The sequence below is a fragment of the Nuphar pumila genome, chromosome 14 (assembly GCF_984573655.1).
Source record: "Nuphar pumila chromosome 14, dmNupPumi1.hap1.1, whole genome shotgun sequence".
Lineage (NCBI taxonomy): Eukaryota > Viridiplantae > Streptophyta > Magnoliopsida > Nymphaeales > Nymphaeaceae > Nuphar > Nuphar pumila.
Window position 1 is genome coordinate 14,018,806 of NC_143262.1, and position 125,537 is coordinate 14,144,342.

The 125,537-nt window shown below is 36.6% G+C and overlaps 2 protein-coding genes across 3 annotated transcripts; both read left to right on the forward strand.

Annotated features, from left to right (window-relative positions):
• The first annotated feature begins 29,714 nt into the window (after nucleotides 1–29,714).
• Nucleotides 29,715–30,512, forward strand: LOC149816448 (uncharacterized). The gene has a single exon (XM_089987662.1). The coding sequence runs from the start codon at nucleotides 29,739–29,741 to the stop codon at nucleotides 30,126–30,128; it is 390 nt and encodes a 129-aa protein (XP_089843788.1). The 5' UTR covers nucleotides 29,715–29,738; the 3' UTR covers nucleotides 30,129–30,512.
• An 11,104-nt stretch (nucleotides 30,513–41,616) lies between these two features.
• LOC149816449 (uncharacterized) lies at nucleotides 41,617–103,450 on the forward strand. 2 transcript variants are annotated; one of them, XM_089987165.1, is made up of 12 exons: nucleotides 41,617–42,004; nucleotides 42,100–42,201; nucleotides 59,675–59,755; nucleotides 61,458–61,567; nucleotides 61,657–61,792; nucleotides 61,876–61,974; nucleotides 86,291–86,396; nucleotides 86,492–86,934; nucleotides 87,011–87,193; nucleotides 87,286–87,483; nucleotides 87,832–88,155; nucleotides 103,199–103,450. In XM_089987165.1, the coding sequence occupies exons 1-12, from the start codon at nucleotides 41,708–41,710 to the stop codon at nucleotides 103,289–103,291; spliced, it is 2,172 nt and encodes a 723-aa protein (XP_089843291.1). In that variant the 5' UTR covers nucleotides 41,617–41,707; the 3' UTR covers nucleotides 103,292–103,450. The 2 variants fall into 2 exon arrangements, with proteins under 2 accessions (XP_089843291.1, XP_089843292.1); XM_089987166.1 differs by lacking the exons at nucleotides 41,617–42,004; nucleotides 42,100–42,201 and adding an exon at nucleotides 58,429–58,473.
• Nucleotides 103,451–125,537: the final 22,087 nt, after the last annotated feature.

Here is a 125,537-nt window from a genome sequence, read left to right on the forward strand (position 1 = left end):
TTACAAGCTTTGTGGTCCCTGATGACGGTCTTTAAATGTACTGCCTTGCAATATAGTACTTTGTTGGTTTTTTCTCCTCGTCCCTAGTTCTAGGAAACTCAAGACGAGCAGCTTAACAGTTCCTCGGTTTTCTATCTTGTGTTTTGTTCCCTTGTCCGTAGGGTTGAAAAACAAGACAAGCTGCTTGTGCTCGGCTCGTAAAGCTCTCATTTGAACTCGTAAAATAAACTCTGTGAAGATCAACACTAAGAATAAGTGTTTGGCTTGGCTGCGCTCATCTTACATGAGCTTTTTTGTTAATTTAGAACTCGGAGAAACTGCACCCGGCTCGAAGACCTGATCGCGCTGGCTCAGCCTACTATACATATGGTCGCCGTGCCAATAACGTAAAACTCCAAGGCTAGGACCCCTGCTCTCAGGACATAAGCGACACCCATGAAAATCGAACCTTGATTACCCGTCTAACAGCTAAGACCCCACCTCACTAAGCCAACCCCTTTGGGGCTGTCTTACATGAGTTTGTTAATAGTAAATAAATATCTCTTACAAAGCATGTTATATAAGTGGCAGAAGCATTTGGCTTGTCAGGAAACTGGTTTAGAGTTTAAATCATATTGCTTCTGCATATAGGCCTAATGTGTTTGCAATTTTTCAGACATGCAAATGAATCTAATGTGAAAATGAAGTGTGATGCAAACATGTTAAATTGTTTTTTTTGTTTTATTATTAAATTCTGGGTGTACAGATGTAATCTACCTACTTGATTTTATATGGACCAACTCTTGGAGCATTCAATTGTAACATGAGTTTTTATAAGGTTTGAAAAATCAACAGTCCAAAATCATTGTGAATTTTATCATTTATACGCTATTCCATTTTTATCATGTTCGCTAAACAATGTGAAAACGGGCTTGTGAGATTTATAGGCTGCTCTTTTTTCACACGTTTGGTAAACCGTGTGAAAATTGTGAGGATCATTCTCTCACAAATGTGAAAGAATGGTTGTTGAAATCTTATTACTTTAATCTTTGAAACGGTATCTTTGTTTTACAAGCCAGCTCATTCGGTTCGTTTAGCAGCCTACGCTTCTTTTTTGGTTAATATTGTTTGGGAGAATCTGAAGGTGTTAGAGGTTCAGGGAGTTTCTAATATCCATAGCCATTTTTTTTTATATTTATACGGAGAAACCGTCACCAGAATCAAAGACCTAGCCGCGCTAGCTCTGCCTACCGTACTTAAGATCACTGTCCTCGCAGCGTAAAACTCCATGGGCTTACCCCTTGCCTCCAGAGAGTCGCCATCCATAACCGTTTGAGAGCTTGGATATGGCAAATCCTAAGATATGGAGCAAGAATTGGCAGCCCCAAATCCCTCCTATCTTCAACATCCTCTAATTAGTAGGGCTGTGTTTGGGAGCCAATGTCAGAAGTGGGGATGAGGATTTCCTAGATCACTGCCTCCACTCCACTGATTGTTTTGTAGTAGTTGAGAGGGGTGAGGATTTCGGAGGGAAGATCGGAGCGGAGTTGGGACGAGCGAAGCATTGTTTTTGGATCCTTCCGAGGATGTTGTTGTGAACTCCACGCCCATCATCGCCGACCCATCTCCGCTCCGATCTCCATTATCGTCTCCCTCTCAACTCGAGCTCCCAATCAGAGCCTAGTTGTAGTTGGCAACTCCATCATTTGACACCTTTGTCATCTCCCCTTTTAAACTCCCTTTGATGAGCTGGTAGTTGGCAAGGAGGTACCAACTCTAAGATGCTTGGTAAATACCAACTTTTCAAGCATATGTAAAATTTGGCAAATCCCATGGATTCCAATTCTTGGATTTAGGAAATCTAGGATTTGGCATAAGGCTCCCAAAGAGAGTTCCTATGTCGAGATGTGGTTGTGTGATGGGGCCGAACATTTCCCTATCACAGTGAACATAAGAGTTTGTGCTCTTTGACTAAAGATAGAAGTAGCCTTTCCACATTGTTGGCTTGCTTAGGTGAGAACTTGAAAAATTGCTTCTTAATTATGATAGAAGTAAGCAAGACAATTCAAGAACGTGCACAAGGGAACTTCTTAATAATAACTAATGTCGACAGATGGAAAATGAAACCTCTTGAATGTAAAATATAAATGGAAAAAATTATATAACATGTCTTTAACAATGAATGAAGACCAATGTTGCAAATATAGGATAAGACCAATGTCCACAAAGAATTTGTCAATTCTGCTGCGGCCATTCCTATCTCATCACTATCATCATACCCTATCTAAGATCTCATTGATGCAAGTTGTTTTGATCAAATCTGACCACCACTCAACATGGTCAATTTGACAGGAATTGAAACTTAAATTGCCTTTGAAATTAAAAAATGTGTTTTTTAGTAAAAATGCTGTTATTAATGTTGGCATTTTAACAGCCTTTAATTTTTGAATTGTCAAAACATCCTACAAAGGTTGGATTATGGCTATTAATGCCGAGTAGATCGCATCTATGGTGTCAGATTTGATCAAAACAACTTAAATGAATGAGATGGACGATCTGGATGACATAGAGGATGAGTAAAAACGAATTAAGTTATTCCTTTGTTTACCCATTCCATGTTAGTTGACCAACATTTGCAATACACTTTCTAAAATAATGAATTGCAGTATTGGTTTTAAACATAGATAAGCTGGTTGGGATATATATCAAAGAACAACAAATCTTAGATCATATTTTTACAGAACACTTAAGAATGAAGTTGGCCAAACACTTCAGAAATGCTACTCGTAATATGTATTATAACCAGTGCTTCTATTCAAATGGTTGCAATGGTTACAGGTTCGAATCCAGCTTAACTTGGCTTAACCAAGACCAGGTCGGGGTCGGGTCGGGGTCCAGAACTAGACATTGGGTAATCAGGTAAAATTAAAGCGTTCAAGGCCTCCTCCCTTGCTGAGACACCGAGGATCTTAATCCCAGGGAATTGATACAAAGAACTTCTGGAACCATTTAGATGGACTGTTATTGGAGGCTTTTCAGGAGGCATTGATAATCGAGGCATCCTGTACAAAATTATGTTTGAAGCTATCGCCAGTTTATGGCCTCACATGCTAGGATTAACTTTCTCTACCTTAAAGGATGGGTTGTTCCTCATCTCTGCCAGGAATGAGGAATAATTTAGGATAGTCACCTGTAGAAGAGCCTGGAGGTTTGCAGGTAGAGCTTTGCTGACCAATCGCTGGAAACCCAGCTTCCAGGATCATAATGGTGATTGACACAACCTTGTAAGGTTAAGCTTGCGCACAAAGCCAGAAAAAGCAAAACAGCATGGGCAGAGCATACCTGAAGCTGCCATTGGAAGCGCCGGATGGTAGCTGGAGGTGGCTGGAGAAGGGGGGCTTCACTCCTCAGCCGGACTGCTGCCCTCTGCGAGCGCAAGCTTCTGGATGCAGTCGGTGAGTAGGATCACCATTCTCTCACCAGATGGAAAAACACCGAATGAAAGGTAAGGCTCTCAACCTGTTTTTCCTCTGTATTTTTTTACTGTGTTTCTCTCTATATCGGGGTCTCCAATGATACCCCTTTTATAAGCACAAAAAGGGAACGGTTTGCGTAACCTTTCTCCCTTGATTTTGTGCATGTAAATCGGAAGGAACACTTTATATGGGAGGTTAACTGCCACTTACGGTGGCTTATCCCAACATTCTTCCACTTGTTTCGATGATAAACCCTTAACCAGAAAATTTTATGAGAATGACTTGAGTAGATTGGCTTTTATGATCTATTTTATAGATCTTTAGTTGAATCTCTAATTCTTATGAGATTAACAATAAATAAGTAATAACGAGAATCAATGAACTGAATGTGATCACTTTATTCATATGCATATGTCAAAAAGAGTTTAACAAGCTCATTCTCAATACATGTTCGAAATATAATCACGATGTTAGCTTTTTAGTAAGAGAATCAACAATCATCTCTTTGGTATCAATATTAACAATATTCACTAGATGATTCTCTGTCATTTCTTTAACACCAAAGTACTTTAATTTCATATGCTTACATGACGTAGTACTTTTATTGTTATTTGAAAAAGACACTGTTGTTTTATTATCGCAGTAGACCTTCAGTAGCTTCTCAATGGAATCGATCACCTTTAACTGTGATATGAAGTTCTTCAACTATATGGCATGCAAGGTAGTCTCTGAACGTGAACAAGTCGGCACGTATTGCAAGCTACTAACAATCGATGCATGTGGATAAGCATTCATCTATACTTTGTCAATATCGTCTTGTGGACAATCCTTTAGGCTCAGCTTATCACCTTTTGATATGGGTGTTGAACTAGGAGAACAATTCTCTATCCCATATCGTTTTAACACCTTATTTATATATAGGATCTTTGGGAGAAGTTTAAAAAATATTTTGTTTTGTCTCGATAGATCTCAATGCCAAGTACATAAACAGCCTCACTCATATCTTTCATATCAAAATGTGATGCCAGAAATTGTTTTATCTCTAAAAGTAACTTTATATTATTGGTTGCAAGCAAAATGTCATCCACATACAACATCAATATAATGAACTTACTCTTACTTTATTTAAGGTATATACATTGATCAATAATGTTTTCTGTAAACTCAAAAGTCACAATGACTTGGAAAAATTTAATATATCACTATCGTGAGTCTTGTTTAAGTCCATAAATTGATTTGTGAAGCTTGCAAGCCAAATTATCATTTTCAGAGAAACCAAGAAGTTGATCCATGTATACCCCTTCATTTAGATCTCAGTTGAGGAACACTATTTTCACATCCATCTTATGTAGGTCCAAGTCATAGTGAGCTACGAGGGCCAAAATTATTCTCATTGACTCTTTAGTTGAAACAGGAGAAAATGTCTCATTCTAGTCAATGCCCTCCATCTGGGTGAATCCTTTAGCAACTAATCTTGCCTTATGTCTCTCTATGTTACCTTTGGAGTCCTTCTTGGTCTTAAAGAGCCATTTACACTCTACGGGTTTTACTCCCTTAGGTAACTCGACAAGATTTCACACTAAATTCTTAGCCATAGAGTCTAACTCTTCTTTCATGGCTTCTACCCAGTGTGTAGATTGTTTGTTTTTCACAGCTTTCATAAAAATCAATGGATCATCATCTATATTTATGAAATCACTAGGATCCTGAAGGTACACCACATAATCAGGATATATGGCAGATCTCCTAATTCTTGTGGATCTTCAAACAGATCGTTCTTCAGGCTCAAATTGAACTTGATCATCATGTTTGTGCTCTTCCGCATTGTCCACAATATGTTCACTTTGGATTTGTGTATCAACAATCGTGTGATCAACCACATCATTATTAGAAATAATAATGTGGTATCTTTCGGTGTTTTCTTTAACAGGTGGTGAAACTGGATCCTATACTTCCTCAAAACCAAGGTTTTGAAGTGCACTTAATCCCATTGAACCATTTTCTAAGAATTTTGCCTTATCTGTTTCAACAATTTGTGGTAAATGAGATGGACAGTAAAACCTGTATCCTTTTGATCTTTTTGGATAATCAATGAAATATCTATTGGTTGTTCTAGAATCAAAGGCTTTAATGTGGGGGTTATATAACTTAGTCTCTATAGGACATCCCCATATATGCATATAAGACGATGATGGTTTCCTACCTGTCTATAACTCGTAGGGAGTTTTAGGCACAGATTTCGTAAGAACCTTATTTAAAATATGCACAACAATCCTTAAGGCTTCACCTCACAACTTCATGAGAAATATTGAATAATTCAACATGGCCCTAACCATTTCTTTGAGTGTACGATTTCTTCTTTCAAGTACACCATTCTGATAGGCACTATCATGCATGGTATATTGAGGTACAATGTCTTCTTCTTTTAGAAACTGCGCTAATGATCTTTCCCTTTGCCTCATCTTAGTAAACCTACCATAATATTCATCACCTCTATCAGACCTGACTATCTTAATAACTTTATCGGTTTGTTTCTCTACTTTTTTCTTAAATTTTTTGAACATCTGAAAAATATCAGATTTTTTAAAGATTAAGTAGAGATACATATACCGAGAATAGTCATCAATAAGTGTGATAAAATATGTTTCGCCTGTGTAACAGGGGGAAAAGGGTTCACATACATTTGTGTGGACTATCTGTAATATCTCACTACTATGTTTGGCACCCTCTTTATATATGTTTGTATACTTAGCCTTTATGCAATCAACACACGGGTCATTGTTGGTAAAATCTAAAGATTTCAAGTTTCCTTCATTTACAACTCTCTTTATTCTTTTTTTAGAGATATGACCCAACCTTTGATGCCAAAACATATAGGATTTATCATTAATCATGTTACGTTTATTCTCAACCAATGCATATTCAAAAGTTAGGGACTCCTGAGTTTGGATCTTTATGTTCAATTTATACAAACCATCATAAATTAATACAACACCAATTTTAGTTAAATTTCTATAAATGAATAATTTGGAATTTTCAAACTTAAAACAATATCCAAATTTATCTAATTTTGAAATTGAAACTAAGTTTCTACTATATGATAGAATATAAAAGACATCATGAAGATCCAAATCTACGTCTGTATCTAAAGTAATCATGCAGGTCTCAACACCCTTCACATGTGAATGTGTCTTGTTTCCCGAATAAATGTTCTTCTTATGCATTGTTGGTTCCCTTCATCTCAGAAACAACTATAGACAGTTGAAAATATGAACAGTAGCACCAAAATCAATCTACCAGCTATTTTAAGGAATTTATAATAAATTATATTTATGAGGAACAAATGACAAATTGCCTTTCTTTTCCAACCACTTCTTGTACTTTATGCAATATGTCTTCTTGTGTCTCTTCTTCTTGCAAAAGAAGCACTTTATGGGAGTAGAGTCGGATTGCTTGTCTTGGGATGTCTTATCCCCTGCTGGCTTTTTCTTAGCATTTCTCTTTAATGCATTCTTCTTCGGTCATATCTTGGGTGTACGAGAAGCCATATGTGCACTTTGCACCTTCTCTTTTTTCAATCTCTCTTCATCTTCAATACACTTGGACATAAGTTCATTAAATGTTCATTCATCATTATGTGTGTTGTAAGAGATTTTGAAAGGATGCTAGAACTAAATGCACTAGCAAAGAATCAGAAATGGTCAGCTTCATGTCATTCAGCTGAGACGCTATGTTTTTCCTTTTTAAAATGTGTTGGCAAATGTTTCTCCCTCTAGTATATTTCATAGATATGAGATTTGATATTTGGATATTGGCTCTGACTTTGTTTGAACTCACAAATTGTGCTTCAATAGCACTCAGGAATTCTCTCACTATCCTATATTGCGGGATGACACTTTGAATATTCTTAGCCACCTTAGATTGCAGAAGCAACAGGCTAAGCCTATTCGAACACTCCCACTTCTTAAAAGCACTTTTTTGATCAACAGTGCTTTGATCAGTCAGGGCCACGGGTTCATCTATCCTTTGGGTCAGATCTAAATCCATATACCTTAATGTAAATAGAACAGTCTTTTGCCAATCACTAAAGTTCGATCCATCTAGAAAGGGAATACAACGAGAGCCATCTAAAATCATAGGACTAGAAACTGCACGATAAAAGACATGTATCAAAAGGCATTCATACAAGACAAAACTTAATGAAAAAAGCAAATGAATAAAGTCCTTTAATATGCTTATTTTCTGGCGAGTGCAGGGGGTCATTGAAACCTTACTTTGGTAAGAGTTTCAACATGTGAAACCACTTTGCCTACCGACCACATTTGATAAAACTAAGGTTCTCGTGAAGTTAGACCATCAACACAAGGTACCTTTGGATACACATGTGTGATGTATCTTGACAAATTTACCTTATTTTACCTTACTTAAATTCCAAATATGATAAAACTTTTTTTTGGTCGTTTATTATTTCATGAATCTAAGTACAATGTTTATATTGGTTAAAACTGTATGATAGTACTAGAAATTTTTTTGACAATATATGTGTATTCAGTCACTTTGGTGACATGAATACACTAAATCATCTAACTATCCTTAATGCCAATATTGAATATTCATAAAATAATGAACTAAGACTTTAAATATATTATAACTTAATGCTTATGCCCATAAAGTGAAGAAAAAATCAATACTCATATCAAAAAATTGATAAACTGATGAAATGAAAGCATGAACCGGTCACCAATTTATTGAATCAGTTCTCAATCCTTATGAATCGACTATAAAACCTCTGAAATGGTGACATAATCCCTTGAACCGGTCTCAAAATGCAAAGAACTGATCAAAAAGACCCTCAAATCGGTCCCAAAACTGAATGAATCGGTCAAATGACCCCCAAACTGGTTCAAAAAATTATATGAACCGATCAAAATAAGCTTTAAATCGGTTCAGAATACACTGAATCGGGTCTGTAACACTCTGAATTGGTCTCTGCTATAGTGAACCGGTCTCAGTTGTCTGAGAATCAATTCTAGAGAGACCCATATCAATTCAAAAATAGGTTGAACCGGCTGAGCCGATTCAGGTTATGTTACAGACTATTCAAATCTGGTTTTGTCAGACTGACGGATCCAGAACCGTATAATCCGATTTTAACCAGATTCTGGATTTGCCACTGAAAGAATCGGGTCTGGCTTACCCGAATCCGATCTAGAGATTGATTTTCGGATTCAGAATCTGAGACCCAAAGATCTGTATCTGGGTCCAACCCGGATCAATATCATGGGTCAGTACAGGTCAATAGATATGGGTCTGAACTGTAACCTAATCTAAAAGAACTTAGTGGATTGGGTATGGTTCCAGAAATCCAAAACAGATTTCACATATTTGACGTGAATCCAAAATCATAACGGGTCATGGTCATACAGATTTTAGATCCATTACCTGAGAACCGGATCTGATCCAAATGTCTTTTATGGATCAGTACAATAATATGGATCAGATCTAGTTATAGACCTGATCCAAACCCAAAACATAGCGGGTCAGAGTTTCTTACAAAACTGCATCCCTCACCCGAATCCTGGATTCGATCTAGTTAGCTTTATGGATCGGTTTAGGTGGGGCGGGTCTGGATCCAAAATTGGACCCGACCCAAATAAGTTTTTAAAAGAATCGATTTGCGAAATAGGGTTTTCAGAAACCCTATTTCATTGTTCTTCGTTTTCTCCCTTCTGTAGATCATTGTCGTCGGCTCCGGCGGTCTGGCAATCAGATGATCGCCGACCACCCCGGTGGCATGGAGGTGGTAGTTTCCACTGTTAGTGGCCCAATGGCCACCTACTTCAACGGGGGCGATGGCAACCGTGACTGGCCCGCTGCAGAGGTCCGACGACTCGACAGTCACCAGGGACCGCTTTGGCATCTCTGCAGCATCCTGCAAGGAGAAGGGCAAGAAGAAACAACTGCTTGTCCTTCCCAACTGACACTCAAAAAATGGAGGTAAGAACATTTTTTTTTGCAGTTTCGGGAAGAAGCCGACGACACAACTGGTATCACCGAAAAGAAATGAGACAGATCGCCGGCCTGGACCCATTCGGAGGCATTTGCCCCTTTCTGCCCTTAAAAATCCGACCCTGCCAAAGTCGAGTAAAGGGGAAGAAATGAGTAGCCTTCAGACGACGATTCCATTGTGAAAAGTCTCGGTCTGATGGGCATAAGTGCAGCGGCATGCGTAGGCCCATAACCCATTGTAGGGTTAAGCATGCGCACAAAGACAGAAAAAGCAAAGCAGCATGGGCAGAGCATACCTGAAGCTGCCATTGGAAGCGTCAGATGGTGGCTGGCGGTGGCTGGAGCAGGGGGGCTTCACTCCTTAGTCGGACTGCTGCCCTCCACGAGCGCAGGCTTCTGGATGCAGTCAGTGAGCAAAATCAATGTTCCCTCACGGGATGGAAAAACATCAAATGAAAGGTAAGGCTCTCGACATGTTTTCCCTTTTTGTTTTTCCTCTATATTTTTTACTATGTTTCTCTCTACATCGGGGTCACCCATGATACCCTTTTTATAGGCACAAGAAAAAAATGGTTTGCGTAACTGTTCCCCCCTGATTATGCGCATGTAAATCAGAAGGAACACTTTATGCGGGAGGTTATCCGCAACGTGGGTAACTGCCACTTACGGTGGCTTATCCCAACAAACCCTATGGATATGGATTTAATTATTGAGTTGTCACCGGAATTATGGTCTGAGGAGGTCTTCGCCACATTGCGGAAGCTATCGGTGGCAAATATGTTGGGGTAGATGAGTACACCAAAATAAAGGAACACAGACAATTTGTGAGTCTGAATCAAGGTTCCTTTAGTCTTTCAACCCCATCTGATTATAGAAATTGAAATCGAACATGGTTTGGTATGTAAATAGGAAGTTATTTACGAGAGTAGCATTGGCTTCTGATCTATATGCAGCTCAATTTCTTATTCAACGGATTGATGTGAGGTTCCTCCACCAGCATCACGAAATGTAGAACCAGAGCAACTGCAGAAATGGACTCAAGTAAAGATCTTCAGGTGTGATCGTAGGCTAGCCAAAATATCACCGATAAACCCACAAAGGAACCCCTTTGATATCCTTCAACCAAAGGAAGAGGAGAAAGAGAGAGGCCGCATCAGAATTCTGGTAAGGGATCCCCACCTCACTCAAACTTTGACAACAAGAGTTCCTCATTGAAATCCCTCCAGGATCCTCATTGCAGCAGGGGCTAGCCCAACCTATCCAAGCCAAAGGAACACAAAGACATCATAATGGCTAATCCCCCTGTCGGGATCTTTGAACGTCGGCAAGCTGCCATGGACAGAGAAGTGGCGGAAGATAACCAAAACACAATCAATAGTGACATGAAGAAATGCAACAAAGTGTGCATCCAGACACATAGAGAAGGTTGCAAGAATCGAGGGCAAATCTTGAGGCAATAGCTACATGGGAGATAGTTGGGTACCCAATAGATTCAGCAGGGTCCTTAGGACTCAAAGATCTCAAAAAGGTACACCCTCTTAATGATTTTCATTCCCTCCCAACTGATAATTTTAAAATTTGGGAATAGGAAGTTATGATCGAACCAGAATCACCTCTTACTTTCAATCTGGACTGCCTTAACCCAAGACCTGCTAACATGCTGCCTCTAAAAGAAAATAACAATCTTCTCATTGCTGAAAATGAAGAGGTCCCACTTCCCGTCAGAGTCTTAAGGTCCAAAAAGAAGATCACATCCAATTGGTCAGAGAACAAGACAACTCTCAAAACACTGAAAAACCTGGAGAGGTTAAGATGATTGAGGATAGTGAAGTAGGGCAGGTATCCACAACTACAGGGCTAGAGGAGCTCCAACTGAACTAGTTGATCGAACCTCACTTCAACTTTGATGTTTTTAACGAAAGGGATCAAAGGGCGATAGTTTTAAACCCAGAGAGTCTAGAAGGACTTAGTGATTAAGGTGTTGGAAATGGTGGGTTTGGGTCCAACCCACAAGGTAACCCGGTTTGTCATCATTAGTGGGCCACATAATGGGGTTAGTGGATGGGAGTTACGTGAATGTGTAGAGATTCATGTAACTGCCTATTTCTCTCATTATATAAGGGGTAGGCTACCATGAAAATGATGAGAGATTCATAGCAATTAGCCTACCCCAAATACCACATAAGGCTTATGTGGTAAAGGGTTCTTCTCACCGTCGACCTAAGGCATGGGCTCATCGTGAGCATCGACCGGATGAGGAGAATGTTGAATACTCTGTATGTGCACTCTATGGCGACTATAATTATGTTTTTTGTGTTTGTATTGGATATTGCAGGAAACACCAACATTGGGTTATGGGTCCACAACCCACGCATTCTGCTGCACGGGGGTGCTTGTAGGGCTTTCCAGAGTTTTTGTTGCAACTGTCTTAGTGGGGTGAGGTAAGTCATAGGTTGACAGTGTTTGTCGTTGTGGGGCAACTGTAAAAGATTGAGCCTGTCTCCATGGGGAGACGTAGCTCATCTGTATTCAGCAAAGGGTCGCCTGAATTCTGAAGACTGTCGCCATGGGGGGACAACATTTCCCAGCAGCCTCGATCGATCGCTGGTGGAGTGACTAACCATGATAAAAATAGCAGATTGTTCTATTTTTTCTCCTACGCTGTCGGGTTACAGGGTGGTTAACCTGCGCTCGAGTCACCGTGGAAAGTCATTATGAGAAGATGTTTTCTCCGCCGACATTCAACAACATGCATCAACTAGGGTTTTGAAAACCCCCAAACCCTTGCGTTGTCAGGGTTATTTTGCTCGACCAGGCATTGGTACCGGTGATTGTCGATCGTCGTGGGGCAATGTGAATCACCGGCAGACGACGACAATTACTGATAGGCGGCAATGGTCATCGTGAGGGCGACAATCATCCTCAGTGGTAGACACAAAAAAAATCAGTAAAACCCTTTACCTGCCGGTGAGAGGGCCGAGGATGGCCGATGATTTTGTTGGCACCGCTGGCTGCACTGTGCCATCACCGGAAGGTGGGAGGAGTGATGCCATCCGGCGTCGTTGTTTGCCCGATCACTATTCCTTTTTTTTCCAAGATCGGTCATCGGATCGTCGAAACCCCACATTAATTTTTCTATAAGAGGGGTTTTTGGCCATAGGTCGACGATCAAAAAGAGGGGATCGTTGTCGGAGTTCACCGATTCAACGATGGTGTCCCCATCATGAAGGCGATGCAAAATTTTTGTTTGAAGTTTCTGAGAGTTCCTGCGGTGGTGCGGTGTGAACTCGCCAGTGTGCATCTCCTTGGTGTCACCGGAGGGGGTACATTGTCGGGGGGAGGTGATCATCGTCAGTTGGGCATCGGTGTCGATCGTCGCACTGCGACGTGGGTCGTTGTGGGGCAACGAAGAAGAGAAACCCTTTTAGTTTCTTAGAAAAAATGTAAACATAAACATCTGCTTCTTTTTATGGTGGAACTGAATCAGGTCCGACATTCTTACCTAGTGACAGGCCCGATCCAAACTCATTTTTGGTGGATTGGGTTTGTCGGTTTCAATTGGATTGGACCGAGACCCATAATGATTTTGGGTCTGATCTGAATTGACTGGGTCCAATTCAAACCAGGTCTAGTAAGGACCGGGTCAGACCCAGGTCATGTTTGGACTGGGTCAGACCCATGCTTCAGCACAGTTCAGATCTTATTTGGATCGGGTTATGATATGGACCCATCAAGTATTCAGGTCTCGATCTAATCTAGATGACTTGGATCCAGATTTGGATCGGGTCAGATTGAGATCCTATGTGGATCGGGTCAGACCCGATTCCTCTTTGGATCTAGTTAGATACGGATCCTATTTGGATCTATAATAGGATCCAGACATAGTTTACAACTAAACCGGATCAGGGACCGATACGATAATTTTTTGGACCAGTTCGAAGTCATTTTTTATCGGTTCCAAGATGCTGAGACCTTTTTTTCATAAATATATGAAGATACATGGATTCTGGCATACAGTTATAGGGTTTTATGAACTTTTATTCATACTTGGCACCGGTTCATCAGGTCAGAACCGGTTCAAGATTGTTTCAGACCAGTTTGAGGTATTTTCAGACTGATTCCTGCTTGAGGACCCTAGGTTTTACCCATATGAGCTTGCTTTTATCATTTTTTATGCTTTATAAAGTGTTTATTGTATAGAAAGTATGACGTATACATGTTAATTCATGTGTTTTAGTGTTGGTTAAGTTATGCATGATGGTTTTAAGCATGAATTATAACTAAATTCATGACAATTAGTTTATGCATATTAGTTAAAGCATGAACTTATATTATATCATGAATATATATGCATTAAAATATGTGCATGGACGTGATCCATACTACTAATATGTTTTCGGTAAAAAATCATGATTAACCGATTCATGTATCAACAAAGTGATCTGAGTCATGTTGATTAAGGATTCTTTAGGCCGTATTAAGATTCGTTATTATGATTGTGTGTGAGTTTATGAAACATCAATTCTACCCAAAGGTAGATCGTTGTGTTCCAAATTCATATAGGGTGTTATAGTAGATATATTTTTTAGCCCATTAAGCATGTTTGTACCTAAAAGTACAGTGCTTAATTATCTCTGGTTACATGATCTGCTAGTTTCACCAACTGAAGTCAATTTCTTAAGAATTAAAGAGACAGAGCAACTATGAGTATTGTTGTTTCCACCAAAGTTGAACAATAATGACTCAACTATGCTTATCTCAGAAAAGGTAAAAATAAAGGGTCTCACTTTTACCTTTTCATCATGAGTCTCGTCTGAGCAATAATAGTAATGCCTTTTCATTTTCATTCCTTATTGTATCAGGTTTCTTCCTTATCGACGGTTCTAGTAATATCCCTCTTCTAGACGGATCAAATTTTTTTGATTGAAAAGAAATCATGTTATTTACTTTGGGCTATATGGATTTAGATTTGGCCCTTAGAATTGATAAACCTTCCGTTGTTACTAAGTAGAGTATAGTCGATCAAAAGGTATCCTTCGATAAGTGAGAGCACTCAAACAGACTTAGTCTGTTTCTTTTGCAATCTCTGGTGGCTAAGAATATTCAAGGTGTCATTCCTCACTGTAGGATAGTGAAAGAATTTTTGGAAGCCATTGAGGCTCAATTCATCACTTCTAATAAGGCAAGGGCCAGTACGCTCATGTCCAAATTAGTGTCCATGAAATATTCTGGCGATAGTCACATCCAACAACACATTTTAGAAATGAGGAATATTGTGACTCAATTGAATGACATGAAGTTCATCATCTTTGACTCCTTCTTGGTCCATCTGAACTTAACCTCGTTACCTACTGAGTATGAACCCTTCAAAATCTCATACGATACACATAATGATGAGTGGTCTTTTAATAACCTCTTGGCCAAGTGTGTTGAAGAAGATGAGAGATTAAAGGGTGAGAGGGTGCCAAGTGCACATATGGCCTCTCATAAGAATAAACAGATGTTGAGGCCAAAGAAAAGCTCTTTTAATAAGAAGAAAGACACTGGAGAGAGTTCAAACTCTCAGACGAAAGCCAAATCTCAGTGAGGAGGCTCTTCTATAAAGTGTTTCTTCAGCAATAAGAAGGTGGATTGTTTGAAGTATAAGAAATGACTCAAAAATAAAGTTAATAAGTCATTCATTTCTCATGAATGCAATTTAATTCATGTTCAATTGCATAATTGGTGGATTGATTCTGGTACCAAGGTACACATTGTCAACTCTTTGCAGGCATTTCTGAACAAGAGGGAACCAACAAAGCATGAAAGAAGCATTTTTTCAAGAAATAGGATGTGTTCGCATGTCAAGAACGTTGGAACCTGTAGAATCGTATTGGAGTCAGGATTCATATTGGATTTGGTCAATATATTCTATGTTTCATCCTATAGTCGGAACCTGATTTCAATTTCAAAACTTGATAAGTTTGGCTTTGTATTTAAATTTGAAAATTCTAAGCTTATTATTATGAAAAATTCAATCAATATAGGTTTTACATATATGTGTGATGGTTTGTATCAATTAAGAACCAACTTCCAAATTCAAAAATCTTACTCTATTGAGAACACAATGATTGACAATAAATGGGGCCTAAAGGATGATCAATCATATCTGCTTTGGCATTGGAGGTTAGGACACATCTCGAAAGAGAGAGTCCAAAGACTTGTGAAAGAGGAAATCCTTGGATCCCTTGATTTTACGAATATAGAACCATGTGTTGACTGCATAAAGGTTAAGCAGTCTAACACATATAAGAAAGATGTCAAATACAATAATGAAACATTGGAAATAGTGCCTACGGATGTGTGCAATCATTTTTCACCGTGTTATATGGGTGAAAAGTATTTTGTCACATTTATAAACAATTACTCATGGTATATGTATCTCTACTTATTATTTAAAAAATCCGAAGTCTTTCAGGTTTTTAATGACTTCAAGAAAGAAGTAGAGAAACAAATCGATGAAGTTATTAAGGTTGTCAGATCTAATAGAGTTAACGAATATTATGGTTATTTCACTGAGATGGGACAAAATGAAGGGTCATTAGCATGGTTTCTAAAAGAAGAAGGCATTGTATCTCAATATACCATGCCTCATAGTGCTTACCAGGATGGTGTAGCTGAAAGGAAAAACTGTACGTTTAAGCAAATGGTTCGAGCAATATTGAATCACTTAAACTTTCTTTTGACCTTATCAAGTGAGTCTCTTAGGACAACAATGTATATTTTGAATAAGATTCCTATGAAGGCTATTCAAAAGACTTATTATGAGTTATTATCAGGTAGAAAACCTTCTTTGTCATATATGTGCATATGGGGATGTTCGGCAGAAGCTAAATTGTATAACCCACATATAAAAGCCTTTGATCCTAGGACAACTAGTGGTTTCTTCATTGGTTATCCAGAAAGGTCAAAGGGATTTAGGTTTTATTGTCTATCTCATATACCATAGATAGTGAAAACATATAATGCAAGATTTCTTGAAAATGGTTCTGTTGGGATAGATACACCTCAAAATATTGATTTTAAGAAAATGCAAGATTTAGGTTTCACACCTGATAAAGATAAAAACCTGATTTTTCCTATCATTGTCCTTTTAGATAATGTAAGAGAAAGTCTAGTCAATGAACATCAATCCCAACTAGATCCAGTTATTAATGAGGATATACAACGACAATAGGATATAGAGGCTCATTTCGAACCACCTGTAGCACCTGTATGGAGGTCCACCAGAATCAGAAAATCAGCTATTCATATGAACTATTTGGTGTATTTGCAAGAGTCAAATGATTTCATAGACATTGATGAAGATCAATACATTGGATCAATGCCATGAAAGAAGAGCTTAACTTTATGGCAAAGAACCAAGTGAGGTATCTTGTACCTCGACCTGATGGAGTCAGACCTGTTGGTTGTAAATGGGTCTATAAAACCAAAACTAACTCTAAAGGTCATATGGATAGGTACAAGGCTAGGTTTGTTGTAAAAGGTTTCACAGAGATAGAGGGCATTAATTATAATAAGACTTTTTTTTCTGTCTCAATTAAGGAATCGTTAAAGATAATCATGAACCTCGTAGCTCATTTTAATTTAGAGCTACATCAGACTGATGTGAAAACTGTCTTCCTGAATGAGAATCTGGATGAGGAGGTATACATGCAACAACCTCCTGGTTTCAGTATAGATGACTCGAATAACTTAGTTTGCAAATTGAATATGTCAATTTATAGACTTAAGCATGCCTCCCGCCAGTGGTATAAAAAGTTCAATCAAGTAATTATGAACTTTGAATTCACTGAAAACATTATTGATCAGTGCATTTACATAAAGACTAGTACGAGTAAGTTTATAATTTTGGTTTTATATGTTGATGATATTCTTCTTGCAACTAATGATTAGAGTATATTACATGAAACAAAAGAATTTTTTTCCTCTCATTTCGATATGAAAGACATGAGTGAGAACACATATATCCTTGAAATCGAGATCCATTGTGATAGAACTAAAGGTGTCCTTGGCCTCTCTCAGAAATCATATATCCTTAAGGTTCTTAAAAGATATGGGATATAGAATTGTTCTCCTAGTTCGGTACCTATAGTGAAAGGGGATAAATTGAGCTTAAAAGATTATCTTTTGGATGATATTACAAAGGATCAGATGGATGTTGTCCCATATGCTTCAACAGTTGGGAGCTTGCAGTACGTGCAGTCCTGCACTCGACCTGATATATCGTTTGCTATGAGAATGCTTGATAGATATCAGTCAAATCCTGACATTGTGCACTTGAAGGCAGTGAAGAAGATCATGCGTTATTTACAAGGAACGAAAGACTATATGTTGTCCTAAAAGAAAGCTAACCACCTGAAGGTCATTGAATACTCTGATGAGGACTTAGAAGGGTGTATTGGTAGTAGAAAATTCACTACTGGATATATTTTCCTACTAGCGGGTGGTGTTGATTCATGGAGAAGTGGAAAGCAGTCTACCACTGTTGCTCATAACATGAAGACAAAATTTATTAATCTATATGAGACTTCGTTAGATGCCATTTGGATAAGAAACTTCATTATAGGTCTTGGTATTGTGAACTCTATTGAGAGACCAATAAAGATCTTTTGTGATAATGAAGCAGTTGTGTTCTTTTCAAATAACAACAAGAGCTCAACATCGTGTCGACACATGGAGTTAAAATATTTTATTGGTAAAGAAAGGACTGAGAATCATCTGATATGTATTGATACAATTGAAACAAAGAAAATGACTGTGGATCCCCTTACTAAAGGGCTAGCACTAGAATTGTATTCCCAACATGTAAAGGGAATGGGTCTTTTTTATTCCTTCTGATATATGACAATACATTATTTGATCATATTTGTGTATATGAATTTGATTTTTATGGTTTTGTGTATTGTTGATTTTATATAAAGGATCTCTTATATGGGTTAGAGAGAATAGCAAAATAATAATATTAAATGACCAATAGAATAGGCAAGAGATAAACATATTCATAAAGGTAATTTCAACATGCTTAAGCACTGAAAGTGAATTATAGTGTAGTACATAGAATATGACATTTCATAAAAGAGTATTCATCTCCATGACTCATATGATTCATCCTTGTGATAAAGGGTAGCATATGAACCCAAATGAAGAATTAAATCGAGATAACAATATAAACCTCAATTTAGTACACTTTTGGTGTCAATGAGTCAATCGAATATGAGCCAGACCCAGACACAGGCCTGACTTGGGCTCTCGATCATACGAGAGCCTGCGTCTTAAAAAGACTCAGGCCGAAAGAGGCGAGGGGTAAAATCCTTGCCACTTTCCCTCTCTCCTCTGCTCCGCTCCTCTGTTCCCCATCTGTCACCGACGACCACATTTGCTGGCACTCCTTCCTAGTGCTCTGTAGCCATCGGCGACTACGCTGCCGGCATCCCTTCGGTGAACCCACGGTGCCCCCTTTCGAGCTTCTCCCTCTCTGTTGTAAGCTTCGGCGATAGGAGCCCTCGGTGTCGAACCTTCCTCTTCCTTTGTCATCTTCCTTTCACCGAAGACCATCGCCACCGCCGACCGTCGCAGGTAACCTCCCCACCCCCCTCTCTCTTGCTTTTCTAGTCGATCGACAGGGGCTGAAGCCTCTGCTTGTCGCTCCATTTTTCGACAAGGCGCGGCCTGCCGACAGGTGTAGTCGGCAGGGGTTTTGGGGGGCTCTGCCTATTGATGTTGTTCGGCAAGGGGCTTTGCTCCCCCCTTGCCTTGTGTTGTTTCCTGACAAGGGGCTCCACCCCCTGTCCCCTTGTTTGCCGGTGGGGAGAGAGCCCCCCCCCCCTTCACTCTTATGTTTTCTGCCCTCTGCCTCCTTGATGTTTTTTTAGCAGGGGGGTGAAGCCTCCTCTGCCCTCTTCCTGGTTCCCGGTAGAGGGTGACCCCCTCCCCCGCCTATTTTGTTGTTTCTCGGCAGGGGCGCCCTCTGCCTCTGCTAGTGTTTTTAACAGGGGGCTTCACCCCCCTTGCCTCTGCGGGCCCTTCCTGACAGGGGGCTTTGCCCCTCTGTCCCTCGATTGTCGGCACAGGCTTTGCTTCCCCTGCCTCCTCTAATTGCCAGTCGGGGGCTTCGCCCCCCTGCCTTGTTCTTGTTCTTGTTCTTGTTGCCGACAAATGTGGAGCCCCTGCCTTTCTCCTTTCCAGCGAGAGGAGGGGGGGGGCTGTGTCACCCTGTTCTGTTGTGGCAAGCTCGGCAGGGAGTCTATCCTCCCTCCCATGCCTTCCTTGTTCTGGCAAGCAGTGAGCCCTTGCTCCCTGCCTCTGCTGCTCTTTGCTAGGTAGGGGTGAGGCCCCTGACACCCTTGCAGGCAGGGTGCGATGTCTCTGCCCGTGCCTCTGCAGCTTGCAGGCAGAGAGACTCTGCTGCCTGCAAGCGGAGAACCGAGCCCCTTCGTATGATCATACGATGATGAGTTAAGGCTCGACTTATGCTAGTGCGTTTATTCTTTTAGCAGCATATTACTGATGTTTTAAGCATAGCAGCATATTACTAGCCTCATAGCAGATTGTCATTTTTATTTTGCTCAATCCTTTTTTACAATGAGATTTGGCTCATAGAACATTGTCTTATTTTTTTTTGTTGCATAGGAATGAATAACTTTATAATGAAAAGGTCAATCTTTGATAAATCTTCTGTAACTTGAGAAGGAGAACCAAGTCAGAAAATAAGCAAAACAGAAATTGATGAATCAGAGTGACCTGCAGATCCTGCACTTCGTCATTCTATTTCTAGTTATCATCCTAATATCCAAGATAATGTTTGTAGAGCATATATGATCTGAGGTCCTTGTCAACCTCGAGATTGTATGTTTCAACTAAACCACAAAAAATGAAGGTTCATTCCAGCTTGGTATGATGAGTATAAGGGTTGGTTGAAGTATAGTACAAGTAAGCATAAAGCATATTGTTTGCAGTCTTATCTTTTCAAGCCAAAAAGCACAAAGAAGATTAGTGAAGAGGCATTCATATATGAAGGATTTGATAACTGAAAAGACAAGAAGAGGTTTGATAAACATGTTGGAAGCTCTAGCAGTTTTCACAATTCAGCATGAATGAAGTGTCAAAATTTGATGCAACAAAAATAACATATTGATGCTATACTTTATAAACAAAGTGTTCGATAAAAAGATGAATATAGACTTCGTCTTTGGGCAACTGTTAATGTAATCCGATACTTGTTAAGTCAATGATTGACATTTCGAGGGCATGATGAAGCTGAAGAATCTCTTAATAGAGAAAATTTTATTGAGTTGTTGAATATATTTGCAAATATCAATGATGACATAAATAAAGTTGTATTGAAAAGTGCTCCAAAAAATAACAAATTGATATCTCCTGATATACAAAAGGATATTGTCAAGGCTGCTTCTATACAAGCCATAAATGCTATTATCATGGAACTTAGAGATATTTTTTTTTTCTATTTTACTTGATGATTCTCGTGATGTATCAACTAAAGAATAAATGACTATTGTTTTACGGTTTGTTAATGAAAAAGGTCGAGTGGTTGAACGATTTCTTACTCTTATGCATGTTCTTAAAACAAGTTCTATGTCACTCAAACAAGCAGTTGAAGAAGCATTTTGTAAGAATAAATTAAGCATATCAAGTTTGCACGGACAAGGTTATGATGAAGCAAGTACTATGAGAGGGGAGTATAATGGATTGAAAAATCTTATATTACATGAAAATGCATCTGCATATTATATTCATTGTTTTGCACATCAACTTCAATTGACATTAGTTGGTGTTGCTAAAAAAATTTCATTGCTTGATGTGTTTTTCAATATATTAGGCAGGTTGTCAACTTTTTTCTCCACTTCATGCAAGAGATCTGAGCTTATTTGAGAAGCAGAATTTATGCGAATTGTTGAAGCACTTGCATTGGGTGAACTTGAAAAAGGACGATGATTAAATCAAGAAATAAGTTTCAAACAACCTGGTGATACTCGGTGGGGTTCTCATTACGATGCTTTGGTTAATTTACTCCATATGTATTCTTTTGTTATTCAAGTGTTATATTTCATTACAGAAGATACATATTCAGGAAAAAGTTCAGATGCAATTATTTTATATCATCAGTTGCAAGATTTTGAATTTATTTTTTGCTTATATTTGATATGTAAAGTTTTGAGAATAATTGATGACCTTTCACAAGCACTTCAGCGAAAAGATCAAGATATTGTGAATGCTATGGGTTTAGCCACTACATCAAAACAATGCCTTCAAGGTTTGAGAGACAATGGATGAGACTCTCGCATAAACAAAGTATCCATATTTTGTAAGAGATTTGATATTCTGATTCCTGATCTAGGAGACTCATATACACCTCAAGGACGACCAAGACGTATGGTTGAAAAGATCACCACATTGCATCATTATTGTATTGATGTGTTTTATGCTATTATTGATTTGCAACTTCAAGAGTTGAATGATCGTTTCACTAAAGCAAATACAGAGCTCCTCCTTTCAATGGCATGCTTGAGTCTAAAGAATTCTTTTTCTGCTTTTGATAAAGATAAGTTGATTCGTCTTGCTGAGTTTTACCCTAAGGACTTTTCTAGAGTAAACATAATTGGGCTTGAAAATGAATTGGATATATATATATATATATATATATATATATATATATATATATATATTGCAGAAATGCGAAATAGTGAGCAGTTTTAAGTTTAAAATGTTTAGCAGAGCTAGCAGAGATGATGGTAGTAACTCAAAAGCACATTGTATTTTCTCATGTGTATCTATTGATTAAGTTGTCATTAACTTTGTTAGTTGCAACAACAAGTGTTGAAAGAGCATTTTCAGGTATGAACAATATCAAAAGTCATCCACGTAATAGAATGTGAGATGATTGGATCAATGATGCTTTGGTTACTTACATAGAGAATGAGACATTTGATACCATCAATGATGAAACAATTATGAATTGTTTTCAAAATATGAAAAATAGAAGATGCCAATTGTAAAAATTTCATGAATTTAGTTATTTGTATTTCTTAAGTGAATAATCTTTATTTTAGTTTAAAAGTACAATTTAAGGTTTTATCTTATTATGTTCATAAATTTAGTTGTTTGTGTTTGTAACAATTGTTATTTTAATTCAAAGGCTTATTTAAGTTTTATCTCTCCACAAATGATTGTTCCTCTAGCAAAAAAAATCTGGCTCTTCCAGTGGTTCGAATAAATGGATCATCCTTCAAGACCATAGCATTGTCCCAGAGACCTGAAGTCTTCCCACCCAACGAAAAACTTCTGGCTCCGCCACTGCCGATGTGAACCTTTTTAGAATTTAAAAGTTTGAGCTTGGTAGGTTCGCTCCATATATTTGCGGCATTCCTGACATTTGCATAAACATCATGCAAATCTCCTTTAACTCGAAACCCATTTAAAGTTAGGGCGTATTTCCATAAATGTATGATTGACCTTTACAAATGTTTGTTGTGAATGTCCTTACTTTCACTTGTTTTTTGATTCATGCTCGACAGGTTCATATCACATTTGCAGTTGTTACAAACTTTATGCATATACCATGTAAACCCCCCTTTAACTAAAAACTCACATAAAGTCTGAATGTACATCCGTAAATGTGTGTCTAACATTCTTAAATATGTGATAAGAATATATTAATCTCCATATGTTTTCTTATTACAGGTTTATGTCATATATTCGCAGATGTCACGACTATTGTGCAAATACCATAAGAACCTCCTTTAAGTAAAAACTAGTATAAAGTCAAGATGTCCACAAATGTATGGAGTGAATTTCGTAGATATGTGTTGAAAATCTCGTATTAAAGCAATGGCCAATTTTTTTTGAATATTTTATGTGAACATTTTGTTAGTACAATGTCAATCTATTTTAACGTGTGAATGTTTTTATCTTTGCATGCTTTATGATTCATATATAAATTTATTGGTGGTTCTTTTTTTCTCATTAGAACCTTAATCATTTTTTCTTTAGAACCTTAATCCTTTTTTTCTCTTCTTGTGGCGATTCTTGAACATTTCCTCTTTTAGCATTCTGACGAGATTGCGCCAACTTTTGGTCAATTGGGATAATGGGCTAAGGTTAAATTGACTAGTTTTCAGTACGAGATAACAATTGTAGTTGGTATATGCAGTTGTGTTAATTAAATGTATAAAGGCTCTATGAATGACTTTTTGTTGCATGTTGATTTAATACATGATATATTATGTGATTGGTGTAGGCAGTTAATGATGACATCATAAATGGTTAAAGTACATTATTGCATCATTGATAACCCTCATTGGAGAACTATAATAGTTTTAAAAAATAATAGCTTTAAAAATTTATTGTTTTGATATCTCATAAAACCAAATATGTCGAAGACCAATTTAGTTATTCTACATAAATAAAAAGCCATAAAACAACTATACTCATTTTGGATGATAATGATAATGCAGATTCTATGTTATGTAATAGTGATGTTTAATAAATTGATTTCATCATACTACATGACAAAGTTAAATAAGAAGCATTTGGAAGTGATCTTCAAGCAATAGTTGGTGAATGAAATAGCCACCAAAGAAGCAATGCATCAAACAATGATACAAAAATGTGTGGAGAGTATGCATTTATATCAAGCAATATATGTCGAGGGCAATCATGAGGCGAATATTCAACTCTCTCAAAAAGTTTACAATATGAATGCTTGTAACAACCACATAAAGGACATGTAATTTCCACAACTAATTAAAGATATAGATGTCATACATGCAGACAATAATCAATTTACACAAGCAATTAATGATTTACATGATCAAAGGATCTGTGCAAAAAATGTACACATATGTCAGGAAACCAGAGAATGTACACCTATGTCAGCAAACCAGTGTTATTGATGTTCACTTCAATCATGTGGATAACATTCAATCTTTAAATGTAGACCACTTAACAAGGTACAAGTTGTTGAGCTATGTGATATATATTTGAGATATAAGTGTTATGATACATGTGTTGTTATTTTTATGATTAATCATGAAATTTGTATATGCGAGAATTATGCATCCATAAAAGCAAATGAAGAGATAAATATGATGCCATGTGATCTAGTTTTTGCATCTGAACAACCAATTAGTTATAGCAATTATCATGTAGATATCAAAGAATTAAATGATGATAATGACTATACCATGTCGAATGATAGTGACTCTTAAACAATAGAATAGTACTAAGGCACAAATGACATGAGACAATTAATGGCGGGTGCAAATAATGCAAAAAAGGTAATTGAAAGTTTATCCATTGGTATGTTGTGTAAGTTATATGAGCATTTATTGGTCAGTAAATTTGATTATTTTTACTAATGAGTCATATAGTAGATTTTCATACAATTAAGAGAAATTGAAAATCATTGAAGTTGAGACATCTAAAATGATTGATGAATTTCGTAACAAAAAACTTAATGACTGAAAGTCTTTTTAGTGGCTAACAACATACTCAAATGATGAAGACATTGTGGTCGGCCAAATGTTTAATGATTTAAAGCATTTTCATAAAAATTATAAAGATCATGTGATCAGATATAACTATAAAACAAATTTTTTGAAGAGCCACAATAATAGAGTGCATATTATATGCATGAGAAAGAACTCACAAACTATGGTTGATTGTCCCTTGAAGATCCATTGCACAAAGGTGCATGGAGCAACATTCTTTCAAGTGAAAATATATGAAAGAGAGCATATATGTAGTGATTCATTGGAAAACCTTCAAGTCAAAAAAGTTCTATGTGGATTGCAGGTGTTATTCATAAATGCATACATGATAACCTGAAGATGAGTCAAAGAAAAATCATTAATATCAGTCGCGAAGAAGGTGTGGAGATTAGTTACAAACATGCATGGTTTGATGAAAACACATGAAGAAAGTGTTATATAGTACATATGAAGAGTCTTTCAAGATGCTTCATGCCTATTTAGATCCTTTGACGAAAACAAACCCAGAAACTTTAGAGGCCATTGAGACTAATAAGAAATATCAATTTAAGTATATTTTTTTATCATTTTGTTCATGCATCGATGTCATTTTAAAATGGTGTCCTCAAGTTCTTATAGTAGATGACACATTCTTAAAAGAAAAATACATGATTATATTGTTGTTGGCGTATAATATTGATAATTTTGGTGAGATATTTTATGTAGCATTTGCAGTTATAAATAAAGATACTAAGAAGTCATGATCATGGCTTTTTTAGTGTCTGAACCAAGAACTCATACACTACGATTAGTTTAGAGAGAGAAGACAATCGACAATTATCTCAGATAGGCACTCAGGGCTCATATATGTTGTCATTGCATGAAGTACTTAATATAGAACTTTGCAAGAAAATTTGATGTACCACTCAATGGACTTAGGTGTAGTAAAACTTAAGCAGTCACGCGACAACAATACACATATTTTCTTAAAAAATATAAAAGTAAGATCAAATCACATATAATTACATTGTCACTGACATGAAACCTATATATGTTTTCAACTATATCTCAGTTTTTAGGAAAAAGATAAAGGTATTTCACATCTGATATGGCAAAGAGCTTCAATTTGTGGATTCTCCTCATATATGACAAACTTCTAGTGCTTCTTCTTTAGATGCTTTTTACCATATTGATGACAATATTTGAGAAAATAAAGAATATTGAGCAGAAAATGCCAGGCATTGTTATGTTTGAAGTAAAAGAAAATACAAAGGCACTAAAAAAAATGCACAACAACTACATGTGGTTCTCATACTTTGCTACTGACATCGGTATGAGGCGCGTGATCAATGTCACGATTGCAACATTGATCTTGAAAAGAAAAAATGCTCTTATAATGAGTGACGAGTGAGTGAGATTTCATGTGAAAATGCAATTTCATGCATTCTATATAAGGGCAAACTACCAAAAGATTACTGCATCAAATACTTCAAAGTTGAATCATATATATTTGCATATCATATATTCTAATTTTTTCAATGATAGATAATGTTTCACATAATCCTCTATTAACTCTTATTTCAGTCTATCCACTAAAGGTGACGTATAAACCAAGACAATCTAATGTGAATATATGGTAAATAGCATATGTGGTGAGATTGAGCACAATAGGCAGAAGCATGCATAACCGTATGTTTGAGTACTTGTTATGAAATGTGTGTATTTGTATGTTATTGTGTGTGTATATTTATCAATAATTGTTGGATAAACTACTATGTATTTATCAAGAGTTTTTTAATGAACTTCAGTAAAAGAGACAATATATAAATAAAACATATAAAGAAAAATATGACATAAAGACTGTAATCAAACAACCATCTGTAGACATGCAACCAGTTTTGGTAAGATGTATAAGTTAATAAGTTGTTTATACATTTATTTCTAGTACATATACATGATTATATTAAACTGCAATTTGTCATTAAAATAGGTGGATGAGAATTAGCCAACAGAGCAACTAGAAGAATCAGAGCATAAGTAAGCATTTGGCATGAAGACACTATTGATCAATGAAGTAAGTGTTAGGTCTGTATGCTTGTTTGTCTGTACATATATTGATTTAAATCTAACATGAATGTATCACAAATATTGTTTATGTAACATTTAAAAAGGTTCATAACTAAAATTGAATGCATCCATGAGCGGAAGTTGTTAGCAAGGAATGAGTTACCAATAACCATTTATCTCAACCTGTGATTCTTGGTGAGTCCTGAAAGTGTTAGTCATATTTTCTCCTGACTCATAGAAACTAACTGCTTAATATTATTATTCATAATAAATAATTAGCAAACCCAATAGGTGACTTGAGGCTCGTACTTTCTTGGAGAGCTATAACACGATATATCATTTTATGAAAAGAGACAAGGTATTTGGCATATATATTGGGCCTTTGTTATAGTGCAAACTTACATATTCATTTACACTACATACGATGTGTGCTTATATTTTCAACTTGATTTATGCTGCAGATCTTAATTCCTACTAATTACGGCAATGAACAAAGTTCTTTGAAAGTTGGACATGAATGAAACAAAGTTTAGACTATATAATTTTACTAAGACAAAAAAATTTGCAGTTAAAGGCGTCGTAGATCTAGTATAAACTGTTAACATATTCAATAATGTCTTTTGTTTACTCTCATATTAGGTAGGATTAATGTTGAGTTTTAAGTACATTATTTTACAAAGCAATTTGGCTATGACATTTATACTAAATGACAAATCTGTGTCATACAATAGATTCCTTAATAAGATAACGAGTAATTACTTTTATATATGATCGTTAACTAATATATACATATACATGTTTTTGACAATCCAATATTTGTGCTAATGCACATTAAGTACTTGGGCAGGAGGATGCAACTTTGTTTCACACACGTACAGTGTCATGTATAGTTTTATTAGGTGTTTAAAATATAAGTTAATTAATTATTTGCTAATAACCTTTTCATAAAGACATAAAATATATAAGAAGGTTGATGATTAAATACTACAATGATCTAAAAAGAAGGCAAAACAAGAAGATGTCAAAAAATTATGGATACAACCATGTCAATGATGATGACAGCTAGCCAAAGGCTAATAATGAAGAAGGTAGTCTTGAAGAAATGTGAAAAATATTGAAATGAATTCTTGTGTACTTCAAATTTTAAAGAAATATGAAATGTTTGTATATAATATACTCTTTTATACGGTGATTGATATGTTTGTATATAACATCCTTTTATAATGTTGCAATTCTTTAAGATTTTTTACATAAATATGAGATGTTATGTAAATAACATATTTTTACATTATATTTGAATGTATGAATGTATTAACAAGGTTTGAATGCATGAATTTATAGGTAGAATTTAAAAAATTGAATGTATTGACATAGTTTTAATGTATTTTTTATATAAACATTAGGTGTTATGTAAATAGTAGAGTTTTTATATTGTGTTTAAATATATCAATTTATTGTTAGGGTTTGAATGAATTGATGTATTGGTAAGGTTTGAATGAATGGATGTATTAGCAGATGTTACGTAAAAACATGTTTGTATACTATGTTTGAATGAATGAATGTATATACATAGTTTGAATATATGAATATATCGACAGAATTTGAATATATGAATATATTGGCAAGATTTTAATATATTTTTACATAAACATGAGATGCTATGTAAATAACAAAAATTTTATATTATGTTTAAATATATGAATATATTAATAAGGTTTGAATGAATGACAGTAACTTAACCACCCAAATGGTGATGTTCGCGTATGTTCTTATGTGTGTGAACACCAGAACATTTACATAGTTACTTAACCTCCCAATTCACATATCAGAATGTGAAAACATTCAAACATTTAAGTAATAACTTAACATATCAATTGATGATTTTAACATATCAGAGTATGCAAATACTAAAACATTTACACAATTACTTAACCTCTCAACCGATGATGTTCACATATTAGTGTGTGCAAACATCATGACAACATATGTGTGTGAACATCAAATTATTATCCTTTAGCAGCAGCTGTCGTGATCGCTAAATGCTCTTTTTTACAAAAAAAACAATGTTGCGAGGTCAATGGCGGAAACACATCCATGTGTATCATCGTACACCATCTCTCTCTCTCTCTCTCTATATATATATATATATATTAATGCATTCCTTAGGTCTTGTTAGGCCCGTTCAAAATTTATAGTTTTTAAGTATTTTCTCACATTTGACATCATAGTTGTGATCTATAGGTTTTGTTTAGTGGTAACCAGCTTTTGGATCGAATAAAGGTGCCAATTTTTTCTTGATTGATAAAAATATATTTTTTTGTCCAAAAACATGATCCAAGAGTTGATTCCACTCAATTGAGTATTCTGAACACATTTAACCGTTCATATTTATCATAAAACACTTAAAACCTATGGTAACAAAAAATGAAGCCTAATAATCCCTAGAACATGAAAACTACAAATATAAGAAGTATTGTGTAATCCATAAATTTCATAAATTTTTGTCTCTAGAATCTAACGGCCCATATGTGATCTACATGCTTGGCTTTACAAGTACCCGCACTTGAATCATCCTATTTTGATGCCTACTCGAGAGTTTTTGAAGTTTTTAAAATCAATGGCCCACAATCTTCATAAATATTCAAGCATTGAGAGAGAGAGAGAGAGAGAGAGAGAGACGATGAGCGCAGGTGGCGTGAGTGGCAAGGGGTACTGGAGCGTCTACGACGCCTTCAAATCGCTGCCACCGACGCCGGAGTGCCTGATGGCCGAGGTTGACGCCGCCATTGCCGCGGCGGAGTACGCTCAGAGCATCGACTTCCTCAGGAAGGCCGGCGCCGGAGCCAGCGCCACCAAGCCGTCCAACTCACCGCCGGCGTCCCATGACGTCCGCACCGCCGACGAGGCTTACAGGGCGGCCTGCGCGTCGCTCGCCTCCGGAAATTTCGAGTCGGCCCTCGCGTCGCTGCGGCTGGCCCTCGCCAATTGCCCGACGGACAAGTCCTCCGCCATCTCCAAGATCCAATCGCTCATCTCCATCGCTTCTCAGCAAATCAACAAGCCCAATTGATGGTTGGTATCTCTCCTTTGACGACTTCTGTCGATTACCTTCGTGTTTTTTATCCGACCACTATGCCTGAGATGCTGGATATCTGTTTTGCCAAGATGGGTTTGTTCCCTCTGATTCATTTTGTTTGTAGTGTTGGTGCTTGTTCAGTTCTTTAGTTTGGTTATTGATTGATTGCTAGAAATTGGCTATGGTGGTGGAATTCCTTGTTTTGGGAAACACCCACCTGTGGGATTTAGCTTCTGATGTTGAGAGACATCAGTGTTTTGTGATTGGGGAAAAATGGAATTCATGGTGATCATGAGCGCCATGTAACAAAAAAAAACTTTATTTTGGATTAGAGGTCTGCTATGTAATATGTTTGCTAGTTCTATGAAAAAAAATGCTTAATTTTGATTGGTCCCTTATAGTGGTACTATAGAAGATGGCCTAGCAAAGAGAAGATGACATGTGTATCAAATTGATGTTCATGGAACTGTTTCTTGGAGTAGGAGCTCAGGATCATAAGCTATAGGTGTTTGGAAAGTAATTGTGTGGAGCCTTAACAAGTCTAGGCAGGACACGAACAATAAACGTTGAGAAATTGGACACAGAGCCAAAGGTTAAAAAAAAAGGAAAAGGTGTTAGAATGTATTAAGATAATCATGGATATTCTTTGTTTGGAGTGGAAACTTCTAGTGAGACAAGTTTGCTACTAGAGAGCTAACTTCCAAGCCAGTGGCATGTCTTCTGATAACCATGCTTTATAGAGTGTATTCTTCAATTTGAATCCGCCTTTTGATTTACTATCATGGTTATGTTGCTGATATTTTGAACAAAGTAAGAGGCTGCGATTATTAGTCTTTTTGAAAATTTGCAGTCATTCTGGGTGGAAGAGTATATCGCATTGCATCATCATTGACGTTAGTTGTCAGCATTGCAATATTGTAACGTAGATGTATCATAAGATATGGCACAGTTTTTCAGTGTACCACTGTGTAATCTGGTATAGTACGTCCTTTTATTTTAGAATTGGGGCATATTGTGTTGCACTAGGATGAACGCATACCAGTAAACACTGATGTGTTGAACCAGGATGATTGCGTATCAAGGAACACACAATAATGCTGGATAAAATTACTCAATGAAGATAATTAGAAACAGTGGAGGCTTTTCACAGTGCCTTTTTTATGTGTTCCTGTGGTGACCGGGAAACCCTTTAGTTGAGTCTTCTGCTCTTAAGGTTCATAATAAGTCCATCTCCCCTAATGAAGTGGAACTACCCCTTAATCAAGATTTGCAAAAACAGAGTGAAAATGATGCTTTTTAGTATGATACACACACATGCACATGGTAAGCTTTGTGAAACAAGTTAAAACATTGTAATAGGAAATAATCTAGTAAATTTCTAGGGTGTGGGTTTCATTCCTACAGGAAGCATGCACGAGGCCCCATAGCAGCATGCTCTCAATCATGGGGCAACACTCTTTTTCCTTTTGGGGAAGGTATCGTCGTCAATATTATATTCACCATGATAAATATCGTCCGTTTTAGATTAATTTTACGATGATGATTAACATGTTTAATTTCACTTTTTTCTCTCAGCATGCACTGAATGCATTTTATTTAATCTTGCCATTTTATCTTTTTCAATAGTCCTAATTTAGGATGTGATTTATATGGGTCATTTGTTAGTGTACACGCACACCATAACAAAAAGGATGAGAAGATGCTTTATTTACAGTATCAGAAATAAGACATCCATGCTCAACTGAAGGACAAGACCTTTCGAGGATCAGCCATGTTTTTTGGTGTTACTCTAGGAGCTTGGAAGTATACACTTAAACTCTTCTTTACAAGGAATTCATAGAATACTACACCTCAGGATATTCCTTTTTATGGAAAGGGTTCACAATGCACTATTATATGTTTAATAGTATGACCTCTAAATCCACGGTAGGGTGTTTGTATGATCCAGCACACGTTTAACACTTTGATGTAGCTGTTGTTCAATATGTGAATTTGTGCTGTCTGAATTGCATCTTTCTTGTTGATATCCATTCCTTAGATGTTGCCTTCTGTCATTTCCATCTTTAGTTGACCTATCTGTAATATACAACTAGGCTCTCTATAACAGCAAACACTATATTGCTTGGGGTCCTTTGTCATTGATTGCCACCGTTTCCATGATGTTTTGTTGTCATTCAAATGTTTTACTTACTAGCACATGAAGCAACTTCATTTTCAAATTTCCAAAGGGCTGATGTGCCTTGTTGGAGTTGATTGACTGAGCTGCATGTCTAAATTGGTTATTTTTGATAAGGGGGACAAGATCATGATTGGTGGAGCTGTTGAGGCATGAATATGCTAATGACCATAACGGTGGTTTTGATTGATTCCAGATAATGGGAAATAGGAGATGTTGGTCTACACATGGGCATCATAGCTTATGTTTCCCATGTGTGAAGCCACATATCCTATTAAGCCACTTACCATTGAAGTGTTTTACTTTATTTTAAAAAATATTAATTTTATGAACTATATTATTGTATAGGGTGCTTAATTGTTAAAAAAATATTTTCACGTTTTTTGTTTAAGTACCGTCTTAGGTAGTGTGGATGGGAGATTTTTGTTTTAGGAGGGTTGATGGGTTTATCATGGACACCTACCAAAGAAGGCTTCGTTAAGGTTTATGATATCTGAATCTTTGACACAAAAAACTACTGTAAAAAGCTTCCACCATAGATGCAGCTAAATTTGATGTTTTCTATAAGCTATTATTTGTTAATGTTAAAAGACTCAAGGCAACCTTGACAAATATATGGCGATAATTGTTTTTTTGTTATCCATTGCTTCTTTTTGTAGTTCCTTTTTCCTGCAGTATTATCCCATGTCTTTTTCCCAAAGACATAAAATGTAAACAAGCTTGATTTTTTTTAGTTTCACCACCAGAAAAAGTTTTTCATTGGTTTGTTTAGTAAGAAACATGCTTTAGACCAATTGTTTTAATTAAACATTGCATTTTCAGTTTAAGTTTCTGCACTAATGTTTAGATTCTTTTTAGGATATGCATTATATACACATCAAAACATCTTGATCTAATGCTCGTTCTCCACTAGAAGGACCATGGAGATCACATCTATACGGTTGGAACCACAAAACATTCAATGAACACATTTTACTATTTGTGTGTGTGCTTGCATGTAAGCATGCGATTGATTTGTTCCTTGGGCATTAAACTTGTTGAAGAGTCTGCATTGCATTGCATGCATTATGAAACTAAATATTCTCTACTATCGGCATCATGTGCATGGCCAGAATAATTCTGGTGAACTGCTACTATATTGTTGAAGGGAGTGCTGTGGATGAAATAAGTTGACCAGGGGCTCTTATAGCTTTCCTTCTTTCTTCATGTAGGACTATTAGCCAGTGGCAGAGCCAGGGGTGGGCGGTCGCCCACCCCAGAATTAGAAACCGAGTCAGAAAAAAAATTTTGAACACGTGTCAAGGGTGCTCCCTTAAGTCGGACCCAGATCGGATTCGACTCAGACCCGGGCCCGACTCGTGCTCTTGATCATTTGAGAGCCTGCGTCTTTAAAAAACGCAGGCCAAAAGGGGCGAGGGGTAAAACCCTCACCACTTTCCCTCTTTCTTCTGCTCTGCCCCTCCGTTCTCCATCTGTCACCGGCGATCACATTCGTCGGCGCTCTTCCCTAGTGCTCTGCAGCCACCGGCGACTGCGTCGTCGGTCTCCCTTCGGTGAACCCGCAATGCTCCCCTCCGAGCTTCTCCCTCTCTGTTGCAAGCTCTGATGATGCGAGCCGCCGGTTTCAGACCTTCCTCTTTCGTCATCTTCCTTTCGCCGGCGACCATCGCCAGCCACCGACCATCGCAGGTAACCTCCCCACCCCCTCTCTCTTGCTTTTCTAGTCGATCGGCAGGGGCTGAAGCCCTTGCCTGTCGCTCCGTTTTCTGGCAGGGCGTGGCCTGCCGGCGGGTGTGGTCGACAAGGGCTTTGGGGGCCCCTGCCTCTTGATGTTGTTCGGCAGGGGGCTTTGCTCCCCCCGCCTTATGTTGTTTCCCGACAGGAGTCTCCGCCCCCTGTCTCCTTGTTTCCTGACGGGGCGCGAGCCCCCCCTCCCTCTTATGTTTTTCGGCAGGGGGCAGAGCCCCCTGCCTCCTTGATGTTTTTCCAGCAGGGGGCGAAGCCTCCCTTGCCCTCTTCCTGGTTCCCGGCAGGGGGCTTCACCCCTTGTGCCTCTGCGAGCCCTTCCCGATAGGGGGATTTGCCCCCCTGTCCCTTGATTGTCGGCATGGGCTCTACTTCCCCTGCCTCCTCTGATTGCCGGCATGGGGCTTCGCCCCCTGCCTTGTTCTTGTTGCCTGCAGGGATGGAGCCCTGCCTTTCTCCTTTCCAGCGTGGGAAGGGGGGGGGTGCGCCGCCTTGTTTTGTTATGGCGGGCTCGACATGGAGTCTCTTCTCCCTCCCCTACCTTCCTTGTCATGGCAAACAGGGAGCCCTTGCTCCCTGTCTTTGCTGCTCTTTGTCAGGCAGGGGTGAGGCCTCTGCCCCTGGCACCCTTGCAGGCAGGGTGTAGTGTCTCTGCCCCTGCCTCTGCAGGCAGGGAGCCTCTGCTGCCTGCAAGCGGGAAACCGAGCCCCTTCGTATGATCATACGATGATGGGTTAATGCTTGGCTTATGCTAATGCGTTTATTCTTTTAGCGGCATATTACTAACGTTTTAAGTATATCGACATATTACTAGCCTCATATAAGATTGTCATTTTCATTTTGCTTGTTCTTTTTTTGCAATGAGATTTGACTCATAGAACATTGTCTTATTTTTTTTATTGCATAGGAATGAATAAGTTTATAATGAAAAGGTCAATCTTTGATAAATCTTCTGTAATTAGAGAAGGAAAACCAAGTCAGAAAATAAGCAAAACAGAAATTGATGAATCAGAGTGACCTGCAGATCCTGCACTTCGTCATTCTATTTCTAGTTATCATCCTAATATCCAAGATAATGTTTGTAGAGCATATATGATCTGAGGTCCTTGTCAACTTCGAGATTGTATGTTTCAACTAAACCACAAAAAATGAAGGTTCATTCCAGCTTGGTATGATGAGTATAAGGGTTGGTTGAAGTATAGTACAAGTAAGCATAAAGCATATTGTTTGCAGTCTTATCTTTTCAAGCCAAAAAGCACAAAGAAGATTAGTGAAGAGGCATTCATATATGAAGGATTTGATAACTGAAAAGACAAGAAGAGGTTTGATAAACATGTTGGAAGCTCTAGCAGTTTTCACAATTCAGCATGAATGAAGTGTCAAAATTTGATGCAACAAAAATAACATATTGATGCTATACTTTATAAACAAAGTGTTCGATAAAAAGATGAATATAGACTTCGTCTTTGGGCAACTGTTAATGTAATCCGATACTTGTTAAGTCAATGATTGACATTTCGAGGGCATGATGAAGCTGAAGAATCTCTTAATAGAGAAAATTTTATTGAGTTGTTGAATATATTTGCAAATATCAATGATGACATAAATAAAGTTGTATTGAAAAGTGCTCCAAAAAATAACAAATTGATATCTCCTGATATACAAAAGGATATTGTCAAGGCTGCTTCTATACAAGCCATAAATGCTATTATCATGGAACTTAGAGATATTTTTTTTTTCTATTTTACTTGATGATTCTCGTGATGTATCAACTAAAGAATAAATGACTATTGTTTTACGGTTTGTTAATGAAAAAGGTCGAGTGGTTGAACGATTTCTTACTCTTATGCATGTTCTTAAAACAAGTTCTATGTCACTCAAACAAGCAGTTGAAGAAGCATTTTGTAAGAATAAATTAAGCATATCAAGTTTGCACGGACAAGGTTATGATGAAGCAAGTACTATGAGAGGGGAGTATAATGGATTGAAAAATCTTATATTACATGAAAATGCATCTGCATATTATATTCATTGTTTTGCACATCAACTTCAATTGACATTAGTTGGTGTTGCTAAAAAAATTCCATTGCTTGATGTGTTTTTCAATATATTAGGCAGGTTGTCAACTTTTTTCTCCACTTCATGCAAGAGATCTGAGCTTATTTGAGAAGCAGAATTTATGCGAATTGCTGAAGCACTTGCATTGGGTGAACTTGAAAAATATGAGGATTAAATCAAGAAATAAGTTTCAAACGACCTGGTGATACTCGATGGGGTTTTCATTACGATGCATTGGTTAATTTACTTAGTATGTATTCTTCTGTTGTTCAAGTGTTAGATTTCATTACAGAAGATACATATTCAGGAAAAAGTTCAGATGCAATTATTTTATATCATCAGTTGCAAGATTTTGAATTTATTTTTTGCTTACATTTGATATGTAAAGTTTTGAGAATAATTGATGACCTTTCACAAGCACTTCAGCGAAAAGATCAAGATATTGTGAATGCTATGAGTTTAGTCACTACATCAAAACGGTGCCTTCAAGGTTTGAGAGACAATGGATGGAACTCTCTCATAAACAAAGTATCCATATTTTATAAGAGATTTGATAGTCTGATTCCTGATCTAAGGGACTCATATACATCTCAAGGACGACCAAGAGGTAAGGTTGAAAAGATTACCATATTGCATCATTATCGTAATGATGTGTTTTATGCTATTATTGATTTGCAACTTCGAGAGTTGAATGATCGTTTCACTGAAGCAAATACAAAGCTCCTCCTTTCAATGGCATGCTTGAGTCTAAAGAATTCTTTTTCTGCTTTTAATAAAGATTTGATTCGTCTTGCTAAGCTTTACCCTAAGGACTTTTTTAGAGTGAACATAATTAGATTTGAAAATCAATTGGATATATATATTGTAGAAATGCAAAATAGTGATCGATTTTCAAGTTTAAAATATTTAGCAGAGCTAGCAGAGATGATGGTAGCAACTCAAAAGCACATTGTATTTTCTTATGTGTATCTATTGATTAAGTTGGCATTAACTTTGCCTGTTGCAACAAGTGTTGAAAGTGCATTTTCAGGTATGAACAATATCAAAAGTCGTCCACGTAATAGAATGTGAGATGAATGGATCAATGATGCTTTGGTTACTTACATAGAGAATGTGACTTTTATTACCATAAGTGATGATGTAATTATGAATTGTTTTCAAAATATGAAAAATAGAAGATGCCAATTGTAAAATTTTCATGAATTTAGTTGTTTGTATTTCTTAAGTGAAAAATCTTTATTTTAGTTTAAAAGTACAATTTAAGGTTTTATCTTATTATGTTCATAAATTTAGTTGTTTGTATTTGTAACAATTGTTATTTTAATTCAAAGGCTTATTTAAGTTTTATCTCTCCACGAACTACTGTTCTTCCAGCAAAAAATTTCTGGCTCTGCCACTGGTATGCATAAATGGATCTCCTTTAAGACCATAGCATTGTCCCCGAGACCCGAAGTCTGCCCGCCCAACGAAAAACTTCCGCACCCAATGAAACTACTTATCTAGAAAAGTAGCATAATATGATTGCTATGCAAATATTGTAAAATAGGAAAATTAAAAAAATAAAGTTGAAGACTTAGAGATAGGCTGTCAGAGGTGATATGAAATATCGTACAAAGAAATAATGGAGGAGAAACTCCCCCGTCTCTGTCCCGATCCCCAATCCTTCTTTAGGAATGGCAATGGACTGATGCAAAATGGGGCCCGCCCCACCTTGCCCCGTTTAGACCCAGGGGTGGAGGACATGAAACGGGAATGGCGGCGGGAATCAAAACCCATGCGGGGATGGAGGGCAGGATTTTGAGATGGGACGGGGGTGGAGACCTTGTCCCCCACCCCGGTCTACTGCCATCCCTACTCACAAGGCCGACCCATGTAGCTAGAACAGTGCTGGATGAATAAAAGGAAGATGATATGATTCCCAACACATCTCAAATTTGTAGATAGATGATTTCATATAAAATAGTTTAAAATATAGTAGTGGATACAAATATTGTTAATTATAATTAATAAAATACACTATCTTATCTTCTTGCTGGAACACCCGTTGGACTATTAGGGGACCCAAACTTGTACTCATGCACGCATTTTATATATCTAGATTAAGTAAAATATAGTAAAGTCAGACTTTTTATGTTAAAAAAAACTATTTGTGCCTATCAACAAGCACCTAAGCATTCGTCCCATTTTTTTCTGTAATTCTTTGAGATCAACTTTCTATTTGGGGAATCAATTTTTGGTAAGCAACAATTTTAGTGGATCTCTAATCTCCCATGTAGAAATACCGGTGCTTGAAAATTTTGTCATTAGTGCTTTTCTCTTCTCTCTTTTTAATGTTTAATGGGAAGGTCTTGCAATGTAAAACCTGCAAAATCAATTTTCTGATTCTAGATTTAGAGTAAAAATTCAGGGTTGTAGGAGAAGCCTTTTTTTTTTTTTCTTCTTTCAAGTATTCATCTACGTTCATCATCCGAACTAGCCAAAACCTCCCTCCTAATAGAGGGCTTAAAGCCTTAAGTCAATCTCTCTCTCCCTCTCTCTCTCTCTCATGTGTGCAGGATGAGGGCATTAAACCTGTCACTTTTAAAAAGTTTTGCCCACAAGGGCTTCACTCATTTGGTAGGGGCGACTTGTAACTGTCACCATGGGATGTCACAAGTTCGAAACCCACATGTGACATCTCTTACCACAAGGTCTAAATTGGTTGTACTCGCCATGGCCAGGGGGACCTCAAGGGTTTTACCAACCGGAGGCCAGCTAATGTGTGGTCGGTGATGAGGAGGGTTTTCTCGTATAGATATAGATAGTACTAGAAAACAGCCCATCCTTACAGCTGGCAAATAAGAATCGATTTATCAAATTATTTACAAAACTCCCTTTGGTACTCAAGCGTTCTGCATAGCTAGATTGTTAAAACTGAGCAAATTAAAAAGGTCGACAAAGTTTTTAACTGTACCATAGGAGCAATCTTTTCTTAATACAAAAAGCATGATAACGTGCTTTCTTCTTTACCATTTCTTAGTACATTTTTTTTCGATAAGCACATTTTCTTAATAAACTTGCAAAATCAAGTCTCCTTTCTTTATGCAGAAGCAAGTCTTCTAGCTATAGATGAGAATGCAACAAACAAGTAAAATAGCTCAGAAATTTTTTTTGAGAGCAAACATAAAAATTTATAAAAAAGTGAATGAGAAGGAACGGAACTTTTTTTGAGAGAAAATAAAAAAATTTATAAAAAAAGAGAGAAGAATCTCTCTCTCTCTCTCTCTCTCTCTCTCAACAACCAATAGATTAGGATTAGGGTTCGTCAAATTTTCAAGAACAATCACCACTTGGGATTGAGAATTGTGATTGATCTCTCTACCTTCGTTTGTTGGGGGTTCATTTTACGAGAATTCCCTTTGCACTGTTTTTTATCTTAACTTATCCCAAGAAAGGACAAAAATTTGCTCATGCCATCGTGATCCTAATTGCCGTATATAATACTTGAAAAAAATGGACCCTCGGATTTTCACTTTTCTCACGTAGCTAGGGATGCAGTGGACCAGGGCAGGGGACAAGGTCACCACCCCTGCCCCCCACACAAGTTTTGATTTTAACCTCCATCGCCGCCTCCATTCTCGATTCATGTCTTCCATCTCTTGTCCAACCGAGGTGAGGCGGTGTGGGGTCCCGTTTCTCCTCGGTCCATTGCCATCCCTAAAGAAAGAGTGGGGATGGGACGGAGCAGGGCAAGGTGGGGATGGGACGGGACCGGAGAAAGCTTTAGTCCATCCCCGCCTCCATCCTTGCATAGGTTTTGATTTTAACTTTCATTGCAGTTTCATGTCCATCTCTGGTCCAAACTGGGTGAGGCAGGAAGGGGCCCTTTTTCCCGGGCACCTGAATTCATGGTTTATACCATAATTATGTCACTTTGGCAGAGTCAATATCGTAAATCCACACCTATGTCACAAATATAAGGGACTGTGTTAATAAATTTTTTTTGAAGATATAGAATACTGACAAGTATTTTAAAATTTTTAATCAATCAAATTTATTTTTCATATGTTTATTTATAAAAATATATTTTCATAAAAATATTATTAAAAAATCAAAATAATGTTCATGTGTGTCAAAATCATGTTAGTGTGTCATGACTGCCGGTGTCACCCATGTTACACCCCCAAAGTGGCGTGTCATCTACAGTTCACATGTCTCCATGTGTTGGGAAGTTGCAAGTTCAAAACCCAATGGTATGTTGTGTAACTAGTGGGGGGTCTACCTAACCTCAGTTTGCCTTTCAAAAAAAAGAAAAAAGATCTACAGTCCGCACACTGTAAGTGGAGAATTAGGATAAGGTGTAATTATGTTGCACAAATGCACTGCTTCACAGACGTGGGATCCAACAACATATGCAGTGGCACATTGCACTAGAGCAATGTTTACTGGGAGCTCAAAATAAAGAAACAACAAAGTTCCCATACTATTAAAAAGAACTCTCAAGAGGTTGGGCCTGGCTGAGCAAACCTATGCTTTTGTGGGTTCAATCCAGCAAGTGATTCCCTCCCCGAAACCGGGACAGTAGTTAGGGGTATAGTGTGTTTTTTTTTTTGACAGAGAAAGCTGGGGTTAGGCAGACCCCTACCAGTTATACAATCATACCATGGGGTTCGAACTTGCAACCTCCCAACACAAGGTGACGTGCACTAGCTGCTCCTGCCAGAAAAGCAGAGCCCCAGTTGGTAACCCAATGGTATACTTGTATAAGTGTCTGCCTAACACCCCAAGAAAAGAAAAGGAAAACAGAACTCCAAATATGGGCCTATCTAAAAAAGAAAAAGAAAAATGTACCACCTCAAACACTCGACTCTTAGCTAACAGGGGTAGGTGGAAAATACATTCTTAATCTGTAATTTTTTTTAGTTTTCCTCTTTTTATGAAGACGTACCTCTAATCTGATTATGTAAATCAAGTGACCGGATGAATATTCCTTTTTTTTTTTAAAGTGACGGGAGGGATAAGAGAAAGATCCATCCTTTAAAGTAGGGTTGCAAATGGATCGAATGAGTCAAATCACATTAGATCTGAATCCACAATACATAATGTAGATTCAAATCCAAATCAGACTTGATATAATAGCATCGAATCCAGGTCTGAAACATCTGTGGTAATGCTAAGATTCAGGTAAAAATCAATAAAACTAAGCTCTTTACATGAAGAGAGAAAAGAACAGATTTTTGTTGGGATCCAAATTAGGTCCTACCAAAAATACCGATTCAAATTCACGGTAGGGATCCGAGTCTACAAACAGTGTCAAATCGGATCAAATATCCAATGTCCGATCCATTTGCAGCCCTGCTTACAAAACTGAAGGAGACAAAAAGATACGACATATAATAGTCAAACGTGGAGCACTGTCCAATCACCGCCTTAAGCGCTTGAGTGGCCGATATCCCACCGCCGGAGTTCCCTCCGCTTCCTCGCCCTCTCGAATCCTTAAAGAGAACCAAACAGGATTTTCAGAAAACCCTTCCTCTTCGGCTTCCCTCTCTGTTTCTCTCCTACCCATCGAGATTCCGTCCGCCCACTCTCTCCAAGAGACCCCCCCATCCCTATGGAATCGGTGGCCGTGAACTGGGACGCGCTCGACGCCCTCGTCATCGACTACGCGGAGTCCGAGAACCTCCTCCTCCACGCCCCCTCCTCCCTCCCTCCTCCTTCCTGCTCCCCTTCCTCGTCCTCGTCTTCGTCCTTGTCTTCTATCTCATCTTCTTACGGTTTGCGGCTGGTGATATACAGGATCCGCAGGGCGATCGAGATCGGCGACATCGACGGGGCGCTCGATTTCTTGCGGATCCACGCCCCCGCCGTTCTCGACGATCACCGGATCTTCTTCCGATTGCAGAAGCAGGTTTCGGGATTTAATTCGTTCTCTTTTCTAGGGTTTTGATTTGATCAGGCTCTGGGTTTGTTTTATTTTGTTTATGAATGTTTGGTTTTGAGCAGAAATTCATCGAGCTTCTAAGGAAGGGATCGGCGGAGGAGCGAGATTTGGCGATCAAATGCCTGCGGATGGCTCTGGCTCCTTGTGCACTCGATGCGTATCCGGTATTTCAACTGTTCCAAATATCGTTTTTTTTTTCTTTTCTTTGTTCTGGAGTTGATTATGGTTTGACTGGGTTTTAGGGTTAGGAATCGTCATCTTTTCTTGGGGGTAAATGTGATGCCATTTTGATTGGGAACTTTTATGTTTGAGATTTTTGTATGGTCCTTCTTTGGTCCATGAAATGAAACAAGGGAGGAATGTGATTGCGATTGCGTGGGACTTGCATGACACAAGATCCTGACTTTAGGGAAGAAGAGATTTTGGAGTGTACCTTTAAGTATTGTCGCAACTTTTCCTGACAATTGGTTCCTAATAAATTATAGAAAACATATTAGAATAATTATTATGCAATTTGGTTACGTGTTGGCTTGCTGCCTCGTGAATTTGTGCTAGGGTAATGGTGGGATGGAAAATTCACATAAAACATGAAACCTGAATTGCCATTATGGTAATCATCTGCGCCATATAAAATCTTTTTTAGTCTCTGATGAGTTCCATGAGCTACTTCCACTATGTTTCTCTGACATTTTGCAGCGGTCCTTATTCTTAGTAATAGCCCTCTTCTGGTCAATGCTACGACCTGCTTGTCTTGATTGCTATTCTGAATGTGCAGAACTGTAGCGTCATAATCGATAGTTATTTTTTTTTTGTTTATAAGTGGTCGCTATCATACGATCTTTTTCTGTGTAGGCTGCTCAACTTGTCTCCCTGTCTCCATTAGAACAATTTTTGTCCCTGGCAAGGTTTGAGGCTCAAGGTATATGGAAGACGGTTTGGTTATTTTGGGGTATAATCCTAAAAAAAAAAGGAAGGTACTAAAAAAACCATGGACATGTGCTCTTCAGTTTATGGATTATGGGAACAGGGTCTTCAACTATCAGACCTATGAAAAAAATTAGATTTGGACATGAGTGTGATCCCAGTCTTAGCCCTAAAGGTTAAACATATGTGAAACAGATCCATACCAGGACCGTATCCAACCCATATAAAAGTAGGACCTAGAGCTACAATATTGGCAAACCAAATGTGGAAGTTGTCTAAATAGAACATAGTTTGGAGGATGTGTGCTTCCTATTCGCTTCTTTCTCATTTCCTATTCACTTACTCTTTGTTTTCTGTTCACTTCTCATTTGCTTCCAGATTTTATTCCACTTCCTAATGGTTTGTTATTATTATATATATACTTGTCGTAGCAAGGTCACTTGCTTCCACATCGGTTTCTATTCGTTTTGATGTTTGTTCTTATATGATGCCACTTTTTGCTTCTATACCACCTCCTGCTTGTTTCCTTTTTTACTGTCCACATCTAAGTCACATGGGTAAGGGTACAAGTACAGAGGGTACGGCACGACAATTCCAAAAAATGTGGGTACGGGGACACGGCAGTATATATATATATATTACATAAATATAAAATATTACATAAATATAAAATAAATTCCATTCACATGTTATTTATAATATATGATTTTAGAGAAAATTATATATAACCACAATATAATATATGATTTTGTTATACCTAAAAACAAGAGAAAAATAATATATGATTTTGTTATATTTTTTTAATAAATTAAAAAACCTTGCCTCGTGCGAGTCACTGAGTTGACTCATCCGAGTCACCGATTTGCAAACGGGCAATCTGATACCAAGTTCTGAGAAATCGAACCATATGTTTCTTAAATGTTAATTTGTTAGTTGTAGTTGCAGCTTTATTTGTTATTGAATTTTGATTCTTTGAATAAAAGCTGTTAGCCCGTTCTGTTACTAGTTTAGTTGGTTGTTAAATGTTAATTGTTTAAATGTTAAATTAATTTATGTTGCCTTGTTGAGATAATATCTGATCTACAAAGATGCTGGTTCATTGAGAACAAATCCTTTCACCCCTATCATCAAATCTTCCAGATCAGAAAAATAAATTCCTTGACAGCAAAGTCCATGCTCACCAAATTTACTTAAACAACTGACTCAGTTGATCATTGAAACAATATTAAGTTAGCATAAAATCACCAGTTCCATTCCCAATAACCATAAAAGATAGCAATGAAACAATAATTTCACTAACTCAAAACAGAAGAAATCAAGATCCAAACACGACAAATACACGAAAAAGTAAGAAATATTTAATCCAACTCTCGATTAAAAGAAAAAACAAAACAAATCTACAAATTCTACAACCATCGAAAAGAAGAGAAACAAAAAACAGAAGGTGACATCACAAATTCATATATTTACATGAAATTTACGCTTTAACAACAGAAGTATTAGAAGAACTAATAGATCTAAAGAAACCCCAACACCAAGAGAAAAAAATTAACAAAATACTAAAAAAAGGATAAGAAAAGGCAAGAAAAACAATTTAATGAATCAAATGGTGGATTTGAAACAAGAAAATTCGAGAAAAAGAACACGAAAAGAGAGGGAGTAGTCGAGATTGTACCTTGAGAGCTAAGACTGATTGCTATTGTTTGCAAGAGAGAGAGAGAGAGAGAGAGAGAGAGAGAGAGAGAGAGAGAGAGAGAGAGAGAGAGAGAGAGAGAGAGAGAGAGAGAGAGAGAGAGTTACCTGGCGCTGCTGGAAAACTCAGTCGTCGACGCCAATGCTGGAAACGGGGTTACCTGTCGAGGGTAGAGGGGCCGTGAGATGCAGTCACGCAGAGGCGGGGACAGTGAGAGTCCTGAGAGAGGGAAACTAGGAAAAGGGGGGCTAGGGTATTAAAAAGTTGTAAAGCGTAGCTCGGTCAAGTCACCTGAGTTTAACCCATGAACTGGCTGAGTTTCGGTTCATAATGAGTCATCCTGATTTTTTGACTCGGATAGGTTCCGATCTGAGTCAACTCTGCGAGAAATCCAACCATGAAGAAACAAGTTATAACAAGCTAATAACAATTTCAGATAAATAGATAATAGAGATTAATACCTAACAATTCACACTTAGCAAACAAAATAATCTAAATTAGTAAATTATAAACTGAATCTAATCTAAATAATAAATATTTATGCAGTCTAAATATATTCAGTCTGAAAATATCTAAATATATTCAGTCTGAAATATCTAAATAATCTAAATATCTTCAGTCAGATAATTTCCTTATAAAGGTTTAAAAGATTGCTGAGAAAAAATTTAGTTTAAACAGAAAAACATAAGAGACTAGTGTAGTTTAAACAGAAAAACAGAAGAGACAAGTGGCGGCTGCCATAGACAAGACCTTGTAGATTAAGCACTTAATGAAAGCACTTTTGTGCCATTAAACATGTGAAACATAGAGGGCGACGAGAGGAGTACCTGAGTTGCGTAGAGAGGGTGACACTGCGAGGAGCTGAGAGAGGCAATGTTGCGAGGGTATGAGAGTGGCGGCGCTGCGAGGGGCGGAGAGAGTCAAGAGATAGATAGATAGAACGAGTCGGGTGGTTAGGGCAGAGAGAGCCGAGAGAGAGTCGAGGGGTTAGGGCAGAGAGAGCCCAGGGAGAGGGAGTTGGGGGGTTAGGGCAGAGAGATCCGAGAGAGAGTCGCGCGGGGGGGGGGGGTGCTTTAAAAAAACCAAACACAGGTACTCCTCTTGGGTACAGGTGCGGGTGCGCGCACGACACAACAAATCCAAAAAATGTAGGTACATGGACACAACTATATATATATATATATATATATATATATTAAATATCACATAAATTCAAAATAAATTCAAAATAAACTAAATATAATCTAAATATATATGCTATATCTAAAATATATATTATAAAGTTAAAAACTGAAAATATAATTATAAATTATAAATTAAATATAAATTTGTATGTACGGAGAGTAAAATCGGGGTGTATGGGTGTCGACATGTGTTGACACATGGATACACGTGTCGACACGGGTACAAAGGGAAAAATGGAGTGTTCGGGTACCATAACACACGACTCATACTTTCATATTACATAAACAAAAATATTATGGCAATAGGTGCACTCTATTTTCAATCAGTTTCTACTCATTACTTGAGTGTCCCATAGCCATGCCCGATCATCTGATGCCATCTTTATTGGAGTGTGAAGACTGATTTCTACCTTGATATAAATCCCAAATTTTCGCAAATTGCAATTTTTTTGGGGGGTACTTTTGTTATTTTACTCATAATAGAGATTTTTTACCTTAATCCACTTTCTCGAGTGAAAAATGGTGAAAATACACTCTTACTTGAGCAAAACGCAAAATCCCTCTCTCTTGCGCACGGATCGACCCCCAAATCGCTCCCACGACTCCTAGAGTGCGTGAATACCCCCTCTAATTGCCTCTACACAAATGAGGAAGTCAGCCCTCAATAGGTCTTTAAAACCCAAAAAATAAAAAACACGTTTCGGCTCTTTTTAAAGTGCGCCAAAGGTGTATCGTACGATACACCTTGCATGGTATGATACGACATGATACAAGGTTGTATCATATGATACATACGATATAGGGTTGTATCGTATCACGATACGAGTGTGTATCATATCGCTTTTGCCCATAGTAACTGTAATGAAATGGGCAAAGTAATACAAGGGAGTGCCTCTTATGGGCATACACGAACACAATAGCAAATGAAACAAGGACCTCTTATGGGACAACACAAGATTACAAACATATAAGCCACTTATGGGCCAAACATAAACATAAAAAATATAGGATCTTATTAAGAGAATAACAATTATAACATACAAGAGGGGTTACACCCCCTATTTATACACAAACAGAAGCAAAAAAGAGCCATTGTAGCTATTAGGAGCACTTTTCAACAGCTCTATTTTAAGAGCATTATAAGGACTATAATGCCCTTGATAAAAAGAATAAATTACAAAAATAATAAAAAACCTAAAGTGCCCTTAATAAATAGAAAAATGACTAAAATGCCCCTAATGGGTTTTACTTATTACATCAATATATATACTTTAACACTCTCCCTCAAACTTACAACGTAATCATCAAAAGTTTGTCAAGCAAAAAATGAAACTGGAGAGAAGGAAGAGCTTTCGTAAAGAAGTCGTGACCAACTGAAATTCCGATGCTACATATAAGGCAGGATGATGGTCTTCTTCAGATACTCTTCATGAACATAGTGGCAGTCCATTTCTATATGATTGGTGCATTAATGAAACGTGTGATTGTTGGTTATGTAGATGGCGTTTTTATTGTCACAACATAACCTTGGGGGTGAGTGCTTTGATACCAGGTGCTCCCAACGACTCCTTGGGAGCTCTCAATAGCTTTTCTCTTAGTGGCTGTTTTGTGTATATAAATAAGGGTTGAACCCTTCTATTATCATTGCTTCTCTTAAGCATTTATGCTCAATAAAGATGAATATTTTTATATTTTATGTTTTTCTATTTAGTTCCTTAATGTCTTATATGCACTTAGTGTTTGTGTTGTTGCCCCTTCTTGGCTATTGTTTTGTCCTTCAAAGCCCTTAGTGGCATTGGTTTGTGCTTATGTACTTTTGTGTTCGTGATCTTGTAAAGCCCTTAGTGGCATTGTTTTTATATTTTTCGCTATTTCATTTCATGATATTAGAGCCAAAAATTTCTTATTGACATTTTGCCTCTTTTGGGTCTTGAGATTTTTTGGTTCGAGTTTGTGCTTCGTGAAGTATTCATGATCGTTGTGTGACTTGGATTCAAGGGAAAACTAGACCTGATATGTATCAGATATCTTTAAGTATTTCTTGTGTTATCCTTTTCATGAATTATGCATGAGTAAATAGTTATTTTCTTTAAATCTTTATATATATATATATATATGTGTGTGTGTGTGTGTGTGTGTTTGCTTTTGTTTTATCAAAACAATAAAAAAACTTTGAATGTTTTTTATTATTGTTGGACTTGTTCTTATAAGGTTTATTTGTTTAATCTTGTGAAATTAGATATATGTATGTTTTTTGAAATCATGTTTGAATTTTAATTTTTCAAAAAACTTGCTTTATTTGATGTATATGTATACAATTTTGTATGCTTGAGCATTTGTTGGCTTTTGATGTATTATTGAATTTTGTTTTGTTCTTTCTTGAAAAATTGTCATATATTTTAAAATAATTTGAGAAATTTTAAAATAATGGTGTTGTGTGTATTTCATAAGTATGATCTTATGAAATTTTGCTTAAACTTGTGTTTAATCTCTCTTTACTCTTGGTGTATTAAAAGTAACATATAGAGTGTTACAAATTATGATTTAGCTTATAAAAAAAATAATTTTTATATTGATTTTTGATTCTTTTGCACTTATGATTGCCTTACATGATGAATTATATTGTTTATTCATGCTTAAGGTATTGAGCATAATTTCTTATGGGAAATCATTCACTTTAATAAATACCTTTTATGATTCTTTTGTGGGATAATAATTATGATATTGAGTGTTTTGTTAATATATATATATATATATATTGTCTAGTTTGTATAGTTTACCCGATAGGGCCATTTTAGTCTTTTCACATAGTAGTTTTTAGAAACAACTTTTTTCCTAGTTTCGGGTTTTTTATTTATTCAAAATGTAATTTTTTCCTTTTTTATTTTTCTTTTTTTTTATCGCATTGCCCCCCCCCCCCTCATGGAGTCGTTGGGGCCCCAACGTTCATAAATATGACCGTTGGGGGCTCCCAACAACTCTACGAGGGATCTCCCAATGGTCTCTCTCTCCTCTCTTAATGTTTATAAGTGGGGGATGTTCCCCCTTGTTCTTCTTAAGCTTTTCAAGCTCTTTTCAATAAAGTCTTATATTCTTTACTTGTTGGCATTGCCTTTTTGAGGCTTTTTGTATTGTCCCATCGTGGACTTTTTGCTTGTATGCTCCTTGTGTCTTTGCACTTGTCTATTATTAGACTTAGTTGATGCTTTTGCATCGTTGGGTTATAATTTTGCATACTTCATTACATGGTATCAGAGCAAGGTTGTACTCTTGATCTTGTTAAAGGTGATTATGGAAAGACCGTGATTCGAGAATCTCTTTCATGTTCTTTCCCCTTTTTCTTTCTAAGTCACTATATAGAAAAAACATAAGATTGATCTCTCCTTCATGTTGAATGGTACCAACCATATGATGTGGGCATCCGCCATGGAGAATATCTTCAAAGGCAAAAAGCTTTGGGGATAATGATGGGCTCTATTCCGGAACCACAACTCAATCTCACAAAAATGGAAGGAAGACAAGAAAAAACTCTAGAAGTTTGTGCTCGCACCAAAGCTATTGAAGATCACCAATCCAAGATAGAGGATTGAGTAAGTAAACATGCCAAGATCTTTGCATAGTTTATGAATAATGTTGAGCTCAAGATATGTGCCAACATAGCTAAATTTCACAAGACAAACGAGGATGGTTTTTCATGAAAGGTATGTATATACAAAAAGATCTTGCAAGACAATTTTTTCTCCAAGAAAAAATACGTTCCATTAAGCAAGGGCATGAGTGTCCGTGATTATTTTAACACTCTTAGTCCTTTATGGGATGAATTATTTCTTCTTGAACCTAAATGGGTTGCTAGTTATGATGTTGAATTAAGAAAAGAACAAATAGAAAAAGAACACTTTTTTCAATTTTTACATGGGCTTAGGCCCGAATATGAACAAATTAGATCTTCCCTCCTTCATAGATCTAAGCCTCTTCTTCTAGAGGATGCTATTGCCGAAATATGCCAAAAAGAAACTCGTCTTGGTATGATAAAAGGAGGAGATGAAGTATTAGTCGTATCCAAGCCCGACAATCACGTGAAAACTTACAAGTCTATGCACTTTGGGAGGCAAAATAGCTATAATGGTGGCTATAAGAAAGCCATTTGCCGTCATTGCCATGAACTGGGTCATATACAACCTAATTGTCCAAAGTTATATGATAACCCAAAGAACAAGGTTGCTTCCGTTGAAGAAATTACACCAAGGAAGGAAGAACCAATCAAAGGAAATGAGCCTTTTTTGCTTGCTCAATTATGGGAGGCACTTCAAATGCTACTCAAATCTCCATCCATATCGGGTGCCACAATAGCCTCATCTTCACCTCCAGTTATGTCTTCTTGGATCCTTGATTCAGGGGTCTCTTTTCATATGACACCTCTTGAGAAGGGTTTATTCGACTTATGCACTAATTCAAAAACCTCCTTTGTTTCAACTGTCGATGGAATATCTTTACAAATTAAAAGTGTTGGAACTTTATATTCTTCTAAAAACTTTTTTTTGCCAAAAGTAAGAGTTGTTCCACAACTAAATTTAAATCTTCTTTCCGTTTCACAAATTTTCGATCATGGATGTGGAATTTTCTTCTCATCTACGGGTTGCTCTGTGCAGGATCTCTAGTCTGGGAAGCTGATTGGGCAAGGCCATAGTAAGGGAGATCTCTACTACATGAACTATGTAAATATTCTCCTCAACTCTTTTTATAATTATGTCCAAGACAAAATATTGAAACTTGTCATAAAAGACTTGGGCATCTAGGTTTTTCTAAGATGAATCATCTTCCCTTTGGGAAAAAATTTTGCAATGAGAAAAATTTAGTTTGCAAAGATTGTATCTTTGGAAAAATGAAATCAACTCCCTTTTCAAATTGAACGTTTGTCTCTGAGAGACCTTTTAAATTGGTGCATTCGGATGTTTGGGGACCTTTTCCTGTCATATCGAAAGGAGGATACTCATATTATGTCACCTTTATTAATGATTTCACTAAGGTATGTATGGATATACTTTCTTAATTTCAAATCCGTTGTCTTTTCTTTTTTTAAAAAATTTCATATGATTGTCAAAAATTTATTTTCAAGCAACATCTCTATTGTTAGATCTGATTCGGGTTGTGAATACCTATCAAATGAGTTTCAAAATTATTTAGAATCAAATGAAATTTGTCATAAAAAATCATGTCCTAGAACTTCCCAACAAAATGGATTAGCCAAAAGAAAACATAGGAACATTCTAGAAACCACTAGGACATTACTAATTTTTAAAGACATTCCAAAAAGTTTTTGGTCCGAGGCCACTCTAACACCAACCTATTTGATAAATGGAATGCTCTCATCATCTTTACAAAACATATCTCCTTATAAAAAATTATTTAAAAGAACTCCCGATTTCAATAGGTTGCGGATCTTTGATTGTAAATGTTTTATCCTTTTTCATAAAAGAGATAATTTGTCTCCAAAAGCTATTGAATGTGCTAATGGGATATGGAGAAAACAAAAAATGATATAGATGTTTTGATCCTAAAAATAACAAACTATATGTTTCTAAAATGTAACCTTTTTGAAAAATGAAAATGGTTTTGAGAGGACTAAGGAAAACAATGAAGTTGATTATACATTTTTATTTGATCTCTTGCTACAAGTAGAGTTGAATTCTTGTGATGATTCTTTGGATGATGTAGGGGATAATCCCCTGAATATCAATGAAAATGGTGATGAGAATGTGGAAGAAGAACCACATATAAATAATGATATTGTTGATAAACTTATGCAAACCTATACCCTGCATGATCAAAGGAATCCTCTAAATGCTTTAGAAAAATATTCTCAAAGTTCAACTGTAGAGGAAACATTAGGAGATCCAATCATATCTCCAACCTACCAAATAGATTTGTATCCTATAACACATTAACACCAAAATATAGGTCATGTCCAATTGCATTACATTCCTATCATGAACCATCTCATTATAATGAAGCAAAAATCTTCTATAAGCTATGAATTTAAAACTTAGTGCTCTTAAAAAAAGCTAAAACATGGAAAATAACTTCATTACCCATAAGAAAGAAATCTATAGATGGGGTTTCAAAGTTAAGACCATGAGTGATGGGTGCCTTGAACATTACAAAGCTAGACTAGTGGCCAAAGGATACTCTTAAGAGTATGGTATTGACTACGAAGAAGCATTCGCCTCGGTATTTAGGATGACTAGTGTTAGAACCCTCATAGCCATTGCATCTATTTAACAATGACCCATTTATCAACTAGATATGAAAAATGTTTTTTTAAATGGTGAATTAAATAAAGAAGTTTACATGGATCCTCCATGGGGGGTTTGCATTGGAAAAGGTAAAATTCATAAACTTAACAAAGCCTTATATGGTCTAAAACAAGTTCCAAAAGCTTGGCATAATAAATTTAGTAATGTGATGACTCATTTGGGTTTTCGATCATGTTATACTGTCACTACTCTTTTTGTTAAAGGTACATGTTCTATGGTTGTTATTACTTCTACTTTATGTAGATGATATGATTATTACTGAAAGTGACAAACAAAGAATCGATGACATTAAAAATATTTTAAAAGAAAACTTTGACCTGTCTGATTTAGGTTTCTTAAGCTATTTTTTAGGTATTGAAGTTGCGTACTCTCCCAAAGGGTACATCCTTTTTCAAATGAAACTTGTTGATATTTGTACTAAGTCTGATGATAAGAAGATAAAAACCCCAAAAGTAATTAATGCTAAATTGAGGCTGAAAGATGAAACTCTACTCAATAATCCTACTCCTTACTGTCAACTTGTTGGGTCTCTCATATACTTATCCATCACTTGGCCAGACATTGCTCATGCAGTTCATTCCGTCAGTCAGTTTCAACATGCTCCTACCACGGTGCACATGAGTGCTGTCTTAAGAATTGTCAAATACATCAAGAATACTTATATCCAAGGGGGTTTTTCTATCCTTATCTTCGTCACTTGATTTATATGCTTATACTGATGCTGATTAGGGTGGAAATCCTAATGATAGAGTCTCAACTACAGGTTTTTGTGTGATCTTAGGTGACTCTATGATTTCATGAAGATGCAAGAAGCAACATAAAGTATCTCTATCCTTAACTGAAACCGAATATCGTGCCATGACCACTACAATCATGAAACTTGTGTGGCTTTGAAGCAAGGTTTTCAAACTCGCCGAGTCAACTCGGTGACTCGATTGACTCGGCTCGGCTCAGACCTCCAATGAGTCAACCCGGCAAGGTAAACTCGGTTTGTGAAGATTCAACTGCGACTCGGCATTGACTTGGCTGAGTCACGAGTCATACTGGACTCGGGCGAGTTTGGGCACTTTCGGCTTGACAAAACTCGGGCGCTGGATCGCTTGGACTTGCGAGACTCAGCGAGTTCTGGGCACTTTTAGATGGAGATGAGGTAAAACCGTAAAAGTTTGTTTGATATTTTAACTTGATTAAAATTATTTCAATTTAAATTTTTGTTTTTCTCTATTGCATGCTTAAGAATGTGTCATATTTTATTGAATGAAGGATTTCTTAAGGGACTTGGAGATGAAAGTTGAAAACATTGAAGAAGCTAATGTTATTGATGATGAAGGTGGTGATGGAGTTGAAGATGAAGATGCAAGGAAAAATGCAACCACTAGTACTCCAATTCGGTCATTAATTTCTACTTCCAACTCAAGAATTGTTTCAAATGAAGTTCCAAATAATAGCACTTCGCCTCTATTTGAGATTTGACTCTTGACTTGAGATATCATATTTTGCAAAAGTGGATGAATTGTGAATGCTTGAAATTTTATTTTTTGGGTATCAATTTGGTGATCGACTTTGTCATTGTGTTATGATTATTAACTTTATACTTATGAACTTTGTAATTGTGTTATATGGCCATGAGCGTTATGCTTTATACTTTGTATTTCTTACTTGTATAGTTGTATCATATTGTGGTGAATGATTTACAAATTTACTCAACCTCTTTAGCTTATCACGTGATGATTTCTAAAATTTTAATATATTAAGAGTTGATACATAAAAAAATAGAATTGTTGTCACTTATTAAATTTGCAGATTACATATGATACAATACGAGTATAATTTGAAGTGAAAACTGAAAAACAAAAGTTGATTGTTGAAATGCATTGCAGATTGCTCAAGTATGGTTATCTTTACTTTAGTTTTTACTTTTATTCTTGTAAGTTTTTAACTTAACTTTACTTTAGGGCTTGTTTCTATTGAAATATTGAATTATTGTTTTGTTTGGTTGTTCCATTTCTTGCTATTAGATGAATAATTATAAGTTATATATAGTTTTACTTGATGTTATTTTACTTATTAATCAATTAAACTAGTAATTAAGTCATTCTACAAACCTTTATATGTTTAAATGACAATTTATATATTGTTTTCTTTTAAAATCAAAAGTTAACAACACCCGGTCCGAGTCATCGAGTTGATCCGCCAAGTCACGAGTCAATAAAGAACGAGTTGAGTCCCAAGTCACTGGGTTTTAAAACCTTGTTTTGAAGTCTTCTTAGTGATATGGACATTGCCATCATTTCTACACTGTTGAAGATGTGCTGCGACAATAAGAGTGCAATTTTCATCGCAAACAACCACACCTTCCATGCGCATACTAAGCATATTGAGATGGACTGTCATTATGTACGTGATGAATATTTGAAAGGAACTATTACATTGCCGCATGTCACATCAGAATACCAGTTGGTGGACTTCTTTATAAAATCTCTTCCTGCTCGCTTTATTTTTTTCATCGGCAAACTTTCGATTATTTTCCCGTAAGTTTGACGGGGGATGTTAAAATATATATATATATATATATATGCATATATATAGTTTAGTTTATTTAGTTTGCTCGATAGGGGCATTTTAGTTTTTTCACATAGTTGTTTCTAAAAACAACTAATTTTCTAGTTTAGGTTTTTTTTTTATTTATTTAAAATGTAATTTTTTCCTTTTTTTATTGCATTGGCCCCCCATCATGGAGTCGTTGGGGCCCCAACTGTCATAAATATGACCGTTGGTGGCTCCCAACGACGTTGTGAGGGAGCCCCCAATGGTCTCTCTCCTTAAATAGGGATGTTCCCCCTTGTTCTTCTTAAGCTTTTCAAGCTCTTTTCAATAGTCTTATATTCTTTACTTGTTAGCATTGCCTTTTTTAAGGCTTTTTGTATTGTCCCATCGTGGACTTCTTGCTTGTATGCTCCTTGTGTCTTTGCACTTGTCCATTATTGGGCTTAGTTGATGCTTTTGCATCGTTGGGTTATAATTCCGCATACTTCAATACATGTTTCTCTTGTTGGTCCTTTTTGTGGTCCTTATGATTATGTTATTTTCTTAGTCTCGAACATTATCTTACATGTTTTACATGAGATTTAAATATTATGTTTATGTTGCACACTTAGTTTTTAATAAAATATTAAGTTGAGAATCATGAAAAACTTTTTCTGTTTTCCCTTAGTGGGTGGCTCACTTTAATACTTGTCCACTTAGATCTTTGGTGGACATGTGTGTTCTTAATTAAAGACTCTTGATTCATTGCATACTTGTTATTTATAAAATATAATTTTTTATATTGTGCCCTTAGTACCTTATATCTATCACTTGCATATGTGCTTAAATTTTTTCCTATGCATTTCTTTTGTATAAGATATGTGGTTTTAAGTTATTTAGATTATTGCATATACATGAGTTCTTTTAATCTCTTTGTGAATATCCATGATTAATTGTACTTGTGTATGCATTTGGTTTTCTATATGGTTCTTTGAGAATCTCTATATATGTTTTGGTCATCTTTAATGTTATATGGCATTGATTGTCTCATTAGTAGACTTGTAATCTAGATTGAGCTATCTCTCTATATAGCTTGAGCTTGCTTGCATTAACGATGCTTATAATTGCATCAATTGACTTCTTGTTGTGCATATGATTGCACTGTATTCGGTCTAAGTTTTTCATTTACTGTTATTGGATTTGATTTGAAATTTTGTTTTTTCAAATTCGTTCTTATATTTGAACTCACTTATTTGAAAAATGATTTTCGTGAGTATTTATTGCATTTTTATGGCATTTGTTGTGTCCATCACAAAATTTTATATGATGCATCATTTATCTTGGCCTTGCTATTGTTGAACTAGAGTTTGTTTATGGGGTGAGTTATGTGCACCTCTGTTATGTTAGTTTAGATTTATAACTTATAGTTTGGCTCTAACAGATTGTTGCTTGATAATTTATTTTATGAGTGTGTTCTATCACTCAGTAATTTATTTGGCCATTATTATGTTGGATGCTCATAATTATGTTTATTTGTGATGGCTATTTATTTTTGAAATCATGGTGTTTAAAAAGATTGTATAAATTGATGGCATTAGTTTGTTTTCGTTACGCGCTCTCTTACCTTTTGTGTTTTCTCTTATTTTGCTTCTTATTTAAGTGTCATTTTATGTAGACAAGAAATGTTTGTTCACACCTTTGTGTGTGTTTTTAGCCCATTGTTGCCATTGAGATTATACTCTTGATATAGTCGCTGAGACACTTGTTTCGAGTGTCATTATATATTGATAAGATGTTTATTCACACCTTCGTGTGTGATTTTAGGCCATCGTTGGCATTGTAATTATTCTCTTGTTGTAGTCACTGATAGACTTGTGTTGAGTGTCATTATATGTAGACAAGAGATGTTTTCAATGTTAAGAGTTATGTGCATCCATTGGTTATGTTCTTGTTTTAGTCGCTGATACACTTGAATTTTGAGGCTTGGAGGTCTGTGAGTAGTGAGGTAATTGTTTGTATTGGTCGAACTATTGTTGAAATTTGCATGTATCATTCCCTTTGTTATGTGGGATTTTTTTAGAATCTCTCCATGGAATTTCAAAAATGTTTTCTACTTGCATTTCTTTATAGTGAAAAACATTTATTGATAAAAATTTCATGGATTTTGCATACTTGTGATTTTTAATAAAAATCTTATTCTTTATAATTGTGAGCCTCCTTGTGTGTGCCCCTTTGTTGGTAAAGTGTGTTCCTTATGAAAACACTTGTGTGTTGTCCACTTGATATAGGTGGACACTTTTATTCGTAATTAAAGGCTGTTTGATTATTTGCATTAAAATTATGCATTTTATTGATAAAAATAGTTATTTTTTATTGTCATCTTATGTGCATTAAATATGCTTTAATTGCATGTCAGATATATATGTGTGTTTGATATTGATTATCTTGCTCACATTGTTGCATGCATAATTTAATTAACTTCTATTTTTTTAAGGGTTCTTTTTTAGTGTTGTACTTTATATGCATGTTGTTTTTAATATAAATTGATGATTTAGTTTATTTGAAGATTTTTTCTAAAAATTTAGAATATTATTAATACATCATTGTTTATCTCTTCTTGATAATTGATATGTTTTTTTAGTGATTAAGTTTCCTTATGATCAATACTTATGTTTTCTTGAAAAATATGTTTATTTTGAGTCTATGATTGTCTAAATTTGATTTTATAAAAATTTCTCTTTTGAGGTATGCTCCTTCTATCTTTCTTAATGGTTATCTAATATTTTTAAAAATTATCACTACTTCGCTTAATTTTTTTTCTTTGAGTAGTATTTTTGTTCAATATATATATATATATATATTTGTTTTGAAACTTCATAACTATTTGGTTAGAATACTTTCTTTTTGTAGTTGGGACCTTTGTTTTGTTTTCTCTACTGGTTCTTAAAGATTCTATGAATTGAGAAAGGAATATCTTTGGTGCATCATGAAGATGGAGATAGCTGATGAAGGCGATTGGGGATAATTACCAATAAAAGACATTTGAAGACTTGTATTTGAAAAACTCTCTAATATGTCATAAAGATGGAGATTTTCGTTGAAAACACTTGAAGACTTGGATCCTTCCCATTGAATCTTTGTTGTATTTCCAAACTTTCGGTATATCACACCTTAAGTTTGAGGAGGGGTGTTAAAATATATGTATATATATATGCTTATATATATTTATATATAGTATATTTTTTTATTCTTTTTTATTTTTTGTTATTGTTAGGGTTATTTTGATCTTTTTTTCTTGTAGTAGAATCTGTCCTCTAGGGACATTTTTTAATTTTTTTCTTCTTTATTTTATTCTTGGTCCTTTTTCTAAAAGACAAATGGCTCTTTGGGCATTCTCCCAATAGCCTATCTTAGTGGCCCTTTTGTGTATAAATAAGGGTTGAACCCCTCTTGTATTATCAATGGACCCATTTATCAAATGGATGTCAAGAATGTATTCCTCAATGGTGAATTGAAAGAAGAAGTTTATATGGACCCACCACCTAGATATGAGGTTCTTGTTGGAAAGGTGCTTCACTTAAGGAAAGCCCTTTATGGTTTGAAACAGACGCCTAAAGCCTGGTATGATTGTTTTAATTCTGTTATGGTTAAACTTGGCTTTACTTCTTGTTATACTGACACTGCTATGTTTTTGTATGATTTTTTTTTGTTTTGGGAAATGGCTTCTTCAAGAGACTTGACATGGGAGCATTACATCTCAATTTGTGAGAACAATTGGTTGAGTTACCCATGCAGGTACTGTGAGGGAGATTCATTAGGTCTTTTTCCAAATACAACATCATTTGTCCGGTACAAGGCAAAATTTTGCTGTATGCACCTTTAAAAAATTGCTAGATGCTAGAAGTAGGAGATGAATAGGTTGTTGCAGGAAATTCAGAGAGAGTAAGAAAACAAATAAATGTTTTTTTAGTTATTTGATTGATTAATCATTGGTTTTGTAGATTGTTTAGCATTATGATGATGTGTTCAGACTTCAGAGTGTAGACTTGTTGTGACTGCTAGTAATTATTTAGTTACTTAATTAAGCTTGTAAAATGCATACATAACTCGTATTGTAATTGTAACAATATCATATAACATTGTATAATATAGTCCTAAAAATGAAAAAAATCATATAGTTGTGATTATGAATGAAGCTAAATAATGCAGTAAATATCATCGCCCAGAGTGCCCTGTGTGATGAAAGCATCTTATTAGAAAAAGAATTAAACTTATTTTTATGTATATTTTATATACTTTTTTATATTCTAATTGGGGTACCGACTAGTCCCTCCTAGTCCTCGACTAGTCTTTTTAGGGGTCTACCGACTAGGCACCACTTAGTGCTTTTGACTACATAGGTACCTATACCTTGAAAGCAGCTTACTCATGTTAACAATATAGAGTCTCCAGTACTCTCTCTGTGCTGCCTTGATGGTGCAACTCTGTGCCCTTTATTTTGTAGCTACAACAAAACTAGCAAATCATTCTTTGTCAGGCCACTTTTCTATTGTGCTTGCTCTTTCATTTTTTTTCCAGTGTTTTCTTTTTCTAGTTTTGGATAAAAAAGGGACAATTTTAGATGCATTTGTTGCTTGTAATGGTTTGCTTCTTACATATTCCTTGTCTTTCTTTGATTCTTTGACCTTTTAACATTCAACAAGTGATATAACAAATTTTCCCGCATGGCTACCTATGATGACACAAACAAATAAGAAAAATCTTGTATATATGGTGCTTCATGTTGCTGAAAGATTGGTTATTTATTTCATAGCATAGAAAGCACTTTAGTGGAGTGATGTTCCTTTTATTGAGTTTCAGCAGTTTTTTCCCTATTTTTGTCAATGCAGATGATTTATCTATGCATTTGCTTTTGGGCTTGAATCTCTTAGATATGCATTTATTTCTAGTTTGCCTGTTTTTCTTATGATTGGTGCCTATTTATGTTTATTTTTAGGAAGCATATGAGGAGTTCAAGCATGTCCTTCTTGCCTTTATATATGATAAAGATGACCGTAACTCTCCTGTTGCAAATGAGGTGGGTCATCATTACTGCTACCTGTGATTTATCGTATTTTTGTTGTTATATCCAATTGTTTTTCAGGTATTTCATGCAGGCCTACACTTGTGTCAGAACTCAGAAGTACATTTTGTGCTTATGTAGTTGTGCTAGTTCTTGGTGCTTCAGAAAATGTGCTGATCATTCAGTATCATTTCCATCATTTTTTTAGATGTGTTCATTTATCATGAATGGACAAAGTCTCAACTGTCATGGTGGTATATCTATCTTTTATGTATGCAATGCAAATATACATATGCACATGCACAGATACTTATGCACATGCATGCATGAATCATGACTATCATTGTTTCAGTACTATGTCACATAGGTGCGGGTGCGGGGATTCGGCACTTCCAAAAAACCCGGGTGCGGGGGTGCGGCAGGGGCAAAAATGTAATATATATATATATATATATATATATATATATATATATATATATATATATATATATATATATATATATATATATATATATATATATATATAAGGGGGGTCCGGGGGTTCCCCCCGGCGCGGGTCCCGCTGCACGGTCAGCGGGCGGGGGTCCAGGGGGGCCGCCCCTGGCTTGGGGTTATAGGGGGCCAGCGCCCCCCCCCCCCCCCAGATTTTTTTTTTTAAATTCCGCAGCCCATTTCATAGGGCAAAATAAAAAAACCAAAAAAATGGACCAAAATGACCCTGGGTGCGGTCAACACACCCAGGGTCGGGTTGACCGCACCCGGTGCCGCACCCGCGTCGACGCGGGTGCGGCACCCTGCTAGCCGAGTCCCTGTGACATAGTTTCAGTATTGTTGGTTGGAAGCTAGGTTATTCACCTGGACAGTGAAGTAATCTTCTTTTGATGAATTTGTAAATAAATGATGTATCATTTTGTTTACAGTTCTGTTTCTTTCTCTTTTTCAAATAAATATCACCACTTTCTCTCTCTATCTCTCTCACCAAAAAAGGGTAAAGATGACCACTCCAAGCTTGGATATTCATCTGCATGAACATGTACACGTGCTGGGGCAAATATGCATGCACCTGTTCTCGCAATCAATAGTAGAAATAGGTTAGAAAAATAACCTGTTTAGATAAAAAATACACATGTAATAAAAGAAATAAGTAAAACATATAAAAGAAAGAAAAAAATGTAGTTAAGATATAGAAAAAAAGAAGTAAACAAGTAAAAAGTAACTCATAATATTATGAAACATATAAAAGAAAAAAAACAGTTAAGATATAGAAAACAAGTAAACAAGTAAAATGTAACTCATAATATTATGATATTATTGCAATATATATAAATTTCTAAGATTTTCCAAGTATCATGATATTTTGCCTTTAATATTGTTTTATGAATTTACAGCTATATTTACGCTTTATGTTCGAAATATCACCTATATCTGTGACTATGATTAATATCTGTATATATACACCTTTTTTGTTTGTCTGCAATTACTTGGCATTATTTTGGCTTATTATGGTCGTACAGTGTAGGTGTTTATGATAATGGCATCTGCATGTCAATTCTTTGAAGATGCATTTTGTTGCCCACCATAGTGTAATACCTTCTGGCTGATCCTTAAGTATTGCTTCTGATAGTGCCAGCAATGACTGCATTCTATCGTTGTGGTTTATTGTAGACTTGGTCTTATATGTAAAATTTATATAGTATTGCTTTACTGTTTGTTTCAGTGGTCTGAGAAGAGGAGACTTGACCTAGCTGCTTCACTGTCTTCTGTTCTGAGAGATCAATTACAGGCCTATGATCCACTCTTCTCAATGACTCTGAGGTACTTGGTAAGGTATGCAGCAGCTTTGTTTCAAAATTTGAAGCATATTTCATCTGTACTGACTAACACATAAGATTCAATGCTATTGCTTGCATGTACAGCATACATAAAGAGTTCTGCTATAGACAAGGTGTGTTATCATCAATATCAGATATCATTGAACGCTTGCTGATTAAGGAGCGTGATCCACCGGCAACTCCTCAAGAGAGTTTGTATGAGGCTCCCCCATATGATGAGGCATGAGTTACAGGTTTACAACATTCTTTGTTTATTTGTCCTTGGTAATGCAGGATTACATCTGTGTGTTTATATTCTATCAGGTAGATATACAAGCCCTTGCTCATGCTGTGCAGCTCACAAGACAAGGGGCAGTTGATAGTTTAAGATATGCGAAAGGAGATCTATTCCGAGCTTTTCAGGTGCTATTTTAAATTTCTATGTTACATGTACCAAGCTTTTTCTGCGAGTAGTTTTTACTTTTTATCGGCATGTGGTTGCTCATGCACACTGTGCAACTGTTGACGCCATTGGGATATCGCCAAGCCAAGCCATGCACATGCATATGCATATCCATCATTGTACGTCATGAGTTTGACACCTGCAGGGTCATTTGCCGCTAGGTCGAAGTTGGGTGTACTCCCTGGAGGGCAGAGGGACCTCAAGGGTTTTACCAACAGGAGGTCAGCCAATGTGTGATCGGTGATCTATGTCACATGGGTGCGGGTGCGGCGCAATTTTAAAAATTTTGGACACGGGGACTCGGCTATATATATATATATATATTTAAAAAAAAAATTATATATATATATATATATCCAGTGTGTGCATATGTCTATATAAATTTTGGACTCGGCTCGTGACTCTTCCAAGTTGTCTCAGATCCTGAACTAACTGAGTTAAAATAGTAGTATAACTGGGTTAGAACCAAACTAGGCTGAGTTTATCATTGACTCAGCCGAGTCTTAGCTACCATGGGAATAAAACATCATCAAGGTATTAATTAAAAGCATTAACTAAAAGCATGTTCTGGTAAATCATTAAATATCTTTTGCTAAAATTCATAACATTAATTAAAAGCATTAAAAGCTTTTAATTTTTCAAAGCTAGATTTGAAAAAGAGAGAGAGATCTCGGTGGATGAGAAAGTGTTGCTACTCGTGGATGAGAATTTATTAGCTTTTATAAGAGAGAGAACTTGGTGGATGAAAAGTGTTGGTACTCGTGGATGAGAATTTATTAGCTTTTAAGATTGAGAGAGAGAATTAAATGATAATATTTAAGAATAAATTTTTTTTCTGGGCCTAATGTTTAAGACTCATGCTATATATATATTTTTAAAAAATATATAAAAAGTTCTTTTTTTTGTTTTTTGTACTAAAAATGGACATTTTTGGACTCGGTCAACGTTGACCGAGCCCAAAATTAAGATGGACTCGGCCTGGACTCGTTGACCGAGTCCGACTCGGCGTTGACCGAGTCCAGGCCGTGTCCGAGGCCGCACCCGTGTCCGCACCCGTGTCGGGGCGTGTCGACTCGGGTGCGGCACCTGCCTAGCCGAGTCCGTGTGACATAGTCGGTGATGTGTATGAGCAGTCATAAATCTTTGATTAGATTAGAGAATCAAGAAGAAAAAAGGGCAAGAACACAAGAGAGAAAAACGTTAAATGAAAAATGAGAAGATACCCTCATAAAGAATCATATGTACAACAAAGTGTTTCATATTTTAACACCCCCATCAAACTTGAGATGATGCACATATGGAATCATCTCGAGTTTGGATATAAATTTCTGAAAATGCAAGAGTCAATTTCTTGGAAAAGATATTTGCTATTTTCTCTTTTGAGCTCACATGCTCAAGTATATAACTCCATCCTCATACCTCATACACCCTTAGTTGTCATAGGCGCTAGGTGGTGTAAGTACACGAGCTCCTTTAAAGATGTTCACTAAATCACCAACAATGGACACTTAGAGTTCCACTAAAAATACCGAAATAAACACTCAAAAGAACCACAAAAAGGGTTCATACACAAATACCCACTAAATGGGTTTAAGAACAAGAGAAAAAATACTGAGTTTATTGATTGTAATCCACACTAAAAAGCTTACTTGAGTGGGGGGCAATGCCCATATTTATACACAAAAGAAAGGGAGGAACAAAGAGTCGTTGGGCTCCCAACATTTTTATTTAGAGCCTTGGGAGTCCAACTACTCTTTGTATTGACTAGTCAATACTTTGACTAGTTCAATACAAACTTTACAAAGTGAAAAAGTTAAAAAATAAAAAAACCTAGGTTCTCGTAGATAGTGACAATCCATCTCAATGTGTTTGGTGTATTCGTGGAAGGTTCGGTTGTTGGCAATGTAAATGAAACTTTTGTTGTCACAACATAGTTGTGATGCTTCTTTACTTTGAATACCTATGTCATCCAACAATTTCCTTAGTCAGGCAATTTCCACAGTGGTTGTAGCCATGACTCTGTACTCTACTTCAGTTGATGAGAGATTGACTTTCTACTGCTTCTTGCGCCTCTAAGAAATCAATGATTCACCTAAAAATACACAAACCAGTAGTTGAGTGTCGATTATTTTGATCTCCTTCCTAGTCAGCATCAGTATAAGCAATTAAATTTGAGGAGAAAAAACAGACAAGAAAAGTCCTCGAAAATTTGAAGTTATTAATATATCTAATAATGCGCAAAACAACTCCCATATGAACAATGGTAGGAACCTATGTCACACGGACTCGGCTAGGGAGGTGCCGCACCCGAGTCGACACGCCCCGACACGGGTGCGGACACGGGTGCGGCCTCGGACACGGCCTGGACTCTGTCAACGCCGAGTCGGACTCGGTCAACGAGTCCAGGCCGAGTCCGTCTTAATTTTGGACTCGGTCAACGTTGACCGAGTCCAAAAATGTCCATTTTTAGTACAAAAAATAAAAAAAAGATCTTTTTATATATTTTTTAAAAATATATATATATAGCATGAGTCTTAAACATTAGGCCCAGAAAAAAAAATTATTCTTAAATATTATCATTTAATTCTCTCTCTCAATCTTAAAAGCTAATAAATTCTCATCCACGAGTACCAACACTTTTCATCCACCAAGTTCTCTCTCTTATAAAAGCTAATAAATTCTCATCCACGAGTAGCAACACTTTCTCATCCACCGAGATCTCTCTCTCTTTTTCAAATCTAGCTTTGAAAAATTAAAAGCTTTTAATGCTTTTAATTAATGTTATGAATTTTAGCAAAAGATATTTAATGCATTTACCAGAACATGCTTTTAGTTAATGCTTTTAATTAATACCTTGATGATGTTTTATTCCCATGGTAGCTAAGACTCGGCTGAGTCAATGATAAACTCAGCCTAGTTTGGTTCTAACCCAGTTATACTACTATTTTAACTCAGTTAGTTCAGGATCTGAGACAACTTGGAAGAGTCACGAGCCGAGTCCAAAATTTATATAGACATATGCACACACTGGATATATAGCCGAGTCCCCGTGTCCAAAATTTTTAAAATTGCGCCGCACCCGCACCCACACCTGCACCCGCACCCATGTGACATAGGTAGGAACATGATGAAATTGGCTTGCTCTGTGAACTGCATGCGCAATGTCAGGTCTCGTAATTGAGAGATATGGCAGTGCCCCGACAAATTGTCTTTAAGGTGTTGGATTTTCAAATGGTTCTCCATCATCAATCTTCATTTTGACATTGACAACTTCAGGAGTGTCGACCTTCTATTCATCTGAGATACCAGACCTGCCAACAATATCTAGAACAAACTTAGATCGAGTCAGCAAATAACCTCTAGAAGAATAAGCAACTTCTATACCAAGATTTTTTTAAAAAAAGCCCAAATCAGTCATTTCAAAATGTGTTTTAAGAAACCTTTTAATATTTTCAACTCCCTGTTTATCACTTCCAGTGATAATAATATCATCCACGTAGAGAAGATCAATAATAATACCTGCATAACAAATCTTAACAAACAAAACTGTGTCAGTTAGACAAGATTGAAAACTAATTTCAAGCATAACTTGATTAAACTTGTCATACCAAGCCTTTGGGTCTTGTTTATGACCACACAGAGCCTTATCTAAACGAAGAACTTTTTCTTTCGGAATAACTATGCCAGGTGACTGTTCCATGTAGACTTTTTTAGTCAAGCTTACATTGAGAAACACATTTTTACCATCCGTTTGATATATAGGCAATTTCTTTATAGAGGCAAGAGCTACTAAGGTGCAGCCATTCTAACAACTGGAGCAAAGGTTTTATTATAATTCTATATTCTTGAGAATATCCATTGGCAACTAATCTGACATTATACTTTTCAAGAGTTCCGTCACTCTTGGTTTTAACTTTATACACTCATCAACAACTTATAGGGTTCTTTTGTGATGAAATGTCTTGAATAATCTAGTATTTGCCTTTTCTAAAGCATTTAATTCCACTCTTATAGCTTCTACCCACTCAGGATGTTCCTTTGCTTCGGTATAGTTGAAAGGTTCTATGTAGGAATGTATTAATGCAATGTAGGATTGGTACTTAGGTGAAAAAGACTCATAGGACACAATTTTTCAGGGATTTTTGACACTCTAGATAACCTTTTTGTTTGTATCTCTTTCTGTTTTTCATAGATGATATATTTTTCGAGAGCACGTGGATGTTCTAAATTATCACGCCTAAAATATTGAATACAATCTTGATCTTTATGGGATGATTCTTCGCTTATCATATTATTTTTAACTTCTTGGTCTTCATCAATATCATACTCACCAATCTTTGGAACTAAATCCAACAAAAACGAATAGTCATTTATTTCCTTTGTTTCCTTAGTTTAAAAAAAAACTTTTCTTTTTCAAAAAAAGATACATTCCTTGACACATATAACCATTTAGTTTTAAAGTCAAAATATTTGTTACCTTTTTTATTATTTGCATATCCAAGAAAAACACAAGGAATAGCACGAGAACAGGGTTTATCATTTTTGTCAGTAAAAATGAAACACTTGCATTAAAAAACCCTTAACCTAGAGTAATTTGGGATTTGTTTGAAATTTTTTTCAATAGGAGATACATTTTTTAAGGAAGATGATGGCATTCTGTTAATAATATAAATTGCAGTTAGAGTAATAAGTAAAGTCCTTGTTGTTTCTATAATATGCCTATGCTTTCTTTCAGCTAAACCATTTTGTTGAGTATAAGGACATGATTTTTGACGTGTGATACCATATAGATTTAGGTAATCTTTAAATTCTTTTGATAAAAACTCTCCCCTGAATCAGTGCGAAAGATGAAAATATCATTCTTAAATTGATTTTTGACTAGATTATGAAATATCTGGAAGTGTGAGAAAACTTCAGACTTATGTTTAAGAAAATAAATCCAAGTGTGTCTCGTAAAATCATCCACAAAAATTACATAATACATAAAACCACCCTTTGATATTACAGGTGCATGTCCCCACACATTCGAATGTATTAACTCAAGTGGTCGGGAAGAAACAAATGTTCTTTCTTGAAAAGGTAATCTCTTCATTTTACTAAGAATACATTCTTCACATGTAAAATTTTTAAAATTACAAACAATTTCATCTTTAAAAAAAACTGGATCTTGAATATACAAGGATGGCCAAGTCTCTTATGCCATAGATCCAAATCCACTTTCTGAACATTACAACAAAATGTATTCTTGGGTATTTTCAAAAAATTTATGTAGTATAAGCCTCCTTTTCTATGGCCTTCCCCAATCAGCTTTCCTGACTGACGATCCTACACTCGACAACCACGAGAGGAGAAGGAAACATTACATCCATGGTAAGATAATTGAGAAACAAATAAAAGATTTAAGTTATGTTTAGGAATATATCTAATTTGTAGAGTACAAAATCTTTTTGAGTTTTGAGAGATGTTTTCAAAATTTTCTATTCCTTTTATCTAAAGAGATATTTCATCGGCGGTGAAAACATTTGACCCACTTGAATTATGACATTCGGATAACATATCACTATTTGGTGTCATATGAAAAGAGACACCTGAGTGAAGAAGCCAAAGAGATTTACCGGAATCGAAGATGCTGAAGGAAGAGACCACGGTTCCAGTGGATGAAGATGCTCATGTTTAAGAGCCTCCATTAATTGTGTTAAGGACATGTTTCCATGGATGGTTCACTTGATTACTATGGAGGTCCAACAGAGGCAACCTTCTTCTCTTAGGGTTTCTTCAATTTAGGACAATACGTTTTTACATATCCCGGTTCACGACAATATTAGCAAATAACTTTCTTTCTTTCATACTCATTGCCTTGCTGCTCATCATTTGCCCTTCTATAGTATGGGGTTTGTAAGTACATGTTAAAAATAATGTGTAACATACATATATAATAATATTATATTATTATTATATATGTATTTTTCTTTTTCTTTAATTTCTTATTTCTTAAATATCTAGTTCAATTTGAACTAGATATATTATTTAGTCAATTCCTAGTTGGAACGACTCTAAATATGGTCGTTGGACCTTTGTCCAACGACTATATTTAGAGCCGTTGGACCCAGGGTCCAACGACTCTAAGGAGAGCTCAAAATGAGCTCTCCTCCTCCTCTTCCATTTTGTATAAATAGGGGTGTTCCCCCTCAATAATATAATTCAATACTTCTTAAGCATTTTGTGTATGAATAAAATATTATTTATTTTTTGTGTGTTCTTTCATTTATACCCTTTCAAGGGTCATGCTTGTAGTGTCTTCAATAGACACCTCTTTGTGAGTTCTTCGTGCATTCGTAGAAGATCACCATTTCATTACATGGTATCAAAGCCGCGAAGACCTTAGATCTTGAAGTGCTTTTGCCTCGATTTTCGTGCTTAATTTGCAAAAGGTGTTTTATCACCTTGTTCCTAGCTCAAGAAGATTTGTTTGAAGAAAGGAGAACTTGCGCTACAAAAATTTGTTTGTTATCCTCTCTCTTACTCTTTTATCTACTTTTTTTTTCTCTCTTTTTTCCCATCTATTCTTCTCTTACCCTTGTAAAAGATGGATGACAATGATAAGATCACCGTTACCCATGAAGCTAAATGATACTAATTATGTAGTGTGAGCTTCGATTATTAAGCATCACATTTGGGGAAAATGATTATGAGGTATAGTGAATTATGAGGTATAATGGATGGTTCCAATTCAGAACCTAAACTATCTCTAACCAAGAGGGTGATAAAGAGGTTCCTCTAACGGAAGAGGAGAAGAGCGAGGCGTTAGCCACTTATGAAAAGAAATGAAAAGAGTGGAGGATAGGGTATGCAAAAATTATGTAATAGCTAATTAATAGCGTAGACATTAAAAAATGCTCTAGTCTTGCCAAGTTCGAACATGCCGATAAGGCTTGGGAGTACCTTAAAAATATGTATTCCCTTAAAGATATTGCGCATGTGTGTAATTTTTAAGACAAAGTTTAGACAATGATTTAAAAAGATAAAACCATCCGAGAATATTACAATGAGTTGTTCGAACTGTGGGAAGAATTGGCTCTTTTAGAGTCAAAATGACATTGTCCCGAAGACATTGAGCTTCGTAAAAAACAACTTGATATGAAGCATTTTTATCAATTTATAAACAGTTTAAGACCAGAATTTGAGTCGACTAAATCGACTCTTCTTCATCGAGGAAAAGTTCCCTCTATTGTTGATAGTATAGAGGAACTAACTATGGAGGAAAATAGAATTAAAAAGAATACTCCAAAACCAGAAGATGATTCTGTCCTTGCTGTGTCTAGACCAGGCAATCACGTGCGCTCTTACAGGCTACCTCACTTTGATAGACAAAATGAGGACTTTGACAAGAGAAAAGTCATTTGCCACCATTGTCATGAACTAGGGCACTATAGGCCTCAGTGTCCTAAACTTCGAGAATTAAGAGAAAAGAGAGCAACAACTGTTGGATCGGAACCTAAAGATCAAGATCCACCAATCTCTATGGCTCAATTAATGAAGATTCTCCAACCTCTTATCAATGGAGCTTATTCCTCGTATGAAGCCTCAACTGGAGCAACTGTTTCATCTTTCTCCGATCAAGGTAACTTTCCTTGACTTCTTGATTTTGGTGCTTCCTTTCAGATGACCCAAAATGACAATAACTTATCTGAATGTTTCAAAAATAAGTCAAGTGTCTCAAAAGTTTTTACCACTGATGGAACCTCTCTTGAAATAGGAGTAAATTTTTTTGAAAGGGCTTATAAAACTAAGAAATTTTTTATTCCAAAAGTCAGATATATTCCTAAATTAAATTTAAATCTTTTATCTGTTTCTCAAATAACTGATTATAGATGTAATGTCTCCTTTTCATCTCATGGTTGTTAGGTACATGATCGCCAGTCAGAAAAGCTGATTAGGAAAGGCCATAGAGAATGAGGACTCTATTAAATGGATTTTTTGGAATCGCCTAAGAATGCTTTTTGTTATAATATTCAGAAAGTAGAGTTGGATTTGTGGCACAAAAGACTCAGTCATCCTCATATGGCCAAAATCTAACATTTTCCTGATCTTGAAAAATTTTATAATTCTGAAAACTTTACTTAGTAAAGATTGCATTCTTGGCAAAATAAAAAGATCACCTTTTTTTTATAGAACCTTTGTTTCTTCTAGACCACTTGAATTAGTACATTCAGATGTTTGGGATCTTGCACCAATTATTTCGAAAGGTGGATTTGCATATTATGCCATTTTTGTTGATGACTTTTCTAGACATACTTGGATTTACTTTCTCAAATATAAATCAAAAGTCTTTTCGTACTTTCAAACATTTCATAACATGGTTAAAAACAAGTTCCAAAATGATATATTCATTTTTCGCACAGATTCAGGGAGGAGAATTTATGTCCCAAGAGTTCAAAAACTATCTAAGTTTACATGACATTACACATCAAAGGTCTTGTCCATACACACCGCAATAAAATGGACTGGTCGAATGTAAACATCGTCATATCGTGAAAACAACTAGGACTTTATTAATAGCTATTCATGTTCCAAAAGAATTTTGGGCATAAGCGTTCCTAATTGCTACCTATCTTATTAATCAAATGCCATCTTCTTCCTTGAAAATTATAACTTCAATTGAAAAACTAGTGAATCTTTTTCCGTATTACTCTAGATTGAGAGTGTTTGGATGCAAGTGCTTTGTTTTTACTAACAAAAATGACAAACTCTCTCCTCGTGCGATTCCCTGTACCTTTTTAGGATATGCCGATAATAAAAAAAGGCTATAGGTGTTTTGATTTTCAAAATGAAAAACTATATGTATCAAGAAATATATCTTTTCCTGAAGAAGAAAGCTTCTTTGATTTTGAAAAACCTAAGTCACTGAATATTCTTTTCTAATAGATTTAACCTCAAAACTTGCTGAATCTGATCTTGACTGTGACTTTGGTTATGATCAAAGTACTACTGATCTCGAACACAATGACGATATTGAAGGACAAGACCATGGGGATGTTAGTTTACAATATTCTAGGCGAAGAGAGTCAAATATTCCATGTGCACTAGGAAAATATTCTGAAGTATCCACTAGAAAGTCATCCCGAGTTTCAAGGCCTCCTGGAAAATTTGTCATACAAATCATTTTCACCAACATATAGGGCAATTATTGCATTAATACACTCATACGAGGAACCATCATTGTACTCTCAAGAAAAAAATCATGTAGAATGTGTAGAAGCCATGCAAACTGAGTTAGATGCACTTGAAAAGGCTTCTACTTTGACTATTCAAGATCTTCCTCTAGGTAAGAAACCTATAGGATGTCGACGGGTCTACAAAGTTAAAAACACGAGTGATGGAACTCTTGAGAGATATAAAGCCCAATTAGTGGCCAAAGGCTATGCCCAAGAATATGACATCGATTATGAAGAAACATTTGCCCTAGTCGCTCGTATGACCACTGGTGGAACCTTAATTGCCTTGGCTTTAATTAGGAAATGACTCATATTTCAGATGGATGTCAAAAATGCATTTCTAAATAGTAAGCTAGTTGAAAAATGAAAGCCCCACTTGGTATTAATATTCTCAAAGGTAAAATTCTTCGCTTAAAAAAAGATTTTTATGGTCTTAAACAAGCACCAAAAGCTTGGTACGACAAGTTTAGTCTGGTTATGCTCAATATTGGTTTTGAATCCTGTTTGACTGACACTGCTTTGTTTATTAAGAATTCTGATGCAGGGATTATAATGCTTCTTCTCTATGTGGATGACATGATCATCATTGGAGCGATAAACTGAGAGTTGAAAACATCAAAAAATTTATTTGAAATGATTGATTTAGGTTTATTAAGATGTTTTTTAGGAATTGAAGTTGCTTATTCCCCTCGGGGGTACTTAATATCTCAATCTAAGTTTGCTTTTGATATCATTTCTAGGTTTGAAATTACAGATGATAAGAAAGTAAACACTCCAGAAGTTGTCGACACTAAGATAAAGATTGATGATGGAGAACCTTTTAAGGATCCTACTCCTTACAGATAGCTTATCGAAGCACTTTCTTATCTTTTAATTACTAGACCAGACATAACACACACTATTCACAGAGCCGGTCAGTCCCAACATGCTCACACTACAGATCACATGAGAGCTGTTTTGCGTATTGTTAGATATATTAAGTCCTCTTTCACAAGGACTTTTCTTGTCTTCTACTTCCTCACTAGATCTAATGGCATATACTGATGCTGATTGGGGAGATGATCCCAATAATATACACTCAACTACTGGCTTTTGTATTTTTCTAGGTGAATCGTTAATCTCGTAGAAATGCAAAAAGCAACAGAAGGTGTCCCTCTCATCTGCAAAAGCTGAATACCGAGCCATAGCAACTACGACCATGAAAGTAGTTTGGCTTTGACGTCTGCTCGCCGATATAGGAGTTGAAGCAACACAAGTTTCACGTATGTGCTGTGACAACAAGAGTGCGATCTATATTGCAAGCAACCAAACATTTCATTAGCGAACCAAACATATTAAGATGAATTGTCACTATGTCAGAGAGGAATTTTTGCATGAAACTATTGATCTGCCATATGTTATATCAGAGTGTCAATTAGCAGACTTCTTCACCAAGTCTCTCGCTGCTCCCATATTTCACTTCCTCTTAGATGAACTTTCGATCATTGTACCGTGAGTTTGAGGGAGAGTGTTAAAAATAAAGTCTAACATATATATACATATAATAATAATATTATATTATTATATATATATTTTTCTCCTTATTATTGTTCTTTTTCTTTAATTTCTTGTTTCTTAAATATCTAGTTCAATTTGAACTAGATATATTGTTTAAAATATAGTCGCTATATTTAGAGCCGTTGGACAAAAGTCCAACGACTCTAAGGAGTGCTCAAAATGAGCTCTCCTCCTCTTCCATTTTGTATAAAAAGGGGTGTTCTCCCTCAATAATGTAATTCAATGCTTTTTAAGCATTTTGTGTATGAATAAAATATTATTTATTGTTTGTGTGTTCTTCCATTTATACCCTTTCAAGGGTCATGCTCGTAGTGTCTTCAATAGACACCTCTTTGTGAGTTCTTCGTGCATTTGTGGAAGACCACCATTTCATTACAGTACGAACATAGTTTCCCGATCTAGATACGGCTAGAACCGAGTCATTATCATACTTTGAGATTATCTTTTTTAAGCCTATTTTTTTCATAATTAATTCTTCTATCGTATCTTCTATTGACGAGACTTTCCCTCGTAGAAGAATGATTTGGTGGATTCAAACTCCGATCTCAATCCATTAATAAATTGAAGAAAATGCTCTGTATCTATTTGATTTTGACGGAATTCTGTCTTTCGGACAATATCACTTTGGTTCAAGAAGAGTCAACTCTTCCCATAATTTGGACAAACTATTATAGTATTCTCTAATCCTTTTGTCCTCTTGAACCATATTTCTGTTAAAAATGTAATCCTTGTGTACGTATATATTAGTATATATATAGAGATACATATACATATATATTATATATATGTATACGTATCTCTCTATATATATATATATATTTTAGTCTTAATACCCGAAAAGAGTATTTTTGTAATTTCCCTTTTTATATATATTCCATTTAGGAATATGATTGTAATTCTTTTTTCTTTTTTTTATTTTTTATCTTTTTCATTTTTTTATTTGTGGTTTTCGTGCCACATTGGGAGGCCCCCCAAAAGAGTCGTTGGGGAGCCCCCAACGGTTACAATTGTGACCGTTGGGGGCTCCCAACGACTCCTTTGGGAGCCCCCAAGGTGGCTCCCTTTTGAGGTGTATATATAGGGGTGTTCCCCTGTTAAAATGTAAAACTGTACATATATGTATATATAATAATATTATATTATTATATATATATATATATATAAATACATTTTTAATTTCTTTCTTTTCTGTATTTTTTTTCCTTTATTTTTATTTTTTGTCTTTATGTCATCTAGTTCAGTTTGAACTAGAATGACTGTTGCTAGTCAAGTCCTGTCCAGACTTGACTAGCAATAGAGCTGTTGGACTGACACAGTCCAACAGCTCTTAATAGAGCTGTTGGACTGACACATTCCAACAGCTCTAAATAGAGCTGTTGGACTGTGCCCAACAGCTCTATTGAGTCCTCTTTCAGCTGTGTATATAAAGGGGTGCAACCCCTCTTGTATTTTTCTCCAATGCTTCTTAAGCAATTGGTTTTTCATATCAATAAAGAATACATTTTTATTTTTATTTTGTTTCCAGTTATACCCTTTTTAAGGGTTATGCTTTAGTGTCATTCTTGACACTTGCTCTTGTTAATCAAAGCTCGTGTTTCGAAGATCCCCATTTCATTTCATGGTATCAAAGCCGCGGAAGTACTAAATCTTGAGGAAAAGCTGCCTCGGTTTCCATGCCCGTTTGCAAAAGTGTTCGCCACTTGAAGAGAAGTGTTTTATCACTTCATTGGAGAAGATTTCACATCTTGTTGTATTGTTTTTTTTTTTTTTTTTTCTTTCTCATTTTCCTTCTTGTTTCTCTTCTATCCCTATTCTTTCTCTCCTTGTAATCGATGGATGACAATGATAAAGTCACCATCATGCCTATGAAACTAAGCGATACGAACTATGTAACATGGGCTTCAATCATGAAGCACCATATATGGGGAAAAGGCTTATGGGGGATTGTGGATGGTTCCGATTCGGAACCTAAGCTATCTCTTACTAAAAAGGAGGGAGATAAAGACGTCCCTCTATCGAAAGAAGAGAAAATCAAGGCTATTGCCTCATACGAGAAGAAATGGAAAGAATGGAGAATATCTCATGCGAAGATAATGTCATGGCTTATCAATAGCGTTGACATTAAAAAATGCTCAAGTCTTGCCAAATTTGATCATGCCGATAAGGCATGGGAATACCTTAAGAATATGTATTCCCTTAAAGATATTGCACACGTGTGCAACCTCCAAGAAAAAGTTCGAATGATGACACAAGGAGACAAAACTATTCGTGAATATTACAATGGGTTGTCCGAACTTTGGGAAGAACTTTCCCTTTTAGAACCAAAGTGGCATTGTGCCGAAGACATCGAGCTTCGTCAGAAACAACTCGATGTTGAACATTTTTACCAGTTTATCACTGGATTAAGGCCGGAATTTGAAACCACTAAATCGGCCCTACTTCACCGGGGAAAAATTCCTTCTATTGTTGAAACTATTGAAGAGTTAACAATGGAAGAAAATCGTCTTCAGAAAGGTTCTTTAAAAATTGAAGATGATTCCGTTTTAGCCGTGTCTAGACCAGGGAATCATGTTCGATCATATAGGCCTCCTTACTTTAACCGACAAAATGGTGACTATGATAAGAAGAAAGTTATTTGTCATCACTGTCATGAACCGGGACACTATAGGCCACAATGTCCCAAACTTAAGGAGCTGAGAGAAAAAAGAGCTGCAATTGCTGGATCGGAGCCTAAAGATCAGGATGCACCAGTTTCCCTGGCCCAACTAATGGAGATCCTTCAGCCCCTCATCAAAGGTGCCTCTTCCTCATCTGAAGCTTCAACCGGCGCAGCAGCCTCATCTTTTTCTGATTTAGGTAAAATTTCTTGGCTTCTTGACTCTGGTGCATCTTTTCATATGACCCCAAATAATCAAAGTCTATCCAAATGTGTTAAAAATAAAACAAGTGTGTCAAAGGTCTTTACTGCTGATGGGACTTCTCTTGAAATAGAAGGAATATGAGATTTTGAAAAAATTTATAAAACAAAAAAATTTTTTATTCCAGAAATTAGACATGTTCCCAAATTAAATTTAAATCTTTTATCTGTATCTCAAATTTCTGATTATGGGTGTAATATTTCTTTTTCTTCTCATGGTTGTTGGGTACAGGATCGCCAGTCAGGCAAGCTGATTGGGGAAGGCCATAGAGAAGGAGGACTCTATTACATGGATTTTTTGGAAATGCCGAAGAAAACTTTTTGTTATAATATTCAAAAAATAGAGTTGGAACTGTGGCATAAGAGACTTGGTCACCCACATATAGCCAAAATCCAACATTTTCCAAATCTAAGGAAATTTTGTAACTCTGAATCATTTGATTGTAAAGATTGTATTCTCGACAAAATGAAAAGATTACCATTTCAGAACAGAACCTTTTTCTCTTCAAGACCACTTGAATTAATACACTCGGATGTTTGGGGTCCTGCACCAGTAATTTCTAAAGGAGGATTTGTTTACTATGTTATTTTTGTCGATGATTTCTCCCGACATACGTGGATGTACTTTCTCAAACATAAGTCTGAAGTATTTTCATACTTTCAAACTTTTCATAATATGGTTAAAAACAAATTTCAAAATGATATTACTATTTTTCGCACAGATTCAGGGGGAGAGTTTTTATCCACAGATTTTCAAAATTATCTTAAATTGCATGGCATCACACATCAAAGATCTTGTTCTTATACACCTCAACAAAATGGATTGGCAGAACGAAAACATCGCCATATTATAGAAACCACTAGAACTTTATTAATAGCAAATCAAGTCCCTAAAGACTTTTGGGCAGAAGCTGCCTTAACTGCCACCTATCTCATTAATAGGATGCCATCTTCTTCGTTACAAAATATCACTCCCATTGAAAAACTTATGAACATTTCTCCAGACTACTCTAGATTAAGAATATTTGGGTGCAAATGTTTCATATTTACTGACAAAAATGATAAACTTTCCCCTCGTGCGATTCCCTGTGCCTTTTTAGGATATGCTGAAAACCAGAAAGGTTATAGATGTTTTGACTTCAAAAATAATAAACTATATGTGTCTAGAAATGTTTCCTTTCTTGAAAAGGAGAGCTTTGATTTTAGAAAATTAAAAGACGTCACTGAGTACTCCTTTTTGCTAGATCTAACATCAACATCTGATGAATATGACCTTGATTGTAACTTTGATGATGATCCAAGAATTATTGATCTTAATGTTGAAAATGAAGAAGTTCATAGAGATACTAGTATTCAATATTCCAGGCGACAAGAGTCTAATACTCCATGTGCACTTGAGAAATATTCTAACATTCCAACTAGACAATCATCCCGAATCTCGAGGCCTCCAGAAAAGTTTGTATCATACGAGTCTTTCTCACCCACATATAGGGCAGTTATTGCATTAATTCACTCATATGAAGAACCATCCACATATTTTCAAGCAAAAAATGATATCAAATGGATAGAAGCCATGAAAGTTGAATTAGATGCACTTGAAAAGGCTTCTACATGGAATATTCAAGATCTTCCTCTAGGGAAGAAAACTATAGGATGTCGATGGGTTTATAAAATTAAAACCAAGAGTGATGGTACTCTTGAAAGATATAAAGCCCGTTTAGTAGCCAAAGGTTATGCCCAAGAATATGGGATTGATTATGAAGAAACCTTTGCTCCGGTGGCTCGTATGACTACTGTCCGAACCTTAATTGCCTTAGCTTTTATCAAAAAATGGTCTATTTTTCAAATGGATGTCAAAAATGCTTTTTTAAATGGAAAGCTAGTTGAAGAAGTATATATGGAACCCCCTCCTGGTCTAAGTATTCCTAAGGGTAAAGTCCTTCGCTTAGAAAAAGCTCTTTATGGACTTAAACAAGCACCAAAAGCTTGGTATGATAGGTTTAGTCGTGTTATGATTGATATTGGTTTTCAATTCTGTTTAACTGACACTGCTTTGTTTATTAAGAATTCTGATGCAGGGATCATTGTGCTTCTTCTCTATGTGGATGATATGATCATCACCGGAAGCGATAAACAGGGATTTGAAACAATCAAAACACTTCTTAAATCTCATTTTGAAATGACTGATTTGGGCTTGTTGAGATATTTTTTAGGCATTGAAGTTGCTTATTCTCCTAGAGGATATTTATTATCTCAGACTAAATTTGCTTTTGATATTGTTTTCAGGTCTGGTATTACTGATGATAAGAAAGTTGACACTCCAGAAGTTGTTAATGTTAAAATGAAGATCGATGATGGAGAACTTCTTGCAGACCCTACTCCTTACAGACAGCTTGTCGGGGCACTTTCCTATCTATCCATTACCAGACCAGATATAGCACATGCTGTTCATACAGCAAGTCAATTTCAACATGCTCCTACTTCTGTTCATATGGGAGCAGTCATGCGTATTATCAGATACATCAAGTCCTCTCTTTCACGAGGACTTTTCTTATCTTCCTCCTCTTCTCTTGATTTAATTGCATATACTGATGCTGATTGGGGATGTGATCCCAATAACAGACACTCAACCACTGGCTTTTGTGTCTTTTTAGGGGAATCATTAATCTCGTGGAGGTGTAAAAAGCAGCAGAAGGTATCTCTCTCATCCACCGAAGCTGAATACAGAGCCATGGCAACCACGACCATGGAAGTAGTTTGGCTCCGACGACTGCTTGCTGACATGGGAGTTGAAGCAACAAAGGCTTCACAAATGTGTTGTGACAACAAAAGTGCGATCTACATTGCCAGTAACAGAACATTCCACGAACGCACCAAACACATCGAAATGGATTGTCACTACGTCAGAGAGGAATATCTACACGGGATAATTGATCTGCCATATGTCACTTCAGAATATCAGTTAGCAGACCTCTTTACAAAGCCTCTCGCTGCTCCCCGATTTCACTTTCTCTTAAACAAACTTTCGCTCATTGTACCATAAGTTTGAGGGGGAGTGTTAAAATGTAAAACTGTACATATATGTATATATAATAATATTATATATATATATATATAAATACATTTTTAATTTCTTTCTTTTCTGTATTTTTTTTCCTTTATTTTTATTTTTTGTCTTTATGTCATCTAGTTCAGTTTGAACTAGAATGACTGTTGCTAGTCAAGTCCTGTCCAGACTTGACTAGCAATAGAGCTGTTGGACTGACACAGTCCAACAGCTCTTAATAGAGCTGTTGGACTGTGCCCAACAGCTCTATTGAGTCCTCTTTCAGCTGTGTATATAAAGGGGTGCAGCCCCTCTTGTATTTTTCTCCAATGCTTCTTAAGCAATTGGTTTTTCATATCAATAAAGAATACATTTTTATTTTTATTTTGTTTCCAGTTATACCCTTTTTAAGGGTTATGCTTTAGTGTCATTCTTGACACTTGCTCTTGTTAATCAAAGCTCGTGTTTCGAAGATCCCCATTTCATTTCATCCCCCTTGTATTTCAATCAAGGCTTGAGAGTCTTAAGCTTCTCTCTTTTTATTCAATATATTCGTATTACATGCATTTGTGCATGTTTGCATTATTTTACGCTTTTTGCGTATTTGTTCAAGTGTGCTTTCAGTGCTTTTGTGCACATCTTTTGTGAAGTACTAGTGCTTGTATGCTTATTGTCTCTTCGTAGACATTTTTACATGGTATCAAAGCTTGGTCAAAGATTGAAGATCGTGTGATTTTTCGTTTTTCGGGTGCCTCAAAAAGCGTGCCTTTGACTTCTTGGAGATTGGAGTGGGGGCTTCTCTTTCTTCAATATTTTGGAAGTTTCCTACATCAAGTAAGATCTAAAATCTTATTACGGTACACGATTTTTTCTCTATTCTCTTCTCTCTAATAGGCGAAAAAGACTCCCACTTCTCTCTTGGCTTCAAGTTGAATGGCTCAAACTATCATGTTTGGGCCGGGAACATGGAAGCTCACATAAAAGGTAAAGGTCTTTCGGGGTACGTTCTTGGTTGCATACCGGAACCCGAACCAAAGATTACTTTGGTAGAGAAAGGTAAAATTAAAATTCTCGAAGGAGAAGAAAGAAGTAGAGCTCTTGAAGAATATTCCAAGAAACATGCGGAATGAAAAAAAAAATAAATTTTTAAGATTCTTTCTTGGATTTTTTCATCGGTAGAAACTAAGATCAATGCCAATATTATTAAATTCAAGAAAGCATCCGGATCTTGGCATTATCTTGAGAAAATGTACACGCCAAGAGACTTGTCTCACAAGTACTGTCTCCAAAAAAGGGCTTTGGCCCTTCAACAAAATGAAATGTCTATAAGGGAATATTTTGCGGAATTATCATCCATATGGGATGAACTCGCCATGCTTGAGCCTAAATGGAGTGAAGAAGCCATTGAGCTTAGGTACAAACAATTGGAAGAGGACCATTTGTTAAATTTTTTGAATGGGCTTAGACCCTAGTTCGAGCAAATTCGGTCCGCTCTTCTCTCGTTTGTTTCCCCCTCGCTTGAAGATGTCCTTACAATGCTTAGTGGAGAGGAAACACGTATGAATACTTGCAAAAACAATCTGAGTGTTCTTGCAACTTCAACTAATGAAGAAAGTGATGCCGTTAATTCCTTTTCAAGACCGGGAAACAATGTTCGAACTTATAAGCCTCTTCACTTCAAAAACCAAAATCAAGGATCAAGTGGTCAAGGAGGAAGAAAGGACTACAGTAAAATTGTGTGCCATTTTTGTAAAGAACCTGGGCACATCAAACCTGTTTGCCCAAAATGAAAGAAGTTGCTTGCCATGACAACCACTTCTCAAAAGGAAGAAAACATGACTCCCTCAAATGAAGCTCTTTCTCTATATCAGATTGTGGAAGCACTTCAACCACTTCTTAAGGGAGTTGTTTCTGGAGCCGCTACCTCTACCTACTCTTCCCCTAGTAAGACCTCTTGGCTCTTAGATTCAGGTGCCTCTTTTCATGTCCCCCAACATATGTTCTTTATTCGATTTTTTAAAGAATTCATCACCATCTTTTGTTTCAACTGTCGATGGCACTTCTCTTGAAATTAAAGGAACTGGAAATTTTAAATTTTTTTTTTTTATTCTTAAAATTAGATTTATTCCAAAACTAAATTTAAACTTGCTTCCTGTCTCTCAACTCTCGGACCATAGATGTGATATAAATGTTGGATACAGGATTGCCGGTCCGAGAAATTGATTGGGGAAGGCTCTAGAAAATGAGATCTTTACTATGTGGACTTTCTTCAAATTCCAAAAGATTCTTTTTGTAATGTGTTGCATCACAAAGACATTAATGTATGACACAAAAGACTTGGGCACCCCAATGTCACAAAAATTTTGTATCTTCCGTTTGCCAAACACTTATGTAAAGAAAATTTTGTTTGTAATGATTGCACACTTGGAAAAATGAGAAGTTTGCCATATTATCAAAGATCCATGTTTACTTCAAAACCTTTTGAACTTGTTCATTCAGATGTTTGGGGACCGACACCCATTATTTCAAAAGGAGGGTTCTCCTATTATATGATATTTGTGGATGATTTCTCTAGATTTACTTGGATATATTTCCTCAAATACGAGGTTTTTGCAATATTTAAATCTTATCATATGATTATTCAAAATCAATTTGACGAAAAATAAAAAATTCTTAGAACCGATTCCGGTGGAGAATATCTTTCAAATGATTTTAAAAGTTATCTTGAGAAATATGGGATAATTCATGGAAAATCTTGTCCCAAAATACCCTAACAAAATGGTTTGGCCGAAAGGAAATATAGGCACATTATTGAGACAACCAGGACCTTGCTCATTTCCCAAAACATCCCAAAAAGATTTTGGGCCAAAGCTGCTGTCTATCTTATCAACCGTCTTCCATCCAAAAACTTGGGTAAAATTTCACAATTTTGTATAAAAGAGATCCTGATTATAGTAGGTTAAGGGTTTTTGGGTGCAAATGTTTTATTTTTACAGATAAAAATGATAAACTTTCTACAAAGGTCATTCCATGTGCCTTCCTTGGGTATTCCGAGACTCAAAAAGGATTTCGGTGCTAAGACATCAAGAATGATAAGTTATATGTGTCTAGAAATGTAAGCTTTCTAGAAAATGTTAGTGGGTTTGAAAAATCTGAATCTCATGAGGAAAATATGGATTATTCTTTTTTATTTGATCTTTTGTCAAGAGATGATGACATCAGTGATAAGGAATCCACACCAAGTGAAAATAAAGTAGAAGAAAATGTCAATCCTCCTCGGCCTTTTATCTATCATGAGGCAGATGATACATCCTCTAGGTAACCTGTTGTATACAAACATAGAGACCAAAGCCGTTTTAAAAGTGTTATAGAAAAATATAGTGAGCCTAGTGAAACTATCACTTTGGGTGAAAGTTCTCAAAGAACTGAGAGAAATAGGAGACCTCCTTCTAGATTCATATCTTATGACTCTTTTTCTCCCAAACATAGAGCGTGCCTTAGTGCCATACACTCATACGTTGAGCCCAAGAATTTTGAAGAAGCCAAAAAGATGAATGAATGGGTAGAAGCCATGAAAAATGAACTAAGAACTCTTAGGAAAGCTAGAACATGGGAGTTTCAGGATTTTCCTAAAGGAAAGAAAAGTATATGATGTAGGTGGGTTTTTAAAGTCAAGACCAAGAGTGATGGAGCTTTTGAAAGATATAAGGCGCGCCTAGTTGCTAAGGGATATGAACAAGAATATGGGTTAGACTATGATGAAACGTTTGCCCCGTTGCTCGAATGATTACAGTTAGATGCCTTATTACCATCGCATCAATTAAAAAATAGAATATTTATCAAATGGACGTTAAAAACACTTTCTTAAATGGAGATTTAAATGAAGAAGTTTATATGACTGCTCCTCTTAGAATAGATTGCCCTAATGGTAAAGTTTTCCGTTTACGTAAAGCTCTTTATGGTCTAAAACAAGCTCACAAAGCTTGGTATGACCGATTTAACAGTTTAATGATAGAAAATGGATTTGTCTCATGCTATACTGACACTGCCTTATTTGTAAAGAAATCTGATGCATGAATTGTTATCTTGCTGCTATATGTTGATGACATGTTAATTCCAGGTGATGATACCAAGGGAATTAAAAAAATTAAGACTGCACTAACTGAAAATTTTGAAATGTCAGATTTAGGTTTTCTGACATACTTTCTGGGCATTGAAGTTGCTTTCTCTCATAGCGGATATTTTTTATCCCAAACTAAGCTTGCTTGTGAGATAATTGATGACAAAATTTGTGGAACACCTGAAGTTGTTGGATCCAAGATGATGATCAATGATGGGATTATTTTGGACAATCCTACTCCTTACAGACAGTTGGTTGGGTCATTGATGTATCTTAACATCACTAGGCTTGATATATCTCATGCAGTTCACATTGCAAGTGAATTCCAACATGCTCCTACATCGGTTCACATGAGTGTAGTCCTTCGAATCATCGGATATATAAAAGGAACAACAAATAAGAGAGTATTTTTTTTCTCATCCTCTGAATTAAATTTAATTGCGTATATTGACTCTGATTGGGGAGGTGACCCTAATAATCGTCACTCCACCACTGGTTTCTGTCTTTTTAGGTGAATCACTGGTCTCTTGGAGGTGTAAGATGCAACAAAAAGTCTCTTTGTCCTCCACCGAAGCTGAGTATAGAGCCATGACATCCACAACCATGGAAATAGTATGGATTCGGTGACTGCTAGAAGATATGGGAGTTCATATTCTAGAACCAACAAAGTTATGTTGTGACAATAAGAGTGCGATATACATCGCCGACAATCATACCTTCCATAGCGCACGAAGCACATAAAGATGGACTGCCACTATGTTCGGGAATAATATTTAAAAAGAATCATCAATCTACCATAGTTGACATCGGAATATCAACTAGCGGACTTCTTCACTAAGGCACTTTGCTCCCCTCGTTTTCATTTTCTTTTGGGCAAACTTGCGGTTATCGCACAGTAGGTTTGAGGGGTGGGGGTGTTAAAAATGTAATCCTTATGTACGTATATATTAGTATATATATAGAGATATTATATACATATATATATATATATATTTTAGTCTTAATACCCGAAAAGGGTATTTTTGTATTTTCCCTTTTTACGCATATTCCACTTAGGAATATGATTGTAATTCTTTTTTCCTTTTTTTTTTATTTTTTATCTTTTTCATTTTTTTATTTGTGGTTTTTGTGCCACCTTGGGGGCTCCCAAAGGAGTCGTTAGGAGCCCCCAACGGTCACACATGTTTGCATTATTTTACGCTTTTGCGTATTTGTTCAAGTGTGCTTTGAGCGTCTTTGTGCACATCTTTTGTGAAGTACTAGTGCTTGTATGCGTATTGTCTCTTCGTAGACATTTTTACAATTTCGTACCTTATATTGTAAGTTGCACACATGTGCAATATCTTTAATAGAGTATATTCTCTTAAGATAATCCCATGCATTGTTTGCATGTTCAAATTTTGCAAGACTTAGAACATTTCTTGATGTCGACGCAACTAATGAGCCAAGACATGATCTTGGTATGTCCTAATCTCCATTCCTTCCACTTCTTTTCATAAGTGGTTATTGTCTTATTTTTCTTAACCTCCCCAAAAGGTACCTCTTTCTCACCTTCTACTTTGGTAAGGATTAGTTTAGGTTCCAGATCAGTCTCATCCACTAATCCTCGTAACCCTTTTCTCCATATAAGATGCTTCATAATTGAAGCCCATATTACATAATTGGAGTCCTTGAGCTTAATGGGTTTTATGGTGACATTATCATTGTCATTCATTTTTACAAGGTTGAAAAAAGAAGAGAAGAATAGAGAAGAGGAAGGAAAAAAATAAGAGAAGTCACAAGCACTTTACCACCATGAAAATGTCACCAATCACGAACACTTCGAATAGAAAGTATAAAAGAGCTCAAACACTTTTAAATTTGGAGTGGCACACGCCAACAATGGACACTCAAAGAGTTCCACTAAAATACCGAAATGAACACTCTAACCACAAAAAAGGTTCTTACACAAATACCCACTAAATGGGTTTAAGAACAAGAGAAAAAATAATGAGTTTATTGATTGTAATCCATACTAAAAAGCTTACTTGAGTGGGGGGCAATGCCCCATATTTATACACAAAAGAAAGGGAGGAATAGAGAGTCGTTGGGCAATGGCTCTATTTAGAGCCCTTGGGAGTCCAACGACTCTCTTTGTATTGACTTGGTCAATAGTTTGACTAGTTCAATACAAACCAAACAATCTGAAAAAGTTAAAAAATAAAAAAACCTAGTTACTGTACATGTTATAGGTTTTTATTTTTAACAGGTGGAGCCTAGGCAGTGAACCCCTAAAAAGCCTAGGCGGGGCCTAGGTGGTGTAGGCAGTACACCCCCCCCCCCCCCAAAAAAAAAAAAAAATACAAATATTGTCACTGTATTATGCAATTTCCAAAAAATCCTTGGAAAAATCATAGAAATCCAATTTACCTCCGATGAGTGCGATTTTTTATTCCTTGGGCTTCTAAAATCGCAATCTATCAGAATCTAGGCTCAAATCAACAGAACATCACCTTGTCGCAGCCCTTGCTGATGTCAGCAACACATTATTCTCGATACACCGATGAAGCCCCAAACTCCCCTTCAGTATGTTCACACTCTTCTTCTGGATGCTCCTATGGCTCTGATACCATATGAGCAATCATAAATCGTTTATCAGATTAGAGAATCAAGAAGAAGAAAAAAGGGCAAGAACACATGAGAGCAAACTTAATGCTTCCTTAAATGAAAAATGAGAAGATACAACAATAAAAAGGGTCAACCCCATACCCTACAGGTACAAAGACTAAAAAGCCTTTATAGCATAACTATAATACAATAAAAGGAAAAATACAGATTTACCCTTATAAAGAATCATATGTACAATAAAGATGTGTTTCATATTTTAACAATGTGGGGGTTTTCTCTTGGCCTAGCAAAAAAAAGTTATAAATTACTGTACTGACTACTGTGTTTGCGTGTCTCCACGCTTACATTAGCCATGTTTATCTGGCTTATCTGGAAAGGACTTGGTGCTGATTTGCAGATTCTAACTGGAAGTCCATCCAAGTTTTCTTCCCAATCAATGCAAGTAGCTGAAATTTAGCTGGGATTTTAGTAATTCACATGGTCCCTAAGCACAAAAAAGCGGACTAGTTTTTTCACAGTTGATTCTTGTATAAATTTCCTTTGAATATGGAACTCTAGACCATTCCTGATTTGCTACCTTTGTCAATCTCTTTATTTTATTTTATAGGTTTGGGGATTTATATCTAACGTTAAAAAGCACCAGAAGACATAAGGTTTAACTGCATGGTGGTCTGAGCACCTTGGCATACTGGCCTTGGTTTTTCACTGTCTTGTTATCTTAGTGGACCTAGAACCTCTGAGATTGTGCCCGTATTGTATTAGAATGGGAAGATCTTGTTATTGCAACATATCTCACATGTTTAGCCTTTTACAGAATGAACTGTGCCGGATGAAACTGGATGTTCCAATGCTTGACAAACTTGTTTATGAGTATTGTGTCTACAGAGGACTGCTGGATATTGGAATTACATCAGCATCAGGTAAAGTGTTAAATTATAGCATTGGAAACTCTTGCTTATGAGCATGGAAAATGTGAATTCTTTTAACTGGAAACATGCTTACTTCTCACTTCCAGGCTTGAATATGCATGGCTGTTATCAAACCATGAAAGCATGTTCACCGGAGCTTGAGTGTAGTTCTTTGAGAGAAAATTCTTCATTAACCATGGACTGTGGAATGGGTCATTTTGATGGGGAAAGCTCCGTTGATGGTGTTAATAAGGAAGATGTGCCAGAAATAAATTCATCTCCGAGTACAAGAGATGCTGATGCTGAATTGAGGTCGGTAGATGAGATAATGGATGATCAGGAAGATTGCAGCACCAGTGAATCACACCAAGCTGAAAACCATCCAAGAAAAATTTCTTGTGGATGGCATGGATCAAGAGAGAGGGCCAGACACAAGAGATGGAGAGGTAGAGTTGAGAAGCCAGAAGGAATTGTTCCTGAGGTTTTATTCTCCGAGGACAGTAAAAATCATATTTTACCTGACAGTACAAAAAGCTTCGAGGGTGACGGGGTATGTAAACTTCTACACCTGAAACAATGTTGACTGTTTTTTCCCCTTATTTTATTGAGGTTTTCTTATTGTACAGGTTGGTGCAAAAGATGCTGGCATTGACAGTTTGAAAAATAAAGATCTAAACAAGTATGACATAATCTTAGGGATCAAGGAACTTGCTAGAATGGGAATGACTACAAAGGTGGTTGAAGAAGTTAATTTGTTGGATTCCAACTTTTTTGAGCAAAACCAAGTTCTACTGTTTCAGTTGAAGCAGGTAAAAATGTGAAAGATTGCATGTGAATGATTTGCATGAAATGGAACTTATGCATTGTATTGAAACTGAGAAAGTTGTGATACTGTTATCAGGTTGAATTTCTGAAGCTGGTTGAATGTGGGGAGCATGCTAATGCTCTCAGAGTAGCATGCTCTTACTTGGGTCCAATTGCTGCAAATAATACAGCTCTGCTGAAGCCACTGAAAGAGACTTTGTTGATATTGCTCAGACCGAAGGAAGAAATTCATGCAAAACCTATCTCTCTGTCCAACCTTGCAACATCGCTTCAGGTCTCTCTCTCTCTAACATACTGATGTGCATGTATGCATATGCCTGAGATATAATGCTGTATGGTTTGACTATTTATCTTCTCATTCTATCCATTATGTTTGCTCATGTCCAAGGAGTGCATATTTGTTTAAAAAAATGAAATGTTATTTTTTTCCCATTTTATTGAGCTTTCTTTCAGCTGTATTTTGTTGGCCGTTTAGTGCTTATGCACACTGTTTGATTGCATAGTAACTTTTACTGGATGTAACCTAAGATAACTTTCGGGTAAAAGATGAGGGTTAAGTTTTCATTTGACTTAATTTGATAGTTTGTGGGTACCTGAATTTTCGTTCAATGATTTGATGTAGGATGCAATTGGTAGGAGCTTTGGTATTGAAGAACCACAGCTTATGAAGATAGTGAGGGCAACACTTTTCACACACGATGAGTGGTTTAAGCTTCAAATGTGTAACGACCACTTCGAGGGGCTCCTAAAGATAGATCACTTGAAAGAAATTGATGCTCCTTTGCTTGTTGATGTTAATTCAAAAGTCGCTCCTACCACTAGCAGTTATGGGTCTTCTCAAGTTACCATCTCGTTAAGCAACAAAAGGCAAACAGACAATAGTGATCAAACTCGAGGGTTATCCAGAGATGTCATATGTGAGGAAACTGCTATACTTAAAGTCATGGTGAGTATTATTTGTTTTGTTCCCGAATACATGTTTTTCATTTTTCTGCTTAGTTTAGCATTTCATTGGCTGCAAATAATGTATGCTTAAGTGGATTTAACATGCATATAATATGATATCTTGATCCAAAGTATCAATGACTTTTTATAAACTTGTAGAACTCTTGAATCTGAGTCATACAATCTGAAATAAAACATAGACCAATAGTGCAATGGGTGGAGGAAAAAGGTGGATTAAAAACAGAGTTACCGGAAGCGCCTAGGTGCATGGGGAAGCATGCTTCCCCGAAGCGCATTTCGGAAGCGCGAAACGTCGCGCTTCCAAAACGTGAAGGGAAGCACGCTTTTTTTGGGAAGCGCGGTTCCCATAAATGGGAAGCGCACTTCCCCATTTTTTTCATTTTTTTTTTTGTAATTTTATTTTTTTCGCTTCCCCCTCTCTTCCAGTTTGCTTCCTAGGTCGCTTCCGGTTCGCTTCCGGTTCGCTTCCGAGACGGTTCATAATTTTCTTCTAAGTCATCCCACATTTCCCGCTTCCTAAAATTTTGAAAGTGCCTCGCTTCCCGCTTCCTCGACTGGTAACTCTGATTAAAAACATGGTGAATCTTTGGGGTAATCGTACATAAACTATGTTATGATTTCTGCAAGCTTGTGATGATTGGAGAACAGTACTATGGATCTTGATGACAGATTACATATGCAGGGCAGCACCAATGGTTTTGATAAAGGATGAAATGAATGATTAAAGATATTCTAATGTGTAAAATGAAGAATCAAAGAATGAAGGAGACCAAGACGGAGAACATGATTAGGGAACAATTGATCAAAGCAAAATTGAAGAAGGCACTAATGATGAAAATAATGAGAATCAGATTCACATCATATTTATATGGAGGCATAGTCTAAATGGGGAAACATAGGGCTTACATGTCCAGTTGGACTATTCAAGGAGATCCTCAACAAGCACATTTCTAACTGGTGGATGAAGACCATCTTAGGCCACATGAGTGGAGATACTCAGGATTTCACTAAACACTATGAATGTTGATTTAAATTGCATGATATGAGGTTTTATGAGACAATAATGGTGTCATACAGGAAGAAATTCATATATTTTTGAGAACCAATTTGCCTTTATGTTAAGGAGGTCAACAAGATGTGTCATTTTGCTATTGAGGTTATTTGTTGAATTTTTTGGAAGGAAAAGGGAAAATTTTCATATGTTTTTTATCATTAGATAATGGCCAGGATAGTATTAAAGGAATTGATGTTAGTAAACATGTAGTAAAGGCTTCTAAAATGGGCACATTGATGTTGTCTTATATATATATATATATAGGAATGAAAACCTACCCACCAAAAACCATGCCAACCCTACCCACTGGACATTGTTTTATGTTTTTTTTTTCAAAATTCTGACTGTACATGTGTTCAACATGATTGATTTACTATAAATCGACACTTCGATCATGAATTTTGGATAGAAAAAATGATATTTGGAGCCTCAAAAATTTATGAAAATTGTATGCCATTGATTTTTGAAATTTATAAAAATCTATCCATGTATCATAATCAAATGCTCCAAGAACTGATTCCTATCAAAACAAACTTATAAATCACATATGTACGGTCAAAATTTTGAAAAAAACAACAAAATTCTAATAAAACGTGTGGTGGTAGGGTTGGCATAGTTTTTTAGTGGGTAGGTTTTCAAAATCCTATATATATATATATATATATATATATATATATATATATATATATATATATATATATGGAAGAAATAAAGAGTTCTGCTTCTGGTTGTAACATTGTAAAATTGTTTATGAAGAGACAATAGGCATACAAGCCTAAATACTTTATAAAAGAAGTGCACAAAAACACTCTCACAACACTTGAACAAAATACGCAAAAAGCGTATAATAAATAAACATGCAATAATGCATGTATTTCATAAAAATGAGCAAATGCTTGAGACTCTCAAGCTTATTTTACAACAAGGGGGAACACCCCTATTTATACCAGAGCAATGGGGTGCAAAGGGGGGCTCCCCAAAGGAGTCGTTGGGGAGCCCCCAACGACTCTATTGGGGGGACCCCCAATGCACCTTTTACAAAAAATAAAATAAAAAAAAGGATTACAAAAAATAAGAAAAGAAATACAACATATTCCAAATGGAATATGCGCAAGATGTGAAATGACAGAAATACCCTTTTTGGGTAAAAGAGAAAAAGGAAAAATATATAAATATATATACTTATATATAGAGATACGTATACATATAATATATGTATATGTATCTCTATCTATATATGTATATATATTTATACTTACAATAAAGTTTTTGAGTATACATTTTAACACCCCCCCTCAAACTTACGGTGCGATAACCACAAGTTTATCAAGAAGGAAATGAAATCTGGGCGAACAAAGAGCTTTGGTGAAGAAGTCCGCAAGTTGATACTCAGACGTCACGTATGGTAAATCAATGACCTTCTTCAAGTATTCTTCCCTGACATAATGACAGTCCATCTCTATATGCTTTGTTCGCTCATGAAAGGTGTGATTTTTGGCAATATAGATTGCACTTTTATTGTCACAGCATAGCTTTGTTGGCTCTCTGATAAGCACACCTATATCTTTCAAAAGGTGTCAAATCCATACAATTTCCATGGTAGTGGATGCCATGGCTCTGTATTCGACTTCAGTAGATGACAGAGAGACCTTTTGTTGCTTTTTACATCGCCATAAAATCAAAGACTCACCTAAGAAAACACAAAAACCAGTGGTGGAGTGACGGTTACTAGGGTCACCTCCCCAATCTGAGTCAGTATAAGCAATTAATTTTAAATCAGAAGAAGAAGATAAAAATACTCCCTTATTTACTGTGCCCTTCAAGTATCTGATGATGCGAAGAACAACACTCATATGAACGGTTGTGGGAGCGTGCTGAAATTGACTAGCGATGTGTATAGCATGTGATAAATCAGGTCGAGTAATGCTAAGATACATTAAAGACCCTACCAACTGCCTGTAAGGAGTAGGATCGGTTAAAGGAACACCATCGTCAATCTTCATTTTTGCTCCCACAACTTCAAGAGTTTCGCATACTTTGTCATCAGAAATCCCTGATTTGTCAATAATCTCACAAGCAAGTTTAGACTGGGATAGAAAATAACCACGTTGCGAATAAACAACCTCAATTCCAAGAAAATATGTCAGAAAACCCAAGTCTGACATCTCAAATTTTGAAGTCAAGACGGATTTAATACCCTTGACTCCTTGAACATCATCACCTGTAATTAGCATGTCTTCAACATAGAGTAATAATATCACAATTCCTGCATTAGATTTTCTAGTAAATAGAGCAGTGTCAGTATAACATGAGGAGAAACCATTTTCCAGCATTACACTGGTAAATCTGTCATACCAGGCTTTGGGAGCCTGTTTCAAACCATAGAGGGCCTTTCGAAGACGAAGAACTTTATCTTTAGGAATCTTTATACCTGATGGAGCATCCATATACACTTCTTCGTTAAGATCACCATTTAAAAAAACATTTTCACATCCATTTGAAAAATGTTCCAATTTTTAATAGATGCAATAGTAATAAGACATCTAACTGTAACCATTCGGGCTACAGGAGCAAAAGTTTCTTCATAATCAATCCCATACTCTTGCCCATACCCTTTTGCAACTAGGCGAGCTTTATACCTTTCTAGGGATCCGTCGCTCTTAGTTTTAACCTTAAAAACCCATCGATAACCTATAGTTTTCTTTCCTATGGGTAGAGTTTGGAAATCTCAAGTTTCAGTCCTTTTAAGAGCATTAAGTTCATTTTGCATGGCTTCTTGCCATTCTATACATTTTTTAGCTTCTTCAAAATTCCTTGGCTCAAAATAAGAGTGAATGGCACTAAGACAAGCCCTATACCGGGGTGAAAATGAATCAAAAGAGACAAAACGAGTTGGAGGTCTCCTATTCCTCTCAGATCTTCGGTGATCGAGAGCAGGAACAAACTCACTATATTGATCAATGACACTTCTAAAGGTGTCTTGGTTTCTACGTGAGTAAGTTATTGGATCACTTGAAATCCTGTTTTCATGTTCATTGAGTGGGTTATGTTCTTCAACATCACCATCATTTTCCTCATCATGGTTTGATGATACATCATCACTAGATATATCATCATTACTAGTCAATAAGTCAAAAAGGAATAAGTAGTCAAAATTTTCTTGTTGAGAAACATTTTTTTCAAATTCACTTTCATTTTCTAAAAGCGTTACATTTCTAGAGATATATAACTTATCATCTCGAAGATCATAGCAACGAAACCCTTTTTGAGTTTCAGAATACCCAAGAAAGACGCATGTGATAGCTTTGGGAGAGAGCTTATCATTTTTATCCGTAAGTATAAAGCACTTACACCCAAAAACTCGTAACCTATTATAATCAGGTTCAAGCTTATATAAGATCTCAAAGGGGGATATTTTCCCTAATATCCTAGATGGTAAACGATTTATCAGATAAACAAAAGCAAGAGCTGCTTCAGCCCAAAAATTTTTAGGAATGTTTTGGGAAATAAGAAGTGTCCTAGTGGTCTCAATGATGTGCCTGTGTTTTCTTTCGGCCAACCCATTCTGTTGAGGGGTTTTAGGACAAGACCTTTGGTGAATAATTCCGTGATCCTCAAGATATACTTTAAATTGGTTAGAGAGATATTCTCCTCCAGAATCACTTCGAAAAATCTTTATATTACTGTTGAATTGATTCTCGATCATTGAATGGAAGGTTTTAAAACACGTAAAAACTTCATGTTTGAACTTGAGAAAATAGATCCATGAATATTTGGAGAAATCATCCACAAAAATAACATAATAAGAAAAGCGTCCTTTTGAAACAACAGGTGCGGGTCCCCAAACATCGGAATGAACAATTTCGAAGGTTTTAGATGAGAACATAGTTCTTTGCTCAAAAGGTAAACTTTGCAATTTTTCGAGAATACAATCATTATAGGAAAATGAACTTTTACATAGATCCTTCGCAAAATGTAAATAAGATAACTTGGTGATATTAGGATGACCAAGTCTTTTGTGCCACATATTTATATCTTTGTTCCGGGCAACAATACAAAAAGATTTTGGAACTTGAAGAGATTCCATATAGTATAGGTCTCCTTTTTTAAAGCCTTCCCCAATCAATTTCCCGGACCGACGATCCTGTATTAAACATTTATCACATGAAAATTTAATATCGCAACCATGGTCCGAGAGTTGAGAAACAAAGAGAAGGTTGAAGTTTAGTTTAGGTATAAATCTAATTTTTGGAATGAAAAAATCTTGAGTTTCAAAATTACTTATTCCTTTAATTTCAAGAGAGGTTCCATCCGCAGTGGAAACAAAGGACGGAGAAACATTTTTTGAGTAATCGGAAAGTGAAAACATGTTTGGGGACATATGAAAAGATGCACCTGAGTCCAAAAGCCAAGAGACTTTACCTGGAATGGAAGAAGTAGACACGACGGCACCAGATGTAGCTCCCTTGAGAAGAGGTTGAAGGGCTTCTACTATTTGATTTAAAGAGAGTGACCCACTTGATGATGCCTCTTCCTTTTGTGGTACATCGGTGGTAGCCATGGTGAGAAGCTTCTTCCATTTTTGACATATGGGCTTGATATGCCCCGGTTTTTTACAAAAATGACAAATAATCTTGCTATAGTCCCTCTTTCCTCTTTGTCCACCATCTCCTCCTTGATTTTGTGATTTGAAATGAGGAGGACGATAGGTCTTTACATTACTTTCGGGTCTTGATACAACATTGACCTCATTGTTTTCTTCATAAGGAACCGCAAGAATATTTGATCCTTGTTTACATAAACTCATACGAGTCTCCTGACCACTTAATTTGGTGAGAACATCTTCAAAAGAGGGAGGAGTAAATGAGGATAGAAGAGACGCCCTTATTTGCTCAAATTCCAGTCTTAACCCATTCAAAAAATTGAAGAACCGATCTTCTTCAAGTTGCTTGTGACGGAGTTCAATTGCCTCTCCACTCCATTTTGGTTCAAGCATGGAAAGCTCATCCCAAATGGAGGAAAGGCCGACAACATATTCCCTAATAGACATTTCACCTTGAGTAAGGGAGAGGGCCTTCTTTTGAAGGTAATACTTATGGGATAGATCTCTTGATGTATACATTTTCTCGAGATAATGCCAAGCTTTCGATGCTTTTTTGAACTTGATGATGTTGGCATTAATCTTTGTTTCGACCGATGCGAAGAACCAAGAAAGAATCTTGAAGTTCTTCATTTCCCATTCGGCGTGCTTCTTGGAGTATTCTTCAAGAGCTTTGATCCTTTCCTCTCCCTCAAGAATCTTGATTTCACTTCCGTCCATCACAGTTATCTTGGGTTCCGGTTTCGGAATTGTACCTTGCACATAACCCCATAATCCTTTTCCTTTTATGTGAGCCTCCATGTTCCCGGCCCAAATATGATAGTTGGAGCCATTTAACTTGAACCCAAGAGCAAAGTGAGACTCTTTCTCACCCATTAATGAGTAAAGAAGAGGAGAAAAAGGACGTACCAACACAATGTTTCAACTTCTAGCTTGCACAAGATCCTTCTAAAATATTTGAGAAGCAAGATCCACCACTTCAACCTTTAAAGATCCGAAGGCACGGTTTTCGAGGCACTCGAAAAACGAAGAATCCCACGATCTTCAAATACTAACCTTGCTCTGATACCATGTAAAATTGTCTATGAAGAGACAATACGCATACAAGCATAAATACTTTATAAAAGAAGTGCACGAAAACACTTGAACAAAATACGTAAAAAGCGTATAAATAATAAACATGCAATAATGCATGTATTTCATAAAAAAGGAGCAAATGCTTGAGACTCTCAAGCTTATTTTACAACAAGGGGGAACACCCCTATTTATACAAGAGCAATGGGGTGCAAAGGGGGGCTCCCCAAAGGAGTCGTTGGGGAGCCCCCAACGGTCACAATTGTGACCATTGGGGGCCCCCCAACGGTCACAATTGTGACCATTGGGGGCCCCCCAACGACTCTATTGGGGGGACCCCCAATGCACCTTTTACAAAAATAAAAAATAAAATTAAACAAAGGATTATAAAAAATAAGAAAAGAAATACAGCATATTCCAAATGGAATATGCGCAAGATGTGAAATGACAGAAATGCCCTTTTTGTGTAAAAGAAAAAAGGGGAAAATATATAAATATATATACTTATATATAGAGATACGTATACATATAATATATGTATACGTATCTCTATGTATATAAGTATATATATTTATACTTACAATAAAGTTTTTGAGTATACATTTTAACAAACATGCTATTGGTTGGTGGTCCCACTTATGGGGTCAAATCAATATGTTTTAAGAAGATTTGAATATCAATCTCATCGATATCATCTATGATCTATCCCATAAGTATCATACCAAATCCCATCAATCCAATCACTTTTCAAGAAACACTAGTCATCTAAGTCATACAAGTAAAGAAATCTATTCATTGATAAGGAAAAAATGTGAACAATGATTAGATTGATGATCTAATAAAATCCTGAGTCGCGAACATTGATTTGATTGATGGTGGAGAAAGAGAATTCTTAGTTCAATTATGCACCTTAACAATAGAAAAAAGGATTGATCAAATTCTATTGAGTTTGACTCATAGTGATCATTTATCAAAGAATGACTACAGTTATCAAATGATTGACCATGATCCATTTACTTGTGATACTTAGTTGGCATTCATAAAAAGTCTCTAATGAATTATGAGTTCAATAGATCCTATTTAGTAGAAATACAAACACTCCTTGATCATTATCAGACAATTACTTATTCACAATCCTCGTGTGGGGCTAATAGTTCTCATTTCCCATCTCATGGAAAACCCTTTTCGCTCCGCTTAGCCCTACCTCCTTCTATGGGTATTTTAGTGATAGGTTTTATAAGAACTAGACAATCATATTTTGTCAAATATAGAGTGACAAACTTCTATGTTCCTTTCATTACATCATTTTCGAACAAGCTATTGGATGACAATAAAGGTTATCTTATTGATAATATCGATATTGATGATAGTAATGATATCGATGATGACCTTGATATAAAGCTGCTAACTATGTCGAATGTGCTAACTATGTACATGCCGCAAAAAATAGACCGACTTGAGATCACCCTTCCATTAGAAGTAGCAAATGCAATGTCTCCTTGCATAATATATATTCCGAACATTCATAATTTGTATGTGAATGAGTCGAATTACTTATCTCTCGGTCTATTAGTGAACCATCTCCTTAAGGATTGTGAAAGATGTTCTACTAGAAATATTCTTGTTATTTCTTCGACTCATTTTCCCCAAAAAGTGGATCCCACTCTAAGAGCTCCGAATAAATCAAATGCATCATTAAGATATGAAGGCTTCTTATTCCACAACAACAAAAATACTTTTTCATTCCTTCATATACTAGGGGATTTCGCTTGGAAAAGAAAATGTCCCATACTAATGGATCCAGGTCCATAAGCATGGGTTCTAATTCATGAGATCTTGTAGCACTTATCAATGGGGTCCTATCAATTAGTATTACACAAAAAAATCAATTATAGATGGTAATACAATTAGATCAACTCTTCGTAGGCAAACTTGGGATTTGCGATCCCAGTTAAGATCCATTCCAGATTCATGAGTTCTTTTTCTATCAGATAGGAAGGGTTGTTGCACAAAATTCTAAGTAATTTCTCCATGGATTCTATATCTATCTATATGAAGAAGGAATCATGTAACGAAGGAGATTTTTATTTGTCCAAATGGTACTTTGAACCAGGGTTACCAGAAGCACCCATTAGGCATGGGGAAGTGCACTTCCTTGAAATGCATTTCGAAAGCGCAAAACACGATATTTTTGAAACGCGCGAGGAAGCACACTTTTATTTTGGGAAACACACTTCCCCAAAATGGGAAGCACAATTCCCTCTAATTGGGAAGCACTCTTCCCCAAAGGGGAAGCTCGATTCACATTTTGGTGAAGCGATCTTCCCTTTTTGACCTCTTGTTTTAATTTTTTAACAAAAAAGGAATTGAAATTTAAAATACCCTTTTTTCTCATTCTCTCTCTCTCTCACTTTCTCAATTTTCTGTTGCACTCCATCATTTTCCGGCAACGACAAGTCCTCATGGGTAGAATCACAAGGTACACCTCTCTCTCTCTTGTCTCTCTCTATCTCTATCTCACTCGCTCTCTTTCTCTCGTATATTTGTTACTCTCTCTCTCTCACTTTTCCTCTCCCTCTCTCTGTTTCATGCTCTCTGTCTCTCTCACACTCTCTGTCTCTCATGCTCTCTCGAGTCTCTCCTCTTCCTCTCTGGCTTTCTGTCGTTCACACTTTCTCGAGTATCTCTTTTCCTCTCTAGCTTTCTATCTTTCACGCTCTCTCACTCTCTATCTCCTATTTGTCTCTCACTCGCTTTCTTTTTCTCTCACGCTCTGTGTCTCTCTTCCTCTCTCTCCCATTTGTCTCTCGCTCTCTTTTTCTCTCATACTCTCTGTTTGTCACTCTCTCTCAACAGTGACAAGTAATAAATTTTTTTTCTGTGTTGGATCAATCAACTAATCAACATGCTATTGATAAAAAAAGAACTAATTTTGTTGTGTAGCCACTGTTTATATGGTCTGCTTTTTTTCTTTAATGCTTTTTTGCAATTGGCAACATACATGAATTTGGTGTTTCCTCTTATATATTCTAGAATTGTCTGCTTGACTTTAGTTCCATTTTTTAACATATCAATTTCGTGTATGATCTGTTTCTAAAGTACTCTTCAAGTACGTCTATTATTTTTCTTTTAATATATCATTTCTTCTATGTATGCTTGCTATCCTACCAACTTACCATATTAATAACTAATGTTGGATACATTTTTCTTTTATGGTTTTCTTGATCAGAGTTATCAAATCTGTCCGGGTCTGCCCCTTTCCATATGTTTATTTATCCTTTAATTTTCTCTATGCCCCTTTTGTACCACTGCTATTTTAGTAATGGGTAGTCCTTTTAAATGGTTGCAACATGAATATGAATTTTGAATTTTACTTGATATATTATTTATTAAATGCTTGCAACAAATGTATTTGTTAAATGGTTGCACTTTGCATATATGATTCAATTTTTAGATACTCATATTTTATTTTTTCAATGATCACATAAATCTTATATTTTGGTAGATTATTTAAAATATAATTACATTTTTGCTTCCCTTCCGATTCCTATTCGCTTCCGACTCGAATCCTAGGTCGTTTCTCCTTCAAATCCTGGTTCGCTTTCGGCTCGCTTCCTTGGTCGCTTCCCTTCTCGCTTTCGATATGATTCTCAGTTCGCTTCTAAGTCGTCCCGCGCTTCCAGCTTGCTAAAATTTTGGAAGTGCCTCGCTTTCTGCGTTCACTTCCCAAATTGCTTTCCTCTCTCGCTTCCTCGACTGACAACTCTGCTTTGAACTTGAAATGAGCATGAAGAAATTAATGATACTTTATCTTTTGAGTTCTGCCCAATCGATCACTCAAGATCTTTGATCTCCACCTGGTTGGATCACTTATGAATTTGTTGAGAATGATTATGATCTAGTTCATGGCCTATTAGAAAGCACTTTGGTGGGATACTTACAGATAGAATGCAATCAATTTGATATTGATCGAGTGACATTGCTTCTTCGGTTCGAACCAAGGAATTCGTTAGATATGATGTAAAATGGATATTGTTCTATCGATGATCAGAGATTTCTATATGAAAAATACAAATCAGGGTTTGAAGAAGGGGAATGATAAGGAACCCTTGACCTGCATATGATGCAAAATGGATCTTGTTCTATCGATAATCATAGATTTCTATATGAAAAATACAAATCAGGGTTTGAAGAAGGGGAAGGAGAATGAACCCTACCTGCAACAAATAGAGGATGAGGATTTATTCAATCACATAGTTTCGGCTCCTAGACTATGGTGCCCTCATGACAATCTATTTGATTATATCGAAAGTTCCAATAGATTAGGATTTCCCTATTGGGTTAGGCCATTTCGAGGCAAGAAGATCATTTATCATAAAGATGATACACTTCAAGAGAATGATTCAGAGTTCTTTCATAGTGGAACCGTGCACTACCAGACACAAGATAGATCTTTCAAAGAACAAGGGTTTTTTCGAATAAGCCAATTCATTTGGGACCCTACAGATCAATTATTTTTTTCTATTCAAAGATCAGCCCTTTGCCTCTATGTTTTCATGTCGAGAATTTTTTGCCGATGAAGAGATATCAAAGGGACTTATTACTTCCCAAACAAATCTTCCTACATCTATTTATAAACGTTGGTTGATCAAGAATACACAAGAAAAACATTTTAATTTGTTCAATTATTCAACCATTTTATTTTACCAAGTTCAACATTAACCAAATTAGTCGACATTTCTATGTTTTGGTGCAACAATAAGATTTTATTTGTCATAAGTAGTTTTTTTTTGGCAGGTTAATTGGTCACATTTTATTGATAAAATCTATTGGCTTAGTATTATCTTGGCCTTGGGAAAAAATGAAATCTAATGCACTTTTGAAATATATAATAAGTATCTTTTGTCAAAATAGAGAAATTTTGTCTCAAGGATTCTCTTATTTATCACTTGTGTCTGCTATCTAGGAAGAATGCCATCAGCTATTATAACTAAGAAACTGAAAGAAAGTTCAAAAGGGGAAGAAAAGAAGAAATGTAGAAATAGAAAAAAATTCAAAAACAAAGAAGATAGAACAGGAAGAAGAGAGATCCGTGGAAGAAGTCCTTTCCATTTCTTTGGAAGGAAGGTGGAATCCTTATAAGATATATGAAATAAAGGAAATCCGGCTGAATGGAAAGGAAAAAGCTGAATTTGGCTTTAAGGAACTCTTATGGGTTGAAAAATCCATTCCTTCTCTTCTTTTTGATTATCAACAATGGAATTGACTGCTGCGATATATAGAAAATGATTGATTTTCAAATGCTGTAAGAAATGAAATGTCTCAATATTTTTTTCACATATCCACCATGGGTTATTGTTTATCAATATTAGTATTAGAATCCATAAAAACATTCCTTGATTCTTGCATTTCAATTAAATAGCTAACAGTCTCGTTCATTGGTATACTACTAAATTGGAATTGAAAATCCAACCGTATTCAAATAGTTCCTTGTTGATCCGTTCCCAAAAGGACTGAGTAAAAGATCCACATTTTTTGATTTGATAATTAGTTATTAGTATTTTTTGTCATTTCTTATCGTACAATTCCTTTGTTGTGGGACCATTTACCTGCGAGGGGTAATGAGAATAATTATAAAATATATTGCAAACTATGCCTAGGTCTTGGGTAAAAGGAAATTTTATTGATAAAACCTCTTGAATTGTAGCCAATATCTTATTACAAATAATTCCAACAACTTCGGGAGAAAAAGAGGCATTTACATATTACAGTGATGGTGCGATTTGATTGCTTTTTTTTACTTACCACTCTATTTATTCTTACAAAAAAAGAGACACGATTCAGTATGAAAAGCAAATGATTGTTAAAACACCTACGCTTGGTGAAGGTAAAGTTTGGAGATAGAGCAATCCCTTATGTCGTGTATCCTCGATTGATGCAACCTCAAATGCTTCAATTGTCGTTTCAAGTATTGAGCGAAAGGTTACACCTATAGGTTATGTATTGCATGTCAATCCTACTGTACTAGTACGATAGTACCAATAGGTGGCATAGGGAAATATGCACTACGCCTAGGAATCAACAACATGAAAACTTTGTTATATAATTCCCCCTTCTTATCGGGATCAAGACTACCAAGGATGGTTAGGACAACAAACATCCATCTCATTCGTACTTTGCGTACCCGTGTGTGTGTGTGTGTGTGTATATATATATATATATATATATATATATATATATATATATCCCATTTCTTGCTGAACTATCATGCAAAAGGTACACTGTTAGAGACTTAGCTTTGCTGCTTCAACTGACTGTTCACATCCGATCTCAGGTTCTCTATTACAATACCATCATAGGGTTCTTTTTATCCTTCCCTCACGATACTTGTACACAATCATTATTGAAGAATACTTTATGCTTAGAAGGTGGTCCCCTTTCTCACGTAAAAGCGGTCATTCAAACAAGCCATGCTTAACTAAGAAGGACCAAACTATGGGAATAAATCTACAGGGCTCTCACGTTCTTTTTCCAGATCTTCCAACCTTTCCCTCACAATAGTTGTATGCTATCTATGATTAAAGATTACTTAGGCCCAGTGGATAGTCCAGTTTTCTTGTATGAAAGTGATAATCATTAGGACCAATGGTATTTCTATTATCCAATCACCAATAAATCAAATGAAACCTGCTTGTTACATCGTGTGGCTTATGTTACCCTGCACTGATGCAACTATAGTACTTGCACACTTTGTCTACGAAGCTTCACTGTTCTGCACCTTAGTTTACCTCAGCCCATCCTACTCATATCCCCCTTAAAGTGGATCCTGCTCCTGTAGTGAAAAGTTATATGCAGAGAGATAATGATGTTCCTAATTGGGATGAGCTATCATGGATACACTTTAAGCATGCATTTCTTATAACAGACTTTACAAAAGATGTTTCATGGTATGTGTTATTATTTGCATGTGACAAGGTACTTAAGTGTCATACTAAAGAAGACCAACAAATTTCAAATTAGAGCTGTGGAGGAGAATTCTTCAGCACAAATGTTCCGTTGCTTATAAAATAAGAAAAAAGTTAAATGTTGGGGAGTTAGCTTGGGACTCTGGTGAAGGTGAGAACAAAGTTACTGTTCAGATAGAAGACTTTGTGGTGCCACAGTGCAAATTGTGCAACAAGATGGTTGATTTGATAGGCATCATTGATAGGACTGCTGTTGGATGTGAAGTCGTGCCAAGGACGTGTCATGTGATAAATGGGTTCTTCTTTAATTGAATCCGTGTATAAGAATGTGATAATACCTTTTTTTGGAGCTATAAGTTGACAAAGACTTTATTCAAAAAATCTAACAATTTATTCTGCTAGACAGTCTTTCTAAATCACTGACAAGGAGTGTGTTATTAAGGTAGATGTTAAAGCAACTAAGAAGGAATAATGAAGAATGAGAGGGGCACCAGTAAAGTAGAACATTAGAGTCAAATAATATCAGTATAGAAAATTGATATAATGTAGGTTGAAGGTGTTAAAGATAATTGGTTCCCTCTAAAGGTCCTTTTAGTCAAAGTTAAAACATGACTCATGTTGTTTTGTTGTATATTAATAGGAGTAAATAAAAATAAATAAAACAATATATATGAGAAATGAGTAGGTTGGAAATTGATGCGTGCTAAATGGGCTTTTCTGCCCTTTCAGTGTTTTTTTCGCAGTTTCAACCCCATAAATGCGTTGGGCATGGTCGATTTACGAGGAATCCACACCTGGATCATGTGTTTTCAATGAAAAAAAATGATATTTGGAGCCTCAAAAATTTACAAAGATTTTGGACTTGATTTTTCGAACCTTATGAAAACCCACCCATGTGTTGGAATCGAACACTTCAAGAGCTGTTCCCTATAAGATCAAGTGCATAGATCACATCTGTATGTTCAGAATTTAAAAATAAAACAAAAAAACCCTGAAAAATTCATTTAGCACGTATCATTTAGCACCTACCCATTACTCATATATATATATATAAAATGTTGATGCGACCCAAATGCTAGAGCGGTCGTCTCTTCGCTATTTCTACATTTTGTCTCTGATATTGAAGGGCACAAATCTTGAGGCATTATTCATATGGTACTGGAGTAGAGCGGAGCCCTTGTTTCCAGATGTTCTTGTTTCTCAATTACTTTGTATCTTTTACGGCCTCTCCTTAATGATCAACTTTCCTGCATGCTTTCGTTTAATACTGTATTGTAAGAGTTTTTCATGATAAATTATTTTTGTTTGCTATTTTGTGGATTGGTTGCAGGAGTTTCTTGCTTTGCCACGGTCTGATGCGATTCAACTTCTAGCACAGTACAATGGAAATGCAGAAACCGTCATCCAGCAAATTTTTGCCTAATCCATTACATGTATAATGTTGTTTGTAGTATATTTATTTGTCCATTATTTATTTAAATTGTATCATAGCCTCTGTACAGTTGAATGAGTATGCCAACTGGACTGTATCATATCATATTCATTTTTTGTGTTCTATTAAATAAAAAAACAGTTGGTTGAATCAGATTATACACTGTGCTTAAGAGAGAAAGAGAGAGAGACTGTTGCACTTTAGCTCATCTATCGTCGATAGTGATAATAATGTGTTAATGAATGTAATGCTCATTTTACAAGGCTTGTGTAATACCCTACCCTAGCTGAACATACCTTTATTCTTAAAGGGTATTCTCGTGAAATAACTTAGAGGGTATAGTCAACCAATTTTTTTCTCTAATGTAGCCCAAGGGGTCGACCTCATTTTATGTTAATCCCTCGTTCTGTTTTGCTAATGAAGCCAACTTTTCTTCCCTTGTGTGTTTTCTTCTTATTCTTCTTGCTTGGTAATATGATTTACTATATGGTATCAGAGCCAAATCAATGCGGAGGACGAGGCACCTGGTTACCATAGAGGGTTTAGTTGGCTTCATTGCTGTTCATGGGATTGTTGCTGAGCTGATGTCAGCCATTGGAGGAAAGAGTTGTATGGTCACTTCAGCTTTTGGTTGATCTGATTTGGGGATTCATTGAGGTTTGATTTTAGATGATTTTTCAATCAAACTTCATTGGGTTTGGTGGAGTATTAGATTTGTTCTTGATTTTTCAATATTTTTCCTGTTTGACGTGAATTTCAGACCAGATTTTTAAATCTTTGAAATTCTGATTTGATTCTTTGTTTTGGAGTCCTTAGATTGGATTGATTCAGATCGTTTCTTGTATTGGGAATGATCGCGATCGGAAATCATCCCTTGACTGAAATTTGGGATTTTGAGGTGGTTTTAATCAAGTTTTGAGGAAATTGTTATCAGCGAAAAGTAGTTTTGAACTGTTTTTGGGATTATCTTGATATCCGGCAGTGGTATTCTTCATGATTTTCATTCAGATTGATGTCTCACTAATCTGTATGAGATTTTTGACTGGTTACGCATCTGATTGCCTGTGTCGGGTTGATATCTGTGTTTGGTAGTTGGAGCCAATAGTCTCATTTTGATTGTAGTTATATAGTTTTCTGTTTTGAGTGATTGGTGTGAGTGTTGACAGTTGAGTTTGTGCATATTCTCCTTCTATTTGGCTCTTGTTTTGCTGTACTTGTCCTTGTGCAACAGTCGATATTGTAGTTTGGGGCTTGTGGAGAATAATAAGGGAGACTATTCAACTCACATCAGCGAAACTTGATGGGACCAAATATGCGTTTTGGTCCAATTTCATCGTTGCTGTTATTGATGGAGAAGGTCTGGGAGGGTATCTTGATGGTATCAGTGTGAGGCTTAATGAGGGTGATCCAAAATTTATATGAAGGAATGGAAAAAAAAATAAGATCAGCAGTCGAAAGTAAAGTCGTGGATACTTGGTTGTGTATAGCAGAAAATTGCAATGAATATATTCAAGTTCCAAGACTCAAAGGATGCATGGGGATACTTGAAACAAGTTTATATTCAGGAAAACTGGGCGAGACAATATCAACTTCAGGTCTCTAAGTCCAGGGAATTAGTCTGTTCAAGACTTGTATTCTGAAATGCAACATTTATAAGATTCACTTGCTCTGATAGAGAGTAGCAAGAAATTGTAAGGTACATGTGGATGCTGAAAATCAGTCCACGGAAACTGTGAGATTGATTGAGTTGCTCATAGGACTGAGTATGATAATGTAAAAAGTGCTATCATTCACATGACTTTTCTTTCCCCAGTTACACAGGCTCTCTTTGAGCTGATTGCAATGGAGACTACGATGAAGTCTCTTTAGTTCTGCAGGAGACTTTGTTATGGTGACATCCAATCGAGTTGGGAGTTATGGTGGAATGAAAGTTGGGGCACTCAAATTTTATATGAATGGAGGTAGATGTCATTATTGTAAGGAGATGGAGCACATGAAAAAAAATTGCCCAATACAAAAAAGGAATAATGCTAGGATTGGTGGCAGTGCTTCTATATGCAGTGCTGTGAGTAGTGAAAAAATACTAGAAGGGATGGAGTGATGACAACATCTTGTGCTGATGTTATGATAGATCCTATGTGGCAGAAAACTATGTGGGAGGAGTTGGAAGCGCTGAAAAGAATGAAAGCTTGGGAGTTATAAAGCTGCCAGATGAAAAAATTGTAGTGGGTTGCAAGTGGGTATTCAAGATCAAGATGAGGGCTGATGGTACCATAGAAAGGTATTAAACTCGATTGGGGGCAAAATGTTATAATAAACAATGTGATAGATTTTGCTAAGACTTTTGCTCATGTTGCACATATAACTATTATTAGGACCTTACTAGTTGTGACAACTGTTAAGAGATGAGACTTGTGGCAATTAGACATTAATAATGCCTTTCTGAATGGTGACTTGAAGGCGAAGTATACATGGAGTTACCTTAGAGAAATATTGATAAAGAGGGCAAGGTGTGTAAATTGAAAGTTTTATATGGTTTGAAGCAGGCTCCACGAGTCTTGTTTGATAGATTTAGTAATGCATTTAGAAAGTTGAGCTGTAAGCAAAGTTTTCATGATCCTGCATTGTTTGTAGCATTCTCTACTAAAGGGTAGTGTATAATTCTATTGTATGTTGATGATGATAATTGTGAGACAATAAGGATATGATTGAGAATGTGAAGCCTCGATTGGCAAATAGTTATTAGATGAAGGATTTAGGTAAACAAGTAATTTTTGGGACTTGAGGTTGCATATTCCGAGAGAGGCTACTTAACTTAGCATAAATATGCAACTGAACTGATTAGCAAAGGACAAGATGAAAGTTGATACATCTATGGAAGCCAATTGCAAATCAAAGCTCTCAGAAAGTGAACTTGATGATCCTACTGTATATAGTTTGTTGGTAGAGAATTTGATTTATTTGATCATCTCTAGGCTCCTGATCACTTGGCAACTGTGTTGAGGATCATTACATATATTAAAAATACATAGCATTATGCTTTATTCTTTTCTGCATCCTCTACACTAGAGTTAAAAATTTGTTGCGATGCCAACTTTGGAGGTGTATCATAGAACAAATGCTCTACTTTTGTTTTTTTTGTATTTTTGGAACTCTTTGATGTCATGGAAGAGTAAAAAGCAACAAAGGATTGTTCTATCTACAACAAAGAATGATTATCGTGCTATGACCCAGGTCACAACGAAGATTACTTGGTTCAAATGGTTGTTGCAGGAACATGGTTGTGACTGTTAAAAGGAGCTACTGCATTATATTGTGACAATCATAGTGTTATTTATATAGCTAAGAATTCAGAGTTTAATGAAAGAACTAAGCATATAAAGATTGATAGTCAGTTTCTCAATGGCCAGTGGGGTGGCACTGGCAGGCTCAGACTGGTGACAACCTTGGTCGTCAGTGTTAGTGGTTGCAATAGCCAGCATTGGGCTGCCACCCACCGCTGACCTCCCCTCTTCTTCTCTACCTCTCTATCTAGCGGGCAAAGGGCCAACCACCAGTCGGATCCCATCTGGCAGTCCTTCGCCAGATGGGTCCACATGACGAAGGAGCCATCCCCCAGGGGCGAGCCTCACTTGCTGCCGGATGTCTCAAGCAGAGGGGGCATTCCTATGCCCTAACACCATGGGTGAAAGGAGACCACCCGATGGTTCAATCTGGACTGTATTGATTCTAAATTCTGGTTGGGCTATGACAACATCAGACCCAGGTACGAACCAACTTCAGCTTGGTTCAAACGCTTTTCAAACTGATTCATTACATTCTCAAGTCGCTTCTCTAATCCAGAACAGATTTTCCATGGTTCTGAACCCAAGTTTGACCCAGAACAACCCTATTTTGACCCAACACCGCCTGAACCGGCCCATTCAACCCCAAACCTTAGACCCAACCCACTAAACTTTAATTCATATCCCACCCAACAACCTATAGAGCCAAATCCAACTCAGGATTCAAACTTAACCTAGACCTTAACCTCATTAAATTCGTATCAACCCAAAATTCACTCAGAATCCAAACATCCGCCAATACTTTTAGAGAAATGGTTAGAGTATTAGATCGGTGCTGAGTATGGTGATGAATTGGATATTCCTGAGTTCACAAGTCACCATGATTCAAATGCATTCTTTGATTAGATTCACGCAATGGAGTGGACTTCGAGAAGAACCAGATCTCAAAGCATCGAAAAGTCCTCCTAGCTACTATTGCATTTCAGGAGATTACTAGATGGTGGTGGATAGACGTGCAATTCAATCATGAGAGTAGAAGAATAAACAAAGATCCAACATGGATTGAGATGAAGAAATTGATGTGGGTCAGGTTCACGGATCAACTTCCCATCACTTTTGGCCCAAAAGATAACAAAACCCAGTTAGATAATACCTTGTTAGAGCCTATCCCAAACGAGCCTTCATTTAAATCCATTCAAGACCTATCCAAAGTCTCATATCCAATTAAAGATGTTTTGGATCAAAAATCTCTTGATGGATCTAAACCTATTTTAGTGGATCCGCCTGAACCCACCTTAGGTCCTAAAGATCCAGTCCTATACCCACTTAACCCAATCTAGAGTGACCTTCCACAAACCCTACCTATACTCACATGATTGATTAAAAAACCGTCTTATACCTCTCTTGTCGAACATAAGCTGCTCTAAACTTTCATCTTGCCTAAATCGGATTGGTATTGGCATCCACAAATTGCTATGGATGAGGTTCTTCCAGAGTGGATGTCTAAGCCATATGCTCTAGATTTTTACTTTTGAGGTATCTCATGTGACTTTGGTTGATTTGGAAAGAATATTCTTAGATTTAGTATGCATCTTGGAGTAGCTCCTGCTTGGTTGCAACACTGAGATCCAGTTTCATATTGTGTGCTCATAGCCCACAAGGTGGAACGAAATTGGAGAACGGGATACAAGCTTGAGGTCAAGTCTTCTCCAACCTAGTGAGAATGATGCAGGAGCGAAGCAAAAAGCCAGGGTCCATAATGGGTTCAGTTGGATCTATTTTTATTTTGGATGTCTATCTTGATATTTTGGGCTATGTGTTTGGATCACCGTATCATATCTACATTTTTAGGGTAGATCTTATCTTTTTATAAGGTTATCTTAGGAGAAAGTTTGTTTGAAATTAAATTAGGAGATATTCTTCTTTAAAATGATAATAGATCTCATTGTTAAGGTAGAGTTGACATGAGAATATCAGAGATTTAGTTGGTTTAAATTTTCAGTTATTTTTTATTTTTATTTTTGTTTTTTCAACTTTTCTTAGATAGTTGATAGAAATAATTGTAGATCTGGTAACGAATTTATATCAATAACTCATGAGTTACGTGCAACATGAATTTGTCCACCACAACATATGGGCTTACGTGCACTCACCAACCATGCTCTCTATCTCTTTATTTTTTTTTGATAGGAAAGGCAATTCAACTTTATTTAACCGAGCTCCCTATATTTGACTACAAACAAAATCAAAACTTATAAATTATAGTAAAAATTCAAGACCACACGCATCATAATCATCCATCTTATCCTTCCCCACCCAGAATGATGGAGCTCTCCCAAGAGATCATCACATAGATTCCGGAATTCCTTCGCGTCTACAGAGATAGACGTGTGGAGAAGTTGAATGGAACAGAGAGGGTCCTGCCTTCCCTCCATTCCCAAACTGGGGTCTCCTCAAAGAACGTTAGTATAGACCCTGAGACGAGCCTCTCCGCCTGCTGCTTGGCCTTCCGAATCAGCAGCCCCTTCTCGTTTACTTCCATGACAGTGACTTCATCTTCGCCAAGTCACCCCTCTACCACAGTTACCTTAACTCACATTTGGCAATACGATCATGAATGAAGTGCACATCGATTTCAATATATTTACTCTGGTTATGTAGGACAAGGTTAGTAGTCATATAGGTAACACTGATGTTATCACACTTCTTTTAAAAAAAATGGGAGAAGGAAAGATAATGGCACAAGGGGTGACTTGTCCCCTTTGTCTTGGATGACATGGCGTGGGAATAGAGTTCATCACAAAAACAATCATAATATGCAAGATGTGCGGGTTTGGTTCTATTTCGATTGGATCTTTGGATTTGGTCTTGAGAGGCGATGAGATTTGGTCCACTATTTTGAACAATTTCACTCACATGAAGGTGGAATAGGTGACCCATTTTGATTAATTGGGTTTGATTGGGGGACGTTTGATAATTCTTGGATTTCTATGTCTTGATTTTCTTCAATCGGATCCGGTAAAACATGTTCTTTGGGAAATGAGTTCAAAATAAATTGGAAGGGAAAAATAGTTTCATAAAAGATCACATCACGACTAACAAAGATGGAGTTATTTTCAAGATAAAAAACTTTGTATCCCTTTTGTCCAAAAGAATATCCAATAAATACATTTAGGGAAACACAAATCTAATTTGTGCTTGTAATGAATATTATAAGCATAACATAAGCATTCAAAACCTCTCAAATGCTTGTAGTTAGGCTTTGAATAAAAAAACACTTTACAAAGACCCCTATTGTTTAGAATCTTAAGCAAGAGCCTATTCAATAACACATTCCTCCTTGAACTTGATAGGCAAATTTGCTTGAAATCGCAATGCTCTCGCGATTTTCAGCAAATGCATATGTTTTCTTTGAACTACACTGTTTTGTTGTGTTGTAGCTACACAACTATGATGATGGAGAATCTCCTTTTTACTGAAATAATCTTGAGCCTCATGAGAAAAAATCCTATTGTCAAATCTAATAATTTTGATGATAACTTTGAATTGAGTTTCAATCATGGCAATGAAATTTTGTAAAAAACTTATAGCTTGAGACTTGAACCTCATCAAGTAGAGGCATGTGGATCATGTGAAATCGTTTAGAATAGTAAAAAAATAGCGAGCTACACATATAGATGGTGTGGAATATCCACTCTAAATCAACTCAAAAGAGCGTGAGGTAGTCTTTTTGCTACGAGAAAAAGGTAAATGCACTTGACGAGCACATGGACAAAAATCACAAAGAAAATCATTAAAGAAAATAAAATTAAAAGTTTTAGACAAGAGTTTTAGTCTACGGGAAGGACTATGGCCTAAATGCCAATGCCAATTACTAAAAGGGGCTGCAGTGGAGGTGGACTCAGCTGAAACTTTATTTACATCTATTTCATTTGACTCCATATCAAGAAGGTATAGGCCAACACGCACTCTACCCACTCCAATCATCTTCCTCGATCGAAGGTCTTACAACAAAACATGTATGAAAAAAGGTGGATCGCAAAGTTCAATCAAAAGTTGCTTGACCCAAGCTAACCCTGCGACAATATTAGCAAAAAGCATGATACTCAGCCTCAGTACTGGACTGGGCAACAACTTGTTGCTTACGAGAGTCCCATGATATGAGATTATCGCCCATATAAACAACAAAACCACCAGTGAATTTGCAATCATCAGGACAACTGGCTCAATCAACATCCGAATAGGCAGAAAGGATAGAGCAAGGTTATAAAAAAAAACATAAGGCTCATATCCAAGATGTGTTTAATATAACGAAGAATATGCTTGCCTACAGTCCAGTGCTCCACCTTAGGATAATGCATAAATTGACACACTTTATTGACTGAAAAAGCCAAATCAGGGTAAGTAAGCATAGCATATTGTAAGGCATCAATGATACTTCTGTAAAGGGCGAGATCAGAAAAATCCATACCAGACTGAGCAAACAACTATAAGTTGAGAGGAAGAGGGGTAGTGACGGGCTTAGCCTCATGCATATATATTTTTTGTAATAACTCCAATAGATATTTACGTTGAGACAATAACAGGCCTTCCTTATCAAGAGAAACTTGAATACCCAAAAAGAAGTGCAGGGGACCCAAATCCTTGATGGCAAACCATTGGCTCAAAGTATGAAGAATATCCAAAAGGATAGAAGAGGAGCTGCCTGCTAGAATAATGTCATCCAGAAGCACCAGAGATCCATGATAGATAAACAAAAACAGATCAGATTGTGAAGCCTAAAACTCAAACTCCAATGAGAAGGTGCTAAAACATTGAAACCATGCTTGGTGAGCCTGTTTGAGACCATATATGACCCGTTGCAACCTACAAACATGATGTGAAAATGCTGGGTCTTGAAAATCTGGAGGTTGAGACACAAACACATCTTCCTTCAGCTGGTCATGCAAGAAGGCATTATGCACATCAAGTTGGAGCATCTCCTAGCAATGTTTAACAAAAATAGACAGAATAATACTAATAGAAGGCAATTTAATGACATAACTGGAGGTCTTAAATATATCAGCACCTTCTGTTTGAGTGAAACCCTTGGCTACCAATCAAGCTTTGTAGTGTTTAAGAGAACCATAAATTCTCTGCTTGACCTTGTAAATCCATTCACAATCAAGAGAAGCACTATCGGCAGACACAAGAGTCCAAGTATGATTTTAAAGCAAAGCATGACACGCCACTGGGGGTCCTTATTAGCTTGGAAAAAGGACGTAGGTTCAAGATTTAAATCAAGTTCAATGAAATAGACTAGAGGCCATGGGTGTTTGGTACATGTCCAAAGTTTAAGTTTGTACCATCCTGGAAACGAGTAGTCATAGGATGAGTACGAGCAAAGACATGAAAAGGGGATGATATGGCAGGGGAAGGAGGGGACGATATTGTGGGCAGTCCCAAGGTCCACAACCAGGTTGAGGCCAGAGTTAGAGGATGAAGGTGAACTAGAGGATTGTAAAGAGCCAACAAGACTATGAGGACCTGAGTGAGATGCATGATTCAATAGAGGTTATAAAGGTTGAGTTGTGGAGGCAGGTTGAGGCTCAACTAAAGGTACCTTAGGAGTCCGCAAAGGGGGACACGGGGGTTGAGGCAAGAACCTTATTATGGGTACCAAGCAAATGGATTTCCTTGAAGGGGAACCAGCTCTCATCAAAGACAACATGCCGATTGATGAAGATTTATTGGCTGTAAGGTTTAAACATTAGAACACCCTGTGCTTGCTAGCATATAAAAAAAATACATAAATTTGATATGAAATCAAGCTTATGATGTTTATAAGGCCTAAACTTGGAAAACAAGCACACCCAAACACCTTGAAATCTTTATAATCTGGTTTGATTTTAAAAGGTAACTCTTCCAGTGCCTTAGAAGTCAATGAGGAAGGCATGCAATTGATTAGATAAACCACAATAGCAAAGGCATAAGGTCAGTAACTATGTGAAACCCCAGCTTAAGCCATAAGAGACATGCTTGTATCGACTAATGTTTCCTCTCAACTTAACCATTTTGTTTGTGTGTGGGGACACAAAATCTGGTATGGTATCCAATACCACATGAATCCAAGTATTTAGACACACTTCGATATTCACCACAGTATGCAAAAACTTTATTTTTCTGTCACCTAAAATTTTCACCAAAACTTTGAATTTTTGAAAAGTTTCCAAGACTTCATGTTTATGTGTGAGCATATATATATCCATGTGTGTTTTGTGTGTGCATCCATAATATGAACATAATAATGATATCCATCATCAGAAACTATTAGGGACGGACCCCAAACAATAGAATATATGACATTCAACCCTAAAATAACAGTAGAAGAGTTAGCAAAGGGAAGGTTGCGACTTTTTCCTCGCTGACAAGCATCACAAACACTATGCAAAGTCTCATTAACATATGAAAGTTCATAATTATTCAAATTATTTTTAACTAAAAGAAAAGATGGGGAACATTGATGCCAACAATCTAACATGAACTTCTCTCCAACCAAGGCCTCTTTACTTTTGGTGTCAAGATTGATTATAGCCCTTGATCAATTGTGCATGTGATTAGTGTTCTCTCCATTGTTTGATCCTTCACATAACAGCTGTTAGGATTAAATTAAAAAAAAAACATCATTGCTCAAAGGAAGTAAATTTGAGTTATTTTGGGAACATGCAAAATGTTTTCCAAACTAAATGAAGAATATGAAAATGAATGGTAGAAGATCCAGTGTGAAGTTGCAAACATGTTGACTTTTACAACATTGCGACCCTGATATTTTGAATGCAATAATAGATTGCTAAGGTCGTTAGTGAGATGATGTTTGGCACCCAAACCTAGGTACCAACCATCATCACTAAAGGTCTGCATGATATGCTTGAGGACCAACCTGACAAATCACCTTTTCGGATGAAGAACCACGTCCATTTTGTGGCTGAAAATTTCTTAATCGTGGCTGATAATTTTCCAACTCTATGACCTACTGTGGCCTCTATAACCATAGTTATTGTTTCCTCTAAAGTTTCTCCTATTTTGCTGGTTATTCTGGTTCTTCTAATTTTGAAACCGGGTAACATTGGCCGATGGATTCATAGTTTTGTTAATCTCTTCCTTTGTTTGTACCTCTTCAATGAGCAATGAACTATGCAATTCAGACACAATGATGGGATCCGACGGAGTAGAAATCAAAAGTTTCAAAGGATGCATATTCACTTGAAAGTCCTGTAAGCAAGTACATAACCATCTCTTCTTTGAAAACAGACCTAGAGGCCACGTCCAACTGATGAGCAATCAGTTTTGCTCGTAGGAAAAACTCATCCATGCTACTGTTGCCCTTTTTGAGGTCTTCAATTGTCTTTTGAGTGGTATGATTTTGGCTCGAGAATGAGCTGCATATGATTTCTTGATTGTCTACCACACCTCATATGAGGACCTTAATCCGACCACTTGGCAATGAACAAGCTCCAAATCAAGAGAAACTGGTCTTGCTTGAGCCGCTTAGTGTATTCAGATTCAAAATAAAGTTTGATTAATCTTTGAACTTAAGGGACGGGTTTGGATCCATCCACATAATTCATGAGTTCATGTGTTTATTAAGGGAATAAATTGAGATTCCCACAACATGAAGAAGTAACTTGGTCGACATAAAAGGAATCAAAGTGGACGACATACCGGCTCCTTCTCCCTTCTCATTTTTCTGACCATTATCCTCCATGGCTGATTGCAGGTTACAACACTAGCAGGAAAAGCAAACCAATAGGTTATCGACACACCCAGCACGATGGTGAAAAACACCACCACACGTGAAGGAGATCAGTCTTGATTCGATAGGGACAGCACGATGGTGAAAAACACCACCACATGCGAAGATGATCAGACTCGCTGTCATGGCTCTGATTTCATAACAGAGCACACATGCACAAACAACACACACTAACACGAGCAAATTAACGTGATTCGGCTAGTCAGGCCTACGTCCACTGGTAAAGATTCTCTCACAGTTATTATATAGAACCCGTCATTACATGATGGATTTGTAAACCCTAACCCTGAGAGAAATAGAGGGTAAAAGCCAAAAGGTGCAACACATGAAAAAGCACAAAACACAACAGCTGAAAAGTAAAAACCTCAAATGTATTGCTATTCACGAATTCACTTTTTCTCTCTCTCACTACTACATTTAACATGAAGAAGTACCACTATTTAAAGAAGGCAAAGCCTTTACATAAAAATAGGAAACTTGAGCTAAAAGTTAGGAAAGAAACCACACGTACTCAACTAACAAAAAGTAAATCCTATAAACTAGGAAACTGAAAATACATGGGCTTTGAGTGCTCTTCAAGTCAAACGTGAGCATTGGATGCCCTACCCACTTCCTTCTACCTTGAGCACCAAGCCATACGTGGGCTTAGGATTCTCTTGCCCACGACCTTGATCATTAACCAACATTTTTCCCCCTTAATGTGAAAGGCCTTGCACACCTTTGGATTATCTGAACATCAATTTTTTTTAGATGACAAGGCTTTTGTGAAACCATCAGCAACTTGATCATTTGTAGAGCAATGCTTCAGCACTTCTTCACCTTTTTCCACTGCATCTCTTATAAAATGATATCTAAGCTCAATGTGCTTTGTCCTACCATGAAAAGTAGGATTTTTAGCAATAGAAATTGTAGACTGATTATCACAGTAGAGCTTAGTTAGAAGATTTTGTTCTACATGCAGGTCCTTCATAACACGCCTCATCCAGATTGCTTGACAGGTAGCAGATGTAGCTGCAATATATTTCACTTTTGAAGATGATAGCGCTATTGAATTTTGTTTCTTTGAACACCACGACACAATGCCTGAACCAAAACCGAAAGCAAACCCGCTTGTGCTTTTTTGATCATCCATTGAACCTGCCCAATCACTGTCAGTAAATCCAATCAAATTAAAGTCAGTAACATGATTATAAAAAAATCCATAATTGATTGTTGCCTGTATATAGCAGAGAATCCTTTTTGCTGCGCTTAGATGTTGCACAGATGGATTGTGCACAAACCTTGAAATCATACTGACTGAGAATACAATGTCTGGCTGAGTGTGAGTTAAATACATTAATCCACCGACCAAGCTTCTAAAACATCTTTCATTTGCTCTTGCCATTCCATCTTCCAAACTCAATTTTTCATTCGCATTCATTGAAGTTTCACAAACTTTGCAATTTAACATCTTTGATTTTTCGAGCAGTTCCAAAGCATACTTTTCTTGAGACACAAAAATCCCTTCTTCAAATTGCACAACTTGAAGACCAAGAAAAAAACATAGCATCCCCAAATCTGACATTTCAAATTCCTTCATCATACTATGTTTAAATTCTGCAATAAGCTTAAATGAAGAACCAATGTAGATAATATCATCTACATAGACACTTACAATGAGCAATTCATTCCCATTTACTTTGACATAGAGTGTAGGTTCACTATCACTTCTTTGAAAACCATTTTGGTGGAAGAATTTATCAAGGCAACTATACCATGCACGCGGGGCTTGTTTTAGCCCGTATCAGGCCTTTTTTAACTTATAAACTTTTTCTTCCTTTTCTTTAACAACAAATCTAGGTGGTTGGTCAACATACACAACTTCGTTTAGAAAACCATTTAAAAATGCAGCGTTAACGTCAAATTGATAAACTTTCCATTTGAATTAAGTTACAATCGCAAGGACCATTCTCACAGTTTCAAATCTTGCAACAGGTGAAAACGTTTCAGTAAAATCAATTCCATATTTTTGCACGAACCCTTTAGCAACTAACCTTGCCTTATATTTTTTTACATTTCCACCAGCATCATACTTGACCTTATAAACCCACTTTACTCCAATTGATTTCTTTCCAGGTGGCAAGTTGGAAAGCTCCCATGTGTCATTCTTCTTAATGACCTCCATTTCTTCTTTCATTGCATCTATCCATTTTTTATCTGCGCATGCTTCATCATATGATGATGGTTCTAGAACAACAAAAGCAAAATCACATTTATAAATATCCTCTAGAGACCGTACCTTTTTCGGAGGAGTGTCCACATCAAGTGTGGACTCAATATTTTCTGTGAATTCATCTCCCATACTTGACGTTTCTGGAGATAATGCTTCAATAGTATGATTTGATTGCGGTTCCACTTCATCAATTTGCAACTTCACGCTTTCATTGTTGGTCCATTCCCAACATGCTTTTTCATAAAAAATAACATCCCTTCTTATGATCAATTTTTTAGAAGAAGGATTATAGAGACGATATCCCTTAGTTTCATTACTATAACCAACAAAGATACACTTTTCACTTTTCTTATCTAACTTGGTTCTTTCTGAAGAGTCAATCAAAGCATATGCTATACTGCCAAATACCTTTAACATACTTACATTTGGCTTTTGATTCCACCAGGCCTCATAAGGTGTTTTGTTTTGAACTGCATTTGTTGGAGAAATATTTAAGATATGTACTGCAGTGTTGACGGCTTCTGCCCAAAACTCATTTGGCACCTTCTTTTCACTTAGCATGCTGCGCACCATTTCTACCACTGTACGATTTTTCCTTTCTGCCACTCCGTTCTGTTGTGGTGTCTTTCTTACTGTCAGTTGCCTGCGAATACCATGATCTTTGCAAAACAAACTAAACTCATCAGATAAAAATTCTCCTCCTCTATCTGTGCATAATATTTTTATAGTTTTTCTTCTCTCATTTTCAACAAGGAACTTAAATTCCTTAAATCTATCAAATGCATGAGATTTATGAGTAAGAAAGTACACCAACTCATTCTAGTAAAATCGTCAGTTAAAAGCAAAAAGTATTTGCTATTGTTTAATAAAGGAGTTCTCATGGCCTGCATATATCAGCATGAACTAATTCAAGAGGTTCTTTAGCGCTCCATGCTTTTTCAACCAGGAATGATAGTTGGTGTTGTTTACCATAAACACACCCTTCACATATCTTATTTGTACAATTAATGGCTGGCAAACCAATCACCATATTTTTTTGATGCAAGAGTTTTAAACCATTAAAATAAAGATGCCCAAACCTCAAATGCCACAGTTTAGATTGATCAAAACCATTTGCCATAAAGGCACAATCATCTATCTTGATCATTTCAAGTGGAAACATTTTATTTTGAACCATATCTATTTTTATAAGAACTGTATCATTCTTGTTTTTAATCTCACAGATGTCATTTTCAAATAAAAGAGTGTAACCCTTTTTAACCAATTGCCCTACGCTCAATAAGTTATGAGCCAAACCAGGAACATAATACACATCTTGAATGTATCATTCATTACCTGATTTTGTCTTGATTGCAACTGTTCCTTTGCCATTGACATCTACTTTATTGTTGTCCTCAAGCCACACATTCAACTTCACAGTTTCATCAATATTCTTAAAAAGACTTCTATCACCGGTCATATGATTACTGCAACCACAGTCTACAAACCACATTTCACTTTTGCAACTGTTAGTATTCATGCTTGCAAGAAACAAATTTTCATTTTCATCTGCAAAATTTGCTTGTTGCTTTGCCTTTTCAAAACATTGGGCTTCAATATGACCAAATTTTTTATAAAAATGCATTGTTTCTTTCTAAAGAACAGATTTTGATTACCTTTTTCTGTTCCATCATTCCTTTGAGAGGTATCATAAAACCTTCCTCGACCTCTTCCATGTCCATGAAAGGATCCCCTAAAACCTCCTCGTCCTAGACCTCTACCTTCACCCTTTTGATGAAACTGAGTATTCTTTTCTTTTGGAATTTCAACTTTCGATTAAAAGGCTTGTTCCAATGTTTTTTCTGAAGACCTGTTTATGCGATGCTCATGGGCTAAAAGAGACCCCATTAGTTCATCAATAGAATACACATATAAATCCTTAGACTCTTCAATTGCAATAACAACATGATCAAATTTAGAAGGTAGACACCTTAAAACTTTTTCTACTATTTTTTGATCATTTAAAATTTCACCAAAGGTCTTCATTTGATTTACAATAGTAGAGAGCCTAGAAACGAAGATTTGAATTGACTCACTGGTTTTCATAGAAAATGTTTCAAACTCTCTTCTTAAGGTTTGAAGTTTAACCATTGTGATCTTCTTATCACCATGAATTTTTTGCTTCAGAAGTTGCCAGGCTTCTTTTGACTTAGTAGCACCGGCAATAATTGAAAAAATGGTTTCAGACACAGTCTGCTGTAGTACTAACAATGCCTTTGCATCTCTCTTTTGAGCTTCTTTGACATCGATTTTTTCTGCTGCCTTTGTTCCTTCAACATCTGCATAACCATTCTTAACCAACTCCCAGAGGTCTTGTGAGATAAAGAAAGTCTTCATCTTAATATTCCAGAATTCATAATTTTCATCATTAAAAATTGACACTAATGATTATGACAAATTGAGAGAGTTAGAATTATTTGCCATACCAAACTTACTCAACAATTATCCTTCAAAAGAAATTTCGAATCTATAGGAACTCCTTGCTTCGGCAATGCTCTTATTGCGTTTTTCTCGAACGCCCAGCTCCGATTCCAACCTGTGCTCTGATACCAAGAATTGAGAGAAATAGAGGGTAAAAGCCAAAAGGTGCAGCACATGAAATAGCACAAAACACAACAGCTGAAAAGTAAAAACCTCAAATGTATTGCTATTCACGAATTCACTTTTTCTCTCTCTCACTACTATATTTAACATAAAGAAGTACCACTATTTAAAGAAGGCAAAGCCTTTACATAAAAATAGGAAACTTGAGCTAAAAGTTAGGAAAGAAACCGCACATATTCAACTTTTGAGACTCTACTAACAAAAAGTAAATCCTATAAACTAGGAAACTGAAAATACATGGGCTTTGAGTGCTCTTCAAGTCAAACGTGGGCATTGGATGCCCTACCCAGTTCCTTCTACCTTGAGCACCAAGCCATACGTGGGCTTAGGATTCTCTTGCCCACGACCTTGAGCATTAATCAACAAACCCATCAATGAAAACTTGGTTACAAGATGAACATTGTTTGCATAAGGCAACTCCTTGATGACCAATGTATGTTCTCTTAAGCATCTTTCTATTCTCATGCTTTCTAAATTCAGTCTTTATCCCCTTCCTTCTTGACGTCATTAGCTTCTTTCTTGATATAATCAGCTCCATCACATTGTGGACCCGATCCATCATGACTTAGATCGGATCCAGATTTCTAACATACACGTGTATATATCTTATTAGCAAAATGAACACAAGAAACGTCTTACTTTGATGAGTAAGGTGTTGGACACTTGTAGGGTGTCAACCGGGCGGGTTTGGTTTGGACCCAGGTGAAACCAGACTTGGCCTCAATTTTAGGGTATGGTAATTGGGTTCGGGCGCGGGTTTAATCAGACCCACCATAAGAGAAACAATACTCGGACCTTATAAGAACTACATGAACCAGACCCGGTAAATTGCTATTTTTTTATCATTTTTATGTTAAAAAATTGTGGGTCTTAATCGAAACTCGGGTCGTGTCTGGGTCTGGTATAAAATTTCACAAACTATACCCAAATCCATGTATTAATCAGACCTTCAGGTCTGGACTTGGTTCTTAATGAGGTCATCTTAATTATCACCATACCCAGGTATTATAGGGTTTGGTACGGGTCGGGTGTGGTTAAACCCGACAGGTTGACACCCCTGGGCACTTTTTGATGAAGTCGGGGCCACTTCTCTGTTTGTCAAAATCTTTCTAAATTAAAGATGTTTGGCTTGAGGCCAGCTACACTAAGCCCGAGCCGGAGGGTGGTGTATGTTCTCCCCCGATGATTCAGTGAATCCCACGTCTGTGTTTGGGGGTCCGAATGAGCACCATGTATGTAAGCACATGGGGCTCGTATTCTCGTGTATGTTGACATCACTTAGCATCAGAGTTTGGTGTGGTTGCAAAGACTTAAGTACCCTTTCTTGCTATTCTTGCCATAAAACGACGGTTTGAGAAAATGACAAAAATGTCCTTTATTCAAAAAAAGGGAAACAAACAGTTCAAAAAAATGACAAACATGTCCTCCATCAAGAAAGTCGAGAATGATGTTGACTCTTCAAAGTCTACACAAAGAAATGAACCTTAGTCGATGATCAGATGGTGATCCGGCGAAACGATGGTAAGCCGGCGATCCGATGTCTATTTGAACTTTTTGTCGTCATCTTCTTCTTCCTTCTTCTCCGTAAAACATTGTAAAACCATCTCTCTCTCTCTAGAGAAGAAATCAATGGAGGCAAAGAGCCGACAATCCGATGGTGATCGTCAACCTCTTTCTACTAGCAGTGGCCGGAATGCTGCTTTCGTCCAGTGGGCAACCAACTGTGGCAGCTCCTTCTCTGCCTTCGAGGGACACCTACAATAGAATCTTCCTCCAGTACACCTACAACGGAGTACAGCCTCCGGCTTCCCCATCATGAACCTCAAGACAACCATCGGGATGGCTGGCGACTACAACCTGATCACGACGAAGATCGTGCTCAAGGGGGCGGTGTTCGACATCACGATTTATGAAAATCACGTCGCACAAAAAAAATGCTAAATCACAAAATCGAGTAGCAATTTATGAAAATCACGTAGCATAAAAAATGGCAAATCGCAAAATCGAGTAGCGATTTATGAAAATTGCATAGCAAAAAAATAAATAAATGGCAAATCGCTATGTGATTTTCGTAAATCGCTATATCGAGTAGCGATTTACGAAAATCACGTAGCAAAAAAATAAATAAATGGCAAATCACTATATGATTTTTGTAAATCGTTATATCGAGTAGCGATTTACGAAAATCACGTAGCAAAAAAAATGGCAAATTGCTAAATCGAGTAGCGGTTTATGAAAATTGCACAGCGAAAAAATTGGCAAATCGAGTAGCGATTTACGAAAATCGCAAAGAAAAAAAAACAAAAAAATCATGGGAAAGGGTGTTACAAAAACCTCAAGCAAGAAACAACTGAAGGAAATATGAGCACCATGATTAAACAAAACACTTTATTGCTCTTTTTTTATAGTTACAAGAGGGAAATAAAAGAAAAAATTTATACAAGGCCCCTAAAAAAATTGATCCCCAACAGTGGAACCCGGGCCGGGGGAGCCCCTGGACCCCCCTCCTGTAAGGGAAAAAACTCTGAATTAGGCTCCATAACTCATCAAGTTAAATGATGCTACCCACGTCGGGGGGAGCCCCCAGGCCCCCCTCATGTAAGGGCAAAAACTTTGAATCAGGCTCCATAACTCATCAAGTTGAACGATGCTACAGTCAGTGTGCAGGTCAGTCGGTACTTGATGGAGCAATGTAGGGTCGTCAGCTGGATGTGCACAGAAGCAGAAAGAGAAGGGAAAGAAAGTGAGAGGGTTGATGTTCAAGGCCTTCTCCAGGGGGAATTCCTTTCTCGAATAATCTTGCAGTGCAGAGACTGAGTCTTAAATAACCATCTTCGGGGTACTTAAGTCTTTACAACCACTCCTTTTCTAGAATCGTCGTTTGTTTGGCGCCAATGGAGGAAAGGGTACTTAAGTCTTTGCAATCGCATCAAACTCCAACGCTAAGTGATGCTGACAAACATGGGGATACGAGCCGCACATGCTTACATACGTGGTGCTCTTTGGGACCCCCGAACATGAGATGTAGCTACCTGCTCTATTAGGGGGGGGGGCATATAACCTGCTTCGAGCCCGAGCTGATCACTCTGTTCAAGCTCGGATTGAACTCAAGCCGAGCTTGGATAAAGCTCGTCTACAACTTGTCTCATGTGCAGCCCCAGTTATATGGAATACGTGGTTCTCGTCCTTGTGCTCCACCATGTCCACCACACCTCCCTACCCGTTGCTACCCAACAGCTCGTAGCACAGCTAGTCTCCACCAGCCAAATGATCCTTCCCCTTGATGAAGACGAGAACCTGGCGACTCAGGAGCCATGAGAGCTGCTGCACTCCAGCAGCAGCCAGGTCAACCAGTGGGTCGTCAGTGTCGGAAGCTGCCGAGGGGCACACAATCTTCTGCAGCGCGGTCGATTTTAACGTTTGTTTCACTTCAATTTTAGTCACTTTCGACATGATTCTATTATAACTTTTTGCTTGCATTTCTTTGTGTTTATCATATAAAGAAACTACACTTGAGATCAGATATCTGGTCACGATGGTCTTAGCCCGCGGTACTACCATACTTATGGTTGCCATTCTCATGGTATAATACCCTGAGTGTGTCCCTCGATTCTCAAGGAGCCTGAGGGAGGATCAGGACTTTTATACTCTGAGTGTGTCCCTTGATCCTCAAGGAGCCTCTTGACGTGAGGGAGGATCAGGTGCAAACTTTTATTATACTGTGGCACCTGATCACTCACCATATTTGAGATTCAACCTCCTGTCAGCTATGAGCCCAACAACATATAGTGGGTGATAAGGTGCAGCAGTAGCAGTACACTTAAAGTTGTTAAAAAGGATGGCCCTCACCTAGATGGATCCCACAAAAAGTTTTGGATGGCATTCACTTTTTAGATGAACATCAATGGTTGAAAAATGGACAATTGAGATTCGTCCAAAACAAAAAAGTGTATGTTTTTCTTGAAGGAACAAAGAAGTGTTTGTTGGCTCATGGACCTGATCTGCTCTCAAATTTAACCACCACAACGTGTGGGATTACGTTATAAATTATAATCAACCTCGCCAACCAAAGCTCGTCATCTCTACTACAAAGAAACTTATAACTTATAATCAAATCACAAACAAGGTGTGGGGTTACGTTCACTCGCCAAACCAAGCTCGCCATCTGTGACTACAAATCAACTTAATTATAATAAAATCACATACGTTTAACCAAGCTCGCCAACTTACATAAATTATAGAGAGGGTGGTGTATGTTCCCCCCTGATGATTCACTGAATCCCACGTCTGTGTTCGGGGCTTTGAATGAGCACCACGTATACAAGCACATGGGGCTCATATTCCCGTGTATGTTGACATAACTTTGCATCAGACTCTGATGTTGTTGCAAAGACTTAAGTACCCTTTCTTGCTATTCTTCTCATAAAGTGATGGTTTGAGAAAATGACAAAAATGCCTTTCATTCAAAAAAGAAAAAAACAAACAGTTCAAAAAAAGGACAAACATGTCCTCCATCCAGAAAGTCGAGGATGATGTTGACTCTTCAAAGTCTTCTTCTTCTTTCTCCGTAAAACACTGTAAAACCCTCTCTCTCTCTAGAGAAGAAATCAATGGAGGATTCTTGAAAAGACTTAAGTGCCCCAAATATGATTATTTAAGACCTAGTCTTTGCATTGCAGGATTATCCGAGAAAGAAATCTCCCCTGGAGGAGGCCATGAACATCAACCCTCTCACTCTCTCTCCCTTCTCTTTCTGCTTCTGTGCACATCCAGCAGAAGATCCTACACTGCTCCATCAAGCACCGACTGACCTGCACATTGACTCTTGTGGAGCCTGATTCAGAGTTTTTACCCTTACAGGAGGAGGGTTTGGGGGTTCCTTCCAGCGTGGGTATCATCATTCAACTAAATGAGTTGTAGATACTGATTCAGAGTTTTTACCCTTACAAGAGAGGGGTAAAACCTCATCTCACTCTCTCTCCCTTCTCTCTCTACTTCTGTGCACATCCAACAAACGATCCAACATTTCTCCATCAAACACCGACTGACCTGCACACTAACTGTAGCATCGTTCAACTTGATGAGTTGTGGAGCCTGATTTAGAGTTTTTGCCCTTACAGGAGGGGGGTTTGGGGGCTCCTCCTAACGTGGGTAGCATCATTCAACTTGAAGCGTTGTGGAGTCTGATTCAAAGTTTTTACCCATTCATATTTTAAGGCATTAGATCTCATGTTTGAACATCCACGCATGTGCAGTTTGCTTTCATCATGTTCAGTTGCTTTCTAGATTATACTCTGAATTCTGGTGCATTTTAGATCTATCGATTTGTATGTAACTAGAGATCATTTTAATTTGAATTTTTTACTACAACTTCATGCATATGTCTTCATGCTTTCCACCAAAAATCAGATCATTCTGAGTTTGTTTGACCCACTTTAAAAATCGAGATTCAGAACCTGTTATTTTGCACCGTCAGGATTTTAGCAGAATCAGGACCAACTTGCGGGAGTGATTTCTCCCTAACCAGAGATGATCTTTCCAATCCGTAAAAAAAGTTGTTTTTTAAATTAAATTTAATTTGTTCATACCAAATTTCAGTGATTTCTATGGTGTTTTCATACCAGTTTTGGGTCAAAAACCATAACCCTGTCACCTTGTGTCATTTTAACGACTCAGATTTTGACCCATTTTGTTTGAATTTTATTTCTCTAATGGGAGATCATTTTTCAATTCTGTAAAACGGGTTCTCTTTGTTTATGTGTCTAGTTCATCGCTGTAAATTTTCAGAATTTTTCATTTTCAATTACTATTTTATTTTGATTAAATACCATAAACCTTGTATCCAGATTTTATAAATGTTCTAATTTTGACCCCCATATCATGACTGTTGTAGCACTTCTTCAACAAATCGCTATTTGATTGACAATATTCTTCACCAAATCATTGTTATGATTTTTTTGGGTCTCTAATGAGTCCCTACTATGATTTGTAGTATTTTTGGGTCTCCAACGAGCCTCACAATGATTTATAGTGTTGTCCGATCTTTTAACTATGATTTATAGTGCTTTGGTGTCTCCCACGAGCCCCACAGCGATTTGTAGTGTTTTTCGGTCTTTTAACTATGATTTATAGCATTTTCGGGTCTCTAACGAGACTCACAGTGATTTATAGTGTTGCTAGACCTCGCTATAGCGATTTGTAGTGTTTCTCGCTAAACACTACAACGATTTGTGATACAAATCGCTATCCGAATCAAGACCAACTTGTCAGGGTCATATCTCCCTAACCAAAGATCGGATTTCAAAT

What these genes read in the sequence shown, in the direction of transcription:
- LOC149816448 (XM_089987662.1), top strand. Translation starts at nt 29,739, where the DNA reads ATGAGCGCAGGTGGCGTGAGTGGCAAGGGGTACTGGAGCGTCTACGAC.
- LOC149816449 (XM_089987165.1), top strand. Translation starts at nt 41,708, where the DNA reads ATGGAATCGGTGGCCGTGAACTGGGACGCGCTCGACGCCCTCGTCATC. An exon ending in ATCTATTCCGAGCTTTTCAG is followed by an intron (nt 61,975 to 86,290) that starts GTGCTATTTTAA and finishes AGCCTTTTACAG; the next exon opens with AATGAACTGTGCCGGATGAA. An exon ending in TGGAATTACATCAGCATCAG is followed by an intron (nt 86,397 to 86,491) that starts GTAAAGTGTTAA and finishes TCTCACTTCCAG; the next exon opens with GCTTGAATATGCATGGCTGT.